The sequence below is a fragment of the Lonchura striata genome, chromosome 2 (genome assembly GCF_050655825.1).
Source record: "Lonchura striata isolate lonStrDom1 chromosome 2, ASM5065582v1, whole genome shotgun sequence".
Taxonomy (NCBI): domain Eukaryota; kingdom Metazoa; phylum Chordata; class Aves; order Passeriformes; family Estrildidae; genus Lonchura; species Lonchura striata.
In genome coordinates this window covers 57,472,642-57,616,820 of record NC_140704.1, presented here as the reverse complement: position 1 = coordinate 57,616,820, position 144,179 = coordinate 57,472,642, and the positions used below count along the sequence as shown (strand labels likewise).

The following is a 144,179-nucleotide window of genomic DNA, read 5'->3' as shown; positions in this document are numbered from 1 at the left end:
TGTCAGAACTGGTGGTCAGAAAATTTGACATTTTTTTAAGTGTACTTGGACTATTCCTTTCTGCCAAGCCAAGGTGATCAAGAATTGTACAATATACTACCTTGTAATGAGTATTTCCTTATGACTTTTTTTTTTTTTCAGGTGGAAAGGCCTTCTGGGATTCTGATTAGATTAATGAGAATTGATTTATAAACATACAAATACATAAATAAAATATGAATACTAAAGATGTCTGTGGTCAAAAGTAATTAATATGTGGACTGTTGGAAATCATCAAGACAAGCTGTTTAAACTGAAGCTTCTTCCTTATTCTTTAACTGTACAATCACATAATGCTTGATTCTCCTTGCAAGACACAGACATCAGAAGAAAATCAGCTGGAAAAACAGCTAGTCAGTTTGCTAGAATCACTTCTGTTAGCTCAAGAATAGAAGAAAAATCACCAAGCTATTAAATATGGGGAAAGCCAAACTCTGTAGGATGAATTGAAGATAATTGCAGAAGCATAGGCATCTCAAAATGCCAAACCTAAAAAATTCTTCATTTCCATCCATCAGGCTTTCTATTGTCTGCATCATTATTTCCATATCTTCCAGAATACAATATAATGTGATGAATTATTGTGTCCTTATTTTCTCCCTGCTTGCCTTGCAGCAAGCACTAAGTGGCTTCACTACAGGGTTCAAGTAATGTGAGGACAAGACAAGGTAGCTTGTAATTTTCACCTGAGTAAACATGTCAAAGTAAACTCTTTTCTCCTTCAAGACTTTAACTTCCACTAGTAACTCAGATAAAAGCAACAAGCACCTTTATTTTCACTGAGTTTTTATGTTGTATCTCGATTCCTTTGAACTAAAAAAGAAATACAAAACTTTATATTTTAGTTATGTGAAAAACAGAATTATTCTGAAGTAAGAAGTTCAGCACTGTATTAAAGAGAAGAAAGTATTCCTGTGTCACCTATTTCTTGACTTTTATTATACTTCCAAGCTGTATTTATCTACTTCTCTCAAAAAAATTTGTGTCCTTTACTGTCACCCAAACAATCACAAGTTGAGCATTACAGCTTTGCCTAAATAGCAACTGAAATGAGCTGAAAATACTCCTATGAAACACACTGAGTTATGAGATGGTGCTTTACAAAAGGCAGGCTGTCAGCTTTGTCCTGTAGTCACATTTGAATTTGAAGAGAACTCAAGCAGAAGAAGAAATGAGAAGGGTGAGGGGAAAGTAGGTTGAGATAGGAGCAAATACAAGGAGGTCTGCAATTACATAGGGCCAAGTAACTTCTGTGCAAGCAAGGATCTTTTTTCCCACTACATATAAAATAATCTGGCATCAAGGAGTAATTTTTAAAGCCGTTTTGTCAAGTGACAATAAAATCCTATACTGTGGCAGTACAGATAATAATAATGCCCCGTATTTATATAAATAAATACGATTCTTTCTTTAATCATTCTGACCTGAGACAACTAATAGCTGTAAACCCTTCTAATTGCTTCCCTGAATAGGATTACTTTCACCTGACTGAGTAAACTGACATTTTAAATTCCCTTTTACAATATAACGTGAGATGTTCTGTTCAGTGCTGCATTTCTAATGTTCCAGTGTCTGAAAGAAGCATATTGTGAATTTCATTCAAAATACTGAAGCAGGTGTTTAAGTAGATATCTCAAACTAAAAGAAAACACAACAAAAGCCAGGATTTAACTTTTGATGAGGAAGGAGAGGCAAAGAAACCTGTCAACTTGTGAAAACCTTAATAATCAGAATAACACAGAAGCTATACAAACTCGCATCAAATTCATCTACCTGGTATGCAAACTTTGTCCCAAAGCAATTTTATTTTTTTAGAGTAACAATTTGCATGAAAAAAAATCACACACTGTCTGCAGGAATTGTCTCTGCTAAATGAAAATGCTCAGGTGCAAATCCTGATGTTACTGAAGTGGTAAAAAATGTAAAAAATACAAAGACTAGAATTTGTGATATATGAAACAACTCTTTGCAGCTTGAAATTATGTAGGTGAGAAATACAGAAAATATTACACATATTTCTCAACAATACAACTCAGTTACAATAATTGAAAGTATCCTTGACTTTTAGAATTTGATTTGCTTACTTAATATGTAAAAGATGCTAACTTTTCCCACCAAATTCTTACTTAAGAAAGAATGGATCTTATTTAAGAACTTGAAACATAAGGTAGAGAAAAAGTCTTCAAGTATATCAGTTTCTGAAGGCTACATATTGCTTTGTACAACTGAGTCATCTCACAAAGTCAAAGGAACAGCTTATCTTAGAAGCCTAACATTTGTGATTAAAAATGTTACTCATCTGTAAGGTAGCCCACTTCTTTCTTATACTTCCTCATCCAAAAATTTATTGCAAAATCTTTTTTTGGACAAGATTTTGTAGAAGCTGCAACTTCTTCCATTTAAACCCGTTGGTTATACAGTTGGCTCCAAAGAAAAATAAAACAGAAGGAATGAAAAAAAAAAAAATTGAGAAAAAGTCACTTCAGATTAAAATAGGCTAAATTTAATGTATTTTCAAATCCAGAGAACCTGTCCTGTGGCAACATAGGATCCACATGTTCAAAGATTTTTAAAATTAGTTGAAAGCAATAAACTGGGTTTCAAATGAATGAAACCCCAAAACATTCTTAAAAATTGGAGGTTAATACAGCAGAGAGAGGAGAAAACTTGGCTCCATTACAGTCATGATTTTTCTAAGCTCTGATGGAATTAGAATTTCAATCAGAAAGTTTAAATGTCTTTCAGAAGATTTTCAAAATTAAAAGTGATCTCAAGAAAACACCAAAACATTACTACATTAAAATGTAAATATTTTTCAGGCTTTCTCATGAGATACCAATTAAAATTTTTTTCCCTCTCTACCCTCATTGCAAAAGAGTTTTGCTAGTTTAGAGTTAACTTAAATATTTTAACACCAGTTCTTATTACTTTTAATATAAGTTTTAGCACTATGTTTTCTGAAAGTGTAGTTCTTGATCTTTCAACAATTATATCACTACAATAATTTCTTCTTTGAAAGTATACATATGAACTTCTGACTTTTCCAAGATTGTTTGAGAACTACCCATGAAAATATTTTAATCATAGAGAAATACAAATCAAATGCATTATGGAAGAAAATGTTGTTATAAAATATTTATCACAATTTAAGGATTTGTATTATGAAACTTCAAGCTAAACTGAACATTAAAAATCCCTACTGCTTTTGGTTTATTTGTATTATCTGAATACTTTGTTTAACTCAGAATAATAGGAAAAAAAATTAAAGCATGCTGACCAAACTGAAAAGCTTCTACATCTGATTTAGATTTTCAAGTGTATCTTTTGGTTCAAGGCTGAACATTCCATTATACTGCAGTGGAAATACAAGATGTATTTCTTCAAACACTGTAGATTGCATGCTATTGCTTTTAGAAGGTGATTTACGTTGTAAGCACATACTGGGGGAATAGCTACCTCTGTTATCTAATATTTGGAATGTTATATGCAATTTAGACAGAGAGATATTCTCCTGCAGACACATCCACTTCTGTTTGTTCAGCAATGCCATCCCAGTTACATGCAATTTTATTGTGAAATAGAGGGAGTTTTCCATGGAAAAAAGCATCAGCTGATTTCCCAATTGGTTTATAGGGTAGCTGGACTAATGAAATGGTTGCTGAAGGAAGTGTCACAAATGCTGTGAGAGGAGCAAAGGATTAAGAATGGTCTGCTAGTGTGATCAGAACATACATGCATCTGGTGGATTAATCAGAGCTCTTTACTGGCAGCAGAGTTCCATATTCCTATCTCTTGATTCATCTGTCAAAGACACTGATAAACAGTGGCCCATGGGAATGTCACACCAGAGGGAAGAACAGCATCATGCCATTTAATAGCATATTAGGGAATTTGACATCTCCATAAACAAAGTATTTATTTATTTGTGGAGGTTAATGTTAGGGGATTAAGCATCTCTGTAAAAAATGTTTATTTATTTGTAGAGGTTAACTACTGATAGGCTGCACAAACAACTTTTAAATACTGTGACGGTAAATATATATTTGGCATCTTTAAAATATTCTAGATTGGTTTAGACTCCTTGCTGTGAACAACTGATGTTTTTTCTGTTAATTTTGCCTGACATAAAAAAAATTATTCCAAATCAAAATTAATTTCCATGGAAAGTTTCTGCCTTCTGGATTTTTATTTTGGTTTTAAATTTAAAAAATTCAAAATGTAGGAAACAAAAAGTAGCTTTAAAAAGTAGAAGGATTACTTTGTTAAATAATTTTCAAATTTGCATTTAAAAGAAAAGGTTTTTGTTTGTTTCATCATTTAAATTTTCCATCAATAAAAGCAAATTTTAGATTATCTTTGAGGTTCAAAAAATACTTTTGTGGGTGGTTTTTTGGTAGAAAGGCATAGTATAAGTTCTCCTACCTAAATGAATTAGCCTTCCACATTTTTGCTCATGATTAGGAAGCTGTGTTAACATGATTTATTTTAAAAATATGTATATTGATCTAGTACTGATATCCAACTGTGACGGACAAAAACTCTCTAACAGTATAAAGTTAGAAAGTGTATGTTTATTTGATGCCAGGCAGCGTGTGGGATAGCTCCCAAATACACACTGCACCTTCCAGGTGATTGCAGAGTCTTTTTATCCAAATAAGTATTGAATACCCAAAATACAAATACATATTCATAATTTTGGTACATCCCATTCCTTGCTTTGTATGCTAATAATTTCAAAAGCTATTAAGCATGCGTAATTTGTTCCTTGAAGTGGGTCAGTGGTCCCTTTCATGAGGAGGGGTCCTAAAATGAGGAAGTAAATGAAGTCTTCTTCCTTCTGACCTTCCTACCTTTTCAATGCAAATATGACAAATGAACTCTTGGTAGAACTCCCATTCCTTGTCTTCAATTGGTTTCAGAACAGAAGAGGCCCACAACTGTCTTATGTTCCTAAAAGCTGTTTGTCAGTTTCTATATTCTTCATTATAAACCCAGCTAACTAAACATTGTGCTGACAAGCAATCAATTATTATTTAACTACTAACTCTTCATCAAGACCTACTCATTTATTTTAATTAATTCTAGTAATGCTTATCTCTAACTAAAATCTTAGCTCCTCTAAAATCTCTAAATTCCTTAAAATTTACGTTTCAAACAACGGTGCTGTACACACAGCTCTTGTGCACTCGGCAGAACTGATGAACATGGCACACACCGTCCATAGTCATACATGCCACTCACCATACAGCAACAGTCTGGCTGAGTCTGAGAAGCCTTGGAACTGGTATAAACATACTGCACTGCTGACCCAGAATGGGAATGGCAATGGAATGTGGGAATGGAAAATTGGGAATGGGAAACTGGAAATTGGGATGGGAAACTGGAAACTGGGAATGGGAACTGGGAATAGGAAATGGGAATGGGAAACTGGGAATGGAAAACACTTGTGAAGAATAACACTGAAGCACCCAGCCAAACCGTAGCAGACATGACTATCCCAACCAGCATCAGGATGCCAAGAAACCATGAACAAGGGACTAAACCTCTTGAATTTTGTGTATTTTCTGCCTCACACAGACAAACTTTGATACACTCTTGTTCTGCATGCAATTGTCTTGACATAACCATAAAAGAAGAGAAAATATACATCAACTTAGTTTAATTCATAAAGAAAAAACAAGCAACGTTAAATAAACGAAACAGATTTCTGTTTCTCTCCCACAAATAGGCACTGAGTTTCCCATCATCACAAAAATCATGCACTCTCTGTCAATTATTGACATCAGCAGCTATCATTATGGTTTAGCAGGAATTACATTCCTGACATAAGGAACACTATAGAGCAAGTGCACCAGTTCTGGGTAAAAAGATGGGGTGGTTTGAAGAAGGATTCAGTGCAAGAATGTAATCACAAGTGGGAAGCAGAGGGAAGCAACACTGATATTTTAAGGAATTTGGAATTGCTCTGCATGATGCAGTCACAGTACACACCAAAACATTAGAGAAAGTTTCTAACTTTTCTATTGGGGAATTCATTTATTTTATTGCCTTATAGTTTATGGCCATGCTACAAAGTGCTAATGTGCTTAGGTGATAAAGAATTAACCATTAAGTATTCAGAGAGAACAGTGTCAAGTTACCTCTTTAAAGTTTGATATCTAAGAATCAAGTTTTCACTAATTCATAAGAATCAAGTTTTCACTAATTCATAAATAAAATAATGCTTCTTGAAGCATATAGACTGCTTTCTTTGGCCAGTGTGAAAACTGGCCTCTTCTGGCACCTCTCTGCTCATTGCATTTGCTGTATTCACATTGTGATTGTGATCACTTATTTGTTTTCCTTTGTTGTTTTTATGAAGGTTTGCATTTTGAGAGGGGTTCTCCTGGAAGTCAAATAGCTGAATCTTGTAGGATCCATCACCACATATCTTCATAGTAATATGTCTCCCTTAATTCTGTTAAAAACATGCCACCTGATTTGCTGGTGTACTGGAACACAGAAAAAATCACAGGAAAAAAACATACCCCTCACACACACATGGCATAGGCCCTGAATTTTCTCACTGAGAGATCTGAAAGCATTACATGCTTGCTCACCACACAGAAGATTTCTCAGTCTATCTTCACTAGCATCCATTATTTACTGTTTTGAAGCTCATGCTGAGTTAAAAGACTGCTTTTTCTGCAAAAAGGCAATAATTAATAACATATTTGTATATGAGAAGAGAGTTTTATTATCTTGAAACAAGTAATTAGATGGGAAGCAATGATAATGTCACACTGACAACACTAGTGTGTATAAAAAGGAGAATGAGCTAATCTTTCAAACACAGTGTCAAACACAAACCTGTTATTTTAATGCCTTAACCAGTACACTTAAATAACAAAACTATCATCATGTGGTTTATGTTCAATTTTAAGTATCTACTTAATGTATAAAATTTATTTAGTATGAAGATATTTATTATTTTTCCATGCTGCTTTGAAAAATATTTTATAATATCATACATCAGTTTCAAAGAATTGAAAGGATAACTTAATTTATATCCTGAAGCTATACAAACTTGATAATATCAGTACAGCTTCCAGGAACCAATTTACCTGTCCTTTGAGAATTTTGACATATCACAATTTTCCCATTTAAAATGAGTCCAGACAAATCAAAATCCCTAAAATAAAACAGTAAGAACCAACTAATACTTCAGTCCATACCCAGTTGAATTTCATATATTGTATCTTGCATAGACAACAGCAACAAAAACCCACATTACTTACAGGTTGTTTTAATTTTTTATTTTTTTTTACTTTGGAAATATTTATTCACATTATCCACTGGCTTTTAATTAAGATTTTTTAATACCAAAAATCCCATCCCAAATAAAGAAATATTAGCACTCTTCGAGTCAGATTTATTTACTAGATCTCCAAGTCTACACCAAGGAGAGTTATGGAAAATTGTTTTCTCACCAGTAAGAAGATGAGAATTCTGCACCTGGTATGCGCTTTAAGGCAATTATTGAACTTAAGAAACAACACACACACACACACACACACACAAAATATTAAAGAATCAGAATATTATTAAGTATTATTAATTTCTCATCTAATTATTAAAAATCTGCTGTTAATCTTCCTTTTTTTGGAAGCCAAACTCATATCCTTGCTTTTTCAATTCTAAAAAATACATTCATTCTGAGAAAGATGGGGGAAACTGTACTGTATATTCACTATTAGCAAACACTAATCATGCTAATAGTAAATCCTAAACAAACAGTTCTTTAAGTATGTTTAAGAGAGACAAAACCATGTTATTTTCTACAAAACTGGACAACTGTTGGCAGTAATTTTCCTGTTTGTCCTGTGTTTATTATTTACATTTTGTGCATTAAAATCCTACTGTTTATTAAAAATGAATTAGTAAACTCAAACCTTATGGCAACAGAGGAACACAACGGAATGAAACAGAAACTGTCAGAATGAAGCAAATCTGCCCTGAATCCCTATTAATCTGAGGCTTTATGACTGCCTGCTGCTTGTGCTAAGATGTCAACAACTGAAGTGTTGTAGGTTTGGGATATTTTTAATCTCTAAATGCAACAACTATCAATCAGAGGAGAAATTACATTTGACTAAATGAGTGTGGTTCTCCTTTGGGGTAAAGGAAATGTGTCAGAATTATCACAGAGAGGCTGGCATGGTGTCTGGGCTGCATTAATTTATCTTGGAGGTCTTTAATGTCTCCAGAACAGTAGTTCACACAGATCACATGCTTTTTCTGGCACACTGAGCAATTTCCCAGGAGACCCTGTTTTGCTCCATAGTACCACAAACAGTTTTAGGCAGCTTGATACAGGCTGAATTTCATCAGTGGTCTAATTTCTCTAGGATTTATATTCTTCTTAACACCAACACGGGTATTTGTCCTTGGGATAAATTGCACATAGGTGGAATTTGTAATAAAACATTTTCATTAGGATTATGAATGGCACTGTGGTTAAAACTGTGGTGATAATACATATTTTAAGCTAATCAGTAACATGTAGAATATTATCAAATTCTTTTCTCACTTTCCTAACTTGAAAGAGGAACAAATTCAATTTAATCTTTTAAGAAGCTTGGCAGAAGGTATATAAACTGAAAGACAACAAGACAAATAATTTAGAATTGATAAAAGAGAAATGAGCAATGAAAAAAATCCCAGAGAGCAGTTTGAAAAGGATGCAATTTATACTAGGGTAAATCTAGCAGCCCCTGGTAAGCTAGTCCCCCACTGATTCTGGCCACAGATCTGAAGGATAAACAATCATCACATTTTTCCTGACATGAAGGACCCTTTGGGTGCACAAGTTTTGCAGCTTAGCACAAGAAAATTAATTTTGCAGTGGAAGCTCTTCAGAATCATGCAAATGAAATTCTTTTAATTGAGCCCCCTTTTTAACAGTCCCATAACTGTTTTCATGTGCTATAAAACATCCATTTGCAAACTAAAGAGCATCAGAGTGGTTCTTAAAAACAGGAGAAGAGAGTGCAGCATCCTTAACACCCTCTCAGATGGAGAAGGAAATGAGCAGAGCTGTGAGAGGAAGGCAAGTATTGAGGCAGGATCACATCAGGGATCTGGTTTGAAGGGATCAGCAAAAGGGTAGCTGCTCCTTTTATAATCACAGAATCACTGAATATTTTGAGTTGGAAGGGACCCCCAAGAATCATCAAATGCAGATCTTAAGAGAATGGCCCATACAGGGATCAAACCCATAACCCTGGTGTTATTAGCACTGTGCTCCAACCAATTGAGTAATCTCAAAGAACCTGAGCTAATCTCAGGGGCAATGAGTGAGAAGAGGAATTGTGACAGGCAGTATGGTAAGATCAAGTGAGTGACTGAATCTGTGTATTTTATGGCAAAAGAATTGTTAATGGTACACTGTATGAATGCTGAATGCACCGAGATTAAAGCACAGACACTTCTTTTATTCTGTTCAGTGCTTACACTCTAAATTTTGCTGAGTCATTTTTATAATCAACTAGATAAATTTGGAAAATTACATTTACAGTAGAAAATTAGAAAATTCTATGTCAAAAGAGTAAAATGGTGCCAATATATAAAAATATGTTGTTATCTATTTGACCAGCTAAGAGTGCCTCTAACCTGCAGATTTCCTTATTACAGTACCCTCAGGTCTCTGCTTGACTTGAGAGGATAGAAGAGAATCACCATATTAACACCATATACACTAATTACATTAGTGTATGCTCAAGGCAATGCTGTAACTTTTATGCATATGATGAGGGTGGTTTCTCAGTAGCAACTGGACAACAATAAAGCCTTAAAATTTGTATTAAAATTTGAGCAATAATAATTCTTAATAATTCGTTAGTCTTAATATAAATTGACCACAATATCTACAATCAAAATTACAGATAGGGTGAGTTTTCAGAAATACCTAAAGGTATTATAAAATGTTATACTGTTATTTGTAAGAGATAGAAATTATTTGTTAATAAAATCAAGGAAAAATGTTACTGACAGCTTAATTATTGCAACACATTACTTGGAGCTTGTATTGCTTATAACCATACTTTAACCTGGTTTGTTTTGTTTTGGGGTTTTAATTTATTTATTTCTTTTTCCATGCTGCTACAGCAGATGTAGTTTTAATTTTAAATTTTCTCCTTTATTTTTTCAAAAACAAAGTTTTAAAAGGAATGTGCGTAACAAGTAAGGTCAGAAATGCTATCAGTTAGTTTTTATGGCTCATATTTTTCTTTTGGATATGTTTTATTTTAATTCTAGTAACTTCACGAGTTTTTCTCTTCGGATGGGTGCATGCTTCTGGCCATTCTTAATTAAGAAATAAATGTTTCCTAAAGACAGGATGGTCCCATAGAGAAAGAAATGGGAAATTGGTAGGATTTGAATATATTCATGTGAGTGCTACAATTTGCAATTTGACAATATGTGCAAGTCAATGGAACTCTTTTATAATTACTTTACCTTCCTGACCAATGTGTGTAATAGTCATTAGACCTGAATGTAGTGGTTAGAGCTGGGAAATACTGAATGTGTCCTGACACGATGGAAGACAACTCAACATTGTCAAAGGTGTGCTCCATTTCTGCAGATGGTGGTCTAATGATGTATGATTATATGAGGAAAAAACACTCATTAGGCACAGGAGGTACTTGTACCAGAAAAATATAGCAGCAACAACAAAAAAAAACAAACAAAAATTAGCAAAAATGCCCCAAAAACCAAAACCAAAAACAAACAAACAAAACAATCAAAAAAAGAAAAGAAACATAAATAATATTCTCCTTCCCCCACAAAAAAAAAAAAAAAAAAAAAAAAAAAAAAAGACCCAAAACCAACCCACAATCAAACATAAAGATACAAAATATATCCATAGGAAAAACTCCTGCTGCTCAACTTGTAGGCAGTGCACTAAAGTTCTGCTGTTAAGTCAAAGAGCAGAAGGCACACATTCCCTTTCCACTAACCAGGGCAATGTGGCAACAATTTAGCTATGAACAAGTTTCTGTTCAAAATGGTCTGAAATCCATTACCATCTAAGGAAGACACAGCACACAAAGGGAAATGCCCCTCAGTAATATGACTGAGATAAATAATTTCAGCGGTTTCATATGTGCTGTTCTTTCCCATTCCTTACACTCACACTAAAAGATCTATGACTATTTAAACTGTAAAAGGGAATCATAGAATAGTTTAGTTTGGAAAAGACCTCTGAGGTCATCAAGTCCAACTATTAACCCAGCGCTGCCAAATCCACCACTAAACCATGTGCCTAAGTACCACATCTATATAGATAAAATGCCTACAGGGGTGGTGAGTAATGTGCTTCCTGGGACAGCCTCTCCCTGTGCGTGACAACTCTTTCCATGAAAAGTTTTTCCCAATATCCAACCTAAACACACACCCAGTAATGTAAATCAGCATCTTACAGCATGTTTTCAAAGCATCTATTGTAATCTGTTTCCAAGTTCTATAAAAGCCAACTATTCACCACAAAAATAGAAACAGGTAATAGCAAAGGCTGATTGTGACAACACAGTATTGGAAATTCATTCAAACACAAGTTGAAAAAGCAGCTTCATCTTAACTATATGTTGTATGTCTGCTACAGCAATTTGAATATTTTGCTGTTTAGGGGGACTTGGAAACAAAGTACTCCAACACTCTATCTGGCCTACATCCAAAGAGGATGCCTATTCAGACCAGGATGATATTTTGAAGCTTGAGTTTTTCTGTGCCTCTTAAAAAAATGCATTCTTTGAGCAACCTATATTACTTTTCACTAACATGCTAATATATTTTGGATTTTGAATAAATAAATTTGAATCTGAATAAATTTTGGATGCTTTCTTAGACAACAAGATAACCAGATGATCAGACTGCACATTTAGATACATTTATCTAATGTGTTTTCTTCTCATTTGCCTCTTCTTTTTATTCTTGATATGATCTATTCTCCCTCTTGTTTGTTTTTGTTTTTTTCTCTTCATCTTTATACCTAACTTAAGGTGCTTGGAAAACAGAAAGGTACTGAATACATGTAATGCAAAGACAATATGCAAACAAAAACATATAGCACTTTTATGTTAATCTTTGTAAGTTCACCTACTGGTGTGTACACACCTACAGAATGTGGTAATGAGGTTTCTATTAAACTCTTGTAGTATCCAGAAGTTCATTATAATTTAGTCAGTATTGCCTATGATATTTGTAAAGAATACTTTAACTTACATTCAGCCTCCCACAATGGGATCTCCTTTAAAAATTACACTCCTCTGTTTAGAATAATATTTTCCAAAAATGCATGGATATTAGAGAGAGATGATTCCCTGAAATTTGAGGCAACATATTTTTTGTAGTTAAAATAAATCACATTAAATCAGTCAGCTTTATGAAAATAAAGTCCAGGAAACCAAGCACTCCATAGTTTACAGTCCCATAAAAACAAGCATAGGGTTTTCATAATAGAAGAATATAAATGTAAACATGAGAGCATATTATTAGTTCTATTTCTTCTCTTCTCCCATCAGAGAGCAATGCTATTAAAGTTGACTGAAACAGAATTTTTAAAGTAATTGGAAGTGGCTTTCAAAAAAAATTAAGCCAAAATTAAGGTCAAAAAAGCTAATAATAAAAAAAAAAATCTAGAGGAATAAACATGGTATTGTTGTTTCAATGCTTTACTTGTTTTTCTACTCTAAAATATTTTAATATTAATGTTTTATTTAACTAGAAAAATCTCAATCATCTACATACCTCCTATGCATGAACATCTAGTAAAATCTATCTGTGAATTCACTAGAACTAACTGGTTTGATCAGGTCAAACTATTTAATAGCACTGTTTATTCTCTCAATATTGCTACATTTCTATTATTTAGATAGCTATCTTGTAATTCATCACTATGGCAAAGCCAAACTCTGAGATAAAACTAACCCTTGTGTGTTTTAATGAATAACAACATGCTAAAATCTTCTTTCTTGACCTCTTTTTTTATCTGCACTTTCATTCTTTCCTGCCTATCATGATGACTAGGAACATAATTAAGTAGCAAGTCTGGGAAAATTATCTGCCTTGGCATATTGGCATAATGGATCATAGTCTTTCCAGAACTCTGGGACCTAGAGGACAGGATTTGTCTCACCTTCCATAAGCATTCAGAAGCTAGGCAAAGAGTTGAGTTTCTCAGCAGGGTTCCCTCCATCGTCAGTGAGAGAAAGAAAAAAATCCAGATGAGGTTGCTTAGCAACTTGAATTTTCTTCAAATAGCTATCTTAAAATGGGATTAATTTTCCTCTGGAGACCTCCTTCTCCTTCCACTGATTATCCATGAAATAACTTCAAGTGGCTGTCTAACTTCTGGACCAGTAAAAGAGGTGGAATTAATTTCATCTCAAGATCCAATTACAGCACAATCAGAGTTCTGGTTGTGCTTCAAGGACTGTAGCAGAAGTGAACTTGAATATTACTACACAGAGGGTGAAGAATTTAATCTAGATAACCTTAAGTAAAAAGAATATATATTTCCCAAACTGGGGAAGTACAATAACATGTGCTGAGAAGATTTAGCATTGTTTTGCAGCCATAAAAAGAGCAATGCAGAAGAAGTCTGTGAATACTCTGCACCAACAGACTAAGATCATAGTTAATAGATCCCAATTTAAAAAGAATGAAAGCCAATTCATTTTGGTTTGGTTTCATCCTTTACCTTCAAGTATCAAGTGGCAAAACATCACCTCACAGAGCTTTGTTTCATTTAAAAAAAATGTACTGCTCCTGCTTTTTACTGTGTTTGAAACCAGCTTCTTCTTCAATGTTAGAAGAAAACAACTCTCCTCCCCCTATTTTCAGTAGCTCTTCACAACTGTCAAATGTCACACACTTTGAGCAAAGAACTTAGGCATCAAGCTTATGAAGAAATGACAGTTAAATAGCAGTTTGTCTCGATCAATTTTTGAATGCACATACAAAGCTCCTAAAGACTCTAGCTATGGAATTAAGAGTGGAAATTTCATGTGGAGCTAAAGTGCTTTCTAACTGTTACTGAGCAAGTCACAAATATTGCAGTATTTATTTTCAGAAGTATTCACAGTGACTATGATGAGCAGGTGACATTTACACTGCAGAACACTTTACTTGTGTCTCCTCTGAACCACAAGCATTTCTACTGTTGCCCTGAAACAGTTGGGTAGGTAGCTAATCATTCTGTGTGTGTATCTACACTTGCATGAGGCTGGGAGAAGTTTTGGATCAATGTGTCTGATCCAAGATGCAGGCTTTGCTGTGGCCCATTTGAGACATGCTTCTATAAGAAGAAAGGTAGAGAGGTTTATGTTTGCCCATGTAAATGGCACAGTTTCTAAAAGGCTTTGTTTATATGCTTCTTTTCTGTAGAAGGTACCCAAACACTTATAGACTTGGTCTTCTCTTCTGTAAGCAGTGCACAGGGAGGATCTCTCTGTGCTGAAATGTCTGTTCCTTTGTACTGGCCAGGATAATTTCATATTTTTATCAATATTTAGCAGTAATGAGAATTTGTTGTTGTTGTTGTTGAAATTGGATTCAGGTTATCTTAATCAAATTATTGCCTTAACTTTATTTCTTGTATCAAAAAAATATATAACTTCTTTATTTCACTTCTGCAGGTTAAGTAAATTTGTTTCACAAGAACACTTTGAGAAAGTGTGTTGCTGTTGCAAGTGAATGAATAATTACTGTAGAAAGGCCAAGAAATTTTCCATTCAATGTGATTTTTCAAATTTCTTGGAAATAAGTCTTATCCCCATGCATAACAGTTTCCAAATATTCACAGAATAAGACACAAAGGATATCTAGATAAAGTCAATCAAAACAAATTAAATAATTTTGAAAGACTTAATTCCATGCAGGAATCATATGGTCACAGTTTTGTCCCCAAAGCAAGGATAAAGAAAATAAGCAAAAAAGCAACCAAGATTTGTCAATATTTTCTGCAAACTTGTATTTCCAAGAAAAAAAATCTGTATTAAAGGTCATGACCAGGAGTAGTTATCCATGTAAAAAGTCTTTATATAAGACTGAAAAATAATTTTGATTAATAAGTAAGTCAGTTTATAAAAGAATTGTGACCAGAAATTCAGCTTGACACTCATATTTCATGTACCTTGCTTTATTTTCACTTTCTCCTCATGTACCTTCCATCTAATATTTGTCAATTTTAGTTTCTTATACTGCCGTTTACTTTTTGTGCACATAATGAATTGTTCTTCTATGATAATTTTGGTACATTGATAGAGAATCTAAACAGTTCAATTTTTATAGATAGTTAGATTGGGTTTATGTACTTTCAAAATCTTCACCAGCTTTAAACTGATTAAATGCTTGGAAAACATGAAGGCTTTGCTGCTATAAAATCTGGCCTGATGTTTTACAACTTCAGTTCAGCAGAACCTAACCTAGATTTATCTGATTTAAATATTTCAAAACAGCATATCTGCAGACTGGGGGAAAAAAGCAAGACTGATCAATACCATTGATTTATGGATGACAAAAAAAAATGGAACTACTAGGGATTTCTAAGAATTTTTTTTATACATTTAACCCACAAAATCAAGTTAATTATGATATTAGTCTTGAATCTTGACTTACTGAGATAAACAAACTTTCTCATGAAAATAAATGGAGAAGAGGTGCATGTAGGTAAATATGCATCTGCATGGCAAATAAATCCAATCATTTTGTGCCAACTATCTAAACAAATTATTGGGTTTTTAAAAAGCTAGGGGAAAAAGAATCAAATTTGGGGATTTAATTTACCTTAAAATCCTGCAAAGAGAATATACTTATTAGGCTATACAACTGCTTATTGCACATGTTCTTAACTAAAGCTTTTAGTACTCTGTTTCTCAAATCAGAAGCACAAGTAACCCTGGAGATATCTTAGCCTAATCCAATGACCTGTGCGACACTGGATTGTTTTATACATATGTTTTAACTTCTTATTTTTTAAAAACAGCTCAGAGTTTATCAATGTGTAATTGTTCTTACCATGTTTTGGGCTGGCTATGGGTTCCTTCCCACATACATGCCTTCCCTCCTCTCATGTCTTTTTTGGGAACTTGAAGTCATACACAGAAATATAACTCCCCTTTAAATAAGACACCCTGTGTCTTATGGTTGTTCCTTGCATAATTTTATCAAAGAAAGAGTCTCAATTATTGTAAATTGAGAAAATTATTCTCTCTCTTATGTTCTATCCTTTGGCTATTATATACATAGGCTGGGGGAAGCCAAAATCTCATTCTTGTCAGGTCTGATTTAGCAATAGTTGGGAGGAAATTGTAAAAGCAGAAGAATGGTGAGGAGGATGGTAGTTTTGCTCAAGTGACCTTGCAAATGGGAATGCCAAAGCCTAGAGAATAACAGTGTGGGAAACTTCACATATTACGCCTACTGCTGTTTGTCCTCTGTCTGTTTTGAGAAGAATCTCTGTGTGGAGATGATGTAGGAGTTTTGAGAGACTCAAAGGCACTCTCACCGACATTCTTGAGTTCCTGTCTTGAGAGAGAGAAGATTAAAGCTGAGGAGACCTCAGCATGGTGGTAAACCACACATGCACAGGCCCTTGATAAATGTGTGCAAACAGGTTCACTGTTCATTAAGATGAACTGAGCATGATGGTGTCTGCGTTCCCACTTGGATGTCCCCATCCAGGTGATTCAGGATCATCTAGTTACTAAGCAAAGAAATAAATTTACTCTTTGTATTTCAGCTGTCATTCTGGTTGTTCCAGCTGCCTGTCTATGTTGACTCACACAGTAATGTTCCTACAATCTTTTTAAGTCATACACTGGATCGTTTTTTTTAACAAATGGATCATTTAAAGACTTTCATGGAAAAATAGCAGAAAGCTGGGAGAAAATCAGAAAAGGAAGCTAATAGCATTCTTCTGAATTGATTGACTAATTGAAAATAGAGATTTTTTAAGTTTAGCTTTTCAACTAGTGGTAATTATTCAATCCAGTTTCTTTATGTTTCATAGTCTTAAATTCTCTGGTGAAAATTAGCAGAGCTGAAGTTACAAAACTGTTGGTGTTATTCTTATGAATCTCTGGAAGCCTTTATTTGTCTATATGTTTCTTGATTGTTCTATTTTATTCAGCACTGTTCTTTTTTGACATCACATAGTCTCTTATTTGAGAAAGATTAAATACATATCTAAGATTTCTATCAATGGAAAAAACTCATATTGAAGTGGCATAATTAAGAGAAGTTTTTACTGCCAAACTGCAGGCCAGGTTTTCCTTACAGATCCTAGGACATGTGGGAACAGAGATTTGTGAAAACTTGTGTCTGCCTTGGCTTGTCAGAAGTATCAGAAGAGATGAAATAGCAGTCCCACCAGCAGACCTAGACATCATATTCTGACTACATATAGATGGAAAAACTTAGTGATAAAAATAGATCATTACTTTCCCCTTCTGACGTTTTATTTGCAGTTAGTTCTTTTTAAACAAGTTAAGTGTAAATATGTCAGGAAAAGAAAAACTTATGGGGAAAAGTGATTGAACTCAGAATGATTTAACATGGCAACCAGCCCAACTCCGTGTGCACTTCTGAGTGATCTTAGCCTCTGTGAAACAAGGAAATGTTTAGAATTTCAATGAAGATTAGGTATGTAATCACTGCTTCCTACTTCCCATGGATGCTAGCAGACAAATCTTTGTGAAGGTAAAGAAGGAAAGACAAATAGGGGTGAAAAGAGACCTGACTCCAAGAGACTTCATAAAATATGAAACTGAAGTACAGCCTGTCTTGCAGTACAAGCATTCCTGCCTTTTCCTTTTGGTGCACTGTGGGAAGAGTATGCTCCTCTTGCACGGTTGGGGGTGTTGTGAGGCAGAGATCTCTGAAGCTTGCTCTTGGGGGAAGAGATTTATTGGAGAATTCAGGGATGCCCAAGCCTCGTGCTCTCAGGCGTAGCACGTGGCTGGGCTTAGGAGGACGGGGGAGGGGAGAGAGAAACGGAGGGTTTAGGAGAGGGGAAGCCCCAGGGAGGAAGGGAGTCCAAGAGAGGGAGGAAGTCCAAGAGACCGCATGGCCGCTCAGAGCCCCCTTATCAGGGGCTCCCAGGTGGGCTGGGACAAGGCATGGGCCAATGGGGTTACAGACTCTGTTTTAGGGGCAGGTACAGAGGTGCGGGATGAACCACAATCTTTTGCGGGGTGGGATGGAACAGTCCATTTCACTCCAGGATTCATCCAAGGGTAGAAGTGACATCCGGCTAGCTAAAATAACAATCATATCTATCTATCCTCTGCAACAATTGCCCCTTTTCGTTAAACTTTTGAAAAGGTAAATACAGACTTAATTACTATTTTTGCACAACTTGGGGTACATAACATATTGCTAATGAAACTATACTTATTACTCTAAAAACAATTAAGCTTACTTTACAGAGTTCCTTCAGCCAAGATGCAGAGCTCAAACCTTCAGATAAACTGTTTAGCTAGATTATTAATTGTAATTAAGGTGGCGTTTATTTCTTTACTGATTGAGCATTTTAACCTTTTGAATACTTTAGTCTAATGGAAGAATTTAACTGAGGTAGTGTTATTAAAACCTTTTGGGGAAGGTTCTATAATTGACTAGGTTGAAAAAGTCTATTAGAGCTTTGTATCAGTTAGAGATATGGTATCAGAGCTTGCAGTCTTGGCCAGAGTTACCCAGGCATTTGTCTTTGGTTAACCTATGGGTGAAATCTCAATACAAAAATTTGAAATAAGAGAACAAATGTAACAACAAGGGTACAAAATTAACATGCATGTGAAAATAAATGTCCATAGTCTTGAATTGTTTCTGGCAGGTAGTTTTCATCTCGTCTTAGCACAGTTCAAATCTGAGCGCCTGCTTCTTGGTTTGCACCTGCAAAGTCATTGCCACTGGTGAGGGCACTGCCAGATTTCGGTGTATGGTAAGGCTTTACATTCTTTGCCGGGATCCATCTGAGTCCTTCACCTGTAGAGACACAAGCAAACCCTCTCTCCCATGTTACGAGGTTGCATGGGCTTTCTATTTGTCCTGTGACTGAGGTCTTGATCAAGACTTTTATTTTTACTTTTTTGTTGTTCAGGAAGTGTCTGTAAGTGGGGATGTCAGGCTGTCCTATACAGCAATTTGAAAAATTGTATGCATATGGGGCTTTGCTGAACCTATTTTGGGGTGTGGCCTTATATATTCCCCTTTTCTGTTTTAATAAGCTGCTTTCTAGGGCTTTAGATGTCTTTTCTATGGTACCCAACAGCTGGTAACCATAGGAGAAAGGGAAGCTACTATCTCCTGCCACTACTAGGAATTCTCTCTCGTCCAGAGATGGGACAGCTGTCCACTCTCTGGGACCATGAGGCTTGGATATATGCCTGTCCATCAGTTGGAGGCCATCAATGATCCCCTGAGCATCTTGGGAAACTGAGGCAGCAGGGGTGGTACTGGTAGGGCTAGCACAGTTCTTTGTGGATCCTGTACTCGTCAAAGCAGCTGCCAGGTGCTGTTCCTCTTTCCCTGGCTGCGTGCTAAGCTGTGAATTAGATGCAGCAGCTGCCAACAGCTGGGGCAGAGGGGCAGGAGTGGAGACTGTCAGCAAAGGCTCATGGGAGAAACTTGAGGATGTGGAGGGCTCTCTCCAAGCTGAGGCTGCAGCTGTGGAATGTGGATGCAGCCTAGGAGAGGAAGTGGGGGCATCCAGGGGCTGTAGGGGCGGCGGTGGGGTGATGAGAACTTGTTGCGCGGCTGGCCGGAGTTCCGGGCGGGCACCCGGCACGGAGGGCTTTAGCGGCAAACCCGGAAGCGACTCGAAATTCCCCGGCAGCGGCGGTGGAACTCCTTCTGGCGGCTCCGGGGGTCCTGCCGGCGCCGCTGCTGAGCTCGGGGGTTCTGGCTGATCGCACATCGCGGCACGGGCGGCGTGGGGATCAGCAGGCTCTATCGGCGGCGGGGCAGAGGCGGCAGGATCTGGCCGGACCAGGGGCACCGCGAACCGCGCATGCGGGGAGGGCGTCACGTGGTCCGCCGGCCGAACCAAGATGGCGGCCGCGTCTGCCGCCCCGCCGGAGCTCTCTGGGGTTGGGGCCGCACCGCGGGGGGTTTGCCGGGAGGCGGGGGGTGGTGGGGTCTCGGCACGGGGCGCGGCGGAAGTGGCAGGCGGCGCGGCAGAGGCGACGGGGACCGGCCGGACCGGGGGCACTGCGAACTGCGCATGTGCGGGGCGCACCACGTGGTCCGCCGGCCGAACCAAGATGGCGGCCGCGTCTGCCGCCCCGCCGGTGCTCTCCGGGGTCGGGCTCGCATCGCGGGGGGGTTGGCGGGGGGCGGGGGGTGGCGGGGTCGCGGCGCGGGGACCCGGGGTGTCCCCCCACGGCCGGGGCTCGGGCTGGGGTGGGCGCACCGGGCTTCCCGGTGCTTCCTGTCGCACGTCCGGGATTGGGGGCGTGGCCAAGCGCCCTCCCGGCGCGGGCAGCGGCGGCAAGGCAGCGGCGGCGGTGATCGCCGGATCGAGCGTTTGTAGGAACGCGGCGAAGGCGCTTTGTAAGGAGCCAACGAAAGTAGCAACAGCCGCTGCTAGGGGGGTTTCGGGGGGAGCCGGGGCGGGCACGAGCCCCGCGGCCAGTGGGGGGGGCGGGGCGGCCGCGGGGGCTGGGACAGGAGCGGCGGCCGCGGGGGCCGGGGGTGGGGTCACAGTGGAGGCGGGAGGGGCGGGGGCGGCCGCGGCGGGGGCCGCCGAGCCCGGCGGCAGGCGGCGCGGCGCGGGGATCGGGGGGGTGCGGGGGGTGGTCGCGGGGGCCGGAGCAGCCGCAGCGGTTGGGGGTGGGGTCGCGGTCGCGGCGGAAGCGGCAGGGGTGGAAGCGGCCGCGGGGGCCGGCGCCCGGCGGCGCGGCGCGGGGGTTGGGTGGGGGGTTGCAGGGGCCGGGGCGGGGGCGGCGGGCACCGCGTCGCTCAGGGGGGCGGCCGCGGCGGTTGCGGCCGGGGCCGCGGCGGGAGGGGGAGGGGCGGGGCGGGAGGGGATCGTGGCGCGGTCATCAGCAGCGGCGCGGGCCGGCCACATGGCCGGGACCGGCTTTCGTGGAACGAACAATTCGGCCACAGCTCTAAAAGCTGGGAGTAACCTGCAAGCAACGGCGTCTCTCCTGGAAATCTCAATAAAAAGCTTATCACCTACTGAGTCCCAGAATTCTTTGGTAAAGGCGGCTGATCGATCCGCATGAGGGAAGTGGGGCAGGACCCATTCCAAAAGGGATTTTAACTCTTTCTTAGGCAAAGTACTATTATGACTACGTAACAGATGGTTCAATTGTTTATAGAGATCTCTATCTTGGGTAGAGTGGGATTGTCCCATATTTTAGACCTGTGTAGCTCACCTCGAGTTCGCTAAAGCAGAGATCCTCTCCTCAGGACTCTGCACAGGTCCCCTCAGAGCTCCGGCGCCTCTCCGGACGGCTTTTCCATGCTCGGGACCTTCAGACCTCCCCCCTCGGGGCTTCCAGCGCAGGCAGTGCTAGGCAGTGCTCGGTGCGCTCTCTTAACGTGGCCACGTGCCACCAGCTGACAGCTCCTTGCTCGGGCAGTCCCAAGAGCTCCAAAAGCCGGCTATTCACAGGCGATGGTGCTCGAGGGTAAATTGCCTCGGCAAACTTTAAAGAGATAAGGCTTCTACGTTGCTTAGCAACGACAGCCTGTGCTCAGAGCGAAGAGGAGGCTATCACAGGTAATTACCGTGCATGGAGGTGTCGAGATTCGTGGGTTCCTTTTTCTTTCACGTTGGGCGCCAGTTGTGAGAAGAGTATGCTCCTCTTGCACGGTTGGGGGTGTTGTGAGGCAGAGATCTCTGAAGCTTGCTCTTGGGGGAAGAGATTTATTGGAGAATTCAGGGATGCCCAAGCCTCGTGCTCTCAGGCGTAGCACGTGGCTGGGCTTAGGAGGACGGGGGAGGGGAGAGAGAAACGGAGGGTTTAGGAGAGGGGAAGCCCCAGGGAGGAAGGGAGTCCAAGAGAGGGAGGAAGTCCAAGAGACCGCATGGCCGCTCAGAGCCCCCTTATCAGGGGCTCCCAGGTGGGCTGGGACAAGGCATGGGCCAATGGGGTTACAGACTCTGTTTTAGGGGCAGGTACAGAGGTGCGGGATGAACCACAATCTTTTGCGGGGTGGGATGGAACAGTCCATTTCACTCCAGGATTCATCCAAGGGTAGAAGTGACATCCGGCTAGCTAAAATAACAATCATATCTATCTATCCTCTGCAACAGTGCACTTTCTGCTTTTCCATCTTTTTCCACTGCCCACTCTTTTTCAGAAGGAGAAATTTGTATTCCTCCCCTATATGGAGTAGCCTTCTGCATGTTAGAGCACAGCCTTAGATTTCCACCCATCTCTCCCTATTTGCTGTCACACCTACACTTTTTTTTCCTTTTTGGCCTACTTTTGATACATATTCCACTTGCAGTGTATATTGCAAAACTTTTTATCCCCATCATGCAACACTATTTGCATTAGAAATGCTCCTTTTTTAATGTAAATGTATAGCATATAATTTCAATATTTCCTCCCTATAGTAGTTACTGTGCTGTATACAAAACAATGAGAAATAGATATGAGAGAGCAGGATTTAGGTTGTCTAATATAAATAAAATTTTGTGTTTTACTACAAACTTGTAGATGACATCAACATCAAATGGAGTAATTTCCATTTATCTGAGAGTTCTATGACTAGTATTGAGCAGAGTTATGCCCACCTTTAAACAGGGGCCAGTTCCCCATATGCCACTGAATAAGCTCAAGAAAATATTATGAAAAGATACTTTGTTCATCTTTGCAGTTTCAGGAATTCCTTCATACCTGGATGGTCTCCTAATATTGATTAGAGTAGCCACAATGTTCCCGAACAGAAGCCAAAAGAGTGAAAAAAGTCAGCACAATGAAAAAAAAGTAGACCCATTACTCATGCCTTTTTATCATCCAGACATCTTCCTATTAAGAAAATAACTTTTAGGATCTGCAAGATTTAAATCTGCACTGGGACCTTAAGACATCAGAAATATATACTTGTCAAGAGCTTTTCTTTTTAGACTCCCATATTTACTGGGGCAAAAATGATGCTAAGTATTTTTTCCCAGTAGTTCCCTTGCTGAAGTGAACCCACTGTGGAATGAAAATACTAATTAGAACTTTGCTTTATGTGTTGTGTTTTACCTGAACTATAGTAATTGATTTTGTTCTGGATCTGGATTTAGCTTTCTGGTATTTCAATATTAGACCCAATTCTGCACTCTGTACCATGTATGCAAATGTTGCTTTCATGGATATGTAGCATTCGGAGAAGACCTAGTTTGTTCAGACCCCAATTTAATTGCCACTTAATTTGATGGAAAAGCTCTGACTGGTGTCTGTGAATTTCATCAATACCTTAATAATTTCAAATGGGACCTAATGGTAAATTAGTTCTCACTAGGTGCAGTGCGCTGTGAATGTGAGTCTGGTGAGCTCATCAATGATAGTACTAAAGCTAAAAAACCCCTCAGATTTCTCACCTGGCTATTTGATGTGAATCTTTTTGTTATAATACAGTTTCAGCACCAGATTAAACCTATATCTTTTTTCACCCCAACTACTGAAAGCACAGCCCTAATAAAATTTCATAACTACAAACTAGCCTCACTATTCATCTTTCTAAGAAAGAAAGTATTGGTACTAAATTAATTATGCTACAAGACAACTACACCTTGCAGCATTTCCTGCTATTCTATTGGTGCTCACAATAGCTGTCATCAGGGTTTGTCAGTACAGAAAGTAATGGCGACCATTTTCTAGAAGTTCCATCACAAATGTTTAACTTATGTCATTGACTTAGCACCAGGAATCCAGAAAAAAAGCACAAATAGAAAAAAAAAAAAAACTTAGCATAGTCAGTGTTCTTATTTTAGTAAACAATGTTGTGCTTTAATAGAAAATGATAGCTCAAGCAAACCACAATATTCTGCAATATTGAATATCTGGTGTCATAGTAGTGAGCAGTGATTACTTGTACTCAAACAGGCTGCCCCAGAAACCAGGAAATTCATTATTGTTGCTGGCAAAAGTATTTATTTCTGTGAATGACTTGAACATTATTAGTCACAATTCCCAAAACAACCCTTGCAACTTCATATTATGTTCACTTTCAGGTACAGTGACAAGCCCATCATTATCAATAGCTGTAAGTGACACTAGAGCTGTAAACCTATTGAGCACACACACCTTGCTTTCTTTCACCTTAAAATCATTTGTCACCGTAGTAGCATTAGAGGATAATTTTACATTCTCCAGTGTGTATTGCACACCAATGACACTGTGTTGCTAGTATAGATATTTAGAGTAATTTGGTTTTTTCCATATAATTCACATGTTAGGGTATACCTTTACCCCTGCTATTAAAACCGACCAAACTGAGCTGGTAACGTGAGTCTCTGTATTTAAACCTCAGTTAATAAGAGGGTCCTTAACAAAGCCCTCCTCTCTGAACCCTCCCACTGCATTCTGTTGCAAATCACTGTTTGGCTGGCAAAGCCGCCGTGCTGTCCCCCCCCCAGCCCCAAACCTTCTCACGCTGAGCACTGCGGCTCTATCAGCAGCAGCATCTCCTTGCAAGGGACGTTTCTTATTAATCAGGGGCGCTGAATGGAAACCAATCAGACTGAGAGTCCCTTTGGCTTCTGCTCGCTGCCTGCCTGACTTAAAAGTGATGCCGGGAGAGAGGGAGCCCTGGTGAGGCTCCAGCGTTCCGCGCTGGAGACGCGGTGCCGCGCAGAAGGCAGGAGGCAGGCGGAGAGGCAGCGCTGCACGGACAGAGCCGGGCTCGCACAGACAGCCTGGGTGAGTACATCAACTTTCTGTAGCATCAGAACTGCCGACAGCACAAGAGCAGACGCTTTCTTTAGGAGTGTCTAAAACGTTGGAGATGCCTTACAGATACTTTTTAGGGAAGGGGGAGTGGAGGGGCAGTGTCAGCAGGATACTTTGGGGATATTTTTCTTACAGGGTTCAAAAAAACCCCAACCCATTAAATTGCTGAAACCCAAACTTCTGATACTGTATATGTGATAAATACTTGTGGCACATGCTCTCTGGCAATACTGTTAGATATTATTCAGTTTTTCCTGCCATATAGGAGTAACAATATAGCCTAACTTTCATGTAGGATGCTTTTTCACCTGTCCAGATAGATGCTACTCCTGTTCTCTTTTTTTTTTTTTTTTTTTTTTTTTTTTTTTTCTACATATGTGTTTGTCAATAAATCTAATAAAAACAACTCTGGTTAAGAAGGATGAAAAAATAGGAGGTCTTTACTAAGAATGAAGTACTAATGCTTTTTTGATTTTCTTTACTGAAAGTAGCGAAATTGGTGGTATTTTTTTATATGTGTTACAGGGGGAAGTGCAGCTCTGGGTTCAGAAATATTGAGAGATGAGGGAGATGTCTCTTTGGATATCTGTAGCAGAAAGTCAAAGTCAACAGGCTTAAAGTACAATAATGCTTTCCAGAAGTCCTTCTAAACTACTTTGTCAGCCTAATATATATATTCAGAGAGTCCCACAGAAAGCAAGGCAGAAAGCATAAAAGGTCATACTGACCACTTGACTCTAAAATAACCAGCAGAAAACAATTGCCTGTTTACATGCAAGAAACATGCTGTCACATCCATTCAATTTCACTGTATGAGCTTCAAAGAAAGAATGATGTATATGAATTAGAAGGAAATTGATATCCCTTGCTGTTGTAAGGCAATAAGCATACAGCAGACCTTGTCACAAGACTTAAGTCATAGTTCAGAAAATAGAATAGTATTTTCTTAAAATACTTTCCATTTTCAGTAGAAAAATTTACAACCAATATATGAGTCTTGTTCTGATTAAAGTGATTAAAGTGATAAAACTTAATATTTTACTAAAACCACAGCAGGATTACAGTTCATTGCTCAGTACTACACTAGCTACTCATGCTAAAGATAAAAATGGATAAAAAGGCAAGTGTAATACTTGCACTAGTTTTGGAGATGAGATCAAAAGGTTTGTTTAATAATATTGGTAATAGTGATACGAATTGCTAATGACATATCTTTAAAAATAATTGTCTCCAAGTAATTCTCCATATCCAAAATGATAATTTTATTCCAAAAACTGAGTGAATAAATTAATTATTTGGAAGACTTGTGTTATAATTTGTCTATGACTATTAAGACATTTATTAGTGAATTATGTTAATTGCTAAAAAAGGCATATTGCTATCTATATGTCAATCTGACAGACAAAATATATTGTCCTGTCATTTGTATTTCACTGTGTAATAATGTAAATACAAGAGAAAATTAAATATGTTTACAGCTAGTGTGATTTTGTAATAACACAAATATAAAACATTATACAATCAAAGGTATGTGAAATAAATAATTCTTGGTTTAGGCTTTTCTAAGTTGGTAAACAATTTTAAATGGATAAATGTAACTGTATCAGTACTACTACTACTTGTACCTAAAAGAGTTGCCAAGTCTTTTTAAACTTGATTGAGTGGATTCTAGAATCAAAGTTCTTCATGTGTTTATTGTGTGAACTAAGTAGAATTTTTAATTTCAGACATTTACTTATAGCCATTATTGTAGAATGTTATGCTTTGTGTGTAACTGGTACATCTCACCTAAACACAAAAAGAAGTTTGGTGATGCAATTTGTAGAGAAAATGTGGGGGCAAACATCTTTGACGTATGTTTTGTACAGCTCCATGTTAAAATTGCTTGAAGCTTTCAGAATTTTCATGCTTTTCTGCAGAAGTTACCATTCTGAAAAGGTTGTCTTCCTCTCCAGACAGCAGCCCATGTACAGGGATTTTTGGTCTTCTCTCACCTGGCTGTTGCTCCACAAGGATGCTGATTTCAGCAGCAGTTGCATGGTACGGGCAGAGACTCCCTCTCATCATGAGATCAGCCAATAACGATGATTTCACTCCCTGACCTATCCACCAAACAAAATGTAATAACTGAAATCCACTAGTTTAAATGTCATCACCCACAACGCTGCTGAAAGGACCTTACAACTTAATTCTGACATTCACTTATCTCTGGCATCAGTCCATGGTTTCTGAATCTGCACAACATGGGTTGCAGGGAATCTACTGGTAGAAGCGTTTGAGAAGCAGAGCCAGAAAGTAACAGGACTTAAAATTTTCTCAGAGGATGAGTTTGTTCAGGAGATGTATATGAAAACTGGGGTGTGCAAGCTAGACTACAAGACAACAGTGATATATAAATGTATGTGTTTCTTTCATGCAGTCTGAGCTACTTAACTCCAGAAGGTAACTGGAGCAAAAACCTAGAGAAAAATGCATCTCCCACACATATCAGAATGCCTTCAGAATTTTTTAAGGCTTGCAGCAGGTGTTATATTCAAATGCTATCTGGAGAAGCACTATTTTAACATGAATAGAGATGCACAAGTAAAAGCTGCCTGCATTCTCTATGTGAATAAGAGAGTTTAAGAAAATAATTTATAGGAATAAATCCAAAATTTTGCTAAAGGTGGTAGGAGGAGAGGGAAAATAAAGCAAAAGGAAATGAACGAAATAAATTTTTGCAAAAGCAGTCAGAGTGATTTCGCTTCTTGCCTTTTAAACACATAAGATATTGTAAATGGTAAAAATGAAGCTATGGGAATGGTAAAAAGCAAGTTATTTTCCTGACTTGCAGTGACTGATCCTGATAAAAAATACCCCAGTGGCATTGAGGACTACTTGGTGAGCATGACTGAACAGGAGAGGCATACCTTGATCAAATCATACTGTGTCTGCAGCACAAAATCCTAGCAAAAATGAGACTTGGTTACTTCTGGGAAAACGTTACTAGCTTCATGAAAAGGGAAAAATACTGGATGCACACTGCAGCTCAGAAGAAGGCTCAAAATATTTTAGAGAAAATGATTTTTTAATACAGAGTATGTAATTTTATTATAGTAATGTCAGGAAGTAAAGTATATTGTTTATAATGTCTCTTCTGCAATCTTGGGAAGATTACAAAAGGACACGGGTGTCATTGTTGCCCCAATACGCACACAGTGTATCCCATACACACACAGTGCCACACAGAGACTTGACTTGGTCTCTGTTGCAGAGTAGCTCCATGTCAGAGACAGGGATAAAATGTGGCCTCCACTTTCACAGTAGTCTAATTGCTCTGTATGATTATATCAATGTTAAAAAAAAAAAAAAAAAAAAAATTCTTGAATACTTAAATAACAGCATCAATAGCCACAAATGTTTCTCAGAAAAATGTATTTCTGCAACTACAAAATGGAATGCTTTAAGCGGTGTCCAGTGCATTCCTTTTCTAGTAAAATGCAAACTTCTACAATCAAGTTTCACACCTTTTAGCAGTACGTGTAATAGCAATATCAAGACAGCATCACTTTAGATTATCTTTCCCTATCTCAGAAAAACATAGTTTTCATATTATCTCCTGATAAGGAAATGTCAAGGTTTAGGCAAGCACAAATTTTATAGATGCTAGATGGTCTTCAGGTTGCATTGTCCTCAAAGGCTGTATTTGAGAGAAAGACCACCTTCATGGAAATTCTGATTGTAATGATATTGCAATTTTGGGCCATGCATGTTGGTTCTAAAGGATTCCACTTTCTAAAAAATACTGACATTTTGCCATTGTATATAAGAATGTTGAGAAAGATCTCCTAAAGCATTTGTTACACCCAAGAAGAGATTCTGTGCAATGGAAAAAAATTGTGGATAATGCATTTGTATTTGGGGATGGAAACAGTAGGCCCTCCCATAGTTTTAAACAAATTACACAACAGCTTTCAGAAAGAGAGTATCTGAATTTGCATATTTTAGTAGTTCAATTGAAGTCAATTAATGATGTATATAAGTCTTCTGGCAATATATACAGGCATAATTATATTTAACCATTACTTTAAAAAAAAAATCTATTATATTGATAATCAGTGGTGCACAACCAATCAGTGGTTGACATTTATACTTCAACATGTTTTAAAAAAAATTCAATAAAACACCAAGTTGTATAAAAAGTGTTCAATAAAGGAAATTTAAAAATATAATGATCTAAAAAAACTCAGCTTAAGATCTTACTAAAATAATTGGATTTTATTTCCTTTGTACTCCATCATTCAATATTTGCTCCTAAGGAGATGAAGAGGCAAAGCAAAAATGGGCTGAGTTGGGCATAAGTGTGAAGTTAATCCCATTACTTCTGTTTTGAAAGAAAAATAGACACAGAACAAGTGAAATTTAGCATTTTAAAATCTAATAGTTATAAGTTCTTTATGATTTGAAGGTTTCAGTAATCTAATCAAATCTGATTTGAACAGATAAAAATAGCCCCAGTTTATGAACAGAACTCTTTTATATCTATACAAATACATACACCTTCATACACGTATACATACATCTAGAGACATAAACCCAAGCATAACTCATGCAAATGCTAGAGAAAAAAACCCACAATATTTGTAGAAAGCAATATATTACAATGGGTTTGCTTAAGTTTATAGTGCTGTATTATGGCTGAATTTTTCTGCTTACTTTGTTGTTTATTACAATACTTTCACATGGTTTGCATTTTTCTTTGTCATTATATTCCATACTAGTGGATTTAAATATCAAGCTTTTTAGTGGCATGCTATTGGAAAAATTTTCTTTATTCTTAAGTCAGAAATGCTGGTTACGGGTAATCTCATGGAAATCATTTTGCCTGTGTAGCAAAAGGAAAAAAAAAATAAGGAAAACATACTTATTTCAAAAGGAAATTCTTGTAGTTGTTTAAACTATTTGTCAGGAGAGCTGTTTGTGCTTGTGCTGCATTCCAGAACCTGTATTCAGACTGGGTAACATTTTGCAATAAGACTGGTCCCACTGAAACCAGTGAAATTACTTTTGTGCATTTCCCTTACCCCAAGTAAAAATGAGTGCTGAATCTGTGTTCTTATAATGATTCTATCTGATAAAAAAAAAAAAAAATAAAATTCTACTTTCCTCAGAGTAAACATAAAAATAAATTACAGAAAATATTTTCCCATTTCCTGGAAGATTTGCAATAATCCTTACATTTGTTTTCCAGATATAAAAGGTAATTTCATCACTAATTAGAATTCAGACTCATAGGAAAAATGAATTTCAATGTAAAAAAAAAAATGTAGTCTCTTTATTCCTTCCTGTTATCTGCAATCCATGGATTTCCTGCACTTGAGCTTGATCTTGCTCTTAATGGTTTCAAATTTGTGTTATATATGACTTCTTTCCTAGTCAAGACAGCTATCTGGTTGGATTTACATCTTTTCTAGAGTAAGATAATAAGTAAAATCCTTTGTGTTTTAAATGAAATTGATTTCTTCCAGTTCCTTCATAGAGATAGAACAAGGCTGAATGTAATTGCTCTTTGGTTAGTGGTAGTAATACTTGTAGTAGCATCAAGGCTGAAAACATATACATTGGCTGAAGTACTGATTTAGTGATATTTTTATTACATTTGTCACAAGCTTCTGGTACTGCCTGCTCTTCCAGTTATTGTCTTCTTCAAAAATCTACTCATGGTATCAAACCATCCCTGCAGTAAGGAAAACAACTTTCAAATAAAAAATGTGTTGTGTTTAATGTACCTATAATCTCTTTTAAAGGCAATTAAAGAAAAGGAACTCTCAAAATGTTCCTCAAGAAGTTTCATAACTGCTCTCAGCTATCACTGGCCAAAAAAATCTACTTGTTGAGAATCTTTCCCTGAAGATTTCATTCAGGAAAGGGAAAAAACCACCATTTAGCTCAAAAAGGGGGAGTGAATTAGGAAGTTGCTAGACTGCACCCCAGACTGAAGTTTTTGCCAAAAAAAAAAAAAATAAAAGATGCTTATCCATACTGAAAGGTTGACTCTGAGATAATGATTTAGGAACATGCCTAGTGTTGCACATTCAAAAACGTAAATGTGAGCAGTGGTAGAATGAAAGATTTAGCGCTTCTGACAATGATACTCTAATAATTTATTTGCCATTTGAATTTATGCTTAGGAAATTCACACTTACATTTCCAAACAAATTTTCCTAACACATCCCTACAACTGAGATCCACATCATTTAGAAAATACAGGATACAGAAAAAAAATATTGATGCAAAGAATACACTTCTCAAACACACAAAGGCCCTCTATGGTTTTTCTACCTCAAATGTGTTGAGATTATTGTTCATAGCACTCCAAAACCAAAAGCCTACACACTGAATAGTTTTTTAATTACTTTATGTTTGCAAAGCAGTAATATGATTACATAGAGACCTGCACTGTTATATTGAGACGTAGGACCGTGGTTCCCTTGATTACTCAAGAGATATACTATGTAATGTCTAGCAATACTTAAATGCTGATTTCAAAGGAATATACAGCTGAAGATTTGCTAACAATTGCATACAAGAACAAATGGTTCCTGTGTAATTCATGTACTGGTCTGTGTGCATGTGCTACTGCTGTGTGTATCATACTAGGAATAGAACATATTCATAGTTTGACTGTTGATTAGAACTAAAATTAGTCTTAATGATTAACTAGTACAGGATTCAAGTTCCTGGTCTCATGACTTAAAATTAATCTCAGCTTGTATTTAAAAAGTATTTACTATTTTTTAACTGGCATTATTATATAAACTAAAGATAAAGTGATATTTTTCTGCAAATGAAACAGTATGGGCAGTTTGAAACAGTAGCTTTGTCTTAGGCATCTGACTGAGAACCTTTCTAAGATTTACATGTGGGGGCCTCAAATAATAAAAATGCGGGGCAGAAACATGCATTGAGTAACCTAGGGTAATTGTTAAAAACATGTCTAGAGCTACTAGAAAAAACCTTGCCAACCTGGTTGAAAGCATCTCTAGTTCTCCGGAGAAGGAAGAAAAAGATGGGAGGGAGGAAGGAAGGGAGGAAGGAAGGAAGGAAGGAAGGAAGGAAGGAAGGAAGGAAGGAAGGAAGGAAGGAAGGAAGGAAGGAAGGCTTCCTCTCCTAGAAGAATGGATTCAAAAGCTGACACAGCATAAACATTTCTGGATTACTTATTTTGAGATAATTTAAAATGCAATACTGTGGGTAGCTACAATAAAAATAGGACCAAAATGATTGTTGTAGTTTATGTCATTTCTTCACAAATAGTATCAGAATCAATAATTTTTCAGACTGAAAATGAAAACTGAAAAAAATAGATACTTTAGAGGAACATAAATGAGGGGACATTGTGGTAGAATGGAAAAATAAATGAGTCACATTAATTTTCTGCTTCCTTCACCTCTAGTTAATTAGCACTAATTAAACTTCATGCTAGTCAACCTGTGGGTTTAGTAGAAAATTTTAAAAATCATGAAATTCCATTGCCTGTGGTGAAGACTTACATGTATTTGTGTATATATGAATCTATATCTGCATCTGTGTTGCTATAGTTTTGTCATGAGAGACAGAGGTTAGATTAAAAGATCTAGGGATCTAGATATACTTATAAGTCTATATATATCTACATATATACTTACAAATGTCTGTGTAAATATAGCTCTAATGTGTAGATTTTTAATTTTTTATTTTTTTTTATGCACACAACATGTCTCCTATGAAAGTCATGCATATACTTGCATTGTAAGATTTCCAGAGCTATATTATCTAATTATTAACAGCTAAAGCAATATCCTTATGTGCTGAATTAAGAAGGTCTTTCAGGTCCAGTTTTTACTCTATAATACCACCCCTAGAGTGGTAAATATCAGAAAAACACAGAAAAACATCCACTTTGTCTATACCGTCATTCCAAAATTATAGAATGGTTTGGGTTAGAAAGGAACTTCAAATTTCAACCCTCCTGCCATGGGCAGGGGCACCTTCCTCCAGGTTGCTCAAAGACCGGGCCTTGAACTTTTCCAATGATGGAATATCCACATATTCTCTGGGTAACCTATTCAATGTCTTGATACCTTTGCTGTAAAATATATTCCTCCTCATGTCCAACCAAATTTTTAATCTCCCAGTACTCTAAAGTCCTAGTCAGCAGAGCTGTTCTCAATATCTGAATCCCACAATCTGCTGAGGATTGCCTCAGTCCAGGTACAGCACCTTGGACTTGGCTTTGTTGAACTTCATGAGATTTGCATAAGCACGTTCCTTAAGTCTTTTAAAGTCCCTCTGGATGGTGTCACTTCACTTGGGTGTATCAACTGCACCACACAGCTTGGTGCCATCTGCAAATGTGCTAAGTGTGCAGTCTTTCTCACTGTCTGTGTAGTTTAAAAAGGCATTAAATACTATTGGCCGCAGTAGAGACCCTTGAGGGACATCGTTTATGGGTTTCCACTTGGACACAGCCATTGACTGTAAATCTTTGAATGAGGACAACCATCCAATTCTTTCTCAGTGTAACAGTCTAACCACCAAACCTGCATGCCTCCAATTGAGAAGCATGACTGTTGTGGGGGATCATATCAAAGGCTTTACAGAAGTCCAGGCACATGATATTGGGAGGTACCTTTTCCACTGATACAATCAAGTCTATCAATGAAGGCCATGAGGTCAGGCAGCGTTTGCCCTTGGTAAAGCCATGCTTGCTGTCCTTGCCTTCCATATGCTTTAATATATTTTGCAGGATGATCTGTTTCATAATCATACCAGGTACAGAGATGAAACTGATGGGCCAGTAGTTCTCAGGATCCTCCAGCAAATCAACCTCAATTTCTTCTTTCAAGATTTCCAAAAAATAATTCGACTTCAACAGATTTGTTTTGAGGCCAGAATTCCATGAAAGAGGAACTTTTGACTAAATCACATTAATAGAATTACATGGCATGACTAAATGGTAACTTTCAGTGACTCACTTTAATACCCATGCACTTTGTATCTCAGAAAAATATTGACAAAATTTGCACCTTCACAAAATTTAAGCAACTATTTTGACATAGAGTTGTAAGCTTCCACTCCTGTTTCTTGCCTCAATGAGCAAATGTTCAGGAAACCTGCAATCTTTTTGCTACAATGGAATTTTTTGAATTCTTCATCCTTACTCTATGGTCATCTAAACAATCAGCCCCAAGGTAAACAATACCTCTGTTAACTTTAATTTTAATGTCCTTCACAATGAAAATAAAAGTTGTCTTCTTATTTCTACTTTGCTTAATTGGTCCTGAAGTTTATTTTTATTGCGATAATTGAAAACTCAAATAATGTGAGCATGCTCCTTTTAAACAGAAATTTACATCCCAGTGACCACTATCAAGTATCTGAAGAAAAGGAAGGACAAGGAAAACATAGACATATTCCTTGGTTTTTTGCAGATAATCTGTAGTGGTTAACTCTAAGGCATACTGAAGGAAGCATGAGGTTTCCAGCATTGCCACAGAGCATACAAAATGTCTTTTCCTATTTACAAAAAAGACAATGGAAGATGTTAAGATTTGAAGATAAAGTAGTCATATGACAAAGTCATCACCTCCATCTAAAAGCAATTATTTTCTGAGGTGTGGTTGCCAAACAGCAGCACCAATCCCACTTAGGAAATAAGAATTTTTATTTGCCCTGAAATATAATGGTGTTCATTATATTTCATCCTTGAAGGCAGCATGTTTTGTAACTTTTTTCCTCAAAAAATGGAATAATGTCATATGGTATGTTAGAAAGTTGAGACTAGAAATTAAATTATCTTAATGAATCTTAATACTTCACCAACCATATTCTTTAATGCCAGGAATGGATGTTAAAACTTCTTGGTTATCTCACTGAGAATTTAAAAAGTATTTGTCAATGTTCACTTATTTTACTGTCTACAGTCCTCTGAAATTACATGCAAAGGATATTTCAACACAGTCATTGTACAAAACCTCAATATTTAAAGGCAGAAACATCTATGTGCTCTCTTTAGATTATATGTATGTGTGTATATATATGTATGTACCTATAGGCATAAATAAAGTGTAATTAAGAATTTGAAGTTGTAGCTCTTATTTGTGAGAGTCATGTACATTATAATTTAATTGAGTTCATCTGGTAGTGATCAGGAGTACCACAAGATCCCAGCAGAAATTTAATATGTGTGAAGCCAGTTACAAATATTATTACCTGCCAGAATGGCAGCAGTATCATAACACTTCCAACATTTATCTCTTTTCATACCCTTCCCTAGGGTGTAGCTTTTCAGCCGTCTTGCACAACCAGCAACAGGTCTCTCTGTGTTTCTACTGTTGTTTGAGCTATTGAGTTTTTTGGGGTCAAACGTATTTGTTGATTTGAAGAGGAAATGGTTCAGAGGTATCTGGGTGATCCTCAACCGAAGTGAGGAAATAGAGGGTGGAGCCCTCCTCTAAAGGATGATCTTTCGGCAAAAAAAAAACCCCTATGTTCTGGAGAACAAACTGGTTTATCAGGTACAAGAAAATATGCTTCCCCCTCTTCCAAGTCTCCCTGGCTTGTCCAAAAGAATTAATGCCATCATCCTGTTTGTCTTAACAATTTATTGATATTGAAACAGGGGAAGAAGGGTAAGAGTAGTTACTATAGAAAAGGGTAAGAGTAATTACTGACATCTGTATTCCATCATTAGGAGAGCTCCAGAAAAGGAAGAGGACTGGGCTAAGCATAGGATCCCACCTGGCCTAAGTACACGCATCCATATCACTATGTCCATAGCTTGCCATGGTATTAGAGCAGTCATCAATAAGGCGAGTTATATACTCCTCTATCACATTTATTCCCAATGATAGTGACTATTTGGCAAAAATTATAACTAATAACTACTAGAAATATTGTCAATATTTTTGCATTCCCTCGACATGGAAAATACAGTCAATTATTTTTTGTATATTAGACACTGAACCCAGCTCTAGTAGAACAACACAGCACTACCTAGATGTATAGGGATAAACTAATTTAAGTGGTTCTTACCCTGTGAGTCTGCAAACTTCTCAGGAGCCCGTTTCTAAGAGAACTACACAAAAAAAATGTAGTCCAATTATAAACAGCTTGAAATTTGTCATACAGAATTGCACTTTCCTGACAGTAAATATTTATAGTATCTGTAATCTGTAGGAATCAAAAAGGAACAATTTAGAACCATATGTGTCTACTGCATTTTCAACAGATTAGAGGTTTATAAAAAAAGAAATGTGGCCTAAGAAATCTTGTTTTTGTTAGACCATAGACTGCAAAAAAAAAAAAAAAAAAAAAAAAAAGGAAGAGATTATAAAAGAACAGGGAGAGGAGAATTTTTTTTATTCATATTTTTGCTGGGATTTTGATATCACTAAGAAATCCAAAGGACAAGAGGATAATGAGGAAAGCACAGACAGTGCACTTTTGAAAACAAGACATTTAAACCCTTCTAATTTTAATATGAAGCTATTAAAAAGTTCCAAACCTTGCATGGATATAATCTTGCATTGTTTAAATTTACATTTTGCCTTTGACTCCACCTTTGATAATAATAACCAAATGATTTTACTTTTGATGTCCTGTTAATTTACAGGTACAATGGGAGAGTGTAAACAATCATAGCTTATTGTTCAGAAAAAATATACACTGGCTTGAACAGCATATTTTTTGATTGGGCTCAGCCAAAAATATTGCATTTAAATCCTGAATTAAGAAATACTAGAACATGAGAAAACTATACAAATAATATGAGGACATCACATGCTTTGTCTTTATAACAACATTGTTCTGTCTCATGGATCTGAAAGAATATAGCTGTTTTATTAGAGATCAGACAAATTAGTATTCCAGTGGTGACCCTCAGAAATTGCCAATTACCAGTCAGTAATTACACCAAAGTATTTCAAAGTGTTCTATGACAGCAATCAAGTATAAGCTTCAGATAAACAACAGAAGTGCACATAGTTCTGATGGAAAGCTCATCATGGTCTTGTTGAATATTCCCATGGACATCAGTAACATTTAGATCCAATCTTGATAAAGGGAGGAAATGTTGTCACAGTCATTAAAAGGCCAAGCAAAGGACTTGAAAGCTGCAAAGAGACAGAAAGGGCAGAAGGCACTGCACAGACGAGCACCAGCTTATTCAGAGCAGCTGAAGTTCCTGACCTCCACCAGGCTCCAAAACCTGGGCAATAGCAATAGGTGGGAAATGGTCAACGTGGTTGTGCAATCAGGACTAATGTTAAACTATTACAAATTTTCCTTTCCAGTCTCTTCACATCCTTCCCTCTGCATAGGGATTGGTATGTGCACAGAATCTTATGTCATGTTTGTGTGCATAAAATGTGAGTAGATAGATAACATTAAATTACAAAGCCAATTAGAAATATTATGTGAACAGAACTATTTGGATATTTTTTAATGTATTCTCTTCTGCGCAGAAGTCATCGGTATTCAAGCAAACAAGTGGAAAAAATCCATGTTGCTTTCAAGGTAAATGTCAGACAAAACAGTATTGCAAAATGCCAACAGATAGTGATTTCTGATACAGCGGAGGATAAAGTTAGATGGAAATACAGATATTATAAAGAGGCTTCTTTTTGCTTAGGCTGGCAGAGAAAGGGAACATATTTCTTGTTCAGTTACCAAAATGAGACTGAAATACAATTTTAATATAATTTAAATTAGATAAATATATTACAGTAAACATAATGTTTATAGAAGTACTACATTCTTTTATTAAAATAAAATAATAGATTGAAGAAAATTGTTATACATGAGTACTGCAGAACAAGAAAAATAGACAAATTATACACAGGGCTAAAAATCTTTGATTTAAAAATTAAAACTCAAATGTATACATTAGTAATGTGTTGAAGAAACCATGACTTTAGAAAGTATTAGAATGTGTATATTTCAAAGAAAATTTCATAAAAAGGTAGAGACAGAGGGAAAGTAGAAAAACCATAGAAATGCAACAGAAACCTAACTTAAGCCATTGTAGATACCAGAATGTTTTTACTGATTTAGACAGCTAGGAAGAAAGTTCTAAAATGTCCTTCAGACACTAAAAGAGAGAAAAATATGAGCAGTATTATGCACGTGTAGGCAGAACAAATGCAGTACATGTAGGTAAGAGAAAGAAAAAAACAAAACACCCCTACAAAGATTAATTGGTTATTGAAATAATGTCCTGTGTAAGTGATGAAGCAAAAAAGAATGGAAATAAAGAGCACCTTACCATGTTTAACCTTTAAATGCATACCAAAATAGAGATCTACTGAAATAAATATGTTAGAAAAATGCAGAATACATTGGCTTTCAGAAAGAAAATGTAAAATTATAATTTTATACATCATAGAAAAATCACTAGAAATTGGGAATTCCAATTATGAAGTCACTACCTAAATTCTTATTAAGGCCACTTTTTAGTGTAGGTGTAGATAAAACCTGCATTAGAATCAGGTGATAATTAAGTAATCTTAGTTCACTGCATGACAGAGGACCTATATCATTAACACAAGACAATAGATTGAAAGTATTAATGTTATTGACTTGGTTATGGAGTATTCAAAGTAGGTCTGATGATACATAAAAGAACTTCATTGTCATAATCAAAGTAAACATGAACATATATTTAAATGCCAAGAAGGAAAACAAAAAGTGAAAATATGGCTAGAGTAAGAACTTTTAATTACATTCACAATGATCACATCCAAATGAGGAAAGTTTATACATAATATAATTTTCAATATATTTTCTTTTATAATTTCAAGACATTCAAGTTTAACCTCAAGTTCATAATTTTCTTCATGAAGACTTAATGATTTATTTTATGGTATGAAATTATCTGCTTTACAAGATTACTCACTTTCATTATTGCAGAAGTGGGAGAGGAGTCCAATATGGAAATTAAGATGAAGTATTTAATTTTTGTATTAGATATAACTAAAGAGGTTTGGTTGTTTCATGTTTCATGTCACGATAGAAATGACAAAGCGGAAAGCTGTTTTCATATTATGAGGCAATACAATAAAAGCTCATAAAATATCAATAGTAAAATTGAAAACTTTTACCTAAATTTTAAAATATACCAACTAAAGAATTTTTCTTTCATGGGAAATTTGAAAAAAAATACTGGTAATAAGAGTAAATTATGGTGAATGCCTAATTTTGTTAAATTCTTAACAAATAATAACGATGAATATTAATAACTTCTCATTTTTGTAAGTTTTGAGTTCAAGTATGTTGCTGGAGCAAATTACCTGGAGGCCAAGTCACAAGCTTTTACATCAAGGTGCATCAAAGGCTGGATTGGCTGCTTGTCACAAAAAGATAGGAGATAAGCAAAAAAGGTCTAATGAATTTCAGAGGGGAGAAAGAAAGGCCTAGATGCTTTTTTTAGCTAAGCTATTTTAAGGTGGAATATTTATTCCATCATGCTTTATCCATTTGCTTTTCTCAAGAAAATCTGCAGTCCTACTTGTCTGCTTTGCAGTGAAGTCTCTTTTAAAGCTTGTCATAACCTCAATAACATAGCAGTTTTCCTAAAACTTGTCTATATATTTTATTGCAGTAGAAATTGTTTGGTGACATCAGATACCACTGTGGTAAATACCAATTTGTGTGAATGATGCTTATTCCCAGACAAATGTCATCTTTAAAGTTTCACAGAAAGTAACAGAGGGTCTTAAAATACATGGAGAAAGTAGTTCTATTACAAATATTTCCAGTAAGAAAACTCTTGAAACAAATGAAACAATAGATCCAGTGTAACAGAGACTTTTGTCAGAACTGCTTACCATCTATAAAACTTAGCTTAATTCATGGACTTTTTTGGATATTTTGCAGCTCTGAAAAAGTCAGACCCACCTTTCTTGAGGTGGGTAACTGGAAAGTGTTTCTAACAGACAGTCATGCTTCATCTAAGAAATAGATGCCATGAATGGTATGTTTAACTTTATACTCTTCTCTGAAGAACACTTCTTCTCTTTTTCTGCGCCTTTGTTGTTCTCAAGTGTTTGTATCTTCTCCTCCTTTTTCCTCACCTTCTTGGTGCTTTCCTCATCTTCTCACTTGCTCTTTCCCTTCCCAATGCTTGCCTTCCTCTGTGGGAACTCAAAATGTCTCTCAGACATTTTTAGAGGTTCCAGGCCGTGGTCAGACGCAGTCTGGACCCCAGCAGGCAGCTGGATTTAGCTGTGATTTCGAGTTTGAACCATGGAATGAATTACCAACTTTGAAGGTGGAACAAGCAGTCACAAAGTGCTAGATAGTATAGAATATGCAGTCACAAAGTAGAGGGAAAAATTTTTTGGTAGTGTACAGGGGGGTTTTAGTGCATGTACAGCGGGGTTTTTACTTTGTACATGAGGGTCAGAAGTTCTAAGATGGAGGAAAGTGGGCTGAACCCATCCTTCTTCTTTCTTCTTCCTTACCTCCATGTTCTTGGTGATGTTGGCACTCACAGATTGGTTTAGAATAGAAAAACACTTGGTAACGTAGGTAATAGGTATTGGGGAATAATTGTAAACATGTTATACGTAATATATCTTATAAAAGACAGCAGCAGCCCTGGGCGGGGGGAGAGGAGAAGAAGACACCAGACAGTCAGGGTGTCAGGAGTGTGTGCCTCTCTGCCTGGGCCGCTGACCAAAGGGCCGCAGCCCGAGAACTTAATCTGTTAGATAACTAGCAATAAATCATCTTGAGACCGAACAAGAAGAGGCTGCGGAGTTTTTCTTTGGGAACACGGGTTGAAGGAGAAGCTTTACCACCACACGAGAACCCCAACCAAACCCGGAGTTCTCACATTCCTCTTTTCTTATTTATTCAGCATTCATCTAACAAAGACAAATCCCAATAAACAAACAAAGAAGAAACTAAAGGACAGAGCGGTTTAAATTGCATAACATATTATTCTACAGAGCTTAAGTGAGGAATAAGAAGAAAGATACTAGAAGAAATCACATTCCATATAAGGGGTAACATATTTTTGCATGTATGCTTTCATCCACAGAATATGTATTTGGACTTGCATCTCTGGAATTTTAACTTGGCATGTCTTTTCTCATTGACCAAATAGGTCTGTAAAATCAGTGTTTACTTTCAGCAAATACATTGCTACAAAATACTGAGATATAGGCACAAAGAGAGCTTCCCCTTTGTAAATCAACAGGAAAACCAAATTTAGACTTTAGTTAAAAAAGATTAGAAAGGGATTAAACGACTATCAATACTCCTCTGATGCTGAGAATACCATAAATTCTTCCTCACAAAGGGTTACAAGGCTGTGCTGGAATCCCAATGTGGCACATGAAACTCATGAAAAGAGAATGCCATAAAGAAATTGTGACAGTAAAGCAAATGTTATTGATCACTCTGTGCTTTTCCATTCTGCTCTTTCATATATATTCTTGTACACTGACCTTTCAGATATAAAGGCAATCTAGACCATTTTTTCCAAAATATGCCTTTACAAGTGCTATGTTCCTCTAAGCAAATGCTTAATAAATGCAAGTCTCATCAGTTATTAAGAGTGGTATTTTATGTCAATCTCAGTTTTTATAAAGACATGTAATCAAAGTATATTTATAAAATATCTTAGGCACTTTCATTTGAGATTTATGTATATATATTCCATTTTAAAATATGTGAATTTCATAAAAAGACACTACACACTTTTCTCAAAATTGGTGAAAGTGAATGTGTCATGGGTGAAATCAAGAGCAAGAAAACTTATTCCAACTATTTTTTTTTCACTATAGGATGTTTGCTAAAGCATATTTTTCTTTAGTGTAAACATTTCACTCAGATGCTATAAAATTATTAGCATGTATTATCTAGTTCTGGGTTACACTTATTATTAGAAAACAAACAAACAAAAGAGACCTCAGAGCAAGCATCATCTTTAAGAAAAAAGAATAAAAGAATTTATGCAGCTTCACTGTCTCAAAAAGTGCTAAAGTATAGTATAATGTTATGGCTCCCTCTTTTGGATAGCAGATATCTAGTATGCAATAATAAAAAAAAGCTCATCACATCCTTACCACCAAAAAAATCTCCACAGGGTACTATCTTTCCCCAGGATTTGAAATTATTAATGAAATCAATGCAAAACGTGCTTTTTTAAGTTAATTGCAAAATGAAAATATAGGTGTCAATTTATAAAATAGGCATGCATTTCCTAGATAGCACTGTAGTTAGAATATTTTTGAAATATGTTAAACATGAGTCTATCAAGTACCTATAAAAACTGGAACATGAAACTTTGATGGATTGGTCCTTATTTTAGCAGTGTTGCTAATACAAAATAGAGAACAATAAGGAGATGATTGTTGAAAGCACTTAATTGAACTTAGCTTCTGAAAAAGTGACCAGAAAGGAACAAATTTTATTCTTACACTATTATTACTTCATTTGTAACTGTGAGTGAAAAATTAAATGAATGGTCATTTGGGTTCTTCTTTTGGAATTTCCAATTTAAATGCAACCTAGTTAAAAATCCACAGATTTATATGCATTTGTTTTGGCAAATTTTTGAAGAATTGAAGAATTGAAGAAGAAAAAGAAATGTAACATGTTTAGAGTTTTAAAAAAATCCTGTAAAATAAAATGTTTTTCTTAAGTGTGAAGGGCAAGGAAAGAGTAAAACTGTTGAAATGCATCAGTCAATATAAAATAGTGACTCCTGACAGACGTTAAACTTCTACGGTTTAAGATCTTTTTATAATGTAAGATTAGCAATTGATGTTGACTTTATAAATATAGTTGTATTTAATTATGAATTTGGATTTTGTTTTCCCTAGTATTGGAAGCATACCACTGTTCTCCTACAGTAATATCTAGTCATACTTCCATAATTCCAGGTTCAATTGTCTCATGTATCCCTGTTGCTGTGAGACAAATGGAAATATTTTTTTTTTTTTAATGCCTTTGCAAAATTCAGGAGTACTATTCAATTACTTCAGAAGCATCAGCTATAAGGCAGAGTTTTTGCACTCAAAACCCCTTCCTATTGCTTTCTTATTGCCTTTATAAAAAACATTGATGTTAGCTGGGCACATATAAATGAATAGATTCCCAAATTTTGTTTAGCACTTTCTATTAATTAAAATAGCCATTCCTTAACATTCATTAAGATGCTGAGCCATACAATTATAAAATTAGCTGGATTTATATCAACTAACTTAAAATCATTTTGTCATGATGCTCATTTTGGTTATACCATTGCAATGTGTTTTCTTTTCTCAGCACCAGAACGGCAATAGGACAATTGCATTTGATGTACTGGGTCATTATTATTCATTCTATTTATTAGTAACAGTTACTATAAAATGTTCATTTTATAATCAACACTGCAGTAATGAGATTTAGATGAAGGTATATCCTTCCCATGAAAAACTGACTGTGGATAGTGCATGCAATGGCAATGTTTCAGAGTTAGGAAAAAAAGGCAATTTAGCAAGCGTTATTGAATACAGAAATTAGGCTGTTTCACCAAGTGATGCTGCATACTCCCAGCCATACCACTAAAATAAGATAGCAAAATTTGGCTGTAATAAAGATCGCAGAATCCAAAAGATAAGAAGAGGAAATAAATTCACTTGTATAAGGCATAAGTTTGTTTCACTTGCAATATCTATTCCTATTTAAATCAAGAAAATATTAAAAGATTAAAAACCAGTCCCTGATACATGCTTATGAATAGATTAACTATGCACCTTTTTTTTTTTCCTGTTATATGCTTGAGTTAATTTGTTTTCTATGAAGTCACATATTTATGACTTGTCTTAGCTGTATGAAGCCCAAAAAAAGATATGTCTCCTCATATATCTTTTTCCCTTGATTTTTTAGGAATGCAAGAAGGAAGTGAAACAATCAGAGACATTTGAGTTTATGCAAAAAAGTTTTAAAGCCAAATGTCCTTTACCATTTTAGGCAAAGCTAGACCAAAAGTACTAGACCAGAAACCATAAAACAAATGCTTTGCTATATCAACATTTAAAAATCATATTTCTTCTTTTTCTTTACTCTGAAATTGGAATCTTATCTATGGTTTCATGCAGCTATAATTATTTTTTACTGTCTTTTAACCAAAAGGACAAGGAAAATATAGGAGGCTATTTTGAAATGCTGTCTGAATAGCACTCTGTGTGTTTTGAATTAATCCAAATAAATCACATGAAAACCTGAATGTTCTGGAAATTCATGCTGAGATATAGATTATTAAACTCTCAATTCTGGTTCAGGAATTACTAAAGAAAATATGTCACATGCCATTTTACAGCTGACTTGTATTTTAAGGGAAATAAGCCAGTTATTTCCTTCTCTGGTAGCTATAAACAAAGCAACAAAGTAGCAAAACAGATCCCAAAATAGTTGGTATAAGCAATAACCACTACATTGTCATCAGAGCACAATTAAATTATTAAAGACATATGCAGATGACATATTTTTTCTACCTTTAGATGCAGCTCCAGGTGGGTCTGAAGTATTTTGAAATTTCTGCCATGGGAGCAACAAATAAATATGTTTAGAGGCATATGAAGTCTTCACTAAAGTACAAATTTGAGGAGGGCAAATTCAGGAAATACCACAGGAGATCTCAAAACCTCATGGGAAAACTATAATCAAATTTTCATTATGAAATTGAGCATTAAAACCAAACTCTGAGCTACTGCTCATTGTTCTTGGTGAGCTTCTCTGCAGGACTTTCAAATACCAGAGGGCCACATACAAGCTATTTGCCCTTGGGAGAGAATATAAGTATAAACTCTTTGGGAGCAAATCGCAGAACATGCCTCCACTAAAAAAGCATGTGTACCTAATATAATATACCTAATATCCAGAGCTATGTATCAGTGTGATACCCTTTCTGCCATTTTATCAGGGAATGGGGAAACAATTTAACAAACTGATATGATTAAAAACTTCTTTGAGAAGTTCTATGAAACACTTTACCATCAGTGCTGTGCTTGTGTCTACCCAGTATTCTGAGGTTCATTTGTCACAGTTTTCAGGAAAAAAAGAAAATTAGTTATAAACCCTAAAGGAATAAATGCTACATCAGGTTGTTTATTTGTTTATTTATTTATTTGACCACAGCCTCAGCAGAAGATTTCATTTCAGTACAGTGGATTTCAAGTTGGCAGCCACTTCACATATACTACCAGCAATCCTAAAAATTGTTGAAACTGATGAAATATTCATTATTTTCTCTAACTTTTTACTTGAATTTCCTTGTTACTTGAGTCTTTCAAGGTATCAAAAACAATACTAGGTTTTAAAAATCTGTTCCTGAAACTTGTTCTGGGTAGAACTGAAACTACATCTGCACCCCAAATGAGTGAAACTGTTAACAATACTTATAAAGAACACGATAGTTAGACACATAGGGTACTGCGGAAAGATCAGTGTAGCTCTTCAATAGGAAAGTCCTGCCTCACAGACCTATTCAAGCTCTCCAAGGCGTCATCAAGCATATGAGTATCTTTGATCTCTTTGATATGATAGAGTTCTTCTTCCAGAAGGCTTTTGACAGGATAACCCACCAAATGATCTTAAGCACCCATGAGCTAGAAGTGAAGGTCCCTGCATATATCAGTAATTGATTATATAACAGTCATTTTAATTAAAGTTATTTAAATTCAATTAATAAATAATTAAAAAAATTAAATAATCCATTTGATTGATTAAATGACAGAAACCAGCAGGGAGAAGTAAATAATGAGTTTTGACATTCAAGTGTCTATTTCAGTGTTACACAAGGATCTTTACTAAAGCCAGTACTGCACATACCCATAAAGAAACTGAATGCAGATTTGAATATCAAGGTGAAAAATGTTGCAAGTGACATTCAACATATGCTGGGATAAAGTTAATTTTCTTCACAGTGGCTAGTATGGAGCTGTGTTTTGGATTTGTGGTGGAAACAGTGTTGGCAATGCGGAAACATTTTGATTACTGCTGAGCAGGGCTTACACAGGGTTAAGGCCTTTTCTGCTCTTCACAGCACCCCACCAGTGACCAACAGGCTGGAGGTGCACGAGAAGCTGGGAGGAGTCACAGCCAGAACAGTTGACCTCAACTGACCCAAGGATTATTCCAGATCATATGGCATCATGCTCAGGATACAAACCTGGGCAGAGAAAAAGAAAAAAAAAAAAAAAAGGATTTTCAGCATAACGTAGTTTGTCTTCCCAAGTTGTCTTCCCAACCATTTAATGTGGTGAGATGGAGATGACTCTCCTGGCGATGGCTGAACACCTGCCTGCCCATGGGAAGCAGTGAATGAAATCCTTATTTTTCTTTGTTTTTGTAGGTAGCTTTTGTTTTACCTAGCAAACTGTGCTTATCTCAACCCATGGGTTTTCTCACTTTTGCCCTTCTGGATCTCTCCCCTGTTTTACCATATGGTGAGTGAGTGGCTGTGTGAGGCTTAGCTTCCAACTGGGGATAAGCCACCATGATACAGCATAATAACGCCAAGGCGGTATGCAAAGGAATCTTATGACTGTGGTTATACTAACATACTTCAACTCTGAAACTTTGTAAAGTACTTTGTCCATAACTTTTCAATGCAATTACAGACTATAACATTATTTGAGCTTGTGCTGTCTCCCAGCAAACTCCCATCATGAAATCACATAGATGGTATGGACATGGTAGACCTGGCTTGGCCTGAGGCAGGGGAGAGAAGAAGGAAGTTTAGCCTTAGGAATTTGAGCCTTGCTATGCAACCAATCTCTACCTTACAATGGTCTAATAGCTACAGAGTTTGACATACCTACATTTGAAATCTATGCAATACAGTGAGTGGACACCCAAATGATACATAATCAAACAAATTCTTATGAAAATACATGAAGGTAAAACCCAGACTATACATTTAAAATAATAAATTCTTACTACTGCCTTTGGGGTATAATACCATAATGTGACAAGAGATAATACAGGAAAACTTTAGCCCAGGGCTGTGCGGTCAATAAGAAAGCAAGCTATGCCATATATCATGATGAAATTAAGTAGAGAAGGCAATTAAGCTGCTGTTTATAAATGCATGAAGCAAAAAATTATGATTGCTGATCTCAAGAGGCATACCAAAAACAAAAAACAAAAATAGAAGTGATTCAGAGAAGGGGTACAGGTGCAATCAAAAGTCTGGCACAGCTTCTATACAAGCAATGATTAAGCAGGCAGTCCCAGAGTTTTCCATCTTGGAAAAACGACAGCTGAGGGAGAAATTGATTTAAGTCTGTACATTCATCAGCGGCAAAGAGAGTGGAGAGGGAATAGCAGTTTTCCGTGACTTCCAATGGCTGTACTCATCGTCTAATGAAGATGTCACTCACAATGTTCAAAAACAAACAAAAAAGTGTTTGTTTTTTTCACAGGATTGGTAAATATGAGTTTCCTTGCAGAATACTGTTTCTCTGAGACAATTATATGCTTTCAAGGAAAACTTTGAGAAAGTCATGGCAAAGAGAATATATGGGGGACTACTACCTATATTTGGAGAATAAGAAAACATACAGAAGAAAAATTATTATATGCTTCTCCACACTTAGGTGTTATCATGAGTGTCGGCTTGTTGAAGATATCCTTATTTGTACTGTCAGGTTACTAACAAAATAATAACTACTTTATTACATTTATTTTGAATTTATTCATGTTTCATGTTTTTTTTTTTTTAATTAAAATGTCATCTGAGTGAAAGATTATTTTTTTTTTTTTTAGGGGAATGTTTTTAATTTTTAAGAAGAGATTCAGACCTAAAAATAAGAAAAAAAGGGAAAGTGATCAAAATGTATATTTTCTGAGATTTATTTTATTTTTGCAAGTGAGAGAATTACTATTTTTAGGTATTTGTAGGAACTATAGGATAAACCTCAGCTTTCAGACTACCTGAGATAAACCAATAGCAAAAAAGTACATTAAGGTTATGCATTACTTCTGTGTACAAATTCCTATGCTTGCAGGAGTCCTGCTCAGCTTTGAGAATGAGACTTTAGATTTTGTGATCTCATTGGAGACAGCAGAAGGACATAAAGGAGATTGAGCTCTAATAAATGACAGCATTCCACAGCTGCTCAATTCCCCAAGGAAGGAAACAGCAACAATGGGCTACAATTGCATTCTGAATTTGCTAACCACCTTTAATTGGTCAGCAACTCAATTTTTCCAGTCCAGAGAAATGAATTCATAGTCTCTTGCAGGCGGCAATTAAGTCCTTCTCTATAGGAACAAGATTTCTTATGACTCAGATGTACATGAGCAAACAACAACAACAAAAAAATAATGTCAGAGATTGAAGTTTTTAAAAAGACTTTGAGATGCTAGCTTGAAGATATCTTTATTCTGAGAAATTCTGGCTTGTAACAACCTCTTGGGCCATTATACAAGCTCAGGAAGCTTAGCAAGCTCTCATTGTGGTACATGCCATGCTCAGGAGATATGCAAGATAGGAGGCACCAGATGTGGAATCTCAGTACGCTTCGTTAGGGGCTTGATGTGTGATCAGAGCAGAGTGATACATAATGAAGCAGCAAGAAAAGGAAATTTAGAGAAAATCTGTAGTCCAGTTATCAGGAGAACTGGTAAATCCTGTCATTAACAGTGCTGCCATAGATTAATCTCATCTGTTTCACGCAGAGAGAATAATGGAATCAATATGTCTGGAAAATAGGGGCCTATACCTCCAAATATGATTTGGGTTTGTATATGACAGATAGAAAGCTATGATGCTTATGAAAAAAAAAACCAAACAAACAAGAAAACAAGAAAACCCTAACCCCTGAAAACCCCAACCCTCAAAAACCCAGCAAAAATAAATGCCTTAATTTTGACACTTGCAGGGTATCAATGTCAAAATACAGACAACCAGGTTATGAGTGACAAAACTTGAAACAACCTTAAAGGGAAGGAAAAGAAAAAAAATTTATTTGATGATAGCATTTATTTTTCCTCCTGTTTCTAAAGGCTATTCTTTAAAACCATGAATGTGATGAATGTGTTGCATTTGTAAATAAGGTGTGGCATAAAAACTTATAATGCAGCTTCATTATATGATAAGAGTGAAATATGTTCCCTGTGCAGAAAAATCAATACTAAAGATCAAAGGAATATCTTCAAATCCTTGCTTTAAGGGTTTACAAGTGCTATATTTCCCTGTTCCCCTCATGGTGATGAAAAGGAGATCCTGTAAAAATGCTCATTATTGGAGAAAAAACTATTTTTTTTTTTCAAATGAGAAAATGCACATTTCACATGTGTAATCCAGTGGCCTGCTGCCTTGGAAGCAGATATTTTAAAAGTCTCTTTTATTTTCATTTAATACCATTTCTAAGAATTGAGAGACCCTTTTACACGGTGAGCTGGGAGTACTGCAGGCTTCATTCACAAGCTGAAGGAAGGATGGCTGGTCAACAAGCAGTCTAGAAACAGTTTTATCGCTCCTCAGAAGATACATGCTCCAGAGAAGGGCAGATGGTATCTGCACTGCCCTGGGAGAGTTGCTTTAAACCACAGCTTTCCCTCTGCACAGTTCTGCCCATGGGGCTTGTCCAAATATGACTCAACATGTTCTCTTGCCAGATCCACTACCTAGGGGATTTGGGTTGCTCATTATGAGTACTATTGAGAGGGTGACTTAGGCCATGATGAGGTGAATTTGGACCTGTATCTCCAATGTAGATACCCAAGAGTCTGGAAAAACTCTAAAATAAATGCTAACTCTCTCTTGTCACAGCAAGAGAAATATTTTTCCTAATGCACCTACAAACTATAGATTCATTTGCCTAAAGACATTAATTCAACAGATATTCCAATACAAATTGCTATTAGTTCAAATTCCCTATTATTTTTATTAGTATGACTCCTGGAGACATGTAGCTAAGGGAACCTGCAGTAGTGTCCCAGAAATAAAGAATTGCCTTCAGCTGTTTTCTGGCAAAATTTTCAAATGAGCTTCACTGTATGCAGTGCTGAACAGATAAGCAGTCCAATAGGCAAAAACAGTTCTGAAAATCTATTCTGAAAGGTTTGCAGTGGGACCTGCTGAGTGGGAAAGTGTTTCTTTAGTGTGGCCCATGTTTCTGTGCCTGAATAGGAACTGAGTACTTGTACTGAAATAATGGGTGTCCATCAATTAAAACCTGTCCCTTAAGCTTTGGGGATCCCTCACAACCTACTTCAGCTCTCCTAGAAATAATTTATTGATTACCTCAAATGTAGACCATATGCACATTGGTTGTTTACTTTTAATCTTTTCATCCTTAGCCCACATCCTATCTTTATCCATGAATAGAAAAGAGCGAAGGAAAAAAAAAGGTTTTTGGGCAGAAGAATGCTAAAAAAGAATGCTGTTTTTAGAAAGTCATACATCCAGATACTTATATTCATGTTTGCAGTATGACTTCACTCAGAGAATATTTGAGTGCTGCATCCAGAGGGAAGCATGTGTATGCATCCTGGGATATCTTTAATTAGTTGGGGAAGTGATAAAAGTGAACCTACAGCAGCACAGATCCAGCCTACTCCTAAATCTTGGTATTATCGGTGGCAGTGTGCTGTTTATAGCACATCCTTTTGTTGCTGCAGCTTCACCATTCTTAGTGTTCAGTCTAGGTAGATTAAAGTTGCATTCAGATATTTTGTTTTCAAAAAAAGGCTGACAAAGCCAATGAGACTATCTCCATACATGCAGGCTACACAAGATTTATATTTACTATATCCTGTTAAAATACATATTTAGTTTTTTAGACTGTTTGGATCATCCTGAACATTAGTTACGTCTTTCTTATTTAGAGATCAGAGTGCAATATGAAGCACTGCTGCTGCAGTTAACTCTGCTATTTTTAGCTATTTTAGCAGTAGATCTTTTAGAACGCAAATTTTGCTTCACTGTTACCAAATGAAACAGACTAATGTGGGATGCATTATCAAGTTGCTGAAGGTTAGCTTTTCTTCGTGTCATGCTTAAGAGTGACTGCTCTGCACTAATTAAAAACATTACCATGGCAATTGCTATAGAAACATTTAAATTGGCATCATCAGTAACAAATCCGTGCTATTGATCCCAGCAAGGCTTATTTCACACTTCACCTGAAGAATCTAAATAGAATATTTTGCATTCAAAAGGACTTCAAGAGATAAATTTTTTCCAGTTGTTACTATGCTCAGGAGAATAATGTTTTTTATACAGAGATTATTCATTTACCCGGAGCTGTTGTAGGATTCTGTACCAAAGTCCTTACTGCAAGGAGAGACTGCAATGGTTCTATTCTACCACTGCATATCCCTCAAACTATACAAATGAAAGAATACTTATTACCTCCACTCAGATCCACTGTTTTGCAAAATGGGAAAGAAAAGCAGGTTCTCAAAAATGCTTGGCATCAACATGTTTAATACATGAATGCCCCATCTTAAGAGAAATTTCCAAGATAACTAGAAAGAAAACCATTTTCTATTATTTGACAAGAACAAGAAGTTGATATTTTGCTGATTAAATGATGGGAGCACAAATGAAGTGAAAATAGATTGCATATAGAATATTAATCTGTTGCTTGGAAAAAAATAAGTTATCCTCTAAAGATCTTTGCTCCTCTTAGAAGAAAAGTCAAATTAGATGTTTATCATAACGTTCATCAGACTCACTGATCCAGATTGATAAGTCTTTCTTTACACCTAAAAGGTCCAGTTATCACAAAAATAAAAAGCAGGAAAACATGGGCTGTAGCTTCATTTTTTGTGTTTGTTCTTGCTTCATTCTTCTTGACATTAAGGATGCTATATTTCGACTAGGTAGTAAAGTCCTACTTATCAAGAAAATCAGTAGAGGGCAGCGCTACACAGAAAACCACATGTTTAAAGCAATCTCAGTTTAACTTCTACCCTGGCTGGGACATAATATGGGAAAATAGATTCCTTTGAGAAAAAGACCGCCGTGAAAAATTGGTGTTTGCAGAGAAATCATTTCTTCTAGCAGGGTCTGAACATCTGTGCATGATACACAGAGCTCCTTTAAAATGGAAAAGTGGTCTTACTTTTCCAAACCACACCAGAAATTTTTGTTTCAGTACTAAACCCAACTTATGAGTCTACAGAGCATAATTCCTGACCTGCTTGAACAACTGACTATGAGACAAGATGCATAAGCCAATGACCACCATGAAGTATTTCTCTGAGTACAAATAAAAGAGTGATATAAACCTCTTGTGCATTTAAATTAGTTGGGCAAATAGTGTTTGGACAGAAAGGAATGAGGGCAATTTCAGGAAATTAAAAATGGGAAGTTTTGAAATAGTAAAAATGAAGCAATTGAAATCTTATTTACATTTTAAATTATCACCAAACTGAACATGCAATCATACATATCTAAAAGGCCAAATGAAATTACATTGATGTCACCTACCCTTCTCAGTTTCAAAAAAAAAAAAAAAAAGTAGTAAAATCAAAGAAGAATAAATCATTTGAGTGTTAGATTTGTCTATGTTTTGAAATAAGGACATTTTGAAGTGAAAATTTTAACACTTTGGCATTTTTTAATCACTTCTTTTTCACAGCAGTCTTTCAAGAGTTACAGGTTTACGAAGAATATATTTAGTATTTCTTAATAGTTTTATAGATTAAACTATGCTTTAAAACTTCACCAAATATGCATGTTATTTTTGGGAATTTTTGCTTGGTTTATGTTTTGTTATGTCTTACTGCAGAAAAAATGGTAGGGTACAAGAAATAAGAGAAATAAATCAGTCATGACATTAAATGGATTAAAACAACATCATTATCAGAATAGTTACATTACAACACATAATTAATATCAAGTCAAAAGTAATCAAATACAAAATTTGATTAATATGAACATTTGAATATTATAATTCAGAAAGTACACAAGAGGATTCTTGAACTACAGTCCAATTGCAGCTATGAAAGAGCACTATTTGAGGACACAAGCACAAATGTCTCCAGAAGAGAAAAGAGACTTATCTTGATAAGAGTCTCTGGACAAAGATGATTGTCTGACTTCTAAATACAGTATTTCCAAAGGTTCCTGTTGCTGCCTACTTTCATTATGCAATATCTTAAGCAGGATCTAATATAGAAAGCATGAAGAATCCCTTCAATTTGTCTCAGATGATGCAGTGGAAAGGACTTGAAGTACAAGCAATGATGTCTTATGCTCTACATTAATAAATACCTCTATTCAGTGATAAAACATGCTTTAGTCTAGTATTATACAAGGAATTCAAATCATCAAACTTAAACATGGATGAAAGATTGGCTGACTTTAGTTGTTTTTTTTTTTTTCCTTTTGATCTGTATTCAGTAAATTTCAATCACAAGACATGATCATCATGTACTAAACATGTTCTCCAGTTAATATCAAAATTTGCTGGTATTAAATTAACCACAGGAGATGTGCACTTTGCCCCTCTGCCAGCAGCAGTAATATACTGAGCATTACAACAGAGAAAACCAGAACTGAAAGAAAACACACTCATGAATGTATGCTAAGATCTATGTACCTTCATGATTTTATGCAAATTATTTTGCTTAGTGCTTTGATTCCTCAATTAAAATAAAAAGCAAAAGAAAACAACTTTTCCTTCATGATACACATAATCTTCTGCATAAATATGACACCTATTAAGTTGTTTTCTTTTTGTTTTCTAACATGATCTTAGAAAGTGATAAATATTCCAAGCCTTCACTTATTGCTCAGCTAAAACTCTTTTTGAAGTTTCTAAAATGCTTAGACTTTGATCCTCCTTCAGGATTGCTAGTAAAGACACTGAGTCCATACAGAATATCATCATTTAAAGACAATTTCACACAAGGGCACAATTCCAGTAATTTAATCATTAAGGCCTTTAGAGTACAATTCACTAAATGTTTTCCATTAAATAGTCTTGGTTCTCAACTGACTAATAAATTTCACAAAAAGCATCTTATTTCCAAAATGAACTTTTGTACCGAAAAGACTACATTCCCATCTTCTATAAAAATCCCAAACAAATAAACACCAGAGTGAAAATAGCTGTTGGTAATATCGGGTTGCAGAAGAAAGGGCGATAATTTCTTGTGAGTTTTTTCAATTTCAAAATATCTGATTGTTGTGGCCTCACACTACTATCACTGTTAATAGACCAGGGCTCTCAAAGAAAATGTACTTTTGCTTCTGAATTGTTTTCCTATGATTTCTGTAGTATACAATGACAGCTCAGCTAAAGATATCCTAAAGCAAAAAGAGACTTAATGTGAAAAAGTTCATGAAAAACACTGGGAGATAAGGCACTTCAATTGTACTGCCAGATAAAGAGTATGAGATTGATTTTGTTTGAATAAATATTGCTTATAAACTCCCACACAAAACATCAGAATAATTTTCAGTAAAATACTAATTACCGTAAGGTTCTAGATCATGAAAATTCCCATTCATTCAGACACTATTCACGGAAAAATTAAATATATTCCAAATGAAGAATTCTTTTCCAAATACAGAGCTTTGTTAACCCCAGCAGGATTCCTACGAACCCACAGTTGTCTAACCAGTACTTTTTGTTCTTTTTAAAAGCATCTGTGGAAGGCATCAATAATACTTTACAAATTTCATTTTATGACTTCCTTTCTGCAGAAATAGAAGAAGATTCTCTGGACAACTGGGGGCTAGCAAAGGGGAAGAATGGGATGTATTAAGCACAAAGTAACAGAGAATTCAGATTTGCAGATAGTTCTGTACAGATACTAAGGGAAGATTGCATCAGGCTGAGCTGGAAGAGATTAGGTTGGAAGATTTCTTATTTGAAGTCTTTCCTTGTGTCAGGATGCTGCTGGTAGCTAAAGCTTTCAGAGAAAGTATTTTCCTCAGCTTGTGTTTTAAATTAATGTCTATAGACTTTGTGAATGAACTAGTATAAGATGAAAAAAGACATTAAAGTACTTGACTTAAAACTCTCTGAGTAATTTTCAGTTATTTGTCATTCCCATGGGTTATTGTTGTGATCGCTAGACTGTGTTCCTGTTTCCTTAGGGAAAAGAGTTATTGCAACTTACACAAACACTTTTCTCTGTCCCCTAGGTTTTTCTTACAAAAGGAATATTACATTTGAAAAATTTGTTCTGGTGAATTATTAGAGGAGTGGAGGCTAACAGCGTCTCTGGAAATGATGAGGACTCACTTCTTTCTGACAGTTTTGCTTTGGAGCTCTGTGCTTTATGTGGTTCATATGATGCCATCCCAAAAAAGGACTAACAAGCACTCACACAGTGAAAGGATAACAGGATTGTCAGAGAATGATGGAAAAACATTGCACCGCACCAAGCGTGGTTGGATGTGGAATCAATTTTTCTTGCTGGAGGAGTACACAGGTCCAGACACTCAATATGTGGGCAAGGTAAGCCTTGTGTTTAAAGGACTCTTTAAAGGTAATGCATCTAACAGTCTTGGTACATTCACTTCTTCTCCACAGCTGTTTTGCTTTTTGTACAGCAGTGGTCCCAATTTCTCGTTATGTCAAAGCACACCACAGACTACCTGAGGTTCCATGATTGTTCAAAGGTGTGAAAGAAATGAAGAAATTCAGTGAAAAAGAAAGGAAACTGTTCAGCCTAAAACGTTCCAATTTCTTATTATATATACCCATGCAACTTTTATCACTTTTTCAACTGTTAAACATAAATATTAGATAAGAGAATATAAAAGTTATTATTTCATTCATCTACCTTGTGGCTTTTACCAGAGTACTGGGCTGTATACTTTCTCAAGTGAAATATATAATTCTGTTAACAATAAAATTACTGTCTCTCTATGAGTAAAAGCAGGGGTGTAGTGTTTGAGGGGAAAAAATTTGGGTTTTGTGATTTCTGAAATAAATTGAAAATTTTACTTAATGAATTGAAGGACTTTACAGTCTTTGAGATCTATCTACGTCAGATGTTGTCAACAATGGCACCTCTGAATTCCAGTTGTCTATAATCCTATCTTTTCTGATAACATGACACTCAAAAATTTGTAGATATTTCAAAGGGCTCTCTGCTGTCTCATCATCCACAGATCTGACTTATGGTCTAGTATAACCAAGTTATCTCTATCAAGATCTGGAATATAAGAGATCTAGAATACACCCAGATTTACAATTAAGGAAATGTTTATCTTAATGGCTTAAATTAATAAATGACCAATTCAGTTTCTGTCATTCCTTCACAATGCTGTCACTAGTTCTTTTTGTCAGGTGACTTTTGCTTTCAGGTGCCTAGCTACTTAACTAATTTGGACATTTGTAGATAAAAGCTCCAAAATATTTTTGAACATTAGGTAATATCTCTGGTTGTGGAAGACATGATCATCTGGAAAACATGAAAATCATCTCCCTCTATTAAGAAACAAATGTCAAGGCAGTTCTTGTAACTAAAAACTCGATTCTTACCTTGTTCATATCAACAAGTTTTCCATGAAATAAATTCTGTCCTGAAGTAGCAGAAATGAGACAAATGCAAATAATCCAATTGGTAGATCTGTTTATCAGTAAAATAGAAAGGTTTGTTGTAAGCAAAAAGGTCTTCAATAAAGGATGAACTAATTGCATAGAGATGCTTCTAAAAACAATGTGTTTGCAAGTATTATTTCATATGGAGTAGTATAAAACATACAAAAAGGTGCACAATACTGCAAACTCCATAGCTGTAAATCTACCCAGACTGACAGTAATAGACTGATTTTTTTAGTAGAAATCTGTCATAGAGGAGAAGTAAATGTCAAACATTAGAGCTGCTTCCATTTTCAGTTCCACTGAATATAGATGAATGACTTCAAACCACTTTAACAGTCAAATAAATTAAGCTTACATCAAGACCATCACCACCATCCCTGTTTCACAAAAGGAATGCTTACATGTTATATTGCAACAGATGCAAACTCACCAGAGTAAGGTAAGATTGCATCTTACTTGTTCCAAACTAACAAAAACTATTAGACCTTATTACCATAGATTTAAGTCCAGGAAGAAAAACCAAATGGCTGTAGAGCAGATGGATATGAGATGTTTTGCTTCTTTTAACTCAAATTACATGTTGATAATTTTTACACTTCATTGCAAAATACTATAGAAAGACTCCTGAGAGATGTCAGCATCACAGATTCTCTAAACAGGTGAAAATCACCCCAAATATTGTCCTGTGTTCCAAAGAGGATTTGCATTGAACTGATGAACTCCATGTGTTTTCATTGATTTTATAACAGTTTATACCATGAAAAAATGATCCCAATTCTGTGCTCAGTGGTAAAAAACCACAGTAAATCCATTCTGAGTTAGTTCAAATTATCATAGGTACATGTGACATAAAGCACCAAGAGGGAGCTACAACAAGTCAAAGGAGGATTTTTTTTTTTTTAAGAAAGAAAAAACACCCCAACAATTTCATTGAACAACATTATTCTGAGAAAGGCTTAAATCTCAGGTTTAGTATTCTCCTCTTCAAAGGGATGGTAATTAGAAAACCATCATGTGTGAAGTAAGAGCACTTTCATTCCAACCCATGGGGACTAGTTCATAGCAAGCATTCTTATCTATCTCCTCTTTAATATGGATATGCACAGGAATATGGGTTACTGGGGTAGAATAACAAATGTAGTACTAAAATTTAAATAAAATTAATTAAGAAAATTTATTAGAAAATAAACTTCTAGGGAATCATAGATATAATATTTAAAAAATAGGTTTTTTTATAGTTGGAGTGTTGGCAGCCACCTTTCGGAGATGGGGGATATATGCAGAACAATTGCCTTGTGAATGTGATGGGAGTCAAGTTAAATCCAGACAATTTACTGTATGTCCACCTCAAATCTTTCCTTCCTTCTGCAAACTCAGAGGGTTCATGTCTCAAATGCAGATGAATGCATAAAATACATTGTTTCTAAAACACATAGGGAGATAAACATTACTTTAGAGTTTACATATGAAATATTCAGTCAGACATATGTAAGGTAAACAGTACCAGAGTCCCATTCAAAAAATTGGTCAAGAATGGAAAATAAATTCTAAAATTATAAAAATGGCTATGTTCTTTCCAAATGCCTGTTGCCTAGTGAGATGCCTATCTCAGTCAGATTATTAATGGGAGGGATTTTCATAGGATATAGCAAGAGTAAAACCTGCTTTTGCCTACTAATAATTCAAAGAAAAAGTGGATTACAATATCACATTAATAGTTAAATTTCTGAAATTAATTTATTTTTAAGGGAAGAAAAACAACCTGATAAGTTTTTTTATAAAATAAGAAGGTGTTGAGAAAACAAGCATCTGACTCTATATCATATCTGGGAATCTCCTTTTCTTTTTCAAGGGAGGGGCCATAGGTCCAGCCTCTTAGCTGCTACTAACTTGAAGCCCCTTGCAGAACCTGAGTAATGAAAGTTAAAACACTGACCTTCCATGAGAAAAGTTTACCAAATCCACTCATTTCCTAACAAAATATCCAAAGATATAATTATCTTAAAAAATGGACAAGCAGTTCAGGAAGTATTAAAATGCTGATGAGGATGATGTTTATTAATCACAGAAAAAATTGCACAGAAGGCTCTAACCAAATATCCCTCAAGGAAAAATTATTTTTATTTTACAAAACTAGTATTGATTTTATATGTCTGAATTTCTAAATGACATAACTGTTACCCACTGAATGGACATCAGTTGTGCAAAATGCCAAATACCTTTAACTCCACTCCTTATGAAATAGTCCTAGACAAGGATAAATAGACATGATCAAAATCATGAGCCATTTTGGAAAACATGGACATTTATATTTTGCAGTAGTATATTGAAGAGATTTCAAGAGATGAGATTTTCCCTCCTTTAAGACACTCAATTACATTTTTTACATGAAAGCTCTCCTCTCCCTATTTCAAGCAGACACCTTGCTAATAAATGCTGCTAATCTTGATGGACAGATAATGGATAAAGTACCATGCAATATATGTCAGAACCAATCATAAACATTACAAGCAAACACCTGCTTATCCCAGAATTTTAAAACGAAGAAACAAACAAGAATAAAAACATTTTTTCACACCACCTGCAACTTTTCTTTCTCATGATAAGAGGGGAAAATACAAAATAAAAAAAAATAAATGTCACTGCTCAAAATGAATATGCTCCTGTTTAACAACTTCCATAAAAACAAATTAACTAGGTTCTGCATTTCATAAGTAGCATTTAAATTGGATGAAAACTGAAGAAATATCTCTCTTCTATCACCAGTTAACCAAGGAATTTGTTTCATGATGTTTTTTGTGTGTCTTAACAAGATGTATAAAGTGAAAAGAAAAAAAGTAAAAAGGTAGTGTTTTAGTTTGTTGTTTTTTTTTTTTTCTATGGGGGGAGGTGTTTGGTTTGGTTTTGTCTTTGGAAGGTCAGGTTACAACATATTTTTAAATGCAGCCATTTCATTCCTGTAATCTACATTTAAAAATATTCAGATATCTGCAAGTAAGGTTGTCTGCTACAGCAGTCTGTCTTAGAGAAACAAAACCAAAAGAACTTAATTAAACTTAATAAATAGTTATTAACTTAACAATTATTTAACTTAAAAACAATAAAAGAGGTATCACTGAATTGCCAGCCTCACCAGATTTGGTTATTTATAAAATATTTCACTGAAATGCCCCTTTGTACTGAACAGTTTTGAGGGTTCTTTTTTCTTATTATTTAATGGAATTGGATAGTATTTTCTTGAAAATATAGACTGTAAATATATTAATGGCTGAAAATATTGTTTCACATTACTTTCTTCTCTGCCTTTGGTACACCTACCAGTTCAGAGTAGGCTCTCTCTTAATAAGAAAATCAGCAGAGAAGTTGGAAACCAGAAAGCAGTAAAGCACTTTCTTTGTTAGTCTTATCCTCATTCATTCATGTCCTCTGAACTTGTTGCTGAGGCTTTGGCCATACTCAGTCTCTGCTCTGAGCAGCTGGGGAAGAAGCTTATGGCCCACAGGGGTGACCCAAAAAAGCTGGCTTTTTGCAACACTGCAGTGCCCAAACCAGAAGTAACCTTAGTTGCTCCATCCTGAAGCATAATGTTCTCTTCCACAGTAGTTTTTACTAATTACCTAATACTATTTTCTTTGTGTACTGAATTTTTATCTTAATCTTGCATTTGAAGCAAGAGACAGAACTTTCTTTTTCACTTGTGACCTAAATAAATGTATGCAATTTTTCCATAAGGATTTCTTTATAGCATTTGCTATTTTCCCTCTACAGACAGTTTAAGAGTGACCTGTAAGGATGAGAGAATATGTACGTGCATTATCCTTTCAGAGTTTCAAGTGTAACCTCTACTTTGTTATAGCTACATTCCATTTGTTGCCCCTGTAAAACATTTGCAATCAGAACAGCAACTAAATGTGGCTAGAAATAGAATAATTTTTGATATGTTTAAACTTAGCACTATGGTAAATAAAAACAAACAAACAAACAAACAAATCCAACAAAAACACCCACAGAATCATTAAAAATAATATGCTTCTACCATTTAAAGATGTAATTCAACTGGGGGAAGACTTCATAATATTCTTAATATGTTCCATCTAGTATGCACTGTATCCCAAAGCCATCTTATAAATCACAATTTTTGAAGAAGGTGTAATAAAATATTTTCATTAGGATCTTTGTTCCTAAAGTAAAACCAATATTTTCAGATTGAATAAAAGATGAGAAATTAGTAGGGTCTCCTTTTGTCTTTCTCAGATCTCAAATTTTTCCTTGTGTTTGAGCAAATACAAGGAAATAATGATGTATTAAAACTGAAAGGAAAAAAAATAAAGACAGTAAATACCAAAGAAATAAGAAAAACAGTCTGACCAATATTTAAAAAATATGAAAGAGAAAACTTCTTTGATTAGTATATTAATAAATCATCTCCACTTCCACTACATTCTTCAGTTAACACATTTTAAAATAAATATTTGATCTAGTTTCAAGCAGCCATATCCTAGGCAGATGAACCACCAAAATGAAGCTAAAATTGAAACAGACAAACAGAAGGGAAAAAAATTTTAAAAGTGCCACAAGAAGTCCATTTCTTAGACACATTCATAAAATTAATGTAAATTAATTGAAAACACCAAAAGGGAGCCATAGATTTACTTGTTTAAAAATAATTTATTTTCTGGAGGTTTTCAACATAAATCTTATTGAAAAATTACTGGAAGTAAAATTTATTTTTGTCAAAAAAATAATAAAAAACAAAGTCTTCAATAAATTTTGCTATTTTAAAAGGAAGGTTGGAGGGCCAGGGAAGAAAATGATGAAAGGCAAATATTACGTTTTCCAAACACAACGGGACTCTGTTTTTCTAGAAAGGACAGCAGTATTTCTGACAACCTAAACACATTTTCAATTGAAGTTTCAAAAATAGTGACAATGATCACTAATAGTGATTAGCGATCTAATCACATAATATATAACCCAAGTATAAACAGTTAAAGTAGGAAATATCTCGAATATTACATTGCAAGAATGGGCCTAAGCTAGAATTTTGCTGTCAGATTTGAACATCATATTTCATATAAAATAAAGAATTATTTTTGAAAACAACTGCAATGATCAGAGGCTTCAAAGACATGAATAACAAGAGTGAGTTGGCATTGTTTGGTACAGATAGAGCAGCTGTCATGAGATCTGACAGCTTCTGTTTCTTCAGCTACATAAAAGGCTGTTATAAAAACAATCTGAAGTTCTTGTCATGTTCAGGGTGAGAAGTTGGGTTCATATTCTCATGAAGTTGATTTACAGTTATTATCAGGAAAAAGTTTTTGATGGTAAATATAGTCAATACAGTTAAGTACTAGGTAAAGAACTCTCAGAGAGACAGGATTATATTGATCCTAGAGGTTTTCATGACAAGCCAAAAAAAAACCACATGCCAGAAAGGTGACAATGATCCTACCCAGAGGCTGAAGCCTGTGTTTCTGTTTAGGGTCTTGTCTGTTCTGTTCTCAAGGATTCTGTGTGTGGTTTTCAAGTTCAACTGCTAAATCAGATAAACTTGTTTGGAGTGGAAAAAGTTAAATAAAACAAACAAGAAATCCTGAACCAAAATAAACCCAGAAATATAAGAAATGGGGAAATCCTCAAAGCTTTCACTGCAAATTTCCCCTTTCTCCTTTCCCTTGTTTTTTCAATTTCCTTGTCCTGTCTTCCTTCTCCTCTTTGGGAACAGAACATCCAGACTGCAATGATTTTCAGTTTAAAAAGAATAAAATAGGAAATGCCAAAATATGTACCATTATAGATACTTAATGGATAAAGGGATGTTTTCAATGTAATTTTTGACAATTTAGCAACACTGAAAAGTTCACCCATAGCAAAAATGCAGGCATCTAAAAAATTACTAAGCTACTTTTAAAGCTAAAGTCAATTCAAGACAATTCGACATAGGCAAAACCAGCAATATTTCTCTAATTCTTTTCCATTTTCCCTCTCTTCCTCCATGCTTCTCTCAGGTGTGGAAAAAGTTATGGTCACCCAATACCCAACCTAGCAGCAATGGCATGGAGTTTACTTTATAGTTCATCCTAATGCTTGCTCTTGGATTAGCCACAGCTACCCTTCCCTGGGGAGTGTGCTCAGAGCACCAAGGGGGTGGGACCAGACAACAGGAATGGGGGGACCTCCCCTGTGGAATTCATTGGAATTAAGCATGTTGACAAATTAATAAAAAAACAAGGCTTGAAGTAAAACCACCTGTTTTAAAGACATGGTGGGCATGGAGAATGGAGTCCTCTTCTGTCTGCAATAGTAAATTCCAGCTGCCAGTTAAAACATAATTTTCAATTTAATAAAAATGTTTTTTCTGAGCTTAAAAGTCTCTTGTTCTTGTCAAGCTCCATATGTGAAAAAGCCTAAGAAGGTCTGTCTTGAAGATCTGTCTGGCTCAGGAACTTGGCACCATAGGTAATTGTTATTCGTAGAATAGATCTATCTTATTAAAACTTCCTTGTCTAGTATTCCTAAACTTTGTAGCATTAAGCCTGAGAAAAAAAGATTTGACCAGGGGCAATCTGCAGACCTATCATTATCTATTATCAGGCAATCATTTATTGTGCATGAAGAGGTGGGAGCCTGATGAAAAATTATTTCATTATATACTTTCCATTATGTTGTTTATTTCTTCCCTTGATTACATTATGGGAATGATTCTGGAGAGAGCAAGTACTCTGACTGTATTGTGGTGTTCTGGTATCTGCCAGCCCAGCGATGGAGTGCAAGAGCCATCAGAGCAAAAGAGTATATGACTACCTAAAAAGGTAGATTTGACAGCATCAGAGGATGGTATTGTGCAATGTCTTGTCTCTCAGGGAGAAGGTTATGAATAGTCATCTTGACAACAAATAGCCAAGCTGTCAACAAGCAACTGCCAAGAACAGCAAGTGTTTTCTTCCTATATGTGCCCGATACATCAAATATTGTGTATTGCAGGAATCATCACACATTTCAGTCTTCTGGAAACTGAAAAAAAAATGTTAGTCTAGTCCATGTAATTGACCAATTTAACACTATGCTGGGTATCAATCAAAAGACGAGTTGGTGTACTCTTTTCAGTTTCAGAAATACATAACCATGGTCTCATCATTGCTGTATGTATTGCTGTAGCAGCACAAACACTGGGAAAATTTCTACTCACTCTTACATAAACCTAGAGTCAAGAAACCCTGCTTAAATCCCTCTTTTCTGTTTTTACACAGAATGTAGTACAATTAATAAGAAAGCATAACAACCTCCATGAACATTTCAGATGTCATAAATTCCTCTCTGTCTTTCTTCACATTTAAGACACAAGTATGCCCATTTAAGATGAAAGCCACTATAGCAATTTTTTTCAAATTTTCAAAGCAAGGAAATGACAACCAGTGTGATCACATTAATAGAATCTTTTAACTGAAAATAAAATTTTGTTATGTATTCTCCATTTCTATAGGAGGAAACTAAGGAGAAATGACACCAATCCTCCCTTATTTTAGTTGTAAAACTCTTGCCAGAATCAAAAAGAACTTTTTAGAATGGTTGATTCAGGATATGGGCTAAAAATTCAGAAAGAATTTTTAGCCCATATCCTGCCATAGAAATAATTGGTAATGCTGGAAATAATTATTAATAAAATTTGACTAAATTTTTGTTTTATATAAATTTTACTTTATTTTTTCCATCTGTAAATTGAAATTGCCAACATTTCTGTAATGAAACTTTCCCTCAGAACATGTCTGTGTGTGAGTTGTTCCCACACAAAAAAAAGCTCTGGAATAGAATGACAATAGCCATGAAGTATGGGGCTGCATGGTATATCAGGGTACACTATGAAAATGAGAAAGATACAGAACCAAATATAGGTATTTGGGGAACAGTACTTCAATGCTTAAATTTGTGATATAATCAATTGCTTTAACTTTTCCTAATGAATAACAATGACCAAGACTAAATGGGATATTGTTGTACTTCTATTCAGGTATTCATAAAATTAATCTACACAACTTAAAATTTGTATTTGTTGTCACCGTCTGTAGCCATTTTTGACCTTTGAACTTCTAGCTGTTACTGCATATTTCTGATTAAGAGCTGAATTTAACTAAATTTCCAAATATTGAGAATAAATTTGGTTCTTATAAAAAAGTTCTGGTTTACAACTTCTATGCAGTTAAAGTGGAATTAAACACAAATATATCACACTGATAAAATTTTGCAAGTACTGATATAACCTTTAAAAATGGTTCTCTTCTGATAGTTCAGTCTTACAAGGATTGTGGAAGTAAACATATTTTTCTTTTTAATAAGCATTTCTGATGAATGAATCCTGTCAAATACCAGGAGGTAACAGAGCATTAAATGTTCATATATAACAGGTAGCTAACTGATAAGAACACATTAACAAATGAAAAATAAAATATTAAATGTATTTGCTTTCCCTTTCTCTCTACCATTACATTGCTTGCATTTAAAATTGTGAGATTACAAACCCTGTAAAGAAATAATGTTTTTTTTTTTTTAAAAAGAGGGGGAAAAGACTGTATGTGCTGTGTAAAACAAGTAAAAGAAATAAACATTTGCCTTTAGTTTTAAACCTATATTAGTCAAAAATAAACAATTGGTGTGGACAATAAAATAAATTTAAAGAAGAATTGTCCTAAAAATTATGAAAATGTATGTGTGTGTGTGTTTGTATCCATGTAAATCACTGGTTTATCTTCAGGATAAAGAAAGCATTTACACTGATATCTTTGATGCGAATAAAAGAGAAAAGGATATATCAAATGTTAAAATCATGACTCTAGGATAATAATTTCCACATCCATAAGTACAATTCAATGAAATTTATCAAAGTATTTTACATTAAATGAACATCACCTATGGTAAGACAGGCACTGACAAAACATTTCTTCTTCTGAGGAGAAAACTGCAACAAATTTTCTGAAACAGTGATTTGAGGTCACAAAACAAGCCAACGACAACATTTTGATGTTGAATGGAATACCGGCTGGGTAGGGACAAATTCACAAGGTTTATCTATTTGAAGAGGTCAAGACAGAAAAGAGGGTACTCATCAAGAGTGAAAACCATTTGAAATAATGCACTTCTGTTCCCTTATTTTAAATAGTACCAAATTCTCAAATTCCATCTTAAAACTTATTTTCAAATGATTAACAAGATCATAGCCAACATTTTACTCCAGTTGAAGTTGTAGGATAATTAGCAGAACAACCAGTTTTATTATGTGTGCTGTGTCCTTCTCCAGAGGAAAGAGAACTTTATTAGACAAAAACGGATTTCAGAAAAGAATGGAGACAGTCATCATTGAATTCTCCAGTTCTCCCCCCACCAATTTATTTTACAAAGTTATTAGAAAATTAGCATCAGTGCGTTCAGAATTTTATCTCCCTTAACCACATACAAATGCTTTGACAATCCTTGCTGTTGAACTAATAATATACCTATTCCCTTATGCACCTCCTGCTGAGTTGTTTTTTTTTATTAATATTTGCATTAAAAATCTTTTTTTTTTAAATCCCTCTTGAACAACCCCTGCACTGTCAAATGTCTCCTTCTTAATCTCATTTCATCTGACCAGCTTGCAGATTCATCTGTTAAATTAAACATGAAGCAACCCTGTTGGTGAGCAGGGCTTTATGCTTGGTTTGGGCCTTATGCTTTGATTTCTCTAGGCACTATTTCTCTTTCATGGAGCTTTCCTCTGAAGCCCCAGGGAGCCTTGTCCTGTCTCCCCTCTAAGCCACAATCTTCATGTTTGATCACACGAGTATGATCAGCCTGTGGTTTATCCACCTCAGGCACCCTCCAAATGCAGTTACACTCACCAGTTTCTGTTGCACCATGGAAGTCATTAAGGAATGTTGATAACTATTTCAACCACTGGTTTGTCTTTGCCCTCATTATAGTTATGGCTTTCCAATTCTTGAAACAAGATTTTAAAAGACTACATGAGTAAGTAACACAAATTTCAATAAAGACAAGATGAGTGACAAACAAGAAAAATAAAAAAAATATGCTAAACATTTTTTTCCTAACTACTGGTTTTTATGACACTCTTCTTGAAAAAATAGCTTCACTGAAGAAGTTACCTTATCATATTACAGATTCAAGGCTTGGTTCTTATTATGTCCTATCCTGATTAAAACCTTTTTCTTTGATATACCTACCTTTGAGAATCTGGTTCCCAGATTTTACCAGGAGTTGGGCATATGCCTGTCATGGAGGAGACATGGGGTGGAGGAATTGCACTCACACTGATGATGGTATGACATGGATATCTTTACAGAATACTTTCCCTGACTACTCTTCAGCTGGTATTACAATTTACTATTTCAACACAGTCAGCAGAACAGAGAAACAGGATAATATTTAAAATTAACTTCATTCTGTGTTTTTCTTTTTTTTTTTTTTTTTTTTTTTGCTTGGTCAATATTGTCAATAAATAAGCAGTAACAAAGGACCTTAGTGATAATTTCAGCAATGGCCTTACTTTCTTTCCAGTACAGTTCATTTGAAAATTTGGTTTTGGATAAACATTTAAGATATTTAATGTGCCACCACATAACAATGGAATTCCTAAGTTAGTATTGAGGAATGAATGAGTTTCTTCTTTTGTGGTGTGTACAGTGCCCATAAAATATTTTTTTTACCAGTTTGCAAATCAGGATCTTAGGAAAAATACATCATTTTAAACTTAATCTTTTTGGTAGAGATCATTGTGAATCAATAAGCATGAAACTCAGCATAATAACTTTTCAGGTTTCAAATGCATTAATGTAAGAAACAAGTATGTTTTAAGGAGAGAATGTATTTTGAATATTTCTGGAAACTACATATCCAGCAGCTTAAAAAAAGGTCTATAGTCTGTTTGTTTTTTTTTTTCACTTGATGCTGAAATCCTAAAAGTCTGTTTACATATTTAAGGCCACAAAGGACTCTGGTCATATTGGCTTATGTCTCAATATCCTAATATTCCATTATACTGTATGACTTCCTAAAAACCATGCAGTCTTGATCAGTGCACAACTGTCTATAAGTGTCTGTATATATATATATATATATATATGTACATGAAATTATGATCAGAAGTGACAAAATACTAAAATATTCCTGTTATTGATATCTTCTTGACATTGTTGTGGATTACCCATTCCTGGAAACACTTAAACACTCAGAATATTCAGTACAGTCCTTGTCCAAATTTCGGGCAATGGATAACCAGGAAAGGTAAAAGACATCAGATTCATAAAAGAAAAGAGAAACAAATCACAAAACCAAATACATGTCTGTTATAATCTAAAAGTTCTAAATTCTGGGGCCAGGGAGGCAGGGACATTGAGATAATCAAAAAGTTCAGTGGTCAGAATGACTACTCTCTCAAACCAGCACCTCCTGTTGCCTCTGAGATAAAGTACTTGGCAAAAAACCCATTGGTCACCCCTATTAGAGTATTCCTTATAAGCTTATTAGTATAGAGCTGAGCTCAGAGCAATTAGTTCTGGAGAGGGTAGGGGATAATCCATCCATATGACAAACTCATGTTGCTTCCAGACCATAACTTTTATTCCTGCCTATCTCTGTGCACATCTTTTGGAAGCAAAGGACATTTTGAATGCTTCTAAAACAGCAGGAAAAGCCATGCACACAGACAGATTTCACTCAGGAGTTTCTGGTGAGAGAAAAATCCATGAGAAAGATATCCTCTGTTATTGTGAAGCCTTTAAAATAATGATGGATTTAACACCATTTCCAAGGATTGATTAAAGTGACAGTGCTTGGTGTTATGATGTCATAATTTCTGACCTGTGGACACAAGTGATGACTGGAGTCACTTCCCGTAAATCTGTATCTTATGTTATGGAACAGACAAATGACTGTGCATGGCAAACCATAAATACTAGTAAAAAAAAATGGCTCTTTTCATCAAAAACCTATAACTAAACTGTTGATTTGGAGATTAGAGGGAAAAAAAAAAAAAATTGTGCTCTGAAATACAGTTCTTTGTGCAGAAGTAAGGATGCAACCACTTTTGCAGGTTTGACTACAACTTATAAAGGGCACAGGAGATATAGAAGAAGGGTAAGGAAGCACAGGAGGATACAGCTTTGATTTCCAGGGCTCCTTCCTATGTATGCGGAATAGATATACGGAATTTCCCCATGATGTGTTTGTATTATTTGAACCAAAAGACTACTAAGAATTCGGTTGAACTCTTCTTGAATGGAAACAAGATTTACCCTTAAGTATTTGGTAAAAATCAGAACCTGCAGCTGATGTCAGCAGTGTTTTTCACTATATCATTCTCTGGAGAATTGCTAACAATAGACAGCTGAACACAAGAACCAGATGCTGGAAAGCGGAAGATAAGGAAAGTAAATGTCATTTGCCTTGTTTAATATACAGTCACTTAGGTTACCATCATACACAGAGTCTGGTTGTTTAATTAAGAAGTTTGTGCTGATGTCACAAATTCAAGTCAGGTAAATACATTGCCATTTAGAACATACATAAAACTTTTGATTAAAGACATATAAATAGGAAATTAAAGCAATGCATATAGTGCTATTTGAATCCACACTGAAGAACTACTGCAGCTACTAAGATGTCTTTAGAGTTTTTAATTACTTAAAACACTAATGAAAGAGAATATTGGCTGAGCTGTTTTTCATTCTATATCCTAACAGCTATGGATCTCACATAGGTCTGAAATTATACAGTAGGGGCAATAGTTAACATCCTGCCTGTCACTAGCACTCAATACATTGTGTGTGAGATTTTAGGTTTGGCTGAGATGATACCAGCCCTTATTTCTAGCACACCACTTTCATTTTTTGATTAGAATGAAATTATTTTGTTTCAAGTAATACTTATCCTCTTTCGCAAATACTGTCTTCTTTCCCACCTCTGTGTACACAACCTTCTTTAATTGGAGCAAGCTAAGAACAATAATTACAGTCAAACTCCCAGGCTCAAATCAATTTGTGTTTTAATACATACTAGTATAATTTGGAAAACTCAATTTCTTTCTGTTTCACGTTTTCAGAATAAATAGCATCGTATAATCACCATATATGAATACAAATTTGATGTAAATAGACACATGGCTTTGTAGAAGAAACATACACACATTTTCCTCAGCATGTTTCTTCCCTGAGACCAGGAGCTTTAGCTAAAAACTGTGGTTAAAAGATATCCTCTACAAATAGAGAAATTTATTTTTCTCTAGGTACAGAAAGGGTCACTTTGGACACACCTGAATATCTTATGCTTACACCTCCCTTCCCATTGCTTGCTATAATACTTAGTATTTTAAAATTTAAACAGATATAAGGATATTTAAATGAATCATACTAAATCTGACAGCTAATATAGTCTTTCAGGTTGATAGTTCATGCCGTGTAGAGTCTATTATGCTTTCTCTAGACATATCCCAGAGCCAGGAGGTCTGGGAACATTGCAGCCAAACCTCAACACTTACTAGCTATAAAGCTACTAATATGATTCTTCAAGTTTATGAAACATCTGAACAATTCCTCCCCCTTTTATAATATTTCTGACTTTAGAACTCTGCACTTTCTCACTGTCCCATGTGCATCTGTATTCTAACTTTGCTGCTCCATGCAATCCTGATTCATCAACATATCCTTTAAGAGGGTGTTCACTTGGGTTCTGGTAGTAGTGTCACCAATGACAATGTGGAAATTAGCCTGGTCTTCATCTCCCTAAAATATACAGATATACCAATTTAAGGCCACCAAAGAGTTTGTCTGCCCACAATAACCCCCCAATGTATTTTCTTCACTTTAATAGTAAGGAAAGAAAATTGTTCACTCTTACTAGAAAGCAATTTCAGGCAAATAGACCACAAAACCTCAGGATTCCTCTGCAGGAGACAACTGCATGGGTGGAGGCAGTGGAGGCAAGAGATACAGATCTCTGTCTCTCAGTAATAGACCTTTTTCTGTGCCAAGATACAGAGGTACACTGTAACCCTCCTAATCTATAAGCATTAATAGAGTGCTTACCACAACATAAACATGGGTCTGTCCTCTCCCCTCTCCACAGAGGAGATTATGCCTCTTTTCTGAATTTAGGCAACCATATAAGTATTTTCACTGTATTTATTCATAACCATTACTAGTAACAAGTAGCTCTTACTGCTCTTTTTTCTCCTTTTCTTCTGCAACAATAGTTGTACAGAAGTAAACTGCAAATAAAATGAAATCTAAATTAAGTGTGGCAAATTCTTGCTTCTCAATGCAGAAACTGCATTCATATCATTATATAATTTGTCAACTGTGTCCATTGATTCTCTCCTCTTCCATTGATTATATGTCTGCCTAACTTGAAAAGAATTACTGTCTCTTACAAACAGTTAAGAATGAGATTGGCTGCAGTTTACTGGAAATTTAGTAAATTAAAACAGAATTAATAAGAAACATGGATGTTTAAAGAACTCTTTTCTAAAGTAATATTTGGGTTTTTTTACTCTCTATTTTGTTTGACATTCCATACCAATTCCTGAACTTAACAATTCGATATATATTTTCACTTCAAAGAATACTGCTATCTTGTCTACTGTGTATAAAAGCACTTTTGAAAGAAGTCATGAATTAGCCTCAGCCATACAAAGGATGCCTAGTCAAATGAAATACTGCCTAAAATCAAGAAGTTATGTGCCATAAACACCTTTTTTGATAAATATTGAGTACTACATAAGGATTAATTGTAAACTAGTGGAGCAAGGTACTTGATTTAGGGAAAATAGAATTATGCTACAGAACTCTGAAATAATCTCTGCTTTCTTATGCATTTTTTATTGAAAAAAAACAGTGATCCACATAAAATTTTGTCAAGATTTCTGAGAGTATAAATATTTTGATTATCACATCACATCACATAAATATTCAGTTCACAAAACTGGATAGACAGAATAATTTGAGAATCACACTGTATCTATGTAAAAAAAAAAAGAAAAAAGATGGTAAGACTATTTATAAGTATGCCCATATGTATAAGATATACATTGTTAAAAAATATGTGATTGCAATTCCCCTAATCATTACTAATACCTTTGTCTCTGATGATCCACAGGAAAATTTGTGTTGAGAAATTTTTAGCCAGTCACACAGAAGACTACAAAGAGAGAAATGTGTGCAAAGGAATCCAGATACTCGGCAGTGTATCTGGATTATGTTTTCATTACAACATGTTTCAACTGAATTAATGGGGATGACATTTGCTATAAGTGGCCACTATGTACTATATATACATATTAAGAAATCTAATGTATTATCTGATGTTATTTGGGATTTTGAGGGGGTTTGTTTGGTTTTTTGTTTCTAGGTTTGATTTGGGGGATTGTTGGTCATGGGTTATTTTTTCATTTATCAAAGTGTTTCATGGTTCTGACTTGCAGAATGATTAATTTGTGATATGAGAATGGAAATGTTTGAAAAGTTCATGTTCCAGCCATGTGAAGTTTTTGCTTTCTAACCTGCCCCAATTCAATTAAAGAAAAGTCATGTAGAATAAATAACAGAAATTATGTTTTGCTTTGTGTGAATGGTGAGCATTCCCACACTTGCTGAGTCTGTAAAAGGTAGAGGGAGATGGCAGCAGTCAAGGATTTCTTCAGATCACATGTATTATATTATTTTTCTGATTTGAACATCTGAACATCTTTCATACACCTAAACAGTTTACTAATGAAAAAAAAAAAATCCACAAACTACTTTGTATGTAAGTTTATTTACTGTAACTGGAAACAAGAATTAGAGAATTTTTCTGTCCTTGTTCCTTGGTTTTAGTCAATAAAAAGACATTATTATTATAACATACCACATTTTTGCATGTGATTTACTGCAGGCAATTTTCTGTAGACTTTATGTAGAATAATTAACATTTGAAAAGCTGGAATTGTGTTTTATATTATAAATTCAAAATATTTAAGTGGTTCATAGAAGATTACTAATCATCAAAAAATATTACAGATTGGTCAAAATTACATTGCAGTGTCTCTTTACAAATATATGTATATCAGTATACTAATTTTGCATAAACCTTCAGAATCTTATTTGAAGTTACTCTGTCTCAGAAGTTGAAAGCATATTTTTGATTTATATAATTCTAAATAGTAAGAAGATGGCTTGATTGCTCTGTTCTATGCAAGTATTTTATTTGTATAGGATGCCAGATAATATTTTACTTTATTTATTCTTATATACGAAGATGGTCTCTTTTGTTTTTCACAAGCTATGATGTTGCAAAATTGCTTCACAGATAAATGGAGATTCTTCTAATGTGAAGAGCAAAACAAAACATATATAGGAATTAGAGACTGTCACATTTAGGATAAGCGATAGATTGCAAACATAATAATAAATTGTCTATAGGTGGTAGAACTCTGCATTGCTAGGAAATCCCATTCTAGTCACAATTTTATCATGCTTGAAAAATCTATTATTTGGTAGAAGCTTGAGACAAATAGGAAGATTAAAATACTTATCAAATTTTGAGTTAACTGACATCTTTGTAGATAATTTGAACAGATGGATAAAATAAAAAAAAACTAATTTTGGAGGGTGTGTATATTGTTAGGAAGACGGGTAAAGAAATAGCAATGGGCAGATATGATTTTTTATTGGAACAATTTGTTAGCATAGAAAAGATCACTGCTCCCACCACTTTCTTATTGTTGTCCCTTTCAAAAGGTTGTAGACCCTGGTTGATGACCAGCAGAGCTGCTCATACGAGCAGTCAAAATGAGGTTGGCAAGCTCGTAATGTTTATGCTTACAGCCTGCTATGCTTCAGCACCTTTTAATGTACAGAACCTGTTTTCAGCAGATGACCATGCAATCCTTAATAATTTTCACAGGTATTTATTACAGATAGACACTGAACACAGTAAGTACTAAAACTTACTATGACATAACCTACTTTGGATTGTTATCTCATCCAGTCTTATCTCTGGAAAACCAAGTAATCAGATAATATTTGGTGACTAGTGTTATGATACAGTGTTAAAAGAGAGGAAAAATTAAAGTGAGTAATTTGGAAAAAATCTATTGCACTAGTTCTTCATACGGGTAGAATAATAAAAATGTTCAATGTCTCAGCTATGAAACATGGAGTTAAACACTGACAGGAATACAGAAACAAGGCAAGATGTGGCAAAAATAAATGTATTATTCTAGTGACTCTCTAGATTAATATCATTATTGATACTGAACAATATTTTCCCAGGTTGTTGATATACTATATTTTTCTATTCAGAGAAGTAGAAAACATGCCAATATAAGATTCTCTCTGTACATGCTTGAGAAGCACTCAAGTCACAAATTTGTGGCCAGATGTGACTGTAAGGATTTATATAAGAAAAATTTACTGCAGAAGCTCATTAAAATGAACTACAGGTCCATGTAAATGAAATAAGAGGAATAGACTCCTGAAGAACTGCATTATGTGAGAATTTCTAGTGCCTGAGTCAGCTTCAATGTCTTGTTTTGATTTTAGTTTTACACACTTTTTTATAATGGTGCTGTATGGCAAATTAACCAGTGCCTATAAGTTCACAGGGACAGAGTTTTGAACTCTTACAAAGAGATTGAGTAGGAAAACGATTGTTAAAGCCCTCTGTATGCTTTGAACATTTACCTCCTTGTGTTCTTGAAAATTATTTCTTCTGTGTGGAGAGAACTAGAAAGAAGGAAGTAATCAACAGAGGCAAGATGTTCCTTAAAAAAATAAAATAAGAAAACAGTACAACTAGTAATATAAGTATATAAGTTACTTAAATCAGAACATTTATAGGTGATGTGGGGAAGTTCAGAATCTCTAATCCTTAAAACTCATTTCTTCTATTTTGTTTCAAGGTAACTGATTGCCTTACCAACAACCAGCAAATACAAGGCAAGAGTTATTTTACAAATAGAAATCTGGGAGCTTTACAGTCCCTGTCATCTTCTAAAAGGAGAATTCTGGTAGTTTCTGGTCAAGCTGTTCAAAGAAATAATTTTTTTTGTTATAAATTTGTTATTTTAAATAGTATTTGTACAACCTCTACATCCTCCTCTGTCCTTATGGGTTTGTTTGCAGCTATTTTTTGTGTATGACTGAACCTAAAATTTTCAATTTTTCCAACAGACTGACAGAAGATAACCACTACTGACCCCAATTATAGTCAAGATTGTACAGACTTATTCATATATGCTGAATTATTTGATCTGTAATAACAATACATATATTTATAAAATTCTTTTTTCTACCTCTCTGAAGCTACACACTGACCAAGATAAAGGAGATGGAAATTTAAAATACATATTAACGGGAGATGGGGCTGGCAGTCTGTTCATTATAGATGAAAATACAGGAGATATTCATGCTGCAAAGAAATTGGACAGAGAAGAAAAGTCCCTGTATGTGCTACGTGCCAAGGCTATAGACAGAAAAACTGGAAGACAAGTGGAGCCAGAGTCTGAATTTATCATTAAAATCCACGATATCAATGACAATGAACCAAAATTCACCAAGGACATGTACACCGCCAGTATTCCGGAGATGTCTGGAGTTGGTAGGTAGAAACCCCTTATGTAAAATGCAAAAAGATTTGAGCTGATTGGGAACTTATAAGTAATTTATTATTTGAGGCACTTGCCACTAGATGCTCTGAATATTCATGGAACAATTTCTGTTGCCAGCAATGTACCATAAATAATTGGTTTCTGCTTTTATTAATTTGTTTCATCTTTATCCACTTTTTAATCCTTTTTCCATGCTATAAGCTACTCTTTACTCTTTCAAGCCCACTGGAACCATCAAGAAATGCAGCATGTATGGCTGTCTCATCAGTTACTACATGTTTTTGTCACAGCTGATGATAACATTTGCATAAAGAGTATCATCTTTGTAATTTAAGTTCAATTTACCAAAACTTTTTGTACCTTTAGAAAGAAACAGCTTTAAGTATGTAAGTATGTAAATCAATTAATGCATCAAAATGATGAAAAATATGTTTTTACAAATATTTTTTACTTCTTTTTCTTATCAGTATTGATAGTTCTTGCTGTCAGGTTTGTTTGTTTGTTTGTTTGTTTGTTTGTTTGTTTTGTGTCAATATGAACTTTTATATTATATATTTTGAATATTATTATATTTGCCTTTATGGGTAAAAACTTACACCTATTTATAACTGCTAAAATGAAAAGTAAAAATGTGGAGTTACAGTAGATGTGAGAAATACAGCATAACAGGAAAATAATTCTCTGAGTTTTGTTCAAATATATAAAGTGAAAAATAATATTCACAATTCATCAGAAGTTATCATGATTACCTAAGTACTCCACTTTTTTACTGCAGAGAGAGTTTCTCTCATAAGATACGTAAACATAAAATCCCTAGGCTATGGGAAACAACTAACAGAAACATTCTCAAGAGTTATTTACTTTTCATGATTTACTGCAATGGTTTGCAAAATCAGCCATTGATGATGGCATTGTTAAGAGAAACAATAAAATACACATAAAATAATCTTGTGATTAATATGCATCTTCACAAAATAATTTCCAGAAGCTAATATCTCTGAGAGCACTCTGAGAAGTAGTATAACATAATTAGATTTTATTTTATAAACATGAGAGCATAAATACTATTTTTATTTATTTTATAAAATAAAATAATTTACAATGTTCTTACAAAATATTTTATAATAATAAAATAATATTTTGTAAGGATGAGAAAGGAACAATACACTACAATGTGTAATGTGAGGAGCCCAAGCATGCTTCTTTAAAAGATATATGGAAAATAGGATAATCCTTTTCATTCAAAATTTACTTTGCTGATAATCACAGAAAGAAAAATGTTGGCAGATCACCTGTCTGCCAAATATTTAATTTGAAATATATTTGTAAGGAAGGAACTCTATGGGAATAGATAGGGAAAAAATTATGTTCACCATTATCATTTAGTCCAACTTTACTAGAGTCAATGGAGAGTCAAGCATAAAAAAGATGTGAATATGATCCAGTGCTTCGGCACTGCCTGAGAAATACTAAGTCTATGCAATGTTTATATTTGATGAGAAGGATGACATCATGCTGTACTTTAAGCTCGTGGAGTGTCCACCAGCATAAGAGACACAAGAAAAGATGAGTTTTACTTTGAAGTAGAGTTTGTGTATTTTTCCTTAAGAGAAAGGGTATAAACAGTAAAAAATGTCCTTTGGCTTCTAGTATGAAGAAAAAAGAAGGATCTGAGTTGCTCTTTCTTCTGTTTAGTTGACATTTAATTGGCATCTAGGAATATAAAAACCACTGTAATGGGAATTTTTAGCATTTGAATTTGAATGAATAAAAGTAGTTTTGTAATTTTTTTAAGGTGGAATAGAACAAGAACCCAAATCCAGACTAGTCCATTCTAAAAAGAAATATTCTGTATTTCTGAATTTCAGTCATAAGAATGCTTATTCAAGAGTCAGGATGTATATACAGATGTAAATAAGATTATGCACATATATATGCTTCTACTTGGAGTTCCTTTTCTACAACTTTTTTGAAAAAAACCAACTTAAATAGAAGCCCAAAAGTTAAAGGTGTTAAAGCAGCCAAAACCTTTTAGCTGGTTCTCTCCTGTAGAATTTAAAGTGAAATTAAAAGTAAAAGAGAGAGAGAGAGAAAGAGAGAGAGAGAGAGAGAAAGAAAGAAAGAAAGAAAGAAAGAAAGAAAGAAAGAAAGAAAGAAAGAAAGAAAGAAAGAAAGATAAGGAAAGAAATTACAAAATATAATTTCAAAAAAAACCCAGAAGATTCCAGAATAAAAAATTAGGTGCCTTTTAATACTATATTTACCTTTATAACAAATGGATGAAAATAAGACTAATATAATAAAATCAAGAATATGAGGAAGAGAGTGATCATCTTTATTTAGAATAACAGTAATGAAAAAGTCAAAGTATTCCTGCACTTCCTACGTAAACACTTGAGATTATGAGGGATATTTTTGGACATTCTTGTATATCTAATTAATGAAGTATTCTAACTGGAAATCACTATATACACTATATACAATATACACACTATAAAAATAGATATACTCATGAAAAGCAGGTCACAAATCTCCATGAAAATCCCAATTTATTTCAATTTTTTATCTCTTCCCAATTTTTCTATCTCAAACCACATTTTTTTCTTAACTATTATATTTATTATGTTTGTCAAGTCCAACAAATATGACAGCAGTTTTTTATGAAAGCCCAGGAAAATATCGCTAAGATTGAGAAATTGAAGAGGAATCACCACTAGTGATGTTTCCAGATGTGTGTATATCTGTTATTCAAACTGCAATCACAGTATGTACTTCTCAGGGTGTTACTGTTTCTTGGAATAACTATGTCTAGAGCACACAAGGGAAAATGGTAAGTCAACACCTCTGACAGAACGTGTGATTTTCAGTACCAATAAGCAAACTGCCGTCATGTTTAACTAGTTTGATAGTAAGAAGAGTGAAAGCATAACGTGGGTTTTCAGCACAACCTATTCAAGCCCTGGGGAAATATGAATGCTTATTTGTGCACTTGTTTCTGCAGCCATCAAGTTATATATAAATTAGTTCTGCTATGCCTAAATAGGATCCATTCCAACAGTGTTATGGGTAGACCTAAAATGCTGTGTAGCAAAGTTAGTACTGGGAGTAATCAAGACCACTGAAGTGAGCTGACTGCAGAGTAATTTCAGATAAATTTTATGGAAATAATCATGTTAAACTGATATTGACTTAAAAAACTGAATGAGAAAGTTAGTTTAAAGCATTCTAAAACTCAATAACATGGAATTTCTCATTAAAATCATCTTCTTACTGAAGTGCTAAAGTATAATAACTGCTGTAGCTATATTTTTAAACAATACCAGAGAGGACTGGAAGACTCCTGTCAATTATGTCAGATTTAGTAAATCGATTAAATAAAATATAATTTCAAAAAATGAGAAAAAGAGGCTAGGAAGATCCATAAAGGTTAATCAAAGCATAATGAAAGAAGCAAATTTTAAAAAGAGGTTCAACATTTTTAAACTGATGGAATGCCAAAGTTCTAAGGTATAGTCCATGTCTCAATGAAGAATTGGTGAATTTCAAGCATGACCTAGCCTGAGCTGTCTATCCAAATCTCAAAAAACGTAAGAGAAATTAAATACATATTATGTATCATGAATATTTTTTTTATTTTCTCTTCATGCAGAATGGAAAATACAGCCTTACTCACACTTAAAATTACTCATTTCATCTTCTAGGCTTACATGAGTATAAAATCAGTCCAAGTATTTTTTCAAGTGAAAAATTCCTAAAAAACCTCAAATAAAATCAAAACTAACACCACACCTCACTGAGTAAAACACTTTTCTCAGGCTACAAGTAAAATTATTAAGAATTTTTGAGAAGGAAAGTTAGCACTGAGATGTCCTGTGTAATTAATCCCTTTTGGCACCCAAGTCAATATTATTACATCCCTCTGTACCTACTTTGCTAATTTTAATGAGTAAGTCTTACCAGTTTTATCTCATTAAGCTTCTTCAGCATGCAGCTGATGAGTATTTCACTACAAATTTTTCATCTTTGCATTGATTCTATTAAGAAAAGGGACAATGTCTTATTTACTTTACCAGTAATTTCTTCAAACTGCTACTTTATAAATTTATAGTTCTAACCAAAACCACCTAACATATTTTAGGATTTCTACACATGACAATTTATACACAGCATAGCATATTTAAAATGGTTAAATTTAGAGCATACAATTTTTCCATTATACCACTTTTATTGAAAATAATAAGAATAAAAGAGTGTTTCTTTAGCTGATCAGTGGGGTTTGTTAGAAGAATGTTAGGTGTAGAGGATTATAGCAAGACTAAACATGTATTAACACCTATTATAAATAAAATACATCAATAAAATATATATGTAGAAGGCATACACATGAATAAAAAGTGAGATGAGCATGCAGTAAAACACACTGGACAATATGCATTAACATTACTTTTCTTATTACTGTGCTGTTGTCTTTGAGTGCAGTAGTACCTCCTGAAACAGCAATTATACAATGATTCTCTTAGAAGTTCCATTATCATTGTTCAATATTTCTATAGCATCTCCTGGGAATCTATATTCATCACGACTACTACTTTGTTTAAGTAAGACTGCTCTCCATTCTGATATTATTTTTAGTTACACCGTGTTTTTAGCACCACAGAATCCCAAGTGCAGTTCTCAAGAATAGTTAGTTATTTTCTATAGGAAGCTCTTACAAGAACAACTAGGCCTTATGGTAAAAAAAATGAAAAAAAAAAAAAAAGAGGAAAGGAAAAAAATGAACCAAATGCAGTAACCATGATATTTTCTATTTTTGAATTTGCTTATGTCAGTAACCATTAATCCACAGATGTGTAAAAACAACTAAAGAGAAGCAGCTCTTATCTTTCATGTTTCAGCAGGAAATATTTATATTTTCTCTTTTGCATATTTTCCCTGGTTTCTGATGTTTATAAAAAGAAGTAATGAATAACTGTTCTGACTTTGACACAACCTTAAAAAACTAGCTTGCTAACTTACAAAACTTCAGAATTCTAATTGTTAATGTGCACTCTATTTTAAAATGAATTATTGAGTTAGCTTTAAGAGAAACATACATTTTAAATAAATATTTCATCCACGACTTCATATTTTACAAGGCAGAATTAGATTTTCTTTTAGTCAAACTAAGCATGATGGCAGAAATTCTGCAACTAGAATACTTTCAATATTTCTTTTTGCATTAGCCACTATAACTAAAGAATTTCAAAATCTTTGTAAATGTTAGAATCTTTGTTAAATACAGATTTTTTTTCCTAATTTAAATTCTTTATTATTTTGATGCAATAAAATTTGTTATGAAATAAATAAAAATATATAAAGTTCAATGTCTAGTAACATTTTCTTAAGCCATCATAGTAAAAAGTCAAAACCCTCTTTTTATTAAGTAGTCCAAATCATGAATATTTCCAGGATATTTTTCAAAGAATTTTTGAGTAATTGGGTTTTTTTCTTTCACTTTTGGGCATGAAGTCTGTTAAGGACATGTATAGTATTTTTATTAGAAAATTATGTAGAAGTATTTATAAGTATTTCGCATTTGGCATAAGGCAGAACTCTAAAAGAGTAGTATAAATGGATGCTTTAAAACTTCATATTTCTAATGTTCAAAAGAAAAGCACTAGAACATCAAAATAATCTTATTTAAATCATTATTTTTACCTTATTCTATGCATTATCTACACATTTATTTATGTATATAATATGGACAGTATCTTCCTAGCAAAAAGGATGTCTTCAAGGAACTTATTACAGCTCTGGTACTGTAAGCAGGTTATTTTGAATTTGTACAGCTCTACTGATTTCAAGATGGATGTTACAGAATTGTTAAGATTTCCCTGTATGTTGTTCATTCCAAACTCAATGTGTATAATTTCTGTAAAATTTAAATATCCATTTAAAACTACTATTATTCTTTGTTACAGACTGAAGATAAAAGAAAGATCAGTAATCACATCCAAAACTAATATATATGCATTGTGTATATCATGGAATCATAGAAGAGCTTGGGTTGGAAGGGACCCTAAAGGTATCTAGGTCCCTGCCATGGGCCATGGATCAGGTGGCTCAGCCCTCCATCCAACCCAGCTGTGAATGTTTCCAAGAATGGGGTTACTTCTCTGGTCATCCTGTTTCAGTTCCTCACCATCCTCAAACTAAAGTGTTTCTTCCTAATATGTAATATAAACCTACCCTTTTTCAGTTTAAAATAGTTCCCCCTTGTCCTGTCACTACAGACTCTTGTGAATAGTCTCTCTCCCTATTTCTTATTGGGTGCCTCCAGGTACTGGAAAGCTGCAATCAGGTAGCACTGAAGCCTTCTCTTCTCCAGGGTGAACAATTCCAATTCTTTCAGCCTTTCCCCATCGGAAATGCGCTACATCCCTCTAATCTTTTTCATGGCCTACTCTGGACTTGTTCCATCATCTCAATGCTGTTCCTGTTCTGGGGATCCCAGAGATCCCCATGCACCATTCCAGGTGGTCTCTCACCTTGGTGGCCAAGATGGTTTCGATGAAGACCAGAATGTGTTTGGCTTTCTGTGAGTGCACATTGCTGGGTCATGTCCAATCCCTCATCCACGAGCACCCTCAGATCCTTCTCAACAGGGTTCCTCAATCCATTCCTGCCTCAGCCTGTGTTGATATGGGGTGTTGCCTTGATACAGGTGCAGCCCCCTTGAACTTAGTCTTGTAAATCCTCATGAGATCCCTGTGGGCAAAATTCTCAGGCTTGTCCAAATCTCTCTGGATGGCATCCTGTCATTTAGAAGTGTCAATCACATTACTCTCTTGGAGTCATCTACAAGTTTGCTGAGGCTACCCTTGAGCCCTTGGTCTATGTAATTAATTAATATATTAAATGACACTGGTCCCAGTGAAAACTCTGGAGGGACACTGCCTGTCACTAATGTTCATTGGAGCACTGAGACATTGACAACTGCACACGGGATGTGACTGCCCAACCAATTCATCATGGACCTAACAGTTCACTTATCAGATCTCTCTCTCTGCAATTTAGAAAGAATAATGTTGTGGGGGACCATGTCAAAGGCTTTATGGAAGCCCAGATAGAAAACACCTGTAACATTTTTGTGAAGATTTCAAATAATTCACAAATTTAAGGTTTACAGAACATTTTAATATTGCAGATAAGATCTCAGGCTACAGAAAAGGGAGTATCAAGTATCACTCTTTTTCTTCTTTCCTCTCTGTTCCCTGCTAAGTGTGATCTCTTATGTTTTTCCTACTGTCTTTTGAACCCAGAAGAAGAAAGTTTAATGAACTAAATCATCATAAAGATGTGTTGCTCAAGATCAATATTCCCTGGTTCAGATAACATGAGGTTAGATGATAGAGCTAGTGTTAGGGAAGTGGCAGGAATATGCCAAATATAGCAGGTAAAAGCAGGCGAGACTCTTTCATCCAGCAGTGTCTAACCTCAGCTAAATAATCACTTGACATATCCACACATATCCATTTTTCTTCAGCTACAAAACTCTTCTAACCTAAACAGGATCCCCTACTTCCTTTCTTATTTTTTCTTTTCTTTTGAGACGTGGACAAGTTTGATTTCTTATTAGGACACCACAAATCTGAGGCAGAACATTGGGAAAAACAGAACCATTGAGTCACCTGCTATAAGTAACAGCTGAGCCTTGGTGCTGCAAGAAATTAGAGTTTTGTATAAGTGTTGTCGGCAAGTAAAAGTAACTAACACTTCCTGTGTTTGCTGTTGGCACAGGAAGGTATGAACAATTTTTCTATTTCTGTCCTGTGAGAACTGAGCCACTGTCCACTCACTGTCAGTCTGTCACCTTTGAGCTCACTTCGACCTCCACCTGCTGACCTTCCACAGTATTCTGGTCTGCAATATTTTTCATAGGAAGAAAGGTGACAGAAGTTCAAATGTAGCAATTAGTAAGCAGGACGGGTGACTTTTATATCACTGTACAGAACTTTAGGATTCATCAACTAATTGGTCTAAATTTTGGAGATGCAGTTTTAAGCTGACTACAAACTCATTTAAACTCAATTTCCTACTACTTCCTAGAATACTAGAACAGCTCTACTCCATAGATATGTCATAATAAGTTCAGCTGCTGGAGCAATGGACATTGAAATGATAGCCTTGGAATGACAGTCATCTTGCCAAATGGAATGTTCCGACCTGGGTTGTGTTAAATGTTCCTCCCCTATCCATCTCTTTGAAATTACTCATTGCAAAACTGTTTGCCTGGCTACTTTATTGCAACAAATTTATTATTTCCCATTATCTGTGTACATTAAAAGGACAAAAAAAAAAAAAAAAAAGACAGAAAGCCCCAAAACATCCCCTCCCCCAAAACAGAGACCTGCGCATCTCTAAATTTGTGCTTGAAACTAGCATTAAAAGTCCCTGACTCATACCTACACTAAATACTTTTGATGCATTAATTTTCCTTACTTTTATTTCATTAGATTTTCAGCTAACACCACAATCTGTGAACAAAAGCATAATGGTCCTGGGTTGCTTACATCTGCACTTTTGCTTACACTGCAAGGCAATACAATGGGATATGGTCTGCCTGATTAGACATGCTGTCCCTCTGACTGGACATTAAATTCTTTCATCTTTCATGGCTTCACATCTGAAAACCAAAATTATCACTTACATTCTGAAACAGCATGTTGCTTCAGCCAGTGTGTGAACCTCTTGATACCAACATACACCCCTCTATACATCCTTTGATATAAACATGTTACTATTCACAATCATGTGCAACTTGTTTTCAGAGCCACAGTAAATAGAATTCCTATGCACAATGCCAGTTTATAGGCACCTAATTTATTCCCTTAGGAGCCTTTGAAGCTACCAACCACCAAATAGTTTTCCTTGTTTTAAGACATGCTATAGAATAGGACATGCAGTGAGACCCTTCTCATGTTTATGGGACCATATTGAAGCCTACAGCAAGTGAAGCTGGTACCGAGGACTGGAATAGCTGGAACTAATTAACAGCACCAATATCAGGAACCCCTGCGTCTTTTTCAGAGGGAACATGTCAAATAGAGGCATATGTGTATTATAGCCTTCATTACAACTAAAATATGCCAGACTTTAAATTAAACAGTTTAATATTGGATAGATTATGTGTTAAAAGTGCTAACATTGGTGTCACTGTTTATTTCAAGTTAATGCACAGTTGTTTTCTGAAACCATGTAATTATGTTCCTTTATGTGCAGTTTTAGATGTCCGAAAAAAACCCTTTTCTTCATTTAAATGTTTTTTAAGAATGGGATTTCTCAAGTGTTTCTTCTGTAGTTGGCTGGGAACACAGATCTAAGTCAGGAATTGCAATTAAATAGATAAAAGGTAAATCTGTTTGAGATTTTTTTATATGTAGGCATAAAAGGGATTTTTCAAATTACACTGAGAAGTATAATTAAAAAAAAAATACTATTATTTGTTACATTAAAGCCCATCTGGGATGTTTACTTAATCTAATCTATTAAATGCAGAATATTTTATATTTTTTTATTAAAAGAAGACAGCTTTCTGAATGCCTCAATATACACCTTAGTTGCTAATATCATGCAGCTGAGTGTAAATTGAGGATTATCTTTTAAATCACACTAACAACTGCAAGCATCTATTTTGAAACTACAGCATGGAGAGAGGGTTGTTTCCATTGGTTTGGTTTGGTTTGGTTTGTCTATTTTCCCCTACCAGATTTCTGCATAAATTCTAAGAATCTCTAAAATATATAAATAAAACACAAGAGATCATACTGAGTTTAAGATAAAACACTTTTTTTTCCCAAAATAATATAAATTAACTAATCACACGAGAGAACACACATAAAGATGCTTTGACATAATTTTCAGTCTTCAAAAGAGATAGCAGTCCTATTGAACAGACCAATCTCTCATAAAACAAAGGGTTAGATTCCAAAACCTTCATTTGTCCTGTATACCTCTTTTTGTGACCTATCTCACTCCACCCTAATTATCAGTGTTAGTAGGTTTACCAGGAAGTTAAAGCTTTACCTCATGTAAATCTGGTTGGTTAGTACCACTTCAATGAAAAATTATTTAGATGCATAATTCCAGCAGCCTAAGAGTAGAAAACATAGGAAAAGAACATTACCTGCCCCCAAGAAGTCCAGTAGTCACCTTTATATGTATGATACAATATCAGTCCATAATGGACACAGTATTTTTAAATAAGAAATTTTTTCACTTAAAATGTGCCTATACACATACATTAGATACATATGTTTTTATATATTACTTAAATGTTATTTTTTCTATTAAATCATTAAAATAGGTATGATAATTGATAGCAAGTTTATAGCAACACAGAAGATCAGTTATAGGAAAGGCAGTTACATGTGTGCTTTTCTTAGGTCAATTAATACTTCAACTTGAATTCTGTTATAGAGCAGCGTTTTTATTCTTACCTATCAATTTTCTGTACCATATACAGCCTTCAGAGAGTCAGGAAAATGAAGGTAAGAAAAGTGTTATCCTGGACTCTCTTGTCTGACTTATTCTTATTTGAAAAGTGCTTGATATTATTCCCATTGTTACTCATATTTTATTAAGCATGGGAACAAATAGGTTACAGCATTTCTGATGTATTTTTTTCAATATCTTGCAAAATGTACATCTGCTAGTTTCCATAATGACATAAATCCTGATGCTCACATTTACTTAATTTTGTACTATCTTACTAGATGCCTCAGAACACTTTCCAGAATAGCTTTTTCCTACAACCTCATAGATGTGAACACTATAAAATTAAGATCAAGAATGATTAAGATCTGTACAAGTATCAGGTTTGTTCCTTATGAAAGTTTTTCATATCTTCATATTCAAAATACATCGCTCACACCTAACTGGAGATTAAAAGCAAACAATCCCTGCACTAAACCAGAGCAATACAATCTAACTTAATGTCTCCAAAATATGTACATTGTTAATATCTTGCATTTAGCTGCCAATAAAATCCAAATTCTCATCAACTCTTCCTCAACAGCTCAATAACAGTTGCTTCATTCTACTCCAACACAAATGATAAATAATATGTGATAAATTAGGCTATTTACACAGTAAAAAAAAATTGAAAGTTTTATTTTTTCATCAAGTCAAAATATGTGACAGTCATGAAAAGAAATTACCGCACCTCTAAAGGATAGCCACCGTTTTAGTACATAGAAATGTTTAGGAGAGAGGAAGGTTAAAAAATGATATTATATTTCATGGTCCAGAAGACTGATACTTACTGACTTCATGACTACAATTTTAAAAGACACCTTGGCTATCAGGAAGGTGTGTCTACCTGAAAGAAATAAACAAACTGTTTAAATGCATATGCCAAATTAATTTTCACTGAGTCTAAATCACCATGGTGTCTAAACATTTTCAAGTTGGCTCAGGCATTTTTAAGATTATTTCCCAAGCAAGTAACTTGTAGTCAACACTTTTAAATTTTTTCAACTAGAAACATGCCCATCTGTTAGATATGTCCAAATGAGATCGTCCCCATAATAATTTACCGTGAGCAGAGTCTTGCACTAAATCACCAATGAACTACCAATTGATTTGCAGACATAGTGAAAATTAAACAATCTTTAGCAGAACACTTTTGCCTTTGACACATTATACTTCAGGCACTTAAACACTTTTGAAGGTAAATGAAGTGCCTAGAGATAATAATAGCAAAAACTCTTGATTGACCCTACTTAATATTCTAGACATATACCTACACCAATACACCTACACATATATATGTACTTACATTTGTATTTAATTATATGTATATGCATGTACACTCTAGAGGTGTTCTGCTTTAATGTAACTTTAAAAAGCAAATAATTTATATAATCCTGGATGTTATTAATTTGCTTTGTTTTTGACTCCATTTCTCCTCAAAATCATAGGTCTTCTTTGTTATTTTAATAGACAATATCTAGAGTATCTAAACCTCACAGAAGCAAGAGATTTTCATGAATCACATATTATAAACTAATGTAAATTTAGGGTTGCCATAATACTTCATTGACTGCATTTTTATGGAATTGCTGCTTTCCACAGCTGTATTAATTTTTAAAGAGACAAACTTTATCACTACCCATAAAGGAGTTCCAACAGATGACAAAAATGATCCCAAGTTACATAAAGATGAGGCCAGCCTATCATTGCAAAAGCTATGTTCTTGCTCACATCATAATAGAGATTCACATGTGGCTTTAAAATGCATCTGTTTGCAGAGCTGGAAAAAGTGCAAACTCTGTAAAGGTACCAATTAATTTATATTATAGACTAATTTTGAAAATGCAAATGAGAGTAAGAGTCTAGTTCTCATTCATATATAGAAATTCAAAATCTCATAAAGAGATACATAAGCTAAACTCAAAAAAGGAGCAAATGAAAAGTGCAGAAAGTTAGCTTGTTCCTTCTCAAAAAAAAACCCAACCAAACAAACAAACAACAAAAAAAAAAAGCCATGACTTTTAGTGTTGCATTGCAAAATACAAACAGTACAGTCATGTACATCAGAACTGAAACTTTGAAAACTGTTTGTTTTAAGCTTGTTTTTTTTTTTTTTTAAGTAAGAATTTTAGAGATTGTTTGGAGGACCCCAGCTACTTTTGAGAAAAGGGCAAAGCAGAAAGCATATAAAGCTGTGCTACATGAACGAAGAAAGCTAAGAGTAGTGAAGAAATAACATTTCAATGATTATTCTATGAATTAAAAAAAACACCCTATAAATAAAACTAAAGACTTCTTTGAAACTGTTGGCTAGGAGTAGGGATTTTTAACCAAGAGTTAAGCATGTTGCAGTCTTTATGAACTACTTCTCGTAATAGGATCAACAGGTTAAATTCTTCCTATGTTTAATCATAAAAGCAGTTGAATGCTGTTTCTCTCATTTGGAGTATTCCAGAAATTAAGATGGGGCATAGGGTGAAAATTGCTGATCTCATCTTCAAAGATTAAACAAGTTTGTGGAGCTGCTGTGACTGACCTACCATGGAGGGCAGCTGCCAGTTCATACAGTTGCCTATTTTCACATCCCCTGTGGGCAGAATGAGAGTAAGCAGTGTGATTTATGGCCACATTACAGCATTACTTGTGGCTCCTTCAACATATCAATTTCATTAGCAGCTACTTCTAGTTGGATCAGCCCTCTGTATATACAGCTGCTTCAGACCCAGAAACATACTACCGGTGAATTTCACCATTATTTTGAATTAAAATTTTTAGCATAATTCTGTGATTAAGTATTTTAATTGGAATTTAGTGTATTTTTAACCATAAACTGTGGACACTTATTCTGTCTTAAAAAAAAAAAAAAAAAAAGATGTTTTCTAATTGGAAAGATGCACAGCAAAATCTTGAATAAACAAAATCAAGACTTCTAAGCTGCAGGTCATTTATTAAGGATGGAAGATAATTTTTTACTTTACCTCTTTAGCCATCTGAAAATGAAATGTAAAAGCTAATTTACATTAACACTTGAAAGAAACTGACTACTCTTTTGTCTTTTTAATCTCTGCCATGTGATTGCACCAGTATTACTGTTTCAGAAGTGACTTTATGGTGAGAAGCGGGAAAAGGAACTTCACAAAATAATAAACTTGCACAGAGTTGCTCACTCACCAGTCCTTCAAATTATTCCTCATTCTTTTTACTGTTTCCCACTTGTTATAACATCCATAATGCTTTTCAAATTCTCATGCAGGGCATCTGATGCATTTTACAGTTACAATTACTGCCAAAGGAAAATGAAAGTTACTTTATCAAGGTATCAAACAGCGGGAGGGTGAATGCTGGAGACTTTGTTCAGCTTTAGCCATTCTTTTCTACTTCAGTTGCTGACATTATGTTACAATGGTGTATGTATTTTATTCTCTGGCAAATGCAGGCAGAATATAGACAGAACAGTTTAGTCACATTACATCTCTCTGTGTGGTGAGACAATCATGAGCACTTGGTTCCTGTTCTAATGCCAACTCTCATAACACATTCTAAAATGGAGTTTCTTTCTGTCATAAGAAAAGATACAGTGAACAAAACCCCAAACCATTCCAATGCAACACACATAAGAAATTATGAGTGTTGTTTCCTCATTTTGTTTACAAAATATAAAGTTTCTGAAGTAACGGTGTGAAAAATAGCATCTCATATTTCTGAGATGTGTAGTTTGGTCCATCTGCTTTTACTGCTGTGGACTGAAATGGAGAGGAAAAGGTAGTTCTGAAGGAAAGTAAGGGTACAGTAGGCAGCATAGCTTGATTTTCTTAACTCTCTCACAAATTACTTTTAGTTACATTAGTAGGGTTTGGAGTGACTCTTTACCTACACCACAGTGGTGCAAAATTTGTGATTTCTGGGTTTGAGGTCAGTGTGTATCAAAAACAATAGCATTGTAACCATGTACAATAGCTGGGTTCTCAATCAAAAATTTTGTGAGACAAGATACATGAAAATAAGACAACATATTTTCAAATGAAATTACGCTTCACTTCATAACTATGCAATAGATTATTAAATTTTTTAAACTTGGGAAAATGGAATTCATGAACTATTTATTGCATGTCCTCTTTTATGTAATCTTTTTACCTCCTCTCTTTTGTCTTTTTACAAAATTTCTTTTCAATATATGTGACTGAACTACATTTTAAAGTCCTTTCTACTTTTCTATTTTAATGTCATTGCTCTTTTGAGTCTAGTCCTCAGATGGCTTACTTGTTAAAAGTTGGCTTTATTTCTTTATTTCTTGGTCATGCCCATTTACTCCTCTTCTGCCTTGGATCACGTATTTATTTACTGTTAAAACTTTCTCCTTTTCTGATTTATTTGTTCTTTTCCTATGTTCTACAAAATCTTTAGTGCTACCAACCTTCTGGCCCTTTCTACAGAAAAGGAAGACCAGTCTAGTGAAAGCCCCACTAAATTTTGGTCATGTACAAAAGAGTACAGTCTCTTTGCAGTTCACTCTATTTTAACTTTCTAAGTAGATTTGTCTTCCAATGAAAATATAAGAGTTGTATCTCAATCTTATTTAATCCTGTCTTTTATGTACCAAGTAGTCAGAAGTGATGTCATCCAGCTGATGTGGTAATGAGACATTTGGTGATGAGCCCAATGCTTCCCTAAACTTCTAAGGCTTGGGTAACACCACATAGCTCCATTTCCATCCTGTGTCTGGTTCATTGTCCACTTGTTCTCCAGAGAGAGCAACCTGCTCTCAAAGATAAAAGAGGCTTAAAACCCCCAAAATTTCTGTATCTCATTAAAAATTTTACTCATATATTCAGTAAGGGCATCTCCACACTACATCTGCATAATCCTTGGAGCAAAATTGTCTGAGCAAACTACATGTCCATTCATCTTCTTTAGGCTTCTAGACATACAAAATTCCCAATTTCGCCTCCAGAGGTTTTCCAGAGCATACCCAATTTTTTTTAACTTGTAAAAGTAACCCTCTTCTAAAATCTTCCCTCTGCAAATAAACTTGACAAACTGCAGATTGCCATTGTGTTTGAAAACAGGAAACAAGCATAAGAGCTTCTCCTTTAGGGAGATAAAGTCCTTCCTGCCTCTCCACTTACCCCAGCTGGTCTTCTATTTCTGAAAATGAGACACACTTTCTGCACATAGGCAGACAAAACTCCTCTGTAAAAGTCAGAACTTTTCAATAATGGCCAGTTTTGACAGAAGTAGACCTGAAAAAAAATAGAAATGAATGTGTCTCATAATGTAAAAAAACATCCTCTTTCTGAATTTTCAGACTGTTTTAATTTCAAACAACTTTATATTGGCCAACCAAAGCTTAAGACATCATATTTTTTCTTAAAATCAGAAGTTTGAATTGTTCTGAAATACTAGTTTTATAAAAAATGTCAGAATCAAAATGCATTTTGAACTTACAGATTTCCTTTAAATAAAAAAAGACATGCTTTTGAATGATATTTAAATCACTGTCATTTTTTTATCCAACATTCATGGTAGAATCTTGAAGTACATATTGCTAACAACATAATCTGTTCATTTTCTTCTCCCAAGATAGAGAACAGTTTAAAATGAAGGTTACAGAACAAGTTATCAGTAAAACTAAAATTTTCCAGTAGATGCAGATATATCCTTCTGACCAGCAGAAGTTACTGTAATTCATATCAGATGAAAAAGCCAAGGAGAAACAAGAGTTGCATGCTGAACAGCATGACTTCACATAAAAAGATAGCAAAATATGCTCCTGTCTCATCTAGTGGAAGACCTCTTTTGCACTGCAACAATCCTCCTCAAGCTATTTACTTCAGTTTTGCAATGGACTCTGGTATCATGCTGGGAGACCTAATTATACCAGAGGGACTATTCCAAACACTTAATAGCATAAAGGAACAGAAAGCATTTTAAACATAATTCATAAAAGCATTCTTATTTCAAATGTTGTGGTTTTTGTTTTTTTTTTTAAATTTATGGCTCACTTTTTATGAATTCAAGTAATCTGTGTTAATGACCCTCAATTCTGACACTTCCTAGACATGAAGGGATGCTCTTGCTAACTCTAATAGGTTTCCTTTTTCGGTTCTACATTTTTACATGCACTTACATGAATTTTTATGCATACGCAAACACATGCAGAAGCACTCCTTACACAGATTAAGTATAGATTTTTCTTCTCTCAGATTACCTAAAAAGTTTACCTTGTGCATTTTGCTGCCCCTCCCTTAGAACCCCATATATTATACAACATATATGTTATCGAAGTGCTTAAATTTCCATTCTCAAGACAAAAGAAAAAGAAAAAGAAAGAAAAAGAAAAAGAAAAAGAAAAAGAAAAAGAAAAAGAAAAAGAAAAAGAAAAAGAAAAAGAAAAAGAAAAAGAGAAAAAGAAAAAGAAAAAGAAAAAGAAAAAGAAAAAGAAAAAGAAAAAGAAAAAGAAAAAGAAAAAGAAAAAGAAAAAGAAAAAAAAAGAAAAAAAAAGAAAAGGAAAAGGAAAAGGAAAAGGAAAAGGAAAAGGAAAAGGAAAAGGAAAAGGAAAAGGAAAAGGAAAAGGAAAAGGAAAAGGAAAAGGAAAACAACATACCTCTTGAGAACTCTGAGATTTAATTACCATCCTAAAATGGATTAGACTTGCTAGGTCAGATTGGTTGAAGTAGACTTGACTTTGCAGAAGAGTGATGTCATCACTATTTAGAGTGTTAATGCAGTTATTCTCACATTTTCTGTGTCATCCTTCATGCCAGTTTGCTCTGTGGCACTTTTGATCATGGCTGGCTGCCAGAAGCCCACCCAGCTGCTCTCTTACTCCCCTCCTCAACTAAACTGGGAGAAAAGAAAATGGAAAAGCTTGTGGGTTGAAGTAAAGGGTGAGTGATTACCTATTCAGTACCACAAGGGTGAAAACAGACTTCACTTGAAAAATTAATTTAATTTACTGCACATTGAAAATAGAGTTGGATAGTGAGAAATGAAGGTAAAAACAAAAATAGCTTCCCCCACTCCCAGTTCTTCCCAGATTGTACTTGTTTCCTTCACTCCTGCATTATTCATCCAGACAGCCCATTTGTATTTTTAATCAAGCTGATTTTTTCTGACAAATGTGGAAAAAGGCTGCTTATGAGGTAATCTAGACTATAAAATAAAAAATAAATAAACAGATCAATCTGTGGCTACCATTCAGGTGGGATGAAGATAAGGCCTACTTTTCTTTGATTAAAAAGTTTGTCACTTTACCAATTATTCCATAATTAATATTGAGTTCATTGCCTATATTTCATTGCCTTTATTTCACTGTAATTTCTGACCCAAAAAGCTAAGAGAAGTTTCTTATCTCATGAAAGAAATTTGCAAGAGTATTGTTTATCATTTGTGAGCATCCTTCTTTATGACACAGCAGACAGTTGGCAGAGTTAACTGTCTGCTGACATTAAATTTTTTGAGGCTGTACTCTTGTTGATAATTTTTTCACAGTTGTACTAATAGTTTAACAGAAAGAAGGAGATTTGTAATACTATCTTTTCACAGCATGAAAAGTTTCTGTATGGTTACATCTTCTGTATTCTCCTTAGCAACCATAATTATATGGCACTTGAGCCTAGGAAACAAAGACAGATATTCCAATGAGACAAACACAGAAGTCTCCCAAAGACTGCCCTAAGCCCTGCAATAACTGTCCTAAAAAAGGAAAAGCAAAAACAAACTCAAAACAAATTCAGCATTTTTTCTCTTCACCAAAACAGTACCTTGGGAAAATAAAAAAGAATATTAATATGCTTTTGGTGCTATAACCATACTCAAACTTCTGTGCCAGTTCTATGACAGAGCCTAGATCAGGAGGCCACAGAAAAAAAAAAAAAAAACCTTTTCTGATTAAGGTATTTTGGGTTGGGTTTTTTGGGATGGACAGCTACATTACTCTTGATTCTTAAATTCTAGATGCTACAATATCACACAGTGTAAGCATATTATTCTATTGATTATGGTTTTTCTATAAGCTAGTAAGGGACATTGACTCTTATTTCCCTGTTTGTCTTCAAAAAGCAGGGGATATAACTTGCTTCTCTGAAAGCAGATGAGACTAATGGAACTTTATTATTATCAAAGAACTGTCTTGGCTGGATGAGCAGTTCTGCTGGACACTGCTAGTGATTAAAATGTCCTTAAATATTCACTTCTTTGGGATAATCTTTACAGCTCAGCTAGGCACACAGATGACCTCTAGTTGTTTAACCAAGCAAAAAGTAATCCAGATACCTGATGGCAAAAATCGTGTTCAGAGTCTGATGATTTGTGACAGAACATTTTTGCAACATTTTTGTTCTAGTTTGTTGCAGAGAAAGAAGTATTCATACTCTCTTGACATGCTCTTCAGATAACCATAAATATTAGGAAATGTTGTGTAGGTGAAACTATTATTTGTAAAGCTATATTACATACTATGAGAAAAATAGTTGCATCTAACAGGACCTGATAATAATGTACCCTCACAAATCTCTTTTGATTACTCCAGATTTCTACTTTTCCCAATCCCTGGGATATGCTCAAAATCAACAGTACAAATGATTCACTTCAATGTAATTGATCACACGTAAATTAGGGTCTTCTAAACTTACAGTCAAGACAGACATTTGTCTGCAAGGTATCTGAAGGAACTTCAATCTAGAGAGATTTAAGATATAGAAAAAGAGGAATAGAGAATGATATCAATTAAGTCGATAGTGCTTCCTAGAACCTTTGCTTGCAAAGAAAGTGAGATACCAAAAAAAAAAACCCAAAAAAAAAAAAAAACCCGAAACAAAACAACACCCAAAACACAACAAAAACCCAAAGAAAAATAAAACCAAACACCCCTCACAAAAAACCAAAACAACAAACAAACAAACAATCAAAACAAAACAAAAAAAAACCACCCAAAAATAAAACCTGGCCCCAAAAATAGGTTAAAAGGCTTCTTCTCAGTCAGCCTTCTTACCTTGGCAAGGAGTCAAGCAACTTTACACCTCTAGCTGTTGGACTACTTGCATCTATCTAGACATTTGTCAGCTCTAGATTGTATGAGCAAAATGCATTCTGACATCTAAGTGCTAAGAAAAAAAAAAATGATTGTGAATTGTACCTTTGTGCTTTTATATCTTATAAGAAAGGCTTTACAGAAGCTTTCATTTGCTTCCAACCCATAAACTACACCAAATGTATTGGCTCACAGTACTCATAACCCATATAACCTATATTTTCTTCTTTATGATCACAGGACAAGGGTAAACTATTGTCACATAAAATAAGTGAATGCCGAAAAAACATCAGTAACATTTCATGTCCTTTATTTGTCAAATAACTTTGACCAAGACAGAAAAAAAACAAAATCCAACAAATAGAATTTCCTATTGCAAAACAAATTTATTTTTAAATTGAACCTCAAAAATCAGTTTAGGAAGAGACAAAGTGTTTTATTGAGTCAGAATTGAGATACTTGACAATTTGTCATCTGAGCAGAAAAATAGTATGGGGAAATTTGCTTTAGGTTTATTTATTAAAGCACAAACTTTAAGTGAACAGTTTCAACTAAGGTTGTGTTATAGCCAGAGAACAATCTTCAAATCTGTTTGATCATCAAAAAACCCTCATTCTGTGTTGCATTTCAAAGATGTATCAGTCCCTGTATGTTTATCTTGTTAAACTGAAGTTAAATGAATCTTAAGTGATAATGATTTTAGGTCCAGTCATCAGAAAGACAGGATTTTATTTTACTGTCTCTTGAGTAGGGTAACTCTGGATTGTTCCAGTGGATGTTGTTTGATTTCTTACTGAATTCAATGCTACAACAACTGTATGTGGTTTACAAGAAGTAGATGCCTTCCTAAAATGTGCTGATTCTTTGCTTTATACCCATTTAGGTACATCTGTTATTCAGGTGACAGCCACAGATGCTGATGATGCCAACTACGGGAACAGTGCCAAAGTGGTGTACAGCATCCTCCAAGGACAGCCATATTTCTCAGTGGATCCAGAAACAGGTTAGCAATCCATTCAGTCTCACTGGAATCAAAATAAAAGTATGGGGTTTTTTCTGTTAAAATAATATTAATGCAGAAAAACTCCTTTTCTTGGTATAACTAAGATTTCCAAAAGATGATTGTTAGCTGTAAAGGCCAAAAGTTAAAAAAATAAAAGGTGTAAAATATTGTAAAGGGTCCAAAGACTCATCAAAATTAGTCACAAGCCTATTTCACACCAGTTTCTGGGAATTTCATCTGTTTACATTTGAAAAACATAAATAGAAGCTGGAGATTTTCATACTATAAGGTTAAAAAAAAATCTCACAGGTAATGAAATATTTCTAAAAGTTTGGAATAGATCCCTGACCATTGATTTTTTAATCAGTCAATTTTTAACTCTAGGTTCTTGGTTTTTTTTTGAAGCTGCATTATGATTCCAAGAGTTATGAGAACTGAAGCAAGTATCATTAATGCTTTCAAGCTGAAAAGAATTAATTTAAGCCTTTTCCACTGTTAAGCAAGAATTTGGATAAGAGACAAACACAAATTAAAAAAAAAAACAAAAAACAAAAACAAAGCATGAATTTTGGATATCAATGACTCAAAATTAGGGTTCAGAAAAGAAAGATGCCATCAGAAACTCCCCTCTTTTAGATATCTGATCCCAAGGCACCCAAGACTCAGCAGACATCGCATTACCTTTTCTTGCATGTTATCAAAATTATTCTCATTTTGATAGTTGAGAATTTAAATGCAACTCTGTCCAGAATCCCTGAAGTTCCTAATCCATTGAGAGTACTCAGATGATGGCCAACTTTCGGTTAGAACAATTTATTTTTTTTTATAAATACAGCAAAGACATAATATGCAAAGACATAACTTAATTAATCACCAGGCTACAATTTTAAAAGGAAGCATAATGATTTTGCATTGGATAAAAGTGTTTGGATTTCCCTCCTTTTTTCAATTACTCTCTTTTTTTTTCTCTTTTCTTCAGTCCGCTACTCAAACCAGGCATGGGCAGGGAACAGGACCAGTACCACATGGGCAATAGCTGATGGCAGCAGATGTTTAGGCAGGCAGACAGTAAGAGAAACACCCAGAATCTCATCTTTGGTTCAGGGATTATTTTTTCATTTTAATCCAATTTGCTGTTTTATGTGACATATATTAACAAGCCTAGGTATGATAATCAGAACCTGGTAATCCTGGCTCAGACATAAATGTCATAATCACTAAGCTGCAAAGGTTTTTTCTTTATTTCACTCACTTTCTAGAAGTATACTTTTTCCAGGGTTGCCCTTTTTTGTGTGTAATATCAAAGTGAGCCTGTAATGAAAACCTTCTTCTGAAAAAGAAAAGGCAGGGGTGTGAATCCTCCAAGCAGAAAAGGACACTATGCTTAAAATCTCCCACTTCAGAAGAGAAAGCTCTGCTCACTCCAGTTTTGAAAAGCCACCACTCTTCTAAATAAAAATAAAAATAAAAATCTTTTCTTGGTTTACTAAAAGGAACTTTAATGAAAAGTGGCATACAGCACCACTTTTGGTTTTTTCACTTGAGACCTCTATTTTTTTTGTGTACTGCAAAAGTGTCTGAGACATTCAAATTACAGTTCTAAAATCCTTCAAACTGGATATCCTAAAAAAGGTTTTTCAAAACTAATTTTAGACTCTTGTCCAATTCTTTTATTAGATGTAGCCCCAACTGACTTTCAGTGGACATCACTGAGCATCAAAATCAATGATCTATTACAGACCAGAATAATGAATCCTGGATATGTAAGAGTTCATCCATATGCTCTAATATCAAAATGTCACGAGGGCTGGAGACTATACAATATAGTAAATAATAACTGGATATAGAAACTGAAAAAAATTATTAATACAATGAACATATTGATATTGTTGTCATTAAAAAATCAATCAAATTTATTTAGCAAAACAAAATCAATGAATAATATGTCTGTTATTTTTTTGTCTTTTTTCTTAAAATCATGTTAAAACATCTATAGATTGAAAGGCTTATTGCAGTATACCGTGTAGTGATTGCTATGGATTATCATTTGCACAATGTATCTGACATGAATCCAAGAACTCTGAGATTATAGTGGATGGTGTTTCACCACTCTGTCTCTCCTTTTTTTTTTCACTCCTTCAAGGCATAATCAAGACTGCTTTACCAGACATGAGTAGAGAAAACAGGGAGCAATACCAAGTGGTCATCCAGGCTAAAGATATGGGAGGCCAGATGGGAGGACTATCAGGAACTACCACCGTGAACATCACACTGACTGATGTCAATGACAATCCGCCTCGCTTCCCCCAGAGTATGGAGCCTCTAATAGTTTGGTTTTCCAAAGAACTTCTCAAAAATCAGCTAGTTTGTTTTGGCTGTCTGGAAGTTTTTTGTTTTCGTTTTTTTTTTTTTTTTTTTTTTTTTATCACTGTTTTTGTAGTACTTACCCACTGCTGTGTCTGTTTATTTTGCAGCATCCCAAGGCAAATGGGAATCTCTGCCAATGTTTTTTTTAAATATCACATTATTTGTTGGAATGATAAACTTCTCATTCTTACTCTGCTTACAGAAATATAAAGTATAACAATAATTTATGCCAACTGAAGGGACTTTAGAGGAAGTTTACAAAATATAAGGATCTGTTCTTGGAAACACTTTTAGTTCTGTTTGTTGAAGCAAGCAAAGACATTGTAGGTTTTCTAATGTTCTGACTTGCACAGGCAGAGTTGATCAGGTCATTTGTTCTGCTGGCAGTCTAAACATTTGGTTTAGGTACTAGTAATCTGTGTTCAATTCTTGAAGGATTTTGATAATCTGAGCCAGTCTGACACAATAAAGTAAGGTTTTTAAAAATATCTTTGTAGAAGAAAAAAAATAGCAAATAGCAGAAATCTGCACAACACAGAAAGTTTCAGAGTAATACCCTACAGATCTTTTTATCCTAGGCCAGTGTTTAATCCAATCTCACAATGTTACAGTCAGTGTCTGACAACTGTTTGATAGGCTACAGATAGGATAAATTTACATCCTCAGTTCAGTGCCTGCCAGAAAAGTGTCCACATAATAAAATTTGAATTGCTTGTTCACACTGATGAGAGACCTGGCTCTCTTTACAGACCCACTAAGGACTGAACAAAGCTGATTTATAAAATGCTCTCCTGGACTTGAAAAGCACTTCAGTACCATAGCAATAAGAACACCCAGAATAGTACAAACTGTTCAATATAGCGCAGATTTAAAAAAAAATTGGAAAATTCTGACAGCATGGAAGAATAGATCTTTGGAATTATAAATTACTGTTTTAATCTGTATCCATGATAAGGCATTGCTTTAAAAGAAGAGAGGGGAGGGGAAGTACTGCAACCCCCATAAAGAAATATAATTTCAATTACTGTTTAGAATTCACTTGAGAATCACCAACTGTTTGGTAAATTCAAACATCAATTTTTAATCGAACTTCCAGTTCGCCTTCCTGAGGGGATACTTTTTAAAAAGGTACAGCATGATGCAGCCTATAATATTTTTGCAAATAGGAATTCTGGAACCTAAACTATAACTTATGGTGGCACATTGCATTGTAATCATCTCTGTTGAATAAAATAAAATAAGATAAAAGAAAGAATGAAGAACATATAGAACAACAAAATAATTTAAGGTTTCCAGTCTCCTTAGTCTGTGTTATTTATGATGCTCTTGTTTCAAAATTAACTGAGAGCTCAAGTCTATGAAAGTTTTCCTGATTATTTCAATAAACTTTGGGATGGGTACTTTTTAGATAAATTTACACAATTTGATGCCTCATTCAGTGTTCTCCCTAGTATCCTACTTTGAGCATCGCTGAGACACATTGTGTGGCCTACAGAAGGCCTGCTGTGGGCTCTTCCGATGCTGCAGTTTCAGTTGTGCTGAAGGTCCTTCCCTCTCATTTACTTTCTCCTCAGCAGGATGGTTTTGTAATACTTTCTAGGAAATCAAAGAAATAGAAATATCAGGCAGATTTGGTTTCTTCTTAGGTAGTTATGAAGAGGGGTACACCTTCAAAAAACCATCTGTTCTGGAAGTTTGCTTTTTATGAAAACATTTCTCTTCCATTTTCTCTTATGTAAAGCAACAATAAGTAAATTTGTTGTCCAAAGTTGAGAGTGAGTAACAGTTGCAAGAAACACCAGTTAATATCAAGGTATTTAAGAGCCAAAAATTAATTTCTTAGAGGGTCTCGAGAAAGTAAAATGGTACTATGAAGCAGTGGTTGTTCAGACTGCATCAAGAAGAAGCATTTTCTGTTTTGTTTTGTTTTGTTTCAAAAAAGTAGTTGTGGAAAATGCGAAGACATAGGCCTAAATGGAATTAAGATGGTACTGTAATGAAAACTTTACACATTTTGAATTCTATTGAACTCTAAACCAAATAACCGTTTCACATGCTGAAATGTGTAGCCTTCACACAGCACCACAAAAACAGCAATTCTTTCAAACCAAAAAGCACTTCAGGGAGGTATTTATCTGGAAGGGCAATAAGTACCATGACTGAATCTGTTCTTATGGTAGGTCTGGATCAGCTGCCAAACCCTAGAATTTGTCAAGTGTTCAAGGCTTGAAACTCATGGTTTAGCTGCCAAGAATCCTACCTTTCATCCCATTTGCAGACTGGTTTGAGGGAGCAATATGCATTTTATTCTGTGTGGATATCAGACAAACAGGCTACTGCTGAGTTTTCTGTTACAACCTTGAATTTGTAACAGCAATCAAAATTTAACATCAGGCATTAGCTTCCAATTTGCTATACATTTATATTAATATAAGGTATTTTCAGGAACCCTCTTTCATACTTAGTCTTTACAAGTGGGGACAAAAACTCATTCTGCAGTCAGAATTTTGATGTATTCCTTGTATTAAATGAATCAGGTCAGGATCCTTTAGGCATCTTAAAAGGGCATGTAAATAGAGGAAATAGAATGGTTGCAACAAAAAGAGCTCTCTGTACTTTACTACAAGTCAATAAAATTTATATGTGTCCCGTCAGACCCTTTGAATAAAGTTTGTACACTTTATTACATGATAATTTTGTCAGATTGTTAAGGTATTTCTCTAATGTTACTAGTTCACTCAGTAAAGTAATATGAATTTACATGAAAAAACAGATCAAAAGAAACATCAGATTCTGACATGCTATGTGCAAAATCAGAATCCATCAGATGTATTTGGATTTTTTATTTTCTTGGAAGTTAATAACAGAAAATACTGAATTAGAATTTTTTTTTGTCTTGCTAGTGAGGAAACATCTTCTATGTCTGCTTCTTCCTGGTAAAGAAATCCATCGGATTAATAGTATTTTTGCTACAACATGTATTTAAAATTAGAATTTTTTTTAAAATATTGTCAGAAAATATGTGTGAATTCACTTTTCATGCACACAAGAAAGAGTAAAGGGTCTGTGTAATCAGATTTCTTTCTAGAAGACTAATTATAAAAATAGCAATAGCAATTAACATGAACATGTATCCAAATGCCCTTTACCATGACTCTTTAGCATATATTATCAATAACAGATAAATTTATTATTTTCAAACAGAACACTTATTGGAATATTTTTCAAAGGAATTAAAAGAAAAGGCTATTCTATTGTAGTGTCTTTCCAAAATCCTTGCTGATTTCTACAATCTTTGTTTGAGAACAACCTTGAAAGAACAAAATAAAATCCTTTCCTATTTCTAAATATATCTAGGAAGATTTCTAGAGGAAAAAAAAAATATGTGGTGCTAATAATCAGGGTAAGTACTGGTACCTTACTGTTTATCACCTTTGTTCCTTAAAACTGAAGAAAATAAAAAAAACCCACAGTATTATATGGCTTTGAAGAATAGCTTGAATTTTTTGACAGTTTGTCAATCAATTTCAAATCCTGCTTTAAAGTTTAATGTGATGACTAGCTGAATTTTTCTTACAGTGTTTGGAATGTCCAGTTACTTTAAAAAATCTAGGTGAAAATGAAGATAATTTTTATACAGAAACAAAAAATATTTCTCAAAAAAATAAATGCTTGGTTTTGCTCTTCTAGGCTCCTACCAGTTCAGCTCTCCTGAATCCGCACCACCTGGGACTCCTCTTGGCAGAATTAAAGCCAATGACCCCGATGTGGGAGAAAATGCAGAGATTGAGTATAGCATCTCCAATGGGGATGGATCAGACATGTTTGATATCATCACTGACAAGGACACACAGGAAGGGATTATAACTGTCAAAAAGGTTTACTTTTTCTCTCTCTCTTTTATATGTACTTAGCTCTTCAGGTGTTACAGTTATTTTTCTCTTTCCAGGGGAAGGGAGGGTAGATCTCACAAGGGGTCAGGCTGCCAAGGAGCTGCTGTATTAGTTTTGTTCTTCTCTTTCTTCAGCAGGTATCTGTTATTTTCAAGTCTCAAGGGAAATTTACTGGCATGTCACTTCACATAAAGCAATATTTCAGGGGCTGCTGTCTGTTCAATATATAGACTCTCACACACAGTACTTTCAAATTAGGGCTGTGAAAACTTGGAGAGGTTCAGTTCACAGTGGGGTTTATCAGCTGATTGCTGTGCTAAGACTTACAAGAGTGGTAGGCTTACCTGAAGCTTGATGAATTTGCACATCCAGTACTAAACTCTCCCTTTCTAATCTGCTCAACAACCAGTTATCTCCAGTACCTAAAATCTGTCTTGGTTTATGTCCAGTCTTGGTGATACTTCAGTTGTTACATATGATGTTAGTGAAACTCCAAAGAGCAAATACATTCGCAGAAATTTAATTCAAAATACCATGTCTGACAAATTCATTGGTTGCTTTTCAGAATTCAGCCTCTTAAACTCTGAACACTCTTTTTGATTCCAGTATTATTAAATATAAGAGTAACATTAATTGATAACTACCTATAAATAAACTACTGAACTATAAACATGTTTGGAAACAGATATACTTGTTTATATATATGTATGTATGAATGTGTACCTACATATACACATATGGATATGCAGGATGTTAGTGTCACATGGATTGAAAATCAAACTTCACAGATTTTCTTTTTACTGAGGAAAACAGACACCAGGGACAAGGCTGGATTGTTCCTAGTGCCTAACAGGAGAGGATAGATGGTAATGGGTAAAAGAAAGTAAAGAAAAAATAAATAGGATGGACAGCATTTAGAACTAGAATAATTGCTGGTTTTGCTGCCAATGGGATGAGACAAATATGACTTTACACAACTCCTTGTTGTGGACTGAGTAAAACTTCCCTGTTTCTATCTTTTTATTTTTATATAGGTCAAAACTTCCTGTTTTTTTCAGGAACCTGAACAATTAATAGGCAGAGGGATCATAATTGCCTTGCTATCTTATAATAAACTTTAATTTTAATGGCTATAATAAAACCTATTATAATCCATCTTCCCCAAGATGGATTGAAATTTTGAGCTTTTGCTCCTGAATATATTTTACCTTTTGATTCAGATTGTAAAAATTACTCACATTTTTTTTGTACGTGATGTAATTTTCTTTATTATTTTTATTATTTGCTCCTCAGCATCTGGATTTTGAAAACAAGGTGTTATATACCCTAAAAGTAGAAGCAAGCAACACTCATCCTGATCCTCGTTTTCTTCAGCTGGGACCATTCAAAGACACAGCTTTTGTCAAAATTTCTGTTGAAGACATTGATGAACCTCCAGTGTTCAGCAGACCCTGGTATTTAATAGAAGTAGATGAAGATGCCAAGGAAGGAAGCATTATTGGGCAGGTTGCAGCCCAAGACCCAGATATAGCAAAGAATGCAATAAAGTAAGCCATTATACAATATAAAATTCTTTAGATGTGGGTCAAGTGTCATGCACAGAGAACAATGAGAGTGCAAGGTAGAAAGAGGCTGTTTGGGTAATTAAGCAATGGGAGCTGTTGGAAAGTGTCTAAGAGAAATATCTGTGTGAGCTTGTGAAGGCAAATACAATTAGCACAACGAGCGGTGCAGAGAATGCTTTTTAAGTAAGAGCAGTCTACAGGCACCAGGTAAAAAGAATGGAGATGTCAGCATTTAATTGCCAGCATGTTCTAGTAGTTTCACCAAGCTGTTCATAAACTTAGTCTTTTATATTATCTAAAACATTCAAAATGGTGTCTTCTGTGCTCCCTGATGCTTGATAACAGTCACACTTCTGTACATAACATCCATGTTCCATAGCTTAACTATTTAATGATCACATTATGTTGAATAAGAAATTATTGCAAGAAAGTAACAACAGTTAGAAGTAAGAGTTCAGTGTTGTGAAATTGCTGTAATTGTTACCAATATGCTATTATTATCTGCAGTGACAAACACAGCACCTAAATTTGTCTATTTACCATGCAAGGTAAATTATGAAAATTGATCTCTGCATTACTGAACAAGCCTGCTATGTCCTGCAGCAGTATGTGTTGAGGTAGAAGGTGTGAGAGAAGGAGGAAAATAAAATATTTTTAAGTAAAATATGTATAAAATCTCAATTTAACCTGATAACGACTGCCAACTACTAGGCTGATTAAAAAACAGCTGTAAACCAAGTTTTTCTTTGCTGGGTAAGAACAAAACAAAAGCAAGTATCACAAAACAAGATTTTAAGAAATCTCATCTTAAGAAACAACTAAATGAAAGTTTTTTCTCTCAAATTTTGTGGTCCTTGTGACACTTCAAAAATAGGTTTTTTAAATTGATACTTGTGTCAGCAATGTGTGTCCTTTGGTGACAGAGTTCCTTAAGAAACAATTAATTTGCAAAAAAATCCTATTTAAAAAAGTTAACTTTTAGTTATTATTCCAAAATTCACATTATGAGCTAAAATGTAATTTCAATTACCAATCTAAAAACCACTCACATAATAATTTGCTCTTCATCCTCTTCACTAGAAGAGAATGAAGTAAACTGGAAAACTTTTAGAGGTGGCTGTGAGCTAAACTGCAGACTGCAATGGGAGATTGTGATGCTCAGTTTTACTGTATCTTGACAGATATTCCGTAGATCGACACACTGACCTTGACAGAATATTCAACATCTATTCAGGAAATGGATCCTTATTCCTCTCGAAGCCACTTGACCGAGAAGAAACTCCCTGGCACAACATCACTGTCATAGCAACTGAAATCAGTAAGATGAAGAGAAAATTTATCTCAGAAGACTATTTGAACTGAAAAAATAATTAAATTCTACAGTTTCTATGACTTATCTTTTTTCATTAGCTTTGCCCTTAGCCAGATGTTATTGGTAGACATCTTTAAACATACATATAAAAATCCAATTTATTATTTTAAGATACATTTTGCCCATTTTTTACAAAGATATTTAGGAACTCTCGGGCTCAACAAAACCATACACAATATACATTAGATAAGTTAACTGGTTCCTTGAGAATTTACATCAAATGATATGGTGCAGGTGTAATGCACTGGCTCTATCCCAAACTAAATCTTTGGGAAAATCCTTGGAGGAAAGGGAAAAAAAATGACATACAAATACATTGTCAGAATAAATTCTGTAAGTGGGAAAAAATTATGCTTTACCTCAACGGATTTGACATATCTCAGAAAATGGCTTTGTATGAAGTCAAGGCTAGGGAAATTTTTTGCCCTCCATATCTGAAGCAAACCCTGGGCTTAATCTTTCACCTGGATTCTTTACTATTCTGTTTGATACTTTCAGGCATGGATGAGTCTTGCCTACCATTTTTCTGAGGCAACAGTCATTAAAGGGGGAAACAGAGTGATTTTAGTGAAAGAATTTTCTGCCTTCCTTTATTCTCCTATAGATTCCCCTGGAGTCAATGAGCTTACGCGTCTGAGAGTTGGATAATATAGAGAGATGAATCATATCCCAATTTTCAGAAATATTTATATCTTTTATCTTTTTTATCTTAAATGCTTTTCATTGTTTGGTCAAACACGTTCTACATTTTCAACATGCATATTGTGAGAATCCTCTCTGGCAATACCTTGAGTTTGGAAGTTTGTGAAGAATGATTGATGATCATATCCTGCATATATCATTATAATATTTTGATTTTTACAGTTAGGGGAGAAAGGAAACTTTGGGTTGGGTTTTGTATGGTTTTGTGTTTGTGTGTACTTTTGGTGGTGGTGTTGTTCACTGACACTCTTACTGCTTTATTGATTTGAAAATGTAAATATTCTTAACAGCTCAGCCTCATGGAACGACTTTTGCAATTAATTATTTGCTGAACTGATATAAGGAATACACCTACAAAACAACTCGATGACTTGTTTTTAATGCAAATCAATTTAAGCATACTTTATATTAAATATACATATAAATAAAATAATAGAAACATTTGTTTCAATTATAAATAGGAATTTCATGTATATGTAATGTATATAATCAGAAAATGAAATATAATTTTTTAGTATAATCAAAAAAATTGAATATTTCTAATATCTATTGGAAAAAAGTATTGGATTATTTTCATATACATATCTCTTTGTATTGTAATATGATTTTTTTTTCAGATAATCCTAAACAAAGTAGCCAGATACCTGTCTTCATACGGATTTTAGACATAAATGATCATGCACCACAGTTTGCCAACTACTATGAAACATTCGTTTGTGAAAATGCAAAAGCAGGACAGGTAAACCAATACTTATATTACCAAAAAACTTGTAACGAAACTATCCTGCAGTGCCATCATGAAGACTTCAACATATTAGCTTGAACAGAAGTGGACTAACACAGCCTGATCATTTCCTATCTTCTGCAGAAAATATAAGTGGATTCAAAAAAGGACATAAAACTCAGTCTGGTATTGAGTTGAGTCTGGTCAAAGGTCATGTATATCCCTTTCTAAACTACCTCAGAATTCTGTAAAATTCTAAGAGAAAAGAAAGAAATTGAAGATAAAACAAAGTGATAATTTGGATTTGAGTAAGTAGATAAGCCAACAGAACTCAGAGCCAGCATATTGCAAAAATGTTTTAATATTGCTACCATTACAACATCATCTATTTATGCTAATGCCAGTCAGTCCTTCAGTTTTAAATCTTGGAAAGAAAGATTTTTTTTTTAAGTATTTACAAAATAACTGGATTTAGTAGCAGATAGGGTACTTTAAGATTATCTATTCAAAATGGACCTGAGACCATGCATGAGTCTCTTCTCTAGACTGATTCATTTTTGACTGGAAGAAAAAAGATGAGATCATTATTTTCACTAGCACAAATATGAGTGGGTTCTTACTGTAGGAGGGACAGCCAGGCTGAAGCCCTTAAGAACAGCTTAGGTCTATCCTCATGTCTCACTAGCTTTAGGCTGTCATGAACCAGCCAAAACTGTCTGGCTTCCGAGAAAATTTGTGGAAAGGATCAGAATATATAATATTTTGTTTCTCTTTGAAGCACAGCGACTACTCAATAGTCAGACTTCATGAAGATGGGTGACATGGATACGCATCAGGAACCATGCTCATGTTTTACCTGATTTTCTGCCCAGTGTTTATTTAAGTCACAGGGGCTTCACCAAAAGTCTCATAGATGGTCCTTAAGATGAGTTTAGCTTTTCATGTATTGCAGAACTCTATGCAGAACAAGAACTTGTGTTCTTGCTCAATTCAGATCCAATTCAAGTGATGTTTTAAGAATTATTTAGCAGGTAGAAGGAAAAAAAAAAAAGGGAGAAAAAGTGGATACAATAGTTTGTTGAGACAATGCATAAGATTCTGTTTATTTTTCATTCATTACACATAATATCAGAATTCAGGCAAAATGGGTTAGGATGGAAGATGATACTTTGATTAAAAAATCACTTCTCTTTGAAGAGGTATTTGACAATTTTTCATTCTTTTTTAAAGGAAGTCTTACTATTTTTCATGTAAATTATATAAATAGATGAATATACACATCAAAGAAAGTGATGAATTAAATTTAAAAAGTGGAAGGAATTATCATACCAGAAAAATGAAAAAAGAATACTTTTCACAGCAACTAAGGTTCTTAATCACATCGTCCTTTTTTAACCAGTGACATAAATTGCCACTTAAGAATACAGTTCAAGCCTTACAGAAGGTACAAAAATTCTCCAAGCTTTTGGCTATTAGACCCATAGAGTTTTACTTTATGACTTGTAAGCTGCTTTTTCCATGCTGAATACATTCAGATAATTCTAGTCATTAAGTTCAAACAGCTGCCATAGAATCTAAATTCTGTTCGTGTAACAATGTCTCATTACACAAGACAACATTGAGGTAAATAAATCTTAAAATCTCAGTGTGATGACTGGTTGAAAAGTGAGTCATGTATTTTATTTGCATAACACAAAGAAAGGTTCAAAAGCTTAGAAATAAAGATCTAATGGAAATTAATCTTGTGCAATATTGCCAAGCAGCAAACACAGATTTTGTCATTTATTTGAAGCAGTTCAATCCAGGCATACTGGATGTCAATTTCCTTAATCCAGTTTCCATCTAGTCTAGCATACTTGGTGAAATATCCATGAATGTATGAAATACCATTGATCTTTCTGGTAAATTCTGTGCTTACCTAATAAGAGATATGACAGAGACCCATTATGCATGGGTATGCATGTTGTTTTCCAGATTTCCTACACATCTAATTTACCAATGTAATTTCATTAATTCTTTTCCCTCATTGGAAAAACTCACAAAAATACTAGAAATACAGTGTACACCAAGTGTAGCTACAGAAAAATGAGAGATCCATTTTGGTTGTCTATTTGTTAACATCTGGGGTCTTCAAAAAAGGCACCTGAGTTCATATCTGGATATTTACAAGTAATTGACTTAGTATTTCATAAGAGAGACTACCTTCAATACATGAAAGTACTTTCATTTTGGTACTTAAAATAATAATGAATATAGAAATATTAAATTGAATGATTTAACCAAGAGTGCTGAGTTCCAGACAACCTGTATTGCTCATGTCCAGCAGTCCCTGTATAATATAAGAAAAATAGAAACCTGTGTTCTTTTAGTACCACTTCAACTTATTTTAGAGATTGCCTAAGCCAGCTTTTTTATTACAACCATTATTGCTTCCTGACACATCACAGCACTGCTTCTACATTTGGTACCGTAAAAAAAAAATCAGACTGAGAAAATAAATTTATTTAGCTAAATATTTTTTTTTTTTTTTAACCAGGACCAGTTACCCTTCACACTGCTCTCTGAGTCTCAGGTGCATCAAGAAGCATAAGAATGATCAAATATGGTTCTCTGCCACCAAGTAACATTACTCATTCTCAACATCAACAGATATTAGAGGCTTCACTCATGGTTTTCAGATAGCCTTAGGAGGGTCAGAGAAAAGAAGATCCTATAGTTTCTCCTATTCATTTGTCTCCTAACAACAATGGTATAACTGGGGAGAAACTATCACAAAAGGTTAATAAAAATCTATATTCATTAGGCTGAAACCCATTTGTCACCATGAATGTCTCATTCCATTGGCTAGTACACAGGCTAAAGAAAAGTAGAAAGCAGCCTTCATCTTGTGCAATTTAGAAACCCCTAATCCTGAAGCCCCAGGGACTGTTGTATGGAAGGCTTTGGTACAAGTTCTCTCATGCCCTTGTCACAGGAATTAATTGGGTCTTTTTAGCTGGATTAGAGGATGAGTACTCTCCATGGAAACCAGGAAGATATACTTGAGAAGGAGACTGAATTAGCTGAACGACTTGTTGGTAAAGATTTAGCTCCATAGTTTATTGTGAAGTTTATTGTTGGCAAAAATTTAGCTAATATCAACACCCATCAAGATAACAACCTAGGTCACTATTTCCCCTTCTCATGCAATATTCTTTCCTGACATTCACAGGCTTTCAGACATCAGAAAGTAGAAAGTTTGTTGCTTCCTTCAGAGACATGGCTGATTTTTCTTTTCATTACTCTCTATACCCTCCCTCTCTTTTTAAAATAGAGCAGAGAGAGATTACTTTTTCTCAGGCGTGCATTTCTAATTATCAGTCATGACTTTATATACATTGTAGCTGCTTCACTAGGTAGATGCCTTTTGGTTTATTTTAGTGAGAGACCCATGTTAACAGACTGTCTTTTTAAGGAAGAATTGAAGTAGAGTTTTCCAACTTTTGATAAGCATTCAGTCCTGCTTGAGACTGCCAAAACATTTGTGGAACAGAGCCAAAATTTGGAAACCAAATTGCTTTGCATTACTAAACGTGCCATTTTGTTAAATGGAAGACATCTAATCAAGCTTTCACATGTGTGATGGAGGCTGTTTTCTGCAGCTAGCACCTTACAGGGGTATAGCCTAGAATTGTGTCTGTACAAGTGTGATCACTCAGGCTGCATAATGACAAGAAGGGCATCCACTGACAGCTGGATTGATTTTGAAGCACTCTTGTGGGCCATATCATCATATCTTTTACATAACCTTCATCTCACATATTTACACTTGCTGTTATTAATACATTCAAGGTTAGTTAGTGATTTACCCTACCAGATCCTACAGGCAGAAAAACGGGTAAGAGAAAGAAAGGATAGGAGATAAAAGCTGTCCTTCCATCATTTCCCTGTAACATTTGCACACATTGTTCTCATGATTGCCATACATAGTTTCTCTCACAGGATTTTTTTCCCCATAGTTTATAGCAGACAAAGTGGTGAAGTCTTTCTAGATTCCTAGAGAAACAGAGCACTAAACAAGTTGAATAACTTACTAGAAGGCCAGTTCTTTGAGATCCAGAATTTGTTCTGTTTTCTTCTATACCACCTCTTAAAAAATGTTAGACAAAAATAAACACTAACATTTCCTCAACATTCCTTCCTCAAGTGATTAGTGATACTTTTAAGTCTATTTCTTGTTGTACAACAGCCAGGTTTAACTAAGAGTGTGATATAACAAAAAATGAAAGCAGCTTCAAGTGGATTAAAGGCCTGCTCTGCTCTTCTGTTACATAGAGAAAAAACAAAAATTCAGCAGCTGTTGTTGTATACCCTAACAATATTTTTCTCCAATGGTCTTTGTGACTGGAAGTGCAATTTTTATGCTATATGAAAATCATATTATATCTAAACTTCAGGAAGGCAATCTCCAACATTGACCATCTTTAAATTTCTGTGAAAGTGACATTATTTTTCACAATTTATAATTAATTTTGAAGAAAGGAATTTTGAAAAAGGAAAAGGCTTAGAAATAATATAACAACCAACAATGCATTACTCCTTTGAAAAGAAGTAGCAGCAGAATTCTTTGCAAATGTTCTATTTGTCTTGGCTTTTTCTTTATTAGTAGAAATGTTTAACCTGAAAATATATTGCATGTGTCCACCCATTGACTTCACCTTGTTCATGTTTCTCCAGGGAACTTTTCGAAGCATGTGGCTGTAGTTTTTAAAAGTACACCCTGAAGCCAAGGTGCAGCAGCCATTTATTTGCATGACATGCCAAGCCAGCACACTCTGAAAAGCCTGTATTAAAAGATGGTGCTGACCTCTGTGCTGATAAAGCTTAACATATACTTTAATGGTCCCTTTATTTCTTTTAAAGGCATCCCCATGGCTGTACCTACAACCAAAGCCTTCTACTTGTGCAGCTCTCCATGTATACAAATGCAGCCTCAGGAACGCTAACAGCATGCTCTGAAGTGCAGAGACCCTTCCTATTTCAGAATTCCCCCACATAGCTTCTACTTGCTTGCTGTCTTTAAGACAACTTGAAGAGCAGCCTTTGCCTAAGGATGTATAAGATACATAAAAGGAATCTGTTTCCAGGCATTCCACTCACCCGCAACCACCTTTTCGGACATGAGTACAAATAACTATAAAATAGCCTGAACATAAACTACAATAAGAGTTTTGACTATGGTGTAAGTCCTAAAATCACAGCATCCAGGTTAAAAAAAAAAAAAAATAAACAACATGAAACAGGATTGTAATTGAAGTATTTCATATTTGAAAAAAAAAAAAAAAAACAAGTGGAAAATAGATCCAAACTCTTTAGCAGAATCTCTGTCTTAATCATTAATGAAATAAGTAGAATCATGGAATCATACAATGATTTGGATTGAAAATAACCTTAAAGACAATTGTGTTCCAACCCCCTTGGCCATGGCCTGGAATGTGACCCACTAGACTGGTTGGGTTGCTCAGGGGTCCATCCATCTTGGCTTGGAACACTTCCAGGGATGGATCATTCACAGTGTCTCTGGACAACTTGGTTTAGTGTCTCACTATTCTTTGAGTGAAGAATTCCTTTCTAGGATCTAATCTAAATCTTTCCTCTTTTAGTTAAAAATCATTCTCCTTTGTCCTATCCCCATCTGCCTGTGTAAGAAGGCACTTCTTCCACTCTTTTATAAGCCCTTTTAAAGTCCTGGAGGATGACACTAAGATCTCTCTAGAGTCTTCTCTTCTCCATACTGAACAACCCCAACTCACTCAGCCTGTCTTTATAGGACAGATGCTCCACAACCATCTTTGTTCCCCTACACTGGACTCGCTCTAACAGGCCCAAAACTCTATTATGGTTAGGACTCCAGACCTGAATTCAGTACTCCAGGTGGGATCTCACAAGGGAAGAGAAGAGCGGTAGAATCACTTCCCATGCTGGCCACTACTTTTTTGATGCAGCCCAGGATACAGCTGGCCTTCTAAGCTCTGAGCACACATTTTTGGCTCATGCACTGCTTTTCATCCACCAGAACCCTCAATCTCTTCTCTGCAAGGCTGCTGTCAATGACATCTTCTCCCATTCTGTGCTCTTGTCTAGGATTGGCCTGGCCCAGGTGCAGCACCTAATACTTGGACTTGTTGAAGTTTGTGAGGTTCTCATAGGTCTACTTCTCACAATTTCCCAGGTCTCTCTGGACAGGATTCCCTTCTTTCTGTTGTGTCAACCACACCACTCAGCCTCGTGTCATCTGTAAACTTGCTGAGGGTGCACTTGATCTCACTGCCTATATAATTTATAAAGATACTAAAGAACACCTGTCCCAAGACATCAGTCATTGTCAGAGCACTAGTAAACAGTATGGCTAAAGCTGTTTACTAGTGGGACTGTTACTAAAGCTGTTTACTAAAGCTTGGGACCATCACTGGTCTCAAGTTCATTAAAAAATGTTTCCATTGAGAATAATTCTTCTTGCAACTCATTTAACATTGTCAAACTGCTACAAACACCTTGTCCTGAATGTAAAAAAGAAAATTTTATGTCAATGCTTATGTTTAAATTTTCATTACTTCAAAGAAAAGTGACCCGTAAAAACTTGAACTGACCTATTTAGATCCACTTGAGAGTATGGCACTGTTTTTTTAAAGTACACAGAAATGCTTATGCACATGCATAGCCCTCAAAATAGTGACAATACTTCTGTATTTCCTAAACTGTGCTCATTCATGTGGGAAGTTATGAAAGAAAGAAAATAATGAGAATGGTTTTATTTTCTCTAAGCTTGATATGCTTGAAATATATTTGAGCAAAAGTAATTTTCTTGAAATAACTCTTCAATCATAAATCTACAGCATCAGATATCTTGCTCTCAAGTCCTGATGAAGAGTGATCATAACTCTGTGTCCATAAGTGCATCAAAATGGGTGAATATATTTTTGAAATGAAATCACAAAATGTACACAAAAGAGTACTTACTAACTTTTCTTCATATAAATGAGATACTTAAAAATAGCCAGATCATTTTCATTTCTGTGGTGATTATCACTGACTTCATTGTCTTTTATTTACAGCTGTATACCTGAAAAAAAAAATAATTAGATAAGATTTCTAATTTCCTTTCACCTGTTCATCATTTGGAACAATTCACCTGCAATCATGGCTTCTCATTGTTCTTTTAATCTCCCATTTTTTTCTGGTAGGCAAACAGCTGGTTCTCAATTTATGTTGCCAATAGTTAGATCAGGTAATGAGGTTGGGTTTTTTTCTTCTTCAGCCTTAGCCTCAACAATAATTATTTGTTGTAATTAGGTTCCTCTGTGCCTGTTACAATTGTGCTTCTCCATGTGATTTGCACATGAAGGGATTCAAATCTTACAAACACCCAATGATTATATCTCAAAAAGTCCCAAGATATTCAACTACATTTTCTGATCGTTATTACAGCAGGATATTTTCTCCTTGATTTTTTCAGCACGTAATTGTAAACTGCACAAATGTTGTCACTTATTCTAATTCTCTCTTCTCCCTGGTACATTTCTATTTCTTCTGTATTTTCAAATTTGTGCTAATGTGAAAGGAAAATTTTCTCATTTAAATTTGGTGTCTTAGCCCACTCAAAATGTTTTGGGTTTTTTTTATCAATATTTTAAACTGTGGAAAACTAAAATTTAACCCAATTCTGGTTTTGCTTTCTGTACTAACACTCTCAGAGGCAGATTACAGGAAAGACAAAAGAAATTGAACAAGTTATTGACATAAATTGCAATTTAGAAACATTCTAAACAGTATTTCACCATAAACAAGGATTTGACAAATCTTGTGAAACAACTAAAATAACAAAAAAAAAATCAAATTAAAAGATCAATGAATATTAAATGCTTTTAAAATGAAGAGATTTTTATATGTAGTTATTACTACATATACATTCTAATTACACAAAGAAAAACTGCATAATCCTGCTTTGAGTATAGTCACATCCTTCTGTGCAAATTACCATCCAATTCCTCAATATACCCAAAAAATAAAAAGAAATTAAAAAAAAATATTTTGTGCTTGTTTTAGAAGGAGCTGTTGGAAAGCGAATGAGCTAAACTCAGACCTCTCAACTGTTTCCGTGTTATGTTTTGGGTTTGTTTTCTTGTTTTGGGGTTTTTAAAATTATAGTTCAATATTATTAATTGTTATCAATTTATCCAAAGTTAACTAGAAAAAATGGGTCAAAATAATATGCATGGTGCAGTACAGCACTAGTGGTAGCAAGCAAAAATGGTAATGGTAACAGCAAAAAACCACTTCAGCATAATGATCCATTCTGTGAGAAATTGCATACCTTCCAAAATTTAACTGTGTCCTCAAATCCCATTAAGGCCAATGTTCAGAGACAGTATATATGAAAAAGGAATTCCTTACTTGATTGGCACTAAGTTTAGAGATCATATTAGTGCTACTTGTTAATTACTGTATTTCTTAAAGAAGTCAAGCTGCACCTTCTCTGGAAATAAGAGAAAAACAAAGTCTTTGATAAGGAGTGTCTTTGATATCTGTGGGATTTCAAGACACCCTGAACACAGGAAACACCTGAAAACTCAAGACAGTCATTAGCTCCCTCTTGGCTTTGAAAGAAAAATGTCTGGCTGCTGAACATATTCTGCCTTTAAGTTCTATAGAAATGCATCTGTACTGAGTTATAGCATCCTCTGTTGAGACTCACTCCTATTTTTACACCTCCAGTTTTGTAACCTTGTGATTGAATGCAAAACTGTCCATGCAAGCCAATGTGGACTATGGTTTATTCTCTGGTGGCACCCACCAGGAAGGGCAAATGACAGAACAGCCACTCACAGAGATTTCTGGAGTTGCTGTGACTCACACAGTGTGGCATGGTGTTAAATGTTGCAAGTCAATTCATAAACCACAGCTGTTCCTAGGTAACTTTTCCTTCCTCAATTCTGCAGCTGTTTCCTTTAGCCTTTCTCTGTCAGTCCACCAGCAAATAGATTTAAAAAATAGTCAAGTTGTTATCATTTATGTGTGTCTACATAAACATGAGTATGCACGTTTGCATGTTTTGATGCAACAGAAAGGCTTAGGCAATCCAGATTTACTGCTGAAGACTCTTTTTTCAGACCACTCTGTTCTGACCCTATTCTGGCACTATTATCACTCCTTCCCAGCTGGGCTTGAGTGCCCTTGTTAGGGCAGCTATTAAGCTCCACAGCCAGAGGTTTCAATTTAGGAAGGAGTAAAGCTTCTCTTTTTATTACCCCAGGAGAATCGAGAATCCTGCCAGTGCAGTACTCCAATTTATCGCCAGGAGCAGATGAGGTGGATTGAGAATTAGACTCACTTAACAACTGGTTTACACAGCACTCTCTGTCATTGCTCCATGAAGCCACAGGAGGTTTATGGCTTATTCAGAAGGGCAAATGTTTCTGTATCACTGCAAGATACTGAGTACAAATCAAAGCACATGGTTGTTCTGCAGTGCGGACTGGACTCTTTTTCATCCTTTGTTATGTGTTTAAACCATAAAATAATTTGTTTACTGTAAGCTCTACTGTATTTATGTGGTAAACATTTGGCTTAGGACATCAGTTTTTGTCTTCAGATAGAGATTCATTGGATTTTTATGGGACATGAAAAGCAGAGAATTGAAACACAAGATTTCTAAAATAGCATGAAATACTCTTTTCTTTATAGCTCATACAGACTGTGAGTGCAATTGACAAAGATCAGCCTCCTCGAGGACACAGATTTTTCTTTGAGTTGGTGCCAGAATTTGCTGTTCATCCAAACTTCTCTGTTGTAGACAACAAAGGTAACTGCTGACCCTAACACCCCCCTCACCAATATAACATAAAACTTAACTCAGAAACATTTATTGGTTCCGTGTTTCCATTCTAGATAACACAGCAGGAATCATGACTAGGAGAAATGGATACAGCCGTAGTAAGACGAGTACCTATCTTCTGCCAATCATAATATTTGACAACGACTACCCGATCCAGAGCAGCACGGGCACGCTGACCATCCGGGTGTGTGCCTGCGACAGCCGGGGGAACATGCAGTCCTGCAGCGCCGAGGCCTTGCTGCTCCCTGCCGGCCTCAGCACCGGGGCACTGGTGGCCATTCTCCTCTGCATCATTATCCTGCTAGGTAGGTACCTGTGATGAGATGTTTACTCAACCAAAGATCTAGCCTCTTCAAGAGTCCTGATATTCTTAAAACCCTTATTCACATGACCCTGCAGAAAAACATCATCACTACTCTTTAGATTATTGTGTAGGAAGAGTGAGACTCTGCTATTTGGATTAAATACAATTGAAAATATAGGGTCAATTTTAGTTACCATGCTCATTTGAGTAATGTTCATACCATAATCAGATCTTCATTTAGATCCAGAACTTTAAAATCATATATCTGAAGCTGTGCTAAGTTTTGTAACAATGTTATGAATTATATTAGCTATTTAATGATGAAAGTGTTGGGTTTTTTCCTGTTTAGAAAATATTTAACTCAAAAGCATAGGATAGAAATACTAAATTTCTTGCAAGTGATAGTGAGAACTGCTGATTAAATAAGTATGAGAACAGAAGTCAGATGAGTGTTTCGAAGGTAGAAACATTAGAAAGATGTGGTTACATATGAAGGAAGTAGAACAAATGTTAGCTCATTATCTGGTGTTAAGAACATAAAAATTTTAACTTGCATGTTTTGCAAGAAAAGTGTCATCACCTTTACTTTGAAGTAAGACTTTGCAGAAAACCTCTTTCCTTTTCCACCTGTCCTAGCAAACATAGCTTGCCAAGGGGTCAGTGGGAAGATACAGGTGTTAGTTCACATAAGGGGATAATTTTTTTTTTCAGCTTTTACTCTGGATTCAAGATAACTATGTGATCCTCCTAATAGTTGCTATAGGTATTAGAAGAAGGGCAATATCTATAAACTATATCTGTACTGGGATTAAGGGAGGGAGAATACTTGAGCTCTAACAAACCGATAAACTACTTAGATTCAGGCATTGCTGATGGTTTGGTTTCAGCATCAGCCCCCTTGGATTCCCCAGGATGTTGCCCAGGCATAGTCAGGGAATCTGCTGATTGTCTGCTGAGAGGAAGAACTTGAAAAGCACCATTATCAGGAGAAAATTAGGGTTCAAGCTCTGCCAGACCTCAAGCTCTGCATCTTTAAAGCCATCCTGGAATCCCCAACAAGAGCAGGAAAAAATTGAGCATGAAACACATGACCTTACTCACTCAGAATGAAGAAGTTGCTCTGATTGGCTGCAATGCTTTAGCACAGATTGAACAAATCTGTACCTAACTTTGAACTTATGGAGGTTAGATGTGCCTTAGCACCACAGGAACAGAATATGAGACTCAGAAGAGGATCAGGGACCACTGCTATGCAGAACAAGTATGACACTTGTGTTTCAGCCCCAGGGTTAGAGGCCCTGCTCTGCTTAGCACTGTTGACATATATGAAGACAACAATACATGTGACTGTGGAGTATCAAAACAGAATTTTTAGTCTACAGCTAGTGTGATACTCAGCATCTTATTTAATTTTTCAACAAGGTATTGTGTTATAATAGTAAACTGGAATCAACATGCCCAATATAGGTGAGACAAATTAAGTACCAGGCTGTGAAAGATAATTCATAATCACCTCTCAGTGATATGCCCTTTTCTCCTACATGGAGTTCTTAACCTTACTAAAGTGTGTAGTTTCTCATCTAGCATTATGAAAAGAAAGGCCTCTGTACAGGTACAAGGAACAAAACCCAAACAATACAGAAAGGAACATATTTTTATTAATTTTATATTCACAACATAATATCATGGCATGTGCAGGATCTCTATTCCCCTCTCCCTTCCTGCAGCATGTCAAATCTCAGCTTTTATTCACCAGTATTCAGGTGATTCAGAGTAAAAACGTAGCTCCTAGGACTCAACTAAGCCATTCCGTACTGTTGTAATTTATGGTTCAGCAATCACTGTTATGTCTCATTGACAGATGGTCTTTCTGGCCTCTCTTATTTACTCCAGCTACTGGAGAGAGAGTCAGATAGTCAGATTTTTACATGCACTTAAGCATTGAATTTGCTACTAAAATCAATAGCATTTAGACACCAGAAAGTATTTACAAAACCCTAACTTCATTTTTTTACCTCCCCTTATAGAGTTTCATTTTTTGTATCAATCCTTACCTCTCCAGAAGAAAGAGTTATTCAACTAGCCCTTCATAAACTGAGGGGCTCACGTTTTTTCAAAAGAAACATTTAGTAACAAAGGCTGGATTTCAACTCTTGCAGTCATTGAAGCAAAAGTAGTTTTGTCAATTATATTGATAGTTTAAGGTCTTCAGGTTTTTATTTTCAGAGGGACCTGTAGATCCCATATTCAGAAGTGAATTAGACACTTGGGAATACCTAAATCACTAGCTTTCAAGACTGTGAATAACTTTTGCCAAGGAGATTCAACTACATTTGATGAAATGACCCTTAGTGACTGCCAGAAATGTGGTACTTTCAAAATTAACATCAAAATCAAAACTTAGTAGGATAATATTGCATGGTATTGTTTACTTTTCACCTTAAGCTTAGTTGCAAACTTATTTAAAATATAAAATATTTTGATCATTTCTCCCATAGGTTTAAAAAAAATAAGTTTTTAATTGCTATAAAATGATTAATACTTTCCCTTATTAACTTGGAGATAGATTTTATCACTACATTTCTACTAAAAATCCTATTCCAGTCTTAAAACTTTTCCAGGTCAAAAAGATGAGGTAAAATTTTGCCTAATTTATTTACTTTTTAATTATAAGTTTCTTCATTCGCTTTTTTTTTCCTTTTAGTATTAGTTGTCTTGTTTACGGCTCTCAAGAGACAGAGGAAGAAAGAACCCTTGATCATCTCAAAAGATGATGTTAGGGACAATATTGTGACCTACAATGATGAAGGAGGTGGGGAAGAAGACACCCAGGCTTTTGACATTGGCACACTGAGAAATCCAGAAGCAAGAGAGGAAAGTAAGATGAGAAGAGATGTTATCCCAGAAACAATATTTCAGATAAGGCGGACTGCACCTCTTTGGGAAAATATTGATGTCCAAGATTTTATTCATAGAAGGTTAAAGGAGAATGATTCAGACCCAGCTGCCCCTCCTTATGATTCATTAGCAACATATGCCTATGAAGGAAATGATTCCATAGCAAATTCACTTAGCTCCCTGGAATCACTCACCACAGAAGGCAACCAAGACTATGATTACCTCAGTGACTGGGGACCTCGGTTTAAAAAACTAGCAGATATGTATGGTGGAGAGGACAGTGATCGAGAATGAGAAAGTAATCTGTGACCTGGTCAGTGTTAGTGGAATTCATGTCTATGTTCTAGATAAATAAAGTGGCCTACTCTCATACTTGGGAATAAAAAACTTACAAAAAATAGGTGTTGTCTTAGTAAGGGTTTGCTTAATCAATAGGTCAACGTGAATGAATATGAATGATTGAGATTTTAAAAATCACTATAACCCACCTTCTCTGCCTAGAAACTTCTGATGAAAGGGTGTTGTAGGGAATGAAAAGATAATAAAAGGCTTTTTGTGCCTTTGTTAATGACATAGAAACTCCATATTTTTAAATTGCTTTGCTTTACCTTTCCTACTATGTTGGATAGTGTGCATCTGCATTGTAACTTAATCTCAAAAATACACGTTAAAAAGATTAATATTACTGCCATATTTATTGAGTTAAAAATGTCTGTGTGTTGATTCATCCTGATATTTTTATATATGTATATTTATATTTTTGTATTTTTATTAAATAAATTAGAATTTATAAAAAGACTACTTACTCCTGTACTTTGTCAATCATAAAGAATTATCCAATCTTTCTGAACAAGGAAAAATTTGTATTGTGCAATATTTTATTTTTGGATGCATCTTCTATCAGATTAGTGGTTGCAGTGTACTGTGCAAGAACAATAGGGAGAGAGGGCTTTGTGATGAGAATGCAGTGTAGAAAACAGAAAAAACTATTTTGAAAAAGTGATTATAAATAAATGCACTCTGACTTGCAATGTGTATTGCTACATGGCATAATACAGTTTCATGGTGAAGCTCACACACACATACCTTCTTACATGAACAGATGACCACTGAGAGGACTGAACAGGTAGATGACTAGGGATCTAAGGAGCTATTAAACTATTTATTCTCATAGATGTGAAAGCAATTTTTAATATACCTTCAAGGAAATTGAATAATTAAGCTAATATCAATAATGAAAGGAAGGTTATTATATACTAATCTTATTTTGGAGCTTTGAGACAATTAGAAAAATCAGGTATATTACTGATAGTTTATTTTAAATAAAATTGAACCAAGAAATAAAAACAAAGTCTAACTAGTATTTTATTAAATTTATTAATATTCTAGTCCTTCAAAGAAGTGTTTTGCATATTTCCTACAGTCTTAATGACAGTCGTCAAGTATATATTTTTATTTAAAATATATTTGCTGGATATGCTTTTATGCAATTAACTTATTTATTCACAACACAGAATAAAATGAATATAAGTGGATCACATGATCTAACAAAGTTGAAGGGTTTATCCACATTTGTTTAAAAAAAAGAAGAATATAAAACCTCAAATTTATGGAAAAGAAGAAACAATATAGGAAGTACATTATCCATAGCATATCCATTTTTAATGGTGACTTTAAGGAAAACCAGCACCTACAGGTGTTTAACAAAAACTACCTACAAAATAATAATGCTTCAAGGTTTTCTCCATATTAAGTAGTCTTTACAGGTCTTTTTATAATGAAACTTAAGGTACACATTGACAATGTTACGTGCACTTATCTCTCACCATAAAAAAAATAAAGATACTTCAGCCTCAGAGACCCTTCAGCCAGGCATAAGAGCACACTCATAATTATCTTTCTAGTATGTCAACTTTCAGATTATTTATAGAAAATATTCCTTTATTATTTTTATTTAGTTCTTCTGCTAGTCCCAAGGATGTATCTCAAGTTTCTTAGCACTGAACTCCTTTTTGGGGGGAAGGAATGTCCATGCGATTGTGGTTCCAAACAAGCACTTGAACATCTTGTTCTGAGATGTGCATCAGGTCTGTGACACTATGTTGAAAGCAAAATATTTTAGTGTCACAGAAATGTCAAAATAACCTGCAAATATGTGGCAGCTATTTACGTGGAAGTGATGCAGTAACTTGATGACATAAGAATGCATATTTCTGTTTTGTGTCTTTTGGAGCAGAAAAGAATTATGGAGTGTGTACTCTCAACCTGTTGCTGGGAAAGTGAAAGTTCACAGGAATCCATTAGTCTTTGAATTCAATTTCCATAACTTTAAGACATTGCCTCAAGATGGAATAGCAGAAAAAAGAAAAGGAAAATAAAAACCCATGTCCCTGAAGAGAAATGACTGGAGGAGAGGGGAGGAGTGAAACATAAAACCAAAAATGAAAGAAAATATGCAATAAACTTTTCTCACTTATAGAAGTTGTACACCAAACTTCATCTTACACAATAGAGGACATCTTTCAGCAATCTTGTAAATTGTCATCAGAAGTCTGAATATCACACAGTGAAGTAAAATGACAGAGGAGAGGAAAATTAAAATCTATCCTCAAGCAAGAACTGATACAGGCAAGGTATATTCCAGTGGAGTTGGCTAAGTTTTTAAGTTGTTATTACCTGGAGCAGGAGGGGTACTAGGGTGGCTTCAAAGAGGATACTAGCAAAGGCAAGATACGAGGAACAGGGTGTTAGAAATTCTTCTTCCTTCAAGACACAAAAATACCTTTAAAATTATATATTCCACATAGAAACAAGTTCATTTATGTATTTTGGAGTGTTGGTTTTCCTTTTTTTTTTTTTTTTGGGGGGGGGGGGGGGTGTTTTGTTTTGTTTTGTTTTCTTCAGTGCCAGAAAGCAGAAAGAATTATAAAAGAAGTCACCTCAAAGAATGCTGTCAAAGAGACATGTGTTCAGTATCCCCATGTCATGGTACCACTACCACTGTGGTAAATTGGGAAGAGCAGAAAGTCCAGAAAAACAACCAAAAAAGGTACCTTACTCCCCTTCTGTCATTATAGGTTTTTTCATCCCCTGAGTCATAGCTATTAAAGAGAGAGACACAGAGCCTTTGTTTTCAGCAAGAGAATGAGACTTTGCCATGCTTTCCTGTGAGTCCAAAAGCCCTGTAATTCTTTAAGCAATATGTTTTTAATAAATTACCTACATGGATTTACAGATGACAGAAATTCATGTAGTTGACATAGCAAAACTAGTAATTTCACAAAACTATTGGCAGTTTTGACCATTCTTAAAACAAATAAAAGTAGTTGACAAAGTTGATTGTTAAAGACATGGAGGAGGAAAAGAATGTTTTGAGAAACCTCTTAGAATGTAATGGTTATTGCTGGTTTTACAGGTCTACATTTGGAAAACCTGGATGTAGCATTGCAGTCTCTGGGTGGGCAAGGATAGGTTGGATTCAAATCTACACAGGGACCCTCAGCCATTCATCCCTAAATGCAGATGTATCATTGACCAGAGAGCTGGACAGTGCTAAGACCTCAACCAGTCACACCTGTGAGTTAAGGAAATTTGAGCTCCTATAAAAGGAGCTGCAGGAATAAACTTGAGGCTGTTTGTCACAAGGAGTGTGTGTCTTCTCGATTTTAGGCATCGACTCTGCATTACACCTGGATGCAGCATGGAAACTCCTACCCTAATGTGATGGAAGGAGCTCACTGACAGAAAATGCCTTGGAGTTGTCCCATACAAAATAGCAAAATAGTACTGATTAAGTTGTTAGCTTCCTTGGCATTTCAAATGAGTGAAATTGATGTGTACAATTTAGAGAAGGTACAACAAAAAAAGACCAGTAGAGACCAGGATTCAGCTGGATAGGCAAATAATAGAGTTCTAATAATGGGAACAAGTGCTGATTGACAGTGGGATATGCCATACTGGTTAAGCATCAAAAAGCAAAGAGAGAGGAGAGGTCAGAATTCCTTTCAGTGATGCTTCTGCAGATTTTCCTCCCTCTGTGAGAGGACTGAGGCACTGAAGTGCTGGGCATTTCATATTTATGCACCTCTTCATCCTTTGTGAAGTTAACTGTGCTTGTTGACCAAAGTTACAGATCCATGGAACTGACTAATACATCAGACATCTCTCACTGGGGAGCTCAAGGCCTTGGGACCTTAGAAGATGCTCGAGAGAAAGGAGAAAAGTAATTTTTATGGTGCTAATCTCACCAAGGATCTCTTTTCTGCCACTCAGAACCACTCTGTTGTGGTTCACTGAAAAGGAGAAGAAGCAGTTGGGAAACCTTAGAATTTACAAGACTAACTCAATCTCTGGCAGAAAACCTACTTGTGATTGCAAAGGACCAAGATGAATTTAGTAACTCCCAAGGAAATACTGTTAGATTTAGTGATCATTCTGAACAGACTTAAATCTATTTTGAGTCGGTTCTCTCCAGGGTTAAGAACAAATAAGCTTAGAAAAAGGAGTAAAAATGAATACAGAAAAATGTCGAGTGACTGTTCCAAGGGAAAAAAAATAAAACCAAACAAACATAAAGTCATTTCAGCTTGATGGAGGTCTTGTTTTGTAATAGCTGTGTATTTTCTATTTCTTGTCACTTAGACTGGCTTTTGTGCTATTCTCATAGACTTGCAATCTTAGTCTGACAAGTATCCTTAGTACAAAATAATGCTGGACATGATCTCTGACAGAAGGTTACATTTTTCGGTGAAATGCCAAAACAGGCTCCTCATTATGCCAGGCTATGTAGCCTAAATGCAACCACCATCATACATAAAATGCCTAAAATTTTTAGTCCTTTCATTAATTAACTGGTTTTAGAACAGAATAGTCACACACAAACAAAGTGTATGAAACTTCCATTATCATATCTCTTATGCATTGATGACAATAGACGTTAAAGCTTTTTGTTCTACCAAAGGTATTTCAACTATTAATAGTCTAATTTACAGTGAAAGTCATATTTTAAAGTTACATTTACACTTCATTTCTTACTTGTGCTAAGCAGACAAACAGTGCACATAAGTGTCTGGGTCATTGCATATTGGAGTATTGTTATATTTTATATTTTATAATTCATTTTGTAGACAAACGAGAAGTTTCAAAACAAAAATAAAAAAACCAGAATGGGGATATCATGTTTTTTGCTTCTGGCATGGAAAGATGAATGGGAAATAGAGGAATTCTGGAAGAATTTTTTCAGGAATAGGCATGGATATTATTTTATAGGCACCTGATTTTTTGTTCTATATGCATGCATGAATGCATATGTATACATATATTAAAAAGAATCCCCACTTTATCATCTAAAAGGTTTGTCAACAGTAATTTAAGGTACCACACCTCATCAAACAGAGATGCCCATCTAAAAGGAAAAAAATCCATAGAAGAACACAAGACACATTCAACTAAGTGAAAACTGGAGGAAATAAAATAATTTGATTTCACAGATTGTTTTATGCTGTTCTAGTATCCTTTTGTTAGAAGGCATATTTTACACTTTGGTTCTGTTTCAGTTCATGAATCAAAATTCAAATGAGGAGAGATCTGGCCTGAACTTTACTTAAAAATCACTTCCAAATTTGGGATTTTTAATCTTCATTAAAATCTCATAGGAACTAAATGCAGAAAAATTGTTGTGAATATCACCTTTCTTGTGCTCCAAAGAAACCATGTTGACATTATTTCTACATGGGTAGTGAGTGCCTTTGCTTGGAATCAACCCACTGGCTGTCACAGGCACCCTGCAGCCCAGGAAATTCAGGAACATGTACTTTTTTCCTTTTACTTTCCAGCCCCCATCATCCCCATTCAAAGCAAAAAACCTTTCTCCCACTCCAGAAAAATTCATTAGAATACTTTTTTAAAAAGTTTCAGATCACCAGTAAGAGCTGAAAAAGTGACAGTGTCTTGTCACAACTCCAATGTCTTTTTCTTGTGTGCTGTTTTAGAAGGAAATACATCTTCATAACAGTCCTGTAACTTAAAATATGAGCACACTCCTGATTTGTTCATTTTATCATGGAATTTGACACAGCTCCTGTCATAACACATATTAGTATACCTTTATCAAGCTTTGAATGAACTTTGTAATTTTAAAAGCATTTGCTTTTAAAGTCAGTGTGGCAAGCATTTCTCCCATCACTTCTCACAGGGGAATGACAGGCTGTACAAAGTATGCCTGCAAAAACACAGATCTTGATTTTAGTGGGAGTAAAATAATAACACTGTTCAATACTTATAGTTCTGTCCTTCATTTTACTTTTGGAGTTATGGGTATACATTTATCCCAGACTAGAAATAGTTTATGATCTGTTTGAGCAGTGCAAGGATATCTTTGGAGGAACACAGAATCTCAAAATCTGTCCAGGATCATTACAGCCTTCTCTTCCCTCTAGAAGCTGGAGGCAGAATGTCCACCCCAGCCACTTAATAATGTAAGAAAATTTTTGGCACATAGTGGTGGAAAAAGGGGTGAAAGAGTTTCATGAGTAAAAACAGTGAGAAGAAATTTAGAGCTGGGATTTTTGTCACTTGGGACTTGCTCTTTCAGCTGTCAAGAAGCAGGCTGCTAGTTGCTAGGGGTGATGATAATAATACTTTTTATATAATGCTTTTATCCCTTGTTTTTAAAGCTTTCTTACAAAGAAGGTCAGTGTCATTATCACTGTTTCACAGGTAGGAAAAGCTCTTTGTGCACCAGTTCCCCCAAAAACACTAAGCAGGACAATACTGAAAACAAGAAAAACCTGTTCTTCTCTCCATACTGCCTTGAGGAGAGCTAACAATTAAGGATGCATTAGTTTATGTACCTTCACTGATAAAAATAATCAGAAATTTTGCTGGTAATTAGATTTCACTGCCCCACAAAATTCCAACATCTTAAAAGAAGAAAACCTTCCATGTGACTGTGAATCAAGGATTATTTCCAAACTGAGTTGCTCTTGGACAAGGATCTCTTTTGTAGACAAATCCAAAATGGTTTCAAGAGGACAAATTCAGTTGCTTTCCTGGTCTTGCCTTGTTCAGGAAAGTGAATTAAAGAGGCTTTTAATTCCAGGTACAACAGAAAAAGAATTGATAGAGAAATGTGCAGTAAACTCTAAAGACTGAAGGAATATGCTCAGATTTGAAAAAGTAGTAGCTCTATCCTTAATATCTCACTTAAAGCAGATTACAGTGGTGTAGAAGGCATGGACAGAAGAAGAATATCAGGTCATAGTACCCAACACCAGCTGGTCTCCACTCCTTCAGAACTGATTGGCTTTTATTCCTAAGGACTGCTTCCATGTCTTTTCATTTGATTTTTTGATGAGACATTATCTTTTGATTGCTGAAAAAAATTAATTTTTCTCCAGCAATTCCAGAATTGTAATTTAATGACAAATCTTTAGGAACAAGACTGAATAGCACTCAGCAGGGATGCAGAGAGAAAACAAGACATGAAGAGGCTTTTCAACCCCATCCACTGTGTAAATGAAGGGCTTTGTTTCAACTAATGCTCAAATTAGGATACAGAATGGGCACCAGGCAACACAGCAACATCCAATGGGAGCCAGAGTGAGAGCCAAAGAGAGTAAACAGCTTCCCCACCTGCTAACACATATGCTGCCATCTGCAACTTACTGACCAAAGGGGAAGTTTGATCTTTTCCAAAGCAATGCCAGTGTGTTTTCTTCTGTGCCATGGATGAGTGCCTTCAGCCATCCTGCACAAGAGTGCCAGAATATTTGTTGTCACTGATGTTCAGCCAACCCTGCACTATTTTGCAGCCAGCTTTTGCACAGCAATAGCAGTAAGGGCCAGATTTCACCCACTGCATTTTTCTTCCCAAGTCATTGACATGCTGCAATACTTACTGACACTAAACTCATTGCAAAGTATTATGAACACTGTAATTTTTAGAGGTAAAAAATCCCACATGTTAGAGGTCTTTCTCTTGATTTTATGAAAACCTCTTAAAAATAAAACAAAAATGAGATTTGCGTTGCATCATTGATACAAACACATTTCTACTGGTGATGCAATCTGATTTAATTCATACATTTATACATTTCCAACAGAGTGAAAGCCTGAGGAAAGAGGTAGCATCTTTTATCCAGCTATATTAGAAGCTCTAATAGAGGCAGACATGCTTTTAGACTTATGAACTCCTTTTTCTAAGGGCATATTTCTGCAGTCTTTAGGACATAGTGCACATTTCTTTGTCCATCTTTTTTCCTGGAAATTATTTTTTTACTTTCATACAATAGTCATGCTTGGAGAAGGACTAAGACAAAACAGGACTATTTATATGTGAGCTTTTTACTAATTGTTGTGTATCACAGATTTCAAGTTACAATTTAGGAAACATCAGAATATAACATAAAAGAGAGTCATATATCAGAATTATAGCATGAAAAAGGATAGATGTGTGGGAAGATGAAAGATAATGAAATGTTGGAAGCAAAAATCAAAAACATTTTGGGTGTATTTTAAAAGCAAGAGTCACAGAATGCAGACAGACTGATCAAGGGACCAAGAGTGGACTGTCAGAAATATGGTCAGTGGCAAAGAATAGAAATTGGGTAACCAGAAATCTGTTTATGTGCCTGCATTAGGCTCTTGGTTTTTAGCAGAAATGGCTAAATTTGTGAATTGGTAGAGTTTATCATTGAATCAAGAGTGATTGCTTTCAAACCTCTTTCAACCATCAATCATTAAAAAAAATATATAATTTGTATTCAAAATATTGATAATTAAAAAACACTTAATTTTTTAAACTAGCTTAGAGTTTTCTTAAGGATTTTTTGTACTAATTTCAAAATAATTTCAAGTGCAATTTCTCCTAAGAGAGTCTCTTATATTTTGTAACTGTTAGCAGGCAATTTAGTTCTAGCCTAGTAAATAGTTCAACAAAAATGGGGATTCCAAATTTTATTAACTGACAGCATATTCAAGATCATATTTCCTCAGTATGCTAGTAGAGATACTGTTTTCATTCTTAGTCATGCCTCAAATGCAGCACAGAAGAAGAAAGTCAAGCTGTGTTCCTCTCTGCTCGTGCATCACCCATAGTTCTGCAATTAAAACTTCTGGAGTGAAAATTGAAACAGAAGGAAGGAGAAGATTTTGTGGCATAAAAATAATTATAAAAAGATAAAATTTCTTCTGATGTCACATAGGTTAAGAAATAACTTGGCCCATTTGTGAACTATATAATGCTTAAAATAATTTAAATAAATGAAACAAGAAATGTCCTTAAGCCCAAGCAATTTTTTACAGTAGAATTGCACATTTGAAATTTGAGAAGAACAAAGGAAAATAATGTCTAAAGAACAAAGCTGGTCTACAAGATATTTCTCTTAAGAAATACAGGATATTCAATATAGACATATGAATAGGGATATATAGATTATAAGGAAATTCAATATCAAAACACTGATATTTCCTACAATATAGAATTATCTCACCAAGAAAAATGTAGATGCTCACTTCCTCCTCAAAGTTAAAACTTACCATGATAAGACCAAATAGTAATTCAGTAGAGAACCATTGTGTTAGGACATAAGGAATGGAAAGAGAATGGAGTAAAAAAAATATTACCCTTTTGCAGAGTATCATCTGCAACAATAAATAATTGTACATAGATTCCTTTTTTTTTAATTGCATTGTACTGGGGTGCAGACCTGGTCCTGAAGATATTCTCCACTGACAAAGTTTTCTTTGCATCTGAAATATCCCTATTACATTGTCTTTACTGGTCAATTTTTTTTTCTTTTTTTTTAAAGAAAAGGATCTCCATTTCTGAGCACTGGTACATAAGCATAAAGCCTATGGGGCATGGGAATGTCAGACTTACAACCCTGCTGCGATTTTTATGTGTATATTATCAAAAAGAAATGCCTATGCTAATACAGCAATATGCTTGAATCAGCACAGTATGTGTCATTTGTAGGTTCTCTTGCACTCCAAGGAATATTTAAAAAAAAATGATGTTTCATTTGCTTTAATTTCAGCATTATACAGAAGAAACCACAAGAAAACATTAAATATTTTGATTATGTTTGAAAACATTAAACATGACATTCAATGTATCAGCTGTTAACAGCATACATTTCTTGTGCTGCTTCTCGGGATGTAATCAAAGAAAAACAAATCACCAATATGTCAGATATGGAAATTTAAATCTCAGTAGCATAAACACATTTCATACACCACATTCACATATAAATATTATCATTCCCATGTGGACCTTTCCTTTATTCTTTCCCATTTTTTGTATAATATAGCACTGAAATTATTTGCTGCACTGCCATTACCATACTGAGATATATAGAGAACAAAAGCATGAAATAAAAAAAAGGAAGAGAGTTTTATTTTTTCTGTAGGAAAAGCCCAGCGGGTGCAGGCTTCTGCTGTTTCTATGCCACTTCCTCTGTCACCCAGAAGACTACCAAAAATATCACTCACAGACAAAAGTGCTAACCCTAATAACAAGAAAGGATGGGCTTCTGCATTCAGAGAAATAGACCCTGGACTCGCTGCCCTGAATCACAGTCTGTGCCACTGGGGAGGAGGGTGACAACAGTCAAAATAAAGCAGAATCTGAAAAACACACTTGGAACATAGATTAATTCTTCATGGAGCTTCCCACACTGAAAGCTGGGGGAAAATGTTCACAATTTTGTTGCTGTTGGCTTATATTGACAGTAAAATATTTGAGGCCAAATCCTTGACTTTGAAACCTATTTCATGGAGGGTGTTGTAACCCACTCTGGAAGGTAAGGGTATATCAGGTTCTTTTTACTTGATCCCTTAGGGCAGATTAGAGTGAAATGACACTGAATGATCAATGTTAATATAGAAAAAAATATATATTTGCTTATTTTAGAAGAATTTGTTTGCAATGCAAAGAGGTACACAGCGAGTTTAGCTATTATTATCTGAATAATAGTTTTTTAGATAGCTAAGTAAAGATCCTACTTAAGAAAATCTATATGGAAGAGACAAATTATAATAGTAGAAAGGTCTGACTACCCATGGATCCAAGAAGAAGAACAGATTGTTGCAATTTGGATGTCTTTTGGTCAAAGTGATGGTTGCAGACTTGATCCTGTCGTGGTTTGACACGGAAAGATAATTTTTTCCGGAAGGAAGAGGTCAATTTAGATATTGACCAATTGAAAGTAGACACGCCTCTGAGAACACAGAGGGGTTGAAAGCAGAATTCCCAGGGGAACTCGTTCTCTTTGGTTCCGGTCAGCGTGCAGTGCAGACCTTCCCCCGCCCAGCCACGAGCTGGGTGGGGGAGGGGAAGCCTCCATGGCCTGAGAAAGGTAGGTCCAAAAGGTGGTGGAATGACTGGAACCGGGCTGGCCCCTGCAGATGGAAGGGTGGAAGAAATCTGGGATGTCTCCATTTCCCCCCCCCAGAGTTCCTCTCCCGAGAGGGAGAGACAAAGCCGCAAGGAAGGAAGAGCGGGGGGAGTGGCAAGGTGCCCAGTTGCGTGGGAGTTGCTGGATGTCCGGGCATCGAGCCATCCTGGGAGTTCGGACTTTTAACCCTTCCTTGAGAAATGAAAGCTTTGTGAATTTTCCTTTCCCCCCCCCGGTTTGAAAGAGAGGAAGAGGGACACCTTGGACCCTGGGATGGGATGTTGGAAGGAGGAATTCTAGATGGGAGGGGGACAAGGAGTGGCTTTTAGCTGGACTTTTCCGTGTTAGCCACAACCTGAACCAAATCTTCTCCTTCAAGAGGGACTGTGTTTTGGGAGGATGCCAGTGAGTCAAGAGACCTGCTTCAGCTGGGAAAAAGACAAAAGTGGAGTGAACAGAGAAAAGGTTGGGGGGTTTGTGGTGGTGCCCCCTTGCCCTGGAAAGGAAAGAGAAGAGAAGAAGATCTCTGTTCTTGAGCCCTCGGCCCCAGGGGAAAATGGGGGGGACTCTGGTCCCAAACAATGAAAAACTGAACTGTTGTTTTCTCCCCTCTTGGCAGGGCATCCTTGAAAGGAAAAATCCTAAAGGCAGTCTGACCATCCATGCATTGGTGGTGAGAGCACTGTGCATGGAAAGGAGAAGGGTCACCATGGCAAACTTTTTCTCTGGGCGGTGCCATGTGTGACATGGAAACACAGGATGTGGAGCTGTGTTTCTTGGGGGGTCTGTGGCACAGGAGAGACTCTGTTCCCTCGATGGACTGAGTATCGGTTGTTTGAAGGGTGGAAACTTGATTGGGGTCCAGATTGTGTCTCACTGTGGTTTGTTGGAGTTCGGTGGTGGGGGGAGGAATGTTTTGCAAGGTTTTCATTTGGATCTTTGTGTGGTTTTTTTTTCCCTTTCTTTAGTTTTCTCTTTTCTTTTGTAGTAGTAGTTTAATAAAGTTTTTTTCCTGTTATTAAGCTTGGGCCTGCTTTGCTCTATTCTAGATTCCATTTCACAGCATTCAAGGTAGGGATCACATTTTCATGGGGGCACTGGCATTGTGCCAGTGTCAAACCATGACAGATCCATAGGGGACAAAAAGCCCTAGAGCAACTATCTGCCATAAGACATCACTGAATAAGAATGTGATTTCTATGAAAACTTGTGTTTAAAGAAAAGAAAGTGCTCAGAAACTTGCCATTGTGAAATCCATCAATTGAACTACTAGATGACATCATGCTCAGCATATGAAGTTGGGTGAAGAAGAAGAGGGAGACACTTGCATTGATAGTGTTTGTCTTCCTAAGCAACTGTCACATATGATGGGACCCTGATCTCCTGGGAATGGCTGAACACCTGCCTGCCCATGGGAAGTAATGAATTAAGTCCTTATTTTGCTTTGCTAGTGTGCACAACTTTTGCTTTCCCTATTAAATTATCTTCCTCTCAACCCATGAGTTTTCTACCATTCCTATTCTCTTCTCCATCCAGAGGGAAAGGTGATGTAGTGACTTGTGTGGGGTCATTTGACAGCTGAGGTTAAACCACAATGCACAAAAAACCCCAATCAAGGCCTCAAGCACCAAATTTGAGCCAAATTGGATGCATTTATTTCAATACATTTCTCTCTTTTAACCTAGTTTCTAGTCAAAACTAGGCAAAAGGAACACACATGACCAATTTAGAATGCGGTCACATCATGGTCAGAAATCATATCTGAAACAGTTCCTCCACAGCCAGTCTTTATGCCTACTTTCCTTCTTTTTGTAGAAGAGAGATGTAAATCTTCTATTCTTTTTGTAGAAAAGGGATGTTATTTTATATTTGCTACATAAGTTTTATTTGCCACATCTCTTTTCCACTAGTGGTCAGGACAGATTTTTTTAGCTTCAGTCTCATAGTGGGACTTAGTGATTAGAGAGGGAACCTGATATTAGGAGACATGTATTAACAGAATAAAATAAATATAATATGATATAAATAATAAAATATAAAAACCTAATTGGGATTTTGTTAAATTGTGCTACATAACTTGTTGACTCTTCTCAAAATTAAAAAAAAAAAAACAAAACAAAAACAAATTATGAAATCTGCTTTTGTTAAGTGAAGCTACACCTAGATTTTTTTGAAAAATATATCTGCATTCTTAGAAAAGAGTAATGTCCATCTTCATATGCATCATGTGGACAACTCCCTTCAAATCTTTATGCAGTATACGTTTTGACAAACTGTTAGAGAAAGTAAAATTTAATTCTCTATTTATAAGGCTAATATCTCCCAGTTCACCAGGAAAAGACTGTAGATTTGAGGATGCACCAATACAACTCTAAGTTCTTATTGGTTCAGGATTCTTCCAGTGTCCTGGTGATTTTGTAATGCTGATAGGATTTGTTGAGTCAACTACTAAAACTGCTAAGTCTTTGCTATCATAAATGTTACTGCCAGAACATTTATTCTAGAAGGCCAGATAACCACTAATTATAACATTTCACAGCAACTCAGTGCACCTACATGAAAAAAAAAGTTAAAAAAAAAAGTGTCTTGGTTCACAGTCATTGTATGAATACAGCTATGGTAAAATCATTGGGGTTTTCTCAAGTTTTTGAAAAATTAAATAACCACTTTTTATATAGCCGCTTTACATTATTTGCATATTCTTTTACAAAGATGCCAAATTTTTTGTGATCTCATGTCTTAGTAATAGTTATAATTCAAACAGTTAAACTTGTAACCTGGTACTCCTGTCCTTAAAACATGAAACAAAACACTCAGAATTTATTATGGTAAAACAATAATGGCAACCTGCTAAATGTGGACAAGGAAATAGAGGATGTCTGTATAGCTCGAATGTACAGTGGAAGATCATAAGTCTAACTTTGTTATGTTATAAGCAGATGGTTTTTCAACACAAAGAAGTGGGACAAAAATGGGTTAGATTGGTAGGATAACTAGGATTGCTATGGAAATAATTGAGGAAGATCCGATTATCAGCAATGCCAAATACTGAAATCAGGGTCATTAATCTCTTCAATAGAAGAGAATAAGAGGACATTAACTACTTCAGGGAAAGTGGTTTCTAAGAAAGCCACAGCAGAATGCTTATTGAATTTGGACAAATAATTTGCTCCAGGGTAAGAAAACACATCTAAGAGCTGTGATGAACAACAATACATTTCACACTCCAAAATACCCAGAAGTTCAACGTAAGAGAGTTTCATGGTACTATTACACTCACAAACCACCCTGAGCATCATGACCAAGAGTGAGAGAGGATAAAAAATGTTACTTTACTTTCTTCTTGATCTTTCTTGTCATGTCCAGAATCAAGATTATAAGCAAGACATTGTTAACAGATAAATTAAGAAAAAAGAAAAAAAAAAGTAAGAGAAAAAGAGGTAAGAAGGAAAGGGACTGGAGAAAAATGGTGCAAGTTCTTTGTATTTTTCCGTGAGATGTAGCTATGGAGGAAAGGTGGGTCAGAAATAAATCAAAGGAAGACAGGGTATTTAAAATGTCTTTTTGAAAGACTTGTAAATTAGATTTTGTAGTTCACAGGATATATCTGTGGGAGATTCTGGTAAAAAAATCTCGCATTACTCTCCAAAGCCAGTTATTTTATGTCAGTATGAAAAACTAAAACTCATAAAAGCCATATACATTAAATATATTAACTGTTTATTACCCATTTGTGAACCACAATGCAAAACATAAGGAAAATAATTGCCACCTGATCTCATACCTACAGTGAAATTACAGAATTTTTATACTTAGTTTAATATTTACTTTTAAAAGGCTGGGAAAGTTTAGAATTGATGTGTCAAAAAATGCCTTTAGTTTCACCCTCAAGCATGTTTTTTCATGCACTAAGCAAGAGGTTAGCACACAGGAAATTCTGGTTTATTGGTAAAGCACCATGGGAATGTTCTCAGATACTGTGAAAACTTCAATTACTTCTTACAGTTGAGGAGTGTAGACTTCATTTACTGACATCAATCACAAAACTAGGAGTTTTTTAACTATCATTAATATTATTATTGCTAAAAGAAAAAAATAGTAAAAAAGATGAAAGAAAACTTGCTACACTTCTGAAACCGTGGATAAAAGACTTACTATGTTGCTGCTTCCACTCTTAAGTAGCACATTAAAACGGACTAACATAAATATACACATCAAAACAGGATCTAATTTTCTGGGCTAGTTAGTTAAGTGGCAGCAACTTTGCTGATGTTTTGTTCAAACTTTGACCAGTATTGCTAACAGCTGAATAACTAGATAATGACATCAATGTTACACTTTATTTTTAGGTGTTTTTCTTGACTTAAGATGTTCTGTTTTTTTCAAAAAAGAAAAAAAAAAATAATTAAAAACACTTTTGTTTGAATTTTCAAATTTCTGTTAAGATGTATTTTACTGTTATACTGAATGTCATCAGTAAGTTCAGGTTTCACAAAGCCTGAAACCTTAAAGTTTTTAGAAATAGATCAGTGTCTGGAAACATTTTTGTCATAATAAATACCTAGTTTTGTGCATATTAAATTCTCCTATTCTTTATCTAAAAGTACTAATCTGGCAGAAATGTGTTGCTCATGTTTACCAAATTAATTATTTGTTCTAAACAGCAGTCATTAGTACAGTCATATTTCTGATAAAACAGTGTCCTCTTTCCCACTGCGTCTAAAACTGGCAAATGTAGAAATCTTTTTTACTTTTAATGAAAGAAATTTAAAATTTATTGTAAAGCTACTCTAAAAAATATAGAAATATCTGTACTAACCTTAACAAGTGCATACTAAAAATAAATTTAAAAAAATAGCACAATTTATACTGTAGATGCAACTGCAGCTAATACAAATACAGCAGAGATCACTATTGTTTTCTTGGGAACAGCTTCTTCTACCATCTTTAATAAAATGTAGGCAAATCTATTAATGTAAAAAAGAAAACTATTTCAGATTTCTCTATAAAATATGTATTTACTGTGAGGGTGATGAGGCACTGGAACAGGTTACCCAGAGAAGTTGTGGATGCCCCATCCCTGGCAGTGTTCCAGGCCCGGCTGGATGGTGCTTTGAGCAATCTGGCCTAGTGGAAGGCGTTCCTGCCCATGCCAGGGGGATCAGAACAAGATGGTTTTAAGGGTCCTTTCAATCAAAACCATTCTGTGATTGCAGAAATTGCTTATTAGTCTGGAAGAAAGTCAGACTCATGGAGAGCTAGGACATGCTACTAAGAATGCCTGTAGAACTTTTATCCCCTAGTGTATATTCATTACAATACAGTATTTAATTGCTCTTTGTATAGTATTTTCACAAAAGACCTTCTGTACCTTCCCATTTCATATATACCATAACTAGCTCCATAAAATAAGGGCTCTTTCATATTTTATTATACTGTTACTACTTAATATTTGCCACATAAATTATCCACTGCATACTCTGTAGATAAAGCACTGAACATAGAATTTTAAATTTTCTCACTCTTGATTCTCTGAGATGGATCTAGCATATCAGATACTTTTATTCAAGAATTCTTACAGGGTAGATACCAATTTTTTAGGCTACCATTGACAAATTATATACTGTGCATATTATGCACTTCTCTATCTATAGCATACTAATTGCAGTATACCTCAGCTGTAGGAATCATCTTTCCAAGAGGGTTTGCATAAGCACTAAAAAATACAAGAAAAGAAGACACATTACTGTGGAATGCTGCTGTGAATTGATATGATGTGTCAGGGAGTTACTAGATATTCTGTTTTAATCATTCGGGGATATAAAATCAAGAGCCTTGGAAAAAAAAAAACCCAAAAACTATCCCTAATCCGAGGAATTTTTCTTGACTTACTTGAAACACTATTTGAAAACATAGAAATTGTTCTGAGAGAAGGATCTGAGTTTGTCCTATTTTTTTAAGTGATGGTGTAATAAATAGGCTTGTCAAACTGCACTCCCTTCAAATCACTCTCTCAGGCAACTTAGTTTAGGTTTGGTTTTTGTTGATTTTCTTTTGGCTAGTACTGACGGAGTTTCAAATATACAAATGAAACATTTCCATTCAACTTACTGTGTCCAGCTTCTCTCACGTCCCCTCCCCTCACTTGCAAAATTTTTCTTGGCTATAGCAAGAGATAAAAGCTACATATATGACAATTCTCAGCATGTGGAAACATGACCTGACCTTGGAGCCTGGAAATTTCTCTATTAGCTTTTGTTTATATATATATAATGTGTGTGTGTGTGTGTGTGTGTGTGTGTGTGTGTGTGTGTGTATATATATATATATACATATATATATGTATGTATGTATGTAGGTATGTATGTGTGTATATATATATATATGTATATGTATATGTATATATATATGTATGTATATATGTATGTATGTATGCAAATATGGATGCACACACATATATAAAAGATGCCATTACCTACCTCTTAAGAGAGAACTAAGATCTCTGTTCAATTCTGTAAAAAAGCATTTAACAGATGGCTACCTTCCCAGCAGAGGTAGATGAAGCTCAGACCTCCCAAAATATAATTCCTGTAGCTCTGCATCCCAATGCTGTGAAAGGATTCACACTGCATTTGGCAGGTTCAGAGCTAGTTGAAGTATCTACGTGTACACTGCATCCTTAGGAAATACACAAACCTTGTTGGACAGAGGTTTAGAACACAGCTGAAAAGTTTATAGGAATATAAATGTCAGATCCACCCTACTTCCCCTTAACACTCTTCCCCTACTTCCCTTCTACTCCAACGTACTGCCCTACTTCTCCAAAGTGAGCCCTTCCCATGGGCTGCAGTTCTCCACACACTGCTCTAGTGTGAGTTTCTTACAAAAGGTGCAGTCCTGCAGATTAGATTTTTTCAGCATTATGCCTCACGGGGTCACAAGTGTTGCTGGCAAACCTGAACCAGCATGGGCTCCTTTCCTTCCAAAAATCCTGCCTGAAGCCTATTCTAGTCTGGACCTCTCAAGGAATCATAAACCTCCATTGGACATCCACCTACAGTGATGTAGGACACCCCAGAGGCTGTAGGTGGATGTCTGCTCACTTGTGGGTATCCACAGGAGAAAGTCTGCCTCACCATGATGTGCACTGTGGACTGAGCAGGAGAACCTCTGCTCCAGCACCTGGAACAGTTTCTTTCATATATTTTCACTCCTTCCTTCTCTGGCTGAAATCTCTCCTGAGCAGCAATTTCTCCCTTTTCTTAAATCTATTTCTGCAGAGGTGGTACCACCAGCACTAATGGTCTTGGCCATAGCCAGTGGTGTGTCCATCCTGTAGCTGGCTCTATCAGACAGGGGATGGAGCTTCCAGCAGCTTCTTGCAGAAACTGTCCCTGTAGCCCCCAGTGCTACCAAAACCTGCCCATCCAAACCCAATACAAAACAATGGGTGGCATATACACACTAGCTGAAAATGGTAAATTATGACACTGATAAATGTCTTACAATTTTTGTGCCAATGGAGTTAAAATACTGTCTATTACCTTTCTCTCTGCATATGCAGTGAAAGAATATTACAGGAATTTGGCTTGATGAGAAAGGAACAAAAGGCATGAACAAAAGGCAAGGGCTCCTTACTGTTTCTGAATATTAGACCACCTTTCACTGAACTATAATTTGTTATTCTGACTGTTATGTTTGGGAAGGCTGCTAAACCATTGTATCTCAGAGTGAGCTGGTAGAGAAAAAAACAACCAAGGGCCATTTGGTTTGTCTTCTTGCTACAATAGAGTTGTGAACTTTTAGATTTGCAATATGTCAAGAGGCAAAACTTTGAGCAGCTATTCAACATTTAAGAATTATTGTAATGATGTTTAATTCCCTCTTGCATAATTTTGTTACTATGGCAACTGAGAATTCTGATCTGGTGAAGCCAAAACTGCTTTAAAATTTCAAAATATTTCAATAGTATGTTTGCTTTTTGTTTTGTAAAATAATGCCTTTTTGGTTTGCTTTTTAAAAATAAAATAAAATAAATAAACAAATAAATAAATAAAGCCACAAAATGCATTTTGTTTTTAAAAAAATGCATAGACTTCACATGTTTCAAAATGCTTAAATAATGAGAGCATAACATTATGTGAACATAATAACAAGCAAATGATAACTTGGGACAGGAAGATCGCAAGAACTTCTGATAAGAGTCTTTGCTGGCAATTAGGACGTGCAGCAAAAAAAAGCATATGCCAATCCAAACACAAGTAAGCAAATCTAGTCTGTCATTTTTGCAAGAGTGTGCAGGCTAAGAAATTAAAGCCACATTTTGACACAGTTGTATCATTTTGTTTCTTTTATTCTGCTTATTTGTTTACAAAATTCACTTTTTTGTTGTTTATTTTTTCCCCAGAAATCATCATCCAATAATTTTGTTATGAGGCATCTGATGAGAAGTGAATTGGCCTGCTGCTTATGCTGGGAAGCACTACTTTATTGTCACTGTATGCCCTTCCTCTTCTTCTGTAATGCTATTGCTTAGAGGCTTAAAAATTCATTGTAAATTTTAAAGGCAAAGCTAAGTATTCCCTCAGAATCCCTTGGCTTGGTCTATAACAAGAAATATTCACTTTGAGTATGAGTCTGCATTCCTTGTAAAAGTAACTTGCTTGATGGCTTCAGTGGGAGTCTTACTTGCAGAAAGAGTTCAAGATGGAGCTTATAAATATGATGTGCAGCACTTCTGTATTCCTCACAGGGCAGCCAGAAATATGGAACCGCACATGCACATACCTATTTTCAGAGGCTACTTAATAGAATTACAATGAGTTTTAATAAATCCAGACTATGCCATATACAAAACATGTTAGGATCACTCTCAAGGAAAAATACTGTAGTTTTTGGTAAGATAACATTAAACACAAGGAGAGAATATATGAGAGAGGAAATAAATGGCATCATAAAGCAATGCACCTTTCTTTGAAAACCTCAGTAGATCATGAAAAGCCTCATGGACATTTTAAGTATATAAAGCATCTAAACACTTTTATGAAGTTGCTCATTTCACTGCTCTGATAATATTAAAAACTCAAAATATGGTTCTTACAGGTTAAACAATTTTGATATATGTGAGTTTGGAACAGACAGTGGAAGTAACTGAAATCTGTTCTTTATCTGTTTCTTTATAGTTTCATGTCTATCATGGATAGCTATTCTCTCTCAAACAGCTCAAAAATCTTAGACTCTTGATGGTTCCTCACTGCAAAGCACCAAAGGACCATGTCTCAAAAGCAGCTACCACAGACAAATTAGGGGATCTTTAATACTCAATGCAGTGTATGGTAAGAGCCATTATGTGACTTCAGGTTTAGAAAGTGGTGAAAGGGACACCTCACTGATGGCCTGTATAGGTTTCACAGGAAGACTCCAGACCTCACAAGGCAAAATCCAGTAAGCAAATACAGAAGAGTTTAGAGTGACAACAGGAAAACATAAAGAACCAGAAACTGTTTTTTTAGCAGAACATAGTAGAAATTGGTACCGACTGTGAGTGCTTGTGACAAATTGAATTCTGAATATACAGAATTCGTTCACTCTCTGAGCAAGATAATCTGGAGACAAAACGACTGTGATCTATACGAGCACAAACCATGAATGGTTTTGGAAAAACCTGTAACAGAAAGGGAAAGAGTACACAGAAATAAGTTATCATGAGGAATTTACTGCTATTTTTTGGGGAAGGTTACTTGCACTCACTTGCTTGAACAATGAATATTAATTATTTATTTATTTTAATTTTTTTATATATTTTTAGTCTCTTTTAACACTTAACAAACAATGTATTATTTCAGTTAAAAACACACAATAACTTCAAATATAACTGTGAGACTATTGCTTTTTTTCATATTGATTGGGGTGCGGGCTTTTGTAGTGAGTTGACCCTGGCTGGATGCCAGGAATCCATCAAAGCCTCTTTATCAGTCCTCTTGACAGCTGGAGGAAGAGAGGAATATAGCAAATGATTCCTGGGTTGAGATAAGGACAGGGAGAGATCACTCACCAAATACCATCATGGATAAAACAGGATCGAATTTGAGAGTAATTTAATTTATTGTTAATGAAATCTAATAAAAATAAGATGTAAAATAATACTTTAAAAATACCTTTTCCACAATCCTCCCTCCTTCCCAGGTCTATCGCCTTTCCCCAGTGGCACAGGGAGACAAGGAATGAGGGTTATGGTCAGTTTGTCATACATCCTTCCACTGCTCAGAGAGAGAAATCTTTCCCCTGCTCCAGAGTGGGGTTCCTCCCATGGGAGAGAGTTCTCCATTAATAAACGTGCGTCCATCCCATGGGCAAAAGTTCTCCACAAACTGCTACAATGTGGGTCGCTTTCCCTGGGTTACAGCCCTTCAGTCACAGCCTGTGACTGAACACAACCTCTTTCATGGGCTCCTCTCTCCATGAGTTTGCAGGTCCCTGCCAGGACCCATGCTCCCGCATGGGCATCCCACACGTTCACAGCATCCTCTCAGGCATGACCTGCTCAAGCATCACTTTCCTTCATGGGCTGTGGGTAGATCTCCGCATCCTTGTGTACCTCCAAGGGCTGCACAGCTGTGTCATCATGGCCTGCACCTTGAGCAGGGGAATCTCAGACCCACCACCAGAAACATCTCCTGCAGTACCTTCTGTACTGACCTTGGTGTGTGCAGAGTGTCCCTCACATAGTCTCACCTCACTCTTCTCTGGATGCAACGATGACTGCACAATAACTTTTCTTTTTCTTCTTCTTAAATCTGTTATCACAGAGGTGTTACTACCAATTCTATTTGGGCCAGCCTTGACCAGCGGCAAATCTGTCTTTGGCACTGCCATGCATTGGCACTGCCAGGCATGAAGTTTCTGGCACCTACTCACAGATGCCACCCCTGTAAACCCTCTGCTACTAAAATTTGGCCATGCAAACCCAATACATGGCATGTTTGTTTTTTGCTTTTGTGGGTTCTTTGTTTTATATTTTTAAAGAAAACTTCATAAACGTAAAACTCAATCAAAATCTAACCTGACATCACCCCTTAAATTAAGGTAAAGAAAAAGAAGACAGAAAAGGGCAGAGAAAGATGCAAGCTGTATAAATAGCTCCTTAAATATCCTGAAAGACATTGTAATTTCTTAGAAGGGAGTGCACTGAAATCCCAAGTTTGGCAGTACATTCACCATAGTAAAACCAAAGGAACTCTTTGAACTGTCAAGTGCCAGAGTGAAAGCTTATTGCAAATAATCCACAGAATCCATATAAAGGGACCTTTAGAAAATACCTAAATTTCATCTATGGTTTTAGCCTAAAGGCAAAGGGTGTTCTGTTGTTGCTTTTAATGACACACTATATCATATGAAAGTTATAGGTACATATCAACATCTTGCATTGTATAATCCTACCATACTTCACTGAAATGTTAAGCTTTCAGCACTTTCGCCCACAATATGATAATTACAGCCATTCAAGCACTAAAACTGGCACATTTCTTTTCCACAGAATATCATGGGTTGTTCAGACATTTCACACCCCACCTCCTTCTACAGTTTTCTAAGTAGCACTAAGATAGATTTAAAAAGTGAAGATGGCAAACACTGTGTGCCAGAGAAGACTGTGAAAAGCAGACCTTTATCCTCAGTTCTGTTCTTCACCTGAGACACCAAACTCCAGAAATTTGTTCTCCCTTCTCTCTCTCTTCTCCTTCCTCCATCATATGATAATGTAAGAGATTCCTCTTTGATCTTTCCAAACATATTTCAAGCTCTTTTGATGACTGTGCATATGTAGTTTTTATAAATCCTTTAAATTTTTTATAGTTTTAAAGGCTTTCTGAAGTATAAGAAGCTTTTAAAATTTAATGTTCACACACCTCATCTTCTTGTGTCTATGTTTCAGAATGCTGTGAAAAGCATGCTGACTGCCCTTGTTCTTTTTGTTACCCTCCTGGAATTTTATGGCTCCCTGCATGCACAGTAATACAAATTTAGTTAGTAAGGAACACCTTGAATATTTTCTGCTAGGAAATATGCCTCTGTAATAGATAATCACTCTGATTTTAGAAAGCCTCAGAAAAGGGCTGTGCTATTTCTATTTGTATTATAGCAGTTACATGGATTTACCAAAATATGTTTCTCCTTTCTTTAAAAAAAAAAAAAAATGGTGAGAAACCCCACACCACTATTATAAAAGTATTCATGAGTAGCTGGAATTGAGAAAATTCCTAAAAGTGCTAAAGACTTAGAGAAAAGGCTAGAAAAGAATTATTGCATTAGTTCTGCTATTATTTTAGCTATTAATTTGAGCTTGAATTATATATTTAAGTGGTTTAAGCTATACAAAACAATATATTCACAGAAATCCATAGGGTCACTTAGGTTGGAAAAAAACTTTAGTATCACTGAGTCCATGTGATGTCACACTAAAATGAGCCATCTTAAAATGTAAAAGCATCTGTGATGAATTTTAGATGCCATATGCAAGGCAGAACTGAGGTTAGAGAAATAGTAATTGGAATTGTATGTATTTGAGAATTCATGAAGATTTGCCAACAAAAACTTGCTTTGAAATCCTTAAAAAAAATTATCAGAAATGAGTATGAAAAACAATTCTCTGCAGCCTGACATCCACAACCCATGCAAGAGCACAATGAGGATACTCTTTTTCTTTGTGATTAAATGGACAGATGCAAATCAAAGTTACAATGATCACAATAGAGATGATTATTTTATATATTTTTTGACAGACATATTAATGTCTTCTGCAACATCCTTTCATTAAATTGACTGAGATATAAAAAATCACATGTATGCAATTGAAAGAAATTAATTGGTCTTGTAACGAAGTAGAGGACTGAACCAATGAAAGCTTTCATGAATCACATATAATGTTTCTTATATTTCACTGTTTTTATTATGACACAACAGAAAATTCATTAGAAAGCTAGAACCTATGCAAACCAGAAAATAAAAGCTGTTACAGCAGTATGGTGTGTTGATTTCCTATTTCTCCCAAGAATATACTATTAGACTAATTTTGCTATTTTGTAGAATTTGTACTTCAAATGCTTACAAAAACTCAACATGAAGAAAAGTTCCTGAAAAGCATTTTCTCTATGCATAAAATGAAATTTTATAGAGGTAAAGGGATTCAAATAATAAAGTACAGAGAGCATTATGTACTTAAACTCATGAAGAAATTATTCATTTTAAAGGAATAAATAAAAAAATCTGCTTTTATGCATGTAATTTAATATTAAAAACAGCACAGGACAAAGTACTTGGATATTCCTTTCTAGTTGCAAATGGAGCAGCTTTCAAGGGTGAACATAAATAATTAGTAGAGGAGTGACC

The 144,179-nt window shown here is 35.3% G+C and overlaps 1 protein-coding gene and 1 long non-coding RNA gene across 2 annotated transcripts; both read left to right on the top strand.

The window, feature by feature from the left end:
* Positions 1-24,670: 24,670 nt before the first annotated feature.
* CDH9 (cadherin 9) lies at positions 24,671-120,195 on the top strand. Its single transcript, XM_021552327.4, has 12 exons — positions 24,671-24,950; positions 55,108-55,423; positions 74,848-75,142; positions 95,579-95,698; positions 97,842-98,009; positions 101,756-101,943; positions 103,252-103,505; positions 104,705-104,841; positions 106,215-106,336; positions 116,045-116,162; positions 116,249-116,500; positions 119,204-120,195. The coding sequence occupies exons 2-12, from the start codon at positions 55,193-55,195 to the stop codon at positions 119,689-119,691; spliced, it is 2,373 nt and encodes a 790-aa protein (XP_021408002.1). The 5' UTR covers positions 24,671-24,950; positions 55,108-55,192; the 3' UTR covers positions 119,692-120,195.
* Positions 120,196-130,775: 10,580 nt separating this feature from the next.
* Positions 130,776-131,811, top strand: LOC146768260 (uncharacterized). Its single transcript, XR_014952515.1, has 2 exons — positions 130,776-131,258; positions 131,413-131,811. It is a non-coding gene; the product is annotated as an uncharacterized LOC146768260 (long non-coding RNA).
* Positions 131,812-144,179: the final 12,368 nt, after the last annotated feature.

Excerpts from the sequence above, each read along its gene's own strand:
- CDH9 (XM_021552327.4), top strand. The coding sequence starts at position 55,193 with ATGATGAGGACTCACTTCTTTCTGACAGTTTTGCTTTGGAGCTCTGTG. Across the intron at positions 101,944-103,251 it reads GGATTATAACTGTCAAAAAG|CATCTGGATTTTGAAAACAA; the intron begins GTTTACTTTTTC and ends TTTGCTCCTCAG. Across the intron at positions 103,506-104,704 it reads ATAGCAAAGAATGCAATAAA|ATATTCCGTAGATCGACACA; the intron begins GTAAGCCATTAT and ends GTATCTTGACAG.